Source organism: Varroa destructor, unplaced genomic scaffold (assembly GCF_002443255.2).
Source record: "Varroa destructor unplaced genomic scaffold, Vdes_3.0 BEIS01000002.1, whole genome shotgun sequence".
NCBI lineage: Eukaryota > Metazoa > Arthropoda > Arachnida > Mesostigmata > Varroidae > Varroa > Varroa destructor.
This window is the reverse complement of record NW_019211455.1, coordinates 10386503-10521267: the sequence shown is the minus strand read 5'-3', so window position 1 is coordinate 10521267 and position 134765 is coordinate 10386503. Positions and strand designations below refer to the sequence as shown.

General features: G+C 39.9%; 7 protein-coding genes and 1 long non-coding RNA gene across 34 annotated transcripts; 3 read left to right on the top strand and 5 right to left on the bottom strand.

Moving 5' to 3' along the window:
• Window positions 1–5826: 5826 nt before the first annotated feature.
• Window positions 5827–8164, bottom strand: LOC111245509 (uncharacterized). 6 transcript variants are annotated; one of them, XR_015322194.1, is made up of 4 exons: window positions 7929–8162; window positions 7393–7454; window positions 7023–7130; window positions 5827–6723 (listed from the first exon to the last, which is right to left on the bottom strand). XR_015322194.1 is itself a non-coding variant. In XM_086981540.1 (4 exons), exons 1-4 carry the CDS (start codon window positions 8093–8095, stop codon window positions 6797–6799), a joined length of 324 nt encoding a protein of 107 aa, XP_086837666.1. In that variant the 5' UTR covers window positions 8096–8164; the 3' UTR covers window positions 5827–6796. The 6 variants fall into 6 exon arrangements, 5 of the variants coding, with proteins under 5 accessions (XP_086837666.1, XP_086837665.1, XP_022649692.2 ...); XM_086981540.1 differs by having other exon boundaries at window positions 5827–6811; window positions 7957–8164; XM_086981539.1 differs by having other exon boundaries at window positions 5827–6814; window positions 7957–8163.
• A 1312-nt stretch (window positions 8165–9476) lies between these two features.
• Window positions 9477–20621, bottom strand: LOC111245319 (uncharacterized). 2 transcript variants are annotated; one of them, XM_086981538.1, is made up of 4 exons: window positions 20481–20621; window positions 11210–11328; window positions 10338–10587; window positions 9477–9780 (listed from the first exon to the last, which is right to left on the bottom strand). In XM_086981538.1, the coding sequence occupies exons 1-4, from the start codon at window positions 20533–20535 to the stop codon at window positions 9728–9730; spliced, it is 477 nt and encodes a 158-aa protein (XP_086837664.1). In that variant the 5' UTR covers window positions 20536–20621; the 3' UTR covers window positions 9477–9727. The 2 variants fall into 2 exon arrangements, with proteins under 2 accessions (XP_086837664.1, XP_022649261.1); XM_022793526.2 differs by lacking the exon at window positions 20481–20621 and having other exon boundaries at window positions 11210–15250.
• LOC111245318 (nose resistant to fluoxetine protein 6-like) lies at window positions 15324–34407 on the top strand. Of its 2 annotated transcripts, XM_022793525.2 has the most exons (14): window positions 15324–15755; window positions 17005–17219; window positions 21770–21887; window positions 22075–22165; window positions 22580–22653; window positions 23519–23683; window positions 27011–27107; window positions 27434–27695; window positions 29949–30028; window positions 30281–30400; window positions 30822–30942; window positions 31182–31368; window positions 33121–33263; window positions 33447–34407. In XM_022793525.2, the coding sequence occupies exons 1-14, from the start codon at window positions 15509–15511 to the stop codon at window positions 33648–33650; spliced, it is 2124 nt and encodes a 707-aa protein (XP_022649260.1). In that variant the 5' UTR covers window positions 15324–15508; the 3' UTR covers window positions 33651–34407. The 2 variants fall into 2 exon arrangements, with proteins under 2 accessions (XP_022649260.1, XP_086837661.1); XM_086981535.1 differs by lacking the exons at window positions 15324–15755; window positions 17005–17219 and adding an exon at window positions 20901–21081.
• Window positions 34408–54138: 19731 nt separating this feature from the next.
• Window positions 54139–90030, bottom strand: LOC111245433 (uncharacterized). Of its 13 annotated transcripts, none has more exons than XR_015322201.1 (9): window positions 70400–70539; window positions 69690–70226; window positions 67143–67294; window positions 66299–66544; window positions 65769–66076; window positions 65069–65320; window positions 64161–64252; window positions 56373–62552; window positions 54139–55470 (listed from the first exon to the last, which is right to left on the bottom strand). It is a non-coding gene; the product is annotated as an uncharacterized LOC111245433 (long non-coding RNA). The 13 variants fall into 13 exon arrangements; XR_015322199.1 differs by lacking the exon at window positions 54139–55470 and having other exon boundaries at window positions 57383–57510; window positions 57642–62552; XR_015322200.1 differs by lacking the exon at window positions 54139–55470 and having other exon boundaries at window positions 57388–57510; window positions 57638–62552.
• Window positions 59027–66871, top strand: LOC111245430 (uncharacterized). 2 transcript variants are annotated; one of them, XR_015322193.1, is made up of 4 exons: window positions 59027–59150; window positions 59974–62112; window positions 65119–66082; window positions 66318–66871. XR_015322193.1 is itself a non-coding variant. In XM_022793799.2 (3 exons), exons 1-3 carry the CDS (start codon window positions 65145–65147, stop codon window positions 66481–66483), a joined length of 549 nt encoding a protein of 182 aa, XP_022649534.2. In that variant the 3' UTR covers window positions 66484–66871. The 2 variants fall into 2 exon arrangements, 1 of the variants encoding a protein (XP_022649534.2); XM_022793799.2 differs by lacking the exons at window positions 59027–59150; window positions 59974–62112 and having other exon boundaries at window positions 65145–65304; window positions 65860–66082.
• Window positions 71657–109389, top strand: LOC111245429 (diacylglycerol lipase-alpha-like). Of its 5 annotated transcripts, none has more exons than XM_022793798.2 (13): window positions 71657–71797; window positions 90944–91027; window positions 94547–94706; window positions 95948–96116; window positions 96984–97114; window positions 97363–97525; window positions 98285–98527; window positions 98865–99149; window positions 99607–99878; window positions 99975–100554; window positions 100927–101191; window positions 101586–101833; window positions 102398–109389. In XM_022793798.2, the coding sequence occupies exons 2-13, from the start codon at window positions 90997–90999 to the stop codon at window positions 102509–102511; spliced, it is 2661 nt and encodes an 886-aa protein (XP_022649533.1). In that variant the 5' UTR covers window positions 71657–71797; window positions 90944–90996; the 3' UTR covers window positions 102512–109389. The 5 variants fall into 5 exon arrangements, with proteins under 5 accessions (XP_022649533.1, XP_022649530.1, XP_022649531.1 ...); XM_022793795.2 differs by having other exon boundaries at window positions 71750–71797; window positions 94510–94706; XM_022793796.2 differs by lacking the exon at window positions 71657–71797 and adding an exon at window positions 71973–72106.
• A 1069-nt stretch (window positions 109390–110458) lies between these two features.
• Arl6 (ADP ribosylation factor-like 6) lies at window positions 110459–115795 on the bottom strand. 3 transcript variants are annotated; one of them, XM_022793802.2, is made up of 3 exons: window positions 114339–115793; window positions 111863–112013; window positions 110459–111424 (listed from the first exon to the last, which is right to left on the bottom strand). In XM_022793802.2, the coding sequence occupies exon 1, from the start codon at window positions 115385–115387 to the stop codon at window positions 114827–114829; it is 561 nt and encodes a 186-aa protein (XP_022649537.1). In that variant the 5' UTR covers window positions 115388–115793; the 3' UTR covers window positions 110459–111424; window positions 111863–112013; window positions 114339–114826. The 3 variants fall into 3 exon arrangements, with proteins under 3 accessions (XP_022649537.1, XP_086837663.1, XP_022649536.1); XM_086981537.1 differs by lacking the exon at window positions 110459–111424 and having other exon boundaries at window positions 111736–112013; window positions 114339–114759; window positions 114962–115795; XM_022793801.2 differs by lacking the exon at window positions 110459–111424 and having other exon boundaries at window positions 111736–112013.
• A 604-nt stretch (window positions 115796–116399) lies between these two features.
• Window positions 116400–119015, bottom strand: LOC111245432 (uncharacterized). The gene is made up of 3 exons (XM_086981543.1): window positions 118621–119015; window positions 117904–118127; window positions 116400–117665 (listed from the first exon to the last, which is right to left on the bottom strand). The coding sequence occupies exons 2-3, from the start codon at window positions 118122–118124 to the stop codon at window positions 117599–117601; spliced, it is 288 nt and encodes a 95-aa protein (XP_086837669.1). The 5' UTR covers window positions 118125–118127; window positions 118621–119015; the 3' UTR covers window positions 116400–117598.
• Window positions 119016–134765: the final 15750 nt, after the last annotated feature.

Here is a 134765-nt window from a genome sequence, read left to right as displayed (position 1 = left end):
AAAACTCGTTTTAGACATAAAACAGGAGAGAAGCACACAGGAGGCTGTGTGTGTTGCCGGGTAACATCGCAGGCGTAAATCAGCTGATAGTTAGATGACAGGAGATATCATGCGAAAGATTAATTGACGAACCTGATTTACGTAGTATGAAGTAAGAGGGAATCTCAGACTACAGCAAACTCAGTTGGGGAATATATTAGTCAACTCCTAAGTCTGGCTGAGCAGATTATTAGCTATTAAAAATAAAACTTGTCAACAATTTAAGGAATCTTTAGAAGCTATTAACAGTATCATTAATTCATCACGAGTTGACCATTAAATCGCGATTTAATGCTGGACTTGTTTATGAGGGTAATTAAATAATCAATTAAGTGATTACATTACATTTATATAAAAAGCTTCTCTGCAGGCTCTTTTGGATCTTATGAAGCGTTTGTTCGTTCATATTTGGTACCTCACTCTTCTATCTTTACAAGTAATAATGAAATCGCATTCTTTGAAGGTTCCTCTAGAGCTGATTTACTGTAGAAGATTCTCTTCTTGGAAGAGTATTCGTAAGCTGACGTCAACAGCGCCGAAAATGATGATAAAAATGAAACAAAAAAAAAGAGGACGTTCTTTATCAAATTCATAGTGCAATAGTGCCTTAGCACGCCTCAAGCAATCCAGCACCTTAACAGCAGATGCAGTATTAATAATAATTACAATATTAATTGACCCTGAGTGCAGATACTTGCATATGTACGATTATCATAGCAGTAATAATATTCGAATATCTATGATGTGAAGCATTATTGTTACAATTTATTAGTGAAGCGGTACAACTACGAAATGGTGCTTGCTAAAGGCGTGCACCAAGAATACTCGAGTGCAAAAATCTCACAGGACTTCCGAGGTCAGGAACGGCAAGGACGAAAATACGTTAAACTTATCAAGACAGAGCGACCTTAAATGTAAAGTGAATTACACGATGCTAATTGTTGTTATGGAGTCAGCCTGTTTAAACCAGCGTCGTATTTTGAAGTTTTCTTAGAAACTGCAAACCACCTAATAACAGTAAAAATACATAACTATCGTTTTACTAAGTATTGCCGATAAACACTGCACACATATTAAACATACTATTGTTTATCTGTGAGCTTCCTTTTCTGTTTGTTGAAACTAGTAAGTCAATAATTGTGAATTATTACTCTAATTTAAATAGCATTACAGTCTGCTTTACTTCGTGTGTAAAACTATCTAAGCTTTGCTCGCTAGATCGTTCAGTTCCGACCCCGGATCCTATCCTTGTATGTAGGCAGTGTATGGTAATATCTATATATATACACAATCACAAAAAAATATGTAGAAATCCTACAGGTGATGTATGCCACGCTCTGCTCAGCTTGCAATTTTTGGCAAGATCTTCTCCTTAAGGATTTTAACATAGTTATAGATTATTATAATTACCATTATTTTTCATGTCCCGATATGATTAATAAATTGAGTGGACAGCAGTACGTATATAGCAAGATGCTAATAGATGCTATCGACGATTATGATGAAAATGATGATAATTATTGCCTATTATGATACTGTTATATTAGTAATTATATTGACGATCATTTATGGCACAAGAACCCTATAAGCAGTGGTGTATATCCTACAAAATCCATACATCCAGATATATGTACCCATGTATTATATTATTATATGCGACACCAAGGAGCGCGTTCGAGCTTGAGTCGGTGTGGGCTGTGATGTTCAGTAGCAGAGAAATTGGGATTAATGCTTTTCAATCGACGTCGCACTATCGTAACGTATCTATAATGTCTATGCCAGCTTGACAAAGCCAGGAAGACATACATGTCCGGTGGGTTTTGGAAAGTGTTTTATTGCATCGGTTGCTATATTTACCTGTTTCCTCTACGTGCAATTATCGCTTACATTGGGTGTAGAAGGATACGAAAAATGACTTGCACTTCCCTTCGCATAAAAACGGATTTCAAAAACTCCAAACAGAATTTATTGTATGGAATGTGCATATCTATTACTAAATTTATAACATTTTTCTAATCACTTCGTTATCAATTGTATGCACGTTGTAGATCATTTGTAACCGCATGCTTCGTCGCTTATAGTTAACTAGCTTCAGTTATCTTCATGCGACATCGCTTTATCGATGAGAGCAAATGCAGCCTCCCATTTTTCGCCTAGTTTTGTATAGAACACGCTGTCGACAAAATGTACTTTTTCAGCTCCTATTTTCCCTTACTTTTCTAGATCCCAACCACCCAATGGCAGGTACGGCAACGAAACTCAAGTGTTGCATTGGGCCAAATGTTAAAGAATTCTCATTACCCACTCTGGTCGACGACCAGTATTACAATTCAGTATTACTGCAGATATGCGTTCGCTTTTTAATACCGATACGACTATTAATATTATGATTATTATTAGAGTGACCATAAATAAGGAGCTGTAATACTCTAACAGTCGCCTGCGCTACCATCGCAGAAGAGGGACTGATGCGTTACTCTATACGATAAGTTTACTATTACGATTATCATAAAGATATTATTATTATTATGGATCATCTTTGTATATAACCGAAACTGAACCAATACATACTATACACACATGAGGAAGATAAGGACCAGGATGCACCAAACATATGGAGAATGAAATAAGACAAACGTGAATGCAAGCCTAAAATGCACGACAACTAATGACTGTTAACAATTGATGAGAGAAAAAACCGACCGTCAAAAAAGTTGATATGCTTTGAGTCGGTCAGATAGAAACATAGTACATAGACACAGCGAACAGAAAAACGACAGAGGAAATGCACGAGTTTAAAGGGTCTGAGAGCAACGAGGTAAATGATTTCCATTACGCAATGTTACGTTACTGGGTTCCATGCGTCTTGCTGGTTAAAAGTTTTTAATGCAATAATAACAATAGTAATGACGAGAGCAGCGATGAAAGCAAATGATGAGGTTGTAGACAATGGAAATAATGACGCAGAAAGTGGTGCAGAAGGCTAGAAGAGATGAGAATTAATTAACAACGAATAAAACATATTGGTTATAATATCGAAGCAACATTTGTCGTTATCTTTAATGCTTTCTTTCATATTTCGCCTTAAATAGTGTAGTAATATCCGCATATCCATGTAGCGTCTACCATTGTTTAAATGGAGCATATTCAAAGCTTTATTGCTACACCAGATTGGCTAAAATTGCTTCCAGTCCCGCCAACGGTAATACCAAACCTTGTGACGCTCTTGGGACGGAAAGTGGCTCAGTTTGACCGGAGGCTAAATGTCGTAAAAGCTAACGTGCTTAACAGACTCATTCGATACTCTCGCCGCTCGAAATAGGAGCTACCAGGAGTAAGTGCCGTCATAGATACATCAACAGGCGACAAAACTGCTCATTAGTACCATAAAATTAATCGGGTGAAAAATCAACTTCTTTAACTTATCACAAAACTACCTGGGCTCTTGTGTGCGGATCATTCTTTATGGCTCACCAAATTTGCGTGACCAACATAGCTCATTACTAGCTAATAGAGGTTTACAACATACATTTATGTAACAAGAAAGAGGCGCTGCTCGAAGTTGTTTTTTTTTAAACGATTGCATCAGCCAAGTATAAAGATGCGGCCCAGGTGCCCCGTAGTAGATTTTGAAATCTGGTTGTTTATGGTACATTATTTTCTAGCTGTCGCGGCAAGAGAGGTCAACACCCTTATGGCAAGTCACTTCAGCGGCTGTGAAACGTTACGTCTGAACGAACTCCAATGTTTTGTGTATGCTGAGCTCATTATCTTTGCTGGCGTAAGTTAACGAAGAAAATAATATTTTTCTTGAGTGAACTAATATAGAGGATGAAATGAAAATTTCCCGACCGTTTGAAAACGGTCAGTTTAGACCTCAAAAGGTTTAAATGTTTACTACGATTTACTTTCTTGCTATTTTAACATATATAGAACAACAACTCTGAAATTGCCAATTTTTTTTTCAAACTTTGAGGCAACGATTGTCCCAAATTGCGTATTCATTTACTCAAATAGGTTATTTTTTAGCCGGCGAATTATAACGCTGATCAACTGCTAACAAATGTTAATGGATCTAACATTTAAATCTTCCGGGACAAAATATGTTTGTTCAGTCGCAGCGTTCCGCAAATGTTGTGACCTTAAAATCTAATAGCATTGGGTTCTTCAGTAAAGGCTTTTATTGTGATGGATTCTTGACGTTCACAATATTTAACTGTCCTTAGTTTTTTTGGGTCTGGTTGTTTGGGTTGCGTATATTACAGTTAAATCATAAGCCTTATACATACCACAGATGAACCGCATGTATCTGAGAAAAAAGCATCTTGAAAAGAATCTAATACTCGAAGTTTCAGTCCTAAATCTGGGCATCACGGAATAAAATAATAGCACCAAGCACGGACCAAATATTCTAGTCTAACTAGTAGCCGTTTGTCATGTCCAGCTTATGGTACTACCATCATCATAGTACTATTAGAGATGTTCTAAACGATAACTTGGGTTAGTTAACTACATATTTCGTATTTCTGTGTTGATTACTTTTTCCAAGTGGGTGTTAAAGAAGAAGTTTGCCAAAAGTGGGTCCGAATCAACTCAGTTCCAGTCTTCTAATAGACTAATTCTTCTAGTGGCACGTATTTTTCAAAGAATATTGTCACTATCAGAAATGGTGTAAAAACCAAACTGGATTTAATTTTTTGAATGCTGAAGGCTAATCCTAAAATTGGAAGATGTACACGAGTCGGCTATTTGAATAAAACGCATTGACTGGCGGTCAGTTAAATCAAATGTTTTCGAATCAACAAACGAGTTCAACGAAATATTACAGTTAGAAAAATCTGTTATTTATCTTACTTTGTTTGACATTACTCGCACGCACTACCTTCTCTGCATCCATTATTTATGACCCAAACCTGATTGCACCTTTTAGCAACCTTATTCCAATTCGCAAAAAAATTCGCTGTGGAATAATTCTACGGAATTGTCCTATTATGAGCGTCCGCACGCTTGTTACAGTTTTTTTGTCTAAAGGCGGTGGAGGAGAAATCGCTATGGTTTGCAGGGAGAACTCGCTCTTTAATGAAATCAAATCAACGTAGGTTATTCTTTACAAAATGGACGATCAAGTAAAAAAACAGTGAATCACATTTTTTGACTTGTAATATATGTTTTAGGGTGGGAGCTTTAGTCAAATATTCGTAAATTGTGGCCATTTTAATCGTGGTAAAACTTTGCTTGAATGTATTTAAAATACCGTATGGAGCGTGTGAAAATTAAAATAGAATTGGACCAGCTCAGAATAACCAAAAGCTGAACCTCGATATGTGCAGAGATCTAGTTCTTGACCGCTTCAATGCAACAATTCAATATAATATACTTTAATGAAAATCAATTAATCTGCTCATTTAATACAGCAACCTCGTTAATTAAATACCGGTACTATACTGCCGAAAGGCAACGTTATCATTGAGTTCATCATTAAACATAAATAATAAGCGTAGTTTACAATGTCATTAAATAAATAGAAATATTCACTTCTCTTTGTTCATTGGAAATACTTGATATATCATTAACGAATACGAATGAGGTTTTTTTCTACTAATATATTTGGTAGAGGTTCATTGCTGATCTCCGCTTTCCTCACGGTGGCAAATATTACACTCAATATTACAATTCGGGCTTGAAACACCGTTTTTTTTTCAAAAATGATTAGTGTCAACCAATTTTAATACACCCTGCCGCGTACGTGCAATAAAAGAAAGTACACCTACAATGATATCACAAAACTTAAACTTGTGTTTTTTATTTACTCTTGCGAACGAAATTGCGAGCAAGCAAAAACAGATAAGTACATGTTGGGTTTCTTTATTTAATCACACGTTAATTATATTATACTATTACCTTAGTTATAATATTAATGTGACAATTGCATTGGTCGTGCTTAATAGCTACTACGGTATACTCTACGATGTCAGGACTGCAATAGCCGTATTAGGTAAACGCAGACAAAGAAAAATCTATTGAATATTTGTAAAACCTTGGAAATATGCTAACGCAGAGGGCTCCACTAATGAAGCCAAGGCTAATCGGTAATTGACGCCTATTATAGACATATAGAATGTGTTCTGCTCATCTCATATAGAAAATTCTTTAATTAAAAGATAAAAAAAAATACTTCAAATTAGCCCTTAAAGTGTACATTCTTAATGTGAACTAAATAGACTATGATAACAAATTAACGCAATGATTTTATTGTGAGCCTATAAGTGTAACTAATTAGGATTATGCAGTGTTAGCTATTTCTATAACAATCACAATTAAAGCACGTATTTTCATTTACTGGCATTGCGTAATACACGAAGAGTAAACGAAAAGACCGGGTTTATATTTGGGAAAACCTCGTCCTTAGAATGTGACAGATGAAACGTTTATGCAACGTAAACAACTATATATAAGTAGACAGATTGCAGGCCCTTCGACCAAATATAACGGGCTCATTTGTTCAATTACTTTACTTTGCGCTCTACAATAGATGGGAAGCCGCGTAATCACTGGCGTGATCGACAATGCAAACTACGCAATGTCTCTAGCGTACAGGTGTTCGTATTTCTCAACGCAGTTCCAACCAACGAATCGGGCGGTCGGTTGTAAATTTTTGTCGAGCTCTTCGATCCAGTTTTGTAACTGAAAGGTTGTTACAGAGTCCGCACTGCATTATTCGGTACTTCGAGTTCATTGTTGAGTTTACTGATGGATGTTAGTGATTGACCGCCTGCTACCAAATGATTCATTAATTAGTCAGACAAATGAAACTACACTGTCTCTAGGGCATTGTAAATATCGCAAAGCTAGGAGAGACACAGTGCAAGGTTCGCACACGGTACTAACCATAGTATGATTCTGATCAAGGTTCATACGGAACGATAAAAAAAAAACAACATTATTCCAGTTTATTGCAAAAGCTACACAAACTAATATCTTACAAGCATGAATCCGTCGTAATTGTTGTTTTGACAGATTATTCTGAGACACTCGCTAAGTGACAGTCCACCAAATAGTTCGGAGAGTGTAGTCCTGAACTCTTCGGTATACTGAAAATTTGTAGAATGCAGAAACTGTATGTAGATAAAGTTTTTGCTTTACTGAACATTCTCTTGAAGATGTACATGTCAGTCTTCACTGTGTCGCTTAGCTTTTTGAGTTCCATTTGATACGTAAAATAACGTCAACCTAAACTTAAGTCTGTGGCCATAATAAACAACTCGGATTCATTAATCCGTATTGTGAACTTCTGGAGTTGACCTTTGTTTACGTTTCTTAGATCCGAACTACGCGTACGCAATATTTACTTACATCCTTTGGTAGAAAGCTAAGAGTGCAATCCGTAACTAATCGAACGACATCCGTACTGTAAACTGAAAATCTGAGTTAGCTAATAAATAGCATCGACTTCAGTATCTAAATCGATAAAAGGTACTCCAGCATCAGAATAATTGTCCATTGTTTGTTTAGAGGATATAGTTGCAAAGGCTTCTTATTTACAAATAAAGTGTTGCCGCTAAAAGTACAAAGGTCTGATCTGGTTGAGCATTCGAAAGCCACTAACGCCAATTCATCCTCGTGTCTTCTCCTTTGAAATTGCATATGGCAGGCAATCTATGGTGGAAGTCATTTAGGTTTTGTAAGGTTTTTTTGCATTCAAAAACACAGAAATTAATCCTGATGACTTGATACGTACTCAGATGATAAACTAACACAAGTACAATCAAAGAAGTCATTTCTTGTCACAATGGTTCTGATGATTATAGGATGTGGCTGACAATATGCATACGGCTTTTTACAGGAATACGCGCAAGGCTAGTTTCTAACACTGGCAATCATTAACATACCGGATTAAGTTTCATGACAGACACCTACTGCAAAAATTAAAGTCAGGTACATTGGTCATCTTATACTCGTCCGAAAGAGTTTGTCCGTTCAGACAGTACACTCGTTCAGTGGACAGATACATGGCTATTATTACAGACAACATCCACATAACGACCTTAGGGAACATTATCGCAATGTCGACGACGAGAAACACAACAGTGTTAAAAATGTTTAGACAAATGGCTTGTTACACTTTTATAAATGCCAAAGTACTTTTTTATGCTAGGCCTTGTTTGCGTTTTTAGACAAGTTTTCCTTGGAAAGTTGGTTTTAATTTGTTTGATCAGCAGGAGTCAATAGAAAGATGAAATGGAAATTTACACAGCATCGTGTCTCTATGGGTGATTTTATTTTGAGACTACACTTGAGAGTGCTATATAAATCGGTGCTAGAAAAACTGGCCTTTCAAACGCTTTTGAAACTTAACAAAAGAAAAGTTTATAGCAAATTTTATATATTAGTATCACATAAGTGATACATGTTATTATGCAAGTAAATGTATGAAACAAGCATAGAAATTATAAAACCTACATTTTAACCGCGTGTCATATTGCTTTATCGTAAGCCATCTCGAGCGACCGAGGACCCCAAAGCCATCGAGATACCAGCTTTAACTTCCAGTTGAAGCTTAGTGATCTTGATATTCGCGGTAGTTCGACATACCGTTGTGCTTAAATAACGTAAATGTTATCCAAATCACTCGTGATTGAAATCAAGTCGATCTGTGCCACGCAAATAGTTTTTTTTTTTTAATTACATATCAACGGATCGTCTTAACATTGGCAAAAAATGTTTTCAAAAAAAAACATCCTGATCACTCGAATGTACGCGGAATATCGAGCTGTTTGTAATGCTAGATATGTGCACCCTGAGCGCATTTACTTCTAAATGAAGTGCCGATGTTCCTTATTCTTCATGAAGAGCACAGGAAAGAGCGGCAGTTAGAAGGAAAGAAAAAGGAAGCCTAAAATTAAGTAATTTCAAATAAAGTATGAGCAGCTAAAAGATCCGCAACGGGATTACTTCTCGTTGCAACACCACATTAGTTATTATACAAGCTTAGAAACGGAAAGAGAATATTGCCAATATATGAATAGGCATATATAAAAATAAATAATATTACTGACCATGAATATAGGCGTTGTTCGAGTCCAGTTAGTTTTGGGGTTTTAGAAAGAGTTTCTCTAAGGGAGTGGGATCCGTGTTATAGTTCATAGTATATCTCGAAAATTGCTGCTTCTCGTGTAATAAAAAGCTCCGAAATGAGTATTCAACTCATTTCTAGTTTTTGATGAACCTATACAAATTAGATTCTCAAAAACTGGTATTTTTACCATAATGTCAATGGCATGTCATACGGCAGTTTTCTTTTGTCTGCGAAATTCGCTTCATGTTTTCCTTGTTCTGATCCGTACCCCCCTCAACGCAATGGACTAAAACTTACTGTACTCGCTAACCTAGCCTCAGATTACAATTATATAACGACGAGTAAAAAAGAGCACGGCATATTTTGTTGCTAGGAGAAATATATTTATTGGGAGACGAGGTACACGAGTATCTTTTCGGAGTGACGGGTGAAATCCCCAGAAAGCATGTCAGAACGAGTTGAAGGTTGAATAAGTGTGAGATCTGATCTCGTTAAAAGTTGGTTTTGGCCAACGGCAGTTGACTCGGGAAGAGCAGCAAGCCGCTCGCGCTGTCGCGGCACCAGAAGAAATTCCGAAATATATAGCCGATTTTTCAAGCAAGTAGAAAAGGATCACTTCTGAAGATTGTGCGTCCCGAACGAACATACTTTGAAGAAGCATCCTTCTGAAATAGGCCACACGAAATATTATACAATAAAAGGTTTATAAGAATCTTTTTCACATGAACTCGCACGTCTATTTTTAGGGTAGTGTGTTTGTATCCATTTTAGAGAAACTTTGTGCTTGGGTTAGATGAGCAATGCTCGGTGTTACTAATATTGGCGTCGAATAAAGAAAATTTCAGGCGTTATATACTAAGTAATGATGTCAATAGCTATCAAAATTAATACAATGCTTGATGGTAGTATCGTACGTAAAAAAAAAAAGACTTAATTAAGCAGACTTAAAAACTTCACGGTATCTAGCATTAATTAGCACATTGTCGTTTCACCTTCCTGGCGAAAAGACGAATATTAGGGTAAAGAGACTCACTATTTATCAGTTTACTAAGCCTAAAACCTATACAGTGTTGCATTGATTTGGACTCATAGTAAGCATTCACAATGTACGATCAAAGCCTTCGGACCTGATTTGCAAGAACCGCATGACATGATTCTGATAAAGAAGCACATACGATTTTATGTTTATAACACGCTTAGAACAATATTGGTTTATTCGTACTTGATCCAATGGCGACTTTGGTATCTCCGCCGACGTCGATAATATCCCCGCTGGTAACGTCATCGCCGCTGGCTTTCACACCCCGCAGAAAACGACCCGATCGCCGCGCCATCATGCGAAGTCCGTCTTCAGACGTAGAGACAAGACGCGCCATCACAGCTGGCGAAGGTGGAAGCGAAAACCCCCAAGAAGTACTGCGCCACGGGGTAACATTTGATTCCGACGCTAAAAGCTGAAGAAGATTTTTGGCCTGTAGAACGAAAAATATGAGTTACATGTGGCTCGTAAAAAACGATCAAGGAATCAAAATCTTATTACAGTCTCAACTGAAGTATCAGAGTCTGGATAAGTTGTAAACACCATACTCTGAATAAAACCTGATTCTGATTTACCTATAGGTTAGCGATAGCGGGTAGGTGCTCGCCCACTTTTTTTAGACACACCTAATTTTTAGAGTCAGCAAGCAAACGGTATAACACGATAATGTCCAGCTTTTTATTATATCATGAGTTCGGAAAACTACCTAAGCGCCCTCGTTATGCCAGTTACAGCCGTCAAACCAACTAGCTGAGTATTAGCTGCACATTGCCTATATCACCTGTTGGATATGGTGCAAATAGTCACCTTCAACATAGAAGACATAAAGGTTGCTTGTCTATGAGGCACTGCGAGCACTTCTTGCCTTTGGTACTAGTGCTTCAGAGACTCCATAACCGGGAGATATCAGACATTTTAAGTCTAGGGTGGATAACGGCCAAAACCTAATACATAACGGATTTATTGATCGGTCAGCTTTACTTCTAAGTTCATTCAAACATAATTTGCGCTATGTGATTGTATAGTAGTTATCAAAGCATCGTAAATCAACTCACTCGGTTGATTGCGGTCGCGCTGATCGGAAGCACATCGGAGCTTATTTGAGCACTAGATTCCCTTTGGTCTTCGGACCTCCGCTGAGTTGCCAAATCATCAAATCTGACCGCTTGAGCGCCTAAAGATTGCAAGATCATCAAGGCGCACGCTGCAGCCAAGAGTACTGTTCGCCACAGAGTCCACATCACGAAAAGAGGCTTTTGTTTGGATATAGCGGACGTTTATATGCTTTGTCCGACTAATCGTGAGGACACAGCTTTTCAAGGAGCATGCGTCCTGCTTACCGATGGTCCGATATTGCAAACCCTTCTTTCTAATAAGGCCGCAAGAGCGGACTCTGTTGTGGATATCCGTTTTCTATGATGCAGAATCCGCCATCGCGGTTGTGGCATTGTTCGTCACAGGTACTCATAGCTAGGTCGCATTAAATGCAGCACTGACTTCTATATATCTACGTATGGAAAGACTAGGAAGCACATATGGAGAATAAAAAACGAATGTCTGTACAATCCAGAGGAGAGTCCTTGCTTTCCGCTTTCTGTCCAGAACTTGTTCACTGATGCTCCATATTTCTTCATCAAAGAGCTGAATCTATTCGTCGTCCATACACCCGCGGACCTGCCGCCCCGAATCATTCTGGCTTGCCTCCATCGTAGTTTTTATCTGATTTGTGCGTCCTACTGATTAATCTCTTACAGCAATCGGGCTCATATCGGGAGTAGGACAAGCGGCTTATATTCACAGAGCCTACTACCCATGTGGTATAATCAGCAGCCATATTTATTACCCTGCTACTATTATTATCAAGCAGGCATACACATACAGCTAGGTAATAGCCCAAGGTAGCTAAATTTAACTAAACCAAATGTATTATTCGTAAATCGTAAAATTTTCACCCTTCCATATTGACCATACGCTTTACTTAATCATTTTACAAAATCTATATTTATGTCCCTTATACGCATAGTTCAACCTATGTATCGATCAGTTTCCCTAACGTCTTTTTACCTATCTATAATGGAGTTTTCTCGTAAGAAACTGTTTCACATGTTGTCTTGGGGTTTTTAAGCTTCAGTCTGAAAATGTGCAATGCTTAAACCTGCGATAAATGTGGTAGCTCTATAAGTAATAGCTGAATCTGCACGGAAAGGGCCACGATTGACTAGTCGCCATTGGCAATATACAATACAATGCGATATGTATGATGATACAGACAAATGAAAATACGTTATTGCTAAACTGGAACGGTAGTTTTTACACTGTCGTATAAAACTGCGATAAAAAAAGAAGGCTCCTGATAGCAATGGCACTCAGATTCAAAAGAGATGTAGTAGAAACGTGGAAAAGCCAATCATCTCGATGTAAGAACTTGCCCTATTCCGCTCGAAGATTGTGTAAGATACGGCAAATTGTATAGCGGAAAAAAAATCGATTGTGCTAGTTTTCATTATGAGATGCGTGTTGAGTTAACACAGAGAACAGAGATGGAAACGAGTAAATGGTTTGCAATAAAAAAGACATACATAGATTACATCTAATTTATACCAATTATAGATATAAATAAAGTCTGAAAGTGAATTAATCATAAAAATTCATAGTGGTATATGTACCGACATCTTAACTTGAATTTAATCTTTATGCTGAAAAGTAACGCTACTGCTGTCGATTGTCGAGATGTGACGTTAACCGAAGATTCTCAAGTCTTCTGTCACATGGAGACAGCTACCTCCACCTCATGTTTGGTCTATTGTCGACACATTAGAGTATACCCAGCACATGGTAAAATGTCAATCGCGCTAGACACGTTCGAACAGAGTTCTTTAGGAGCACCACCTTATGCTACGATTTGCCATTGAATTGACAATATATTTGTAAAATTATCTAAATTGATAGATTGGAAGGACTCATTGTAATAGTGTCTGATTGGCCTCTCAATGCTGGACAGGCTACTACCCAAAGCTTGTTTTACCGTCTCAACGATACATAAATTTCTGCAAGGGTCACTTGCCTCAATTTAATGAAAGTTTTCTCAACGAGCCGGAAAGAATTTAAGGCTATTGTGCTATCTGGCTGAGGCCATATAGGGTGATTTATGATCGCTACACACAGACTGTGTGGACTGCCGAAAAGCTATTAACCGTTTTAAGCCAAAATCGATGACAAATATAAATTTCCTATACTGTTAAATAATATTACTAAATTAAATATCCACCCTTTCGATCTATAACCTTCTGCCGTTTTTAAATACTGTACTATTATTATGTGGCTTTTGGCCGAAAAATTATGATCAGTGACTTTCATACCCCATTCGGATTAAATTAAAGGACTTCTGCAGTGATCGAAACCGATGACGGTTTGACGGAGCAGGATCTGGGTTATAAGTCAGATGCATTATAATTACACATTGATATCCTCTTAATTTATGCCGGATCACTAAACATGTATCTGGTCATTGCGGAAGACGACGCGCTTTCTCAGTGACTCTGGTCGATTTATTTCAATAGCTTTCTGTAAATACGTCAATTGCTGACAATGGAAAGCTAAGTTAGTAGTTATTCGAAATGGTAGCCGCAACCCATATAGCCACTCAAGGTTCCTTTTCACTCCTACTAGGAATATAGCATCATCTTGTTTGGTGTCAGTTCGAACTTTGCCAAAGGTTATGGGACTTCTACTCGCTTTGGCGAAGATCCTTCTCACACTATCGTATGCGATCGATTTTTTATCTTCCGTGGTCAGCCGTTTTTGCAATGGCTCTATTTTGTTGCGTAGAGCTACGAGTCACTACGAGGAACATATTCACATCGAAATTTCTGAAACGAGGATTACAGAACCGTGCTCGTGCCATTTCTTTCCGTTGCACGTCTGCACTGTGAATGGCACAAATTTTTTTATGGCTCTGGGCAGGCTTTGCACCTCCATCATCATAAAAATTAAAAATAAGCTTACCTTCGGAGCATTTTATTTTGGAAGCGTTCTAGTAATGTAAGCATATCGACTACTATCAAACCCTAGCATTTACATGGCGCATCTTTAACCTGACACAATTGATATTACCTGAGATACGTAATTTTAAAGCAATCTAACTCGAAAAACGGTCAGTACCTTCCCGACGACCTAATAATATATAATTAACTTGGTGGTCATCTCAAGGGATGCTTCTAGATTCTCTCTTGGACATTCGCTGTCAGTTGCATGTAACAGTGACGAACGGAGCAATTTATGATACACTTAGACCTCTACCAAAGTTTCCGACCTTCCATATGGCGTATACCTTTCCAGATTGCGACTCTTGGGTGTCGCCAGTTTTGCAAAGCTCCCATGCTTCTGCTCATCGACAAACACATCATTAAAAAGAAAAAATATCAGTACGAGCTCAAAGGTCCGCGGCGGCTCGCGACCGTTGTTCCGCATATGCGACACGTCGACCACACGATAGACCTTTAGAAATTTCCAAATCAATGAAACATAGAGAAGGCTTTTTCAGGTCTACTTTTATGATTAAGTTTTAAACTGGAAAAAGTGCAAAAGTAATGACTGCACTAGTCACAGCCAGCTGATGATATTAGCAGATTTATCTTCGACCGGCTGCTATGGCTAGTTTGTACTGTCTATCTATAATATCATGCTACTTATACATGAGGCAACCTTCGTGTTTTAACTGTGAGCTAATTCTGCCAGCAGCTACAGGGATGTTTCATAGGCATCCCTGGTTCTCGCCTTACTTCAGTGTACTGTTGCCAAGTTCTAAATAATTTCTACATTGTCATATCACCGACTTGTACAACGTGTAGCGAATTAAAATGATAAGCATGTAGTTAACTATTTCCTTTCTAACCAACATGGGCGCCTAGCTATGCAAATGATCGACCATGTTATTTTGCGAGACGAGCGCGAATCCATCCGCTATAATTAAAGAACCATTCGAGCGGGATCCTGTCGACTCGCTTTCGCTTATCCGACCAGCATAAAATGATCGAGGGGCAGGAGGTAAGGGCAGCCCATGTTATTAGATGTTTACTATCGTACGCACTCTTTCCGTACGTCACAGGAAATTTTTCCCTACAAATTAACAAGTTTAGCAGGCAGAATATAAGCGAATTTGCCGGTGACTTATGTCAAGTGACTGATGAACCTGAAAAATTTTAATTCAGAATAGCTGATACTGATAAGGGATAACTTTGGCCTATCGAAGGCTTCGCTATTTTCTATTGCAAATTTAGATAGTATTTGCTTTTGTTGCTTGTTTCATTCTCATATAGGTTATTAGAAAAGGTGCAGACGAAACATCGACGAGCATGACGAAGGTTCGTCGCCATCATGTAGTGTGGTCCTTGCTTATTGGCTTAATGTGTGCAAACAATGCTTCCGGAGACTTCAGTGACTTAGAGAAAGAAATACTGGATGTACAAAAGTTCATGATACGAAAACTGTTGCCGCTAGCCCAAGATGCGATCGTTGACACAGAGACTAGCGCCAGCTGCGCAGGAGCTATGCTCAAGTTACTGAACGGCATACGCAACCGAGAAGCTTGGGCCCTCAAATGTAAGTCTAGTTCGACTGGCATATTAACTTACAACCACGCACATATTAATAAACCATTTCTAAGCGTCTAAAACATGATTCCATGGAAAATATCGGCGAACCTGCGTGATTCAAACGCTTGTCAGAGTAGTTCTTTGTTGTACTTCATCTGTACCCCTACATACGCTTTGCTGTCGTTTAAATCCAATATTCACCCGGTATAAAGTATAAAGGTGTTGCTGAATTTCTATCAGACGTGAAACGTAACATCGGTTACAGCTGTTACCGAAAGAGTTCACTGAAGACTAGTCTTTGTTCAGGTTTCCTTATCCACTAGGAAGAAGCTGAACCAATCATCACTCTAGCCTATTTAACCAATTGTATTCAAAATATAGCGGCGTTTCAATGGAAGGCTCACGAATCTATTGTCTTCATTCCATAGATTCCCAAATAATCGTACGGCGAAAGGCGTGAATGACATATTACAACCCATCCCTAAACCAAACAAAATGGCGACTGTCATTTCGTATATATATACACGTATCGTCATTGTGGACAAACCCTCTGAATTTGTCTGTAATTCGAAATATAACGTTATTCATTAGCCAACGAAAATTATTATCGAATCCAACAGACACATGATTCCTGTTTGGTTTAGTTATAGCAGAGCAAATGCCAAACTATCTTCGGACAGCCATAAGGTGAACTTTTGTTGTACTAATATAAGAATACTTTACTCACCCAATTATTACACAAATTCAGTAGACCTCTTCTCGGGCTTGGATGACCGAAATGGTCCACACGTCTTTATTAAGTATGCTATTATTGGAGCAAGCATTTGGAGGTAACCATCTATGTAGCAAGGGGACAAGCATCTCTTATGATTTAGATGCATTTTTATCATTTTTTTTTTGCAGCGGTATGTTATACTGTATTTGCGAAAAAACTGGCCATCCGTCTGCTCGATTTGCGTCATTTCAGGTTGAGCTCGAGTTAATCATCTCGATTTGGTTAATTTGCTCATGTCCTGATGAATGCCCATTTTCAGTAAAGTAAAAAAAAAACAACCCATGAAAGTTTTAAAAGAAACATTGGAGTCGATTTATGACGTTGTGATACGTTGAGGGAACGATAAAGGTAAAAAAGCTAAGTTTCGTATGACGCATTTACTTACTGTGGCATTCAATCTCTAGACGCGTTTGAATAGTATCCTGTCATGGCAACTGCATGGCAGAGGTACTTTGATCTGATACTGTATTCCCATTCACAGTTCTTACGAGTAACGCTGGGATCCCGTCGGCTGCGCTGTACTTTACCACGGGTGCGCTTGGACATTACGGTATGTGTGTCTCCTCCAAAGGCCCCGTGGATGAATCGACTACAAAACCTATCTTCACAGGCAAATTCTGTTCGCTCTATTTCACCAGTCCTTCAGGTCCATTAAATTGGGCATGGAACATAATCAAGGAAAATGGCGATGTGCATGTAAGTACGCTTTTACTTCTCCCATTTGACAATCATTATTATTATCTGTATCTGAAATTTGCTTTATTATTATTATTATTTGTGCTTCCAATGTAGACTTGGCCATTCAGCAGTGCCTTGGGGACCACATCTCCCTTTCCCCATTTAAATTATTCTTTATTGCCTGTAATGTTACAATTGATGGCGCGCAAATTACGTTCTTAATTAAAAACCTTTTAAATGCACTCAAGCCGGCGTGCAGATTTCAACAGAGTCTGTTACCTTTTACACATGAATCGACCTTATTTGAAAAAAATCAATTATTTCAAACAATGGACTCTTGAAAAAGCATCTTCGTAGGCACATATTTTCCTTGCATGCTTTTGTAGTTTATTAAGTACAAGATGCAACTACTTCAAGCACGCCTTAAAGTTATTTTAGTTTTAAGGATTTTAAATTAGTAGGCAGGACCAGTTCCGGAGTCAGAAGCCCACGTTATGAAGTGAGTTCTTATTAATTGCAAATGTAGGCGACAATCATAATAACATATTTGTATATTATATATCTGAATCGCAATTAGCTTAAACATGGAATACTGAAACAGACTTTGCTTTGACTTTACTAAACATACTTATAATTCTTTGCCGTGCATTTAATTTATTAAGGGGTTACGGATAACACATAACTAAGAATATTGCGTTCACTTCTTAACAGTCATTCAAGGATAAAACGTAGCCATGGCCGAGGCAGCGACACCTAGAATTATCTGTACTTAAAGAGATACGGGAATTGTGCTGCCCCGAAGTAATCTATACTCAGTAAACAAGTTTAAAAAGTAACAGGTTACAAGCTTGTGTGCTAGATAGAGCACAAATGGAACTACATAACTAGTCTAGGTTCGACCATCGTAACCATGCTGATTGATTTTCTCTATTCTACTGCCATTTACATGACGCTGTCTCGTTTTAGATCCGTTTTGGTGGGCACACATATTTTTGAAAATAAGTCGTTTCCTCATCAGATCTTTTGCCCTTCGATTGGTCGGGGCCGCTGTTAAAAAACAGCCAACATAGATTCTGCTATCCACAAAGAAGATGTCCTTTTTTGAGCATTACTATATTTGCTGCCGTCCAGTTTTCCTACGGAACACTTATAAGCGTTAATAATGAACGATTAAAGCACCTCTTTCGAGCCTATCGTACTTTTACTCTGGTCTGTTTCACTGATGATTTGGCTGGCTATCAAAAGCCGCTAAACCAATAACCTATTACGTGGTCTGAAAGGGACTGATGAAGAAGCTAAATGATGAGGAAACACGCAACTGTCGATGTCGTTAAAAAACAGACGACAACATTTTTCGAAGAAGTGCTAGCTAGCTAACTACCTAACAGCATCTGGTAGCGCGTGGTACGTCATAACAGGTTGTACAAACAAGTAATTAATTTCGAATTCACAGTCGAGTCTAGAATTTCCTTCAAGGCGGCACGTCTTGTGCGCCTACCTCGCCGGTCTTATTGATTTTCTGTTCTTTTTTCTGCTGTTGCTGTCCCTTTTCCACTGATTTTTGTATCGCCTTTACATGGACGCAGAGAGTTGTTCAAGAAGGAATTGTTCAAAAAACCAATGAAGATAATTAAGTAATAACGAATAAAGAGTCCTTCCTGTAGACGGCGATCTAGGGGCATAATATCGACGGAGTGCTGAGGCATGAGCACGGTGTCATCGCTATACATTGCACATTGACGTCGTAATAATATATTTTATAAGGAAATTTAAATAGTTGAATGTAGCAAACCACCACACGGCTTAATGGCTCGAGCTAAATTAAGGTATCGTCGTTTTTTACTTATGCTATATGTCATTGTTGTCAATGATATAGCACACAAGGTTACTTTTGAAGTGACGATATTTTCGGCATTACTGCACCGTTTGAACAGAGCAATATTGCAGAGAGATGCACGACATTTCGGATAAGGATTATTACCGATTATAGTTTGTTATGAATGATTACTCGGACCTACTACGTTTATTTATATTTATACATAAGAAACTTTATAACGATAGTGACACGGGCTTCTGCGCGCCCAAGTTGCTTTTGAAGAAGTGGTGCGCACGTTGTTGTTAAATCTTCCCGCTCTTTTCTCGAATGAAAGTCAATTCCTGAATGTTTCGTGCCCCGCCCATTCAGAAGCTGGCATCACATCGTGCGGCAGAACTTTTTGTAGGCCTATAATCAGAGCCTCTGACATGTCTAACTTGGTAGTAAATGATTATACGGCATCGGCTTCTTCGGTCACAACCACGATTTTTTGCTGGAAAGAAAAGCACTAGTGTGCCTCTAGTTTCGCTGCATGACTGACTTGTTGCTGCGAAATTATTAGTGGCCCATGGCTCCGCCCGTTGTGGAGCTGTATGATAGCAGTACTATGTTTATAATTTTTACGTAACTGGTGTTCCATAATCCTATATGGTTGCATAGCTGATATACATAGCGTCAAAAGGTAATACCGAAAAAAAAAAAAAAAAAACTATATTGAACGAGCAGACAATTTAACTAGCATTTGGCTTTTTTATAAATACATTTTTCACCCACGCGAGTGTACGTTATTGCCACGAAGGCTCGAATTCAAGAAAGAAAATTTTGCCAGCTCTACAGACAGACGAAGGACATAGACTGTGTATTACCTAATAGATACGATGTGAAAACTGTCATTGTAAAATGGTTTTTAGTTAACAATTTAATATCAGAGAACAGTATCAATAGGGAAGTGGACTAGGTATGATAGGTGCCACTGACATTCAGATCTAAAACTTGAAAATGTATTTGAAAATTATTCGTATTATTATGTGTTTAATACAAATGATACCGTTTCAAGATTCAGCTTCCACTACGTAACACGCATCGTTACGTATATACAATTCGAATCGACCGATAGAACAATACATTTTTTTCTAACTATTTTACATTGTGTGACAGTCGGTACCCAAACTACTAGGCGTAGGTAATAATTAGCATTCTTTTTATTGCTATGATATGATTTCGCTAACATGATCAATTAACGTATGACTGGTTCAATCTCGAAACATTACGGTGCGTATTTTCCAGTTAACGTCACACGTTATCGAAACGATGCCAAGTCCACTTTACCGTACGTTATCTGCCGAAGGTGTTCGCCTGTTTTCCTGTTAGATCTAGCATACGTTTTATAGGAGGAAGCAGCTTATTTTATGAACATTGCGAACGTAGCAGGAAAAATTACTATCGAATTGAAAATCAGCTACCACTTATGCTGCTTCCGTTTAACTGGATGAAAAGGCTCGGGACGAAATAGGACATTCACATCTGTAATCGTAGTTGAGACGCATCTGACAGCTGCGTATATAAATGCACATTTCACTGTTAAACTTTTCACGAAATTATTTGTTCAAAAAATGACAAGTTATTGCATCGCGGCTCTATATATAATGACAATATGTATTAAATTGTAACGAAAACTAGATAAACATAAAGCTGTGTTCTAATCTGCTACGCATTGGAGGTCCGCGTCTCTCCGCATGCTTCTTCGCATCTAACGACCATGACAGATTTCACGTGCTCCACTCCTACATCGAGCTCAATAAAGATAGGATAGAGGATAGTACTGGACGTAATACCAATGTACGATAAGATGTGAACGTAGACTATTTTCGAATCGCACTAGTCAATTATTCGAATCTGAACAGCACATGTATGTAGAGGGAGAGAGGGATGTAAACAATAACATCTTATCGCTTTCAGTGAGATTACGTTCGAAAAAAAGATCGTCTTATTTATAAATTGTGCGAATGGAAGATGTACAGGGACGAATAATTGAACACCCGTACAGCGCAGTTTGTGTAAATTGTAAAAAAAAAAAAAAAAAAAAGAATTATTTATAATAAATATCTTGTAATCTGTTTATATTTAACAGTTATGGTACTACAACACGGTCGCATAAGCGATGATCAATAGCTGATTGCGGACCCATTAGACTATGCCTGCCTTGCGTAGATGCCTTCGCTTTAATGGCAGCGATACTTTTTTTCGTAGAGTATTAGGTATTCTATTTTATTCAGTTGTATTTACTAATACAGAGATGAATCGACTGACATTTTTAAACAAAGAAGACGTAGATACCCATTGATAGAATGTTATTACTATTGCTTTTCACTGATGGAGCATGAGCTCTGCTAACTTGCCATCGGCGGTCGTCCAAATTGGTCACTGGCTGTGGCGAGGTAATCATCGCGTTCTGACGCGTTAGTTAGGCTGCGTTTATTCGTATATTCAAATATAATAACTTCTTCGTATCTGGCGTCTGCTTCACTGCAGCCTAATAGTTGTTTTGCTATTTTTGATTCAATAGATCTTCTTTAATGTATAAGATCTAGTGAGCTGAGTTTTCAACATGGTCTCATCATGTAGTGACCAATAGCTACCGACAGACCATTAGACAAACGAATTCATAGCAACCTTTGTTATAGCGGGAGCTCATATTGATTTATTTGTATGTCGAAAAATTTATTTTTACTTATATTCTTCGGGTTTACAGCCAAGTGCAATGCTGCCCTCAATTGTCGATTCAAGCTATTTGCGGGTGAGGATCCGCTTTGGAGTTTGTGTTCCGTCGACGTGTGAAACTGAAGAGTTAAATGCCTTAATCTCTCACGGTGAGTAAAAATTATGAAAAGAAAGAAAACTGCGACAATCGACCGTCACAAATGGCGTCTGTGTCCGCTAGAAGAAAAGCACTGTTATAAATCACAGTACTTGAATTCATTTTAATTCAACTCTGATAACTGGATATCAATTGCCTGTAACTAATGGTGATTCAACCTTGATCTTATTTTGTTTCAGTGGCAAACAAATATGAATATGAGAGTGAAGTGAGCGGATGCCGAACTCTGGCCGATGAAAGCGAACGCACGCCGACATTCTATGTGGCTATGTTTGTCTCGTTACTACCGACATATAAAAACAGCTAGCAACAGGGCTTGCGAACCAACCCAGATAGCACCCGGTCATTGAGAATAACGATGAAGACCGCACAGCGTTCTATCTATGCATGATCCAATTATATTGTGACGGTTCCGTTACACGGAACAGTTAAATGCGTAGTTAACAAATTGGCCATTTTTTAGCCTACATACTTAACGTCTGTATCAGTCCACTTAAAGGCAATCACTGGTATTGGTATCGATAGGGCCTCTTTGCGATTATTTTTATGAATAGTAGTAGTACGATTAGTCTATGTTAGAGTTAAAAGAAGTAGGAGCGATTTAACTGAAGGAATTGTCGAAAGGACAGGAAGCGGATTTAAATTTTTGTGTCTTTTTTTTTCTTTTCTTTTTTCTCATTTTAGATGCACATTTGGTTGCTTGGTCATTTTAGTTGCACTTTCAACTACCGCTGAGCATCTACAATGGGGTAAATCAGGTAAGGTTCTCTGTTAGGTACAAATCTTGTTCACTCCAGCCGCAGATTCATACTGAACATGCCAGGCTGTAACGGCAGTATTCTTTCTTTTTGGCCTTTTCAAGAGGCAAAAGTGCCTGTCAGTGTTCTTCATAAGCTTTTTATAGATCTTCAACGAAGTATTTGCGGTGAAGATGAAATTTTTCGTTGAGTTCAGGCTCCAACAATGGATGCGCCTAGCGAAAAAGGTGCAGCTTTGACATCTGCTCTAATTCGCCTAGATCTAAAAGCTGTCTAAATAGCCACAGATATTTGTGCTACACCCATGACTGAAAAGATTGTTTAAAATTTGAAGATTAGGTTCCAGAGTGACCCCTCACTACTTGAGGTACAATCGTCTATTTACTTTTCAAATGCGAGTGAATACTGCTCAGCTAACAGAATTGATTCAATCAACTCGGGGTAAAGTTTAACCGCTGTAGTTTGAAATTTAAAAAAAAAAACATTTGAAATACCCACGATAGGTAGATTTTATAAAGAAAAGAGAAATTTTCTCTAGATAATGATGTGTGACATGAACACTTCTCCTATAAGGATGAACAATATTAGAGACCGAAACACGCAAGTTACGCCTATATCCGAACTCAGCAGGAACTTACTGATCAGTTGAAACTAGCTCGAGAAACTGTTTTAAAATCGTCCGTCTTTTTTCTGTATATGTGAGAATGTTCTATTGTGAATGATTGGTTGTTACGCCTTTTGAACAGTCTAACTACAGAGTACTAATCTCTGTCTCTACTTTGTATGAAATAGAATTAAATTATATTTAAATCTCATATATTTGTCAACGCCAGGTGCCGTTCTTATGTCTGTTCACATTTTGCAGGTGACTTCAGCTGTGTGTTTTCGTTGATCTCGAATAACAAACATCTGTTTGCAGCAACGACTGAAAAAAATCAAGCGCTGGCATTTCTTAATGGAGTTAAGGCATTGCTGTCGTTTTGGATAGTCCTCGGTCATACGTATTTCATGGTAGACGCTTATACGATATGTACGTTGTCTCAAAATAATCACAAACAGGCAAAATATAATAGGCATAATCTACATTTAGGTAAGCGGTTGGCAGAGCTAGAGCAAACCTAGATAAGTGTTGCGTAGCGGCAGACAGCGGACTCTGTCATGTCAGGCCTCAGTACGCTGTCGGATAGCTGTCAGCATACGGGACCTGCTCGATACGAGCAATCTTGAACGGAGGAAAGTTGGGACGGTCGCTGCCCGAGGATTGAGGCTTACGATTAAGGCTTGTATACTTCAATAACATCTATTTGATTTTTGACGTACTCTGCCGTTTTATATATATATTGGGCTGTCAAAAATGTATTATCCTTTTCCTAGGCTAGATGGCTTTAAAGTCACTCATTTCAGGTAATATGGGTCCAAACGGGTCGGCGTCATTTGAAAGCTGAAATTTGGAGTAGTAGATCTGCTACCGTTGCTGCAATGGCTCTATTCGGAATTGAGATAGCGCGTCTTAGAGAAGACTAGTAAAATGTGATGTGTATTTCAGTTCACTGATTAGCCCAAAGAGGAACGCTAAAGTCTTTTTGTTCTGAAAGTTTCGTTGTGAAGGACACTTCTTGTAGGGGCTGACCAATTACAATAAAAGCTGACAGAATTATTGAGCCAAAGCGATAGGTGACAGGGCATGAAGTTATTAAGGGACTACCGAATGGTTCAAAGAAAGTTGACTACAAAGACAAGTTCCATGTTTAGGTGGCACACGAATTAACACAAAATAATTCACTCGATGGTATTTTCATCTACGAAGCTTTAACAATGAAATGGAACTATTTTAAAGCGATTTATCATAGCTGATTAAAAATTGAGAAATTAAAAATAGATCTCATACAATAATAACATGCTCCACATTTTCATTGCTCCACACAAATATGCTTCACAAAAACCCAGACTAATGCCAATGAAAGTGTGCCAAGAGACTGATGGGACTGGAAAAGAATCGTGCGTTATGAGTTGCTGCCATCTGGCAGAACAGTTGATTCGAACCTCTGCTGTCAACAACTAGAAAAACATCGAAAAAGATCGATCGAAATAAAGTGTTATCTTCCACTACGATAGTGCCGACTCAAGAACATTTGAAGTTACTCGACAAATTTCGATGAAATTTTAACGCACACACATTATTATCTTGCTCATACCTAAGTTCTATGACTGTATTCAAAAACAGATATCTCAACGAAATGTGATACATATATTATTACAAATGTTATTCCTGGCAATTTCCTTAAGTTCAAGTTAATTTAATTACAATTTGCCACGTTTACACCTTTAGGTTGACGTAGTTATTTTCAACGTAGTTTTTCTTTAATTTGCACATAGCTTTTTAATAGTAACCGCGCGTCAAGCGATGTTGGTAGGTGTAAACTCATGAAGGTGTCACTCAATTACGCTACCCGTAAAACATTTCAACGAGTTAATAGCAACCCAAATATCCCAACGGTGCAGGGCTTTAAAACGGCCAAGAAGTCCAAGCGGTACAAGAAAGTGTCAGATATCTAAAAAAAAATCAACTGTTTGACCTTACCTAAACAGCTTAATTGATAGTTAATATTCCCTCCCCCCCCCCCACCCGCCCCGAAACGACCGTTAGTCTTTGTGTCAAAGATTCAGGTGTATTAAAAATTATTTTTTCAATTATTTTGATTGATTTTTAAGCCCATGAAATTTCAATAATATTCTACCAAAAAGGAACTTTTAAAAATTACGAAAGCCACCCTTTACCTCACAAAAATCTTCCTCGGATTTCTCATAAGCTGCTTGAAAATTGGCAAAAACGTAAACCGTCGATTTCGGGCAAAAAAATCTAAATGAAGTTCACCTAGAAAGTACGTAACAGCTCACTTTTGCTCAAATTGCGCAAACGAAAATTTTTTACTATGGCAAATTAGCTGTCTTGTTCTGGAGGGAACAGACTTCTCTGTACCGTGACAGATGAAAAATTTTTAATTTAGTTTATATTGTCTAACTGCATATATTATTAAGTGTAAACGCGCTTCGTAACACAATGACCCTTACTATCTAGAGAATATCAGGCCATAACCGCGCTGGTTTCTGTACATCATCGAAATAACAGAAAGGTCACTAAAGGTCGAAGAGAGCAAGCCTAGATAATACGGACTCAGCAGTGATTACCTTGCTGTCGATGACTCAACGCTCTCAGAACGTTGTTTCTGCGAGAATTTCGCATTCCGCTAAAAGGATCCATAAATTCTATAATATTACAGTGAATTACCGGTCAGATCACCAAAGATATGTAAAACCCTGAACAAAAAACGGGAATGAGAAGTTACGAAACCTATCCTGCCTTTGGGTATCAAAATGGTTGGATACTATTTTCCAAGCATTCAGTACCACTTGATGTTTTTTTAACTTCAACTTCAAATCGGCGTTTGAGACGCTCAACCATCAACGAAACAATATATAAGATAAGACCTCGGCTAATGAGGTGAATGCAGCCTTTTCCCACCGTCGGAGTTTTCGCATCCGCGCGAGCTCTATCTGCACTAAGCAACCGATACTTGCTTTCCCCAGACAGAAAAGTAATATTAGGACCACTTGCTACTATTTATCATGTACGCAAATTCACTGATGTACATTGATCCTGATACCAAAACCATGGACGTATCATGACCGTCGAACTATGTAATGGTGAATGATAAGCGAAAAATTTTTGGCCGTGTGCACTGAGTAAAACAATCCTGAAAACAAAAAACAGATTGCATTGGCCGTTTTAAAGTAACACCTATTAGCCAAATGCATGACCCAGTCGACGAGCGTCAGATATAATGACCATGTGTCAGTGAACATTGTAGACCTCCTCTCCAGAAAATTCAATCATTTCTAGGCTCCTTTCTAGTTAGTAAAAGCCAACTCTTGCATGCAGTTACCTGAGCTGATTTTCACGTGTATGCCTTCAGTATGGAGCTAGGTAAAGACAAGGCTCACACAGCGTACAAAAGATGCACGAACGTTCCAAATAGATTAGCGGATAAATTACTGGCCTTTAATACAACCTCTACAGTTACCCGACGATATACAGCCATGAAAAATGCAACAAAGATCAACGCGAACGACGTCTCGGCTTGGCGGGCCCTTCGGCTACATCTTAATCCTGCTTCTTGTTGCCTTTTGTTGTGTGTTGAACTATATACGCGCGCACACACACTATACCCGGCCATTGACTTGATAGTAACTTATTAAAAAATATCCTCGAACACTTAACAAAGTAACATTTTGCAAGCAGCCTGAATAAGAAGTTGGCAATGCCATCATAACATATAGTCTTCTAAACTGTTGCCAGATACACTCAAGGAGGCGTACGATGCTATGAAGTCGGTATTTGCTCAATTCGTCATCACTGGGGCATTCTTGGGAGTAACGACCTTCTTTTGCATCAGGTGAAAAAACCTTTGGCCTATCCGATGATTAACGTCAAAACGTTTAACATTACGTTGTTGTTTGAATTATTTACATACAAGGACATAATGACCTTAGGGATCTTGCTATTTTAGTCAATTTAGAGTATCCCTACATTTTACTGTGCCCTTTCGGGGCACGCACATATTAATACTATAATCAGTAATAATAGCAGTTGCGTAATAATTGAAAATTTTATCTTGTTCGCATTAATCATACTTACCTTATCTGCGAGCGTTCTTTTTTGTAAACCGTAAAGTAAATGTCTGATTCAAGTGTTAGATATGGCTGCATTCTGACATTTCAGCGGTTTTCTATTTACACGTGGCCTAATATCATACAAGGGTCCTTCTATTCCGGCTGTGTTCATCTATGTGGTGTTTATGGTTCGCCGATACGTCCGCTTGACTGTTCCATCAGCGGCCGTGATACTCTTCGGTTACATAATGCGGGCCTGGGTAAATGGGCCTACAGCTGACGGCGCATTCCGAGTTTACACAGAAGCCTGCGACACCAACTGGTGGAGGATTTTCGCGCTCGCAAATAACTTTGCCACACTCGAAAATATGGTGAGTGAAGCAATCGAGCACTAGAAATTAGGAAAGCAATAAATGTCTATCGATTCCTTCATTGCTCGCTCTAATCCATATTCGAATATCCGTGATAGATGTGAGGGCCAGGCTAATCTAGTTAGATCAAGATTGTTATGCTAAACAGGTACACGCATCTAAATAGCATCAATTAATGTTCAAAGTCAAGTTTCCTCAACCGAAAATTAAGTGTTGTGTGATCTGGAAAACATCGCCTCTATGTTAAAAATGGGAAAAAAAGTTCGTTATAAACTTTAACTTCAACTAGGACAGCAAGGAACCTTTCTGGACATCGGTTGAGAATCAGTGAAACATTAAATGCTACGTAACATTTAGCTCGAACTGTCTAGGTTAAATGGCGTTTGAAGGTTTAGTTCGGTTTCAACCTGAAAAAGCCTTCAGAGAATAATGCATGCACGATTTCATAACGGTGGCTTGAAAGCGCAAGGTAGTTAATACAGGGGCATGGAGTAAAGTTACACAATGATAAGAACACGATAGTAGATAATTTGGATAAATTGGAGTACTTTGGGATTAATTAGTCTATTAAATCGTAAGCTAGCGGATGTGATCGAATGATATATTAGGCTATTACAAGGAAATCAGGCGCAATTTAAAATTTACTAGGTTTTAAACTGGCTGGGCTAGAACGACGATCGTCTATTATACTCTAGGGGTACTCTTCGTTATCTTTGCACACTCGCCCCAACGTCGTGGCAGCCTCTAGACAGCCATAAAACTACAAATGGGTTTTTCATATGAAGTTTTTCTATCTATGGCTTCTCGAACTAAATCAACAGTGGGATAGGTTGCCCTTTTAGAGCATGAAATCATACGGACCTGAAATAAATAGATCTTAGAAAGGAAAGCAGCGGGCTAAAGCCACCTTGGACATTTTTTGCTCAATATAGGAGGTAACTGGGTCATGACGATTACACCTGAATTTTCATGAAGTGACCAGGTCGCACGCTTTCGATCGCTGTGCCGACGGTCCATGAGGCTATTGGGAAGCTTAAGACAGCAGGTTGCATTTATTGATTTATTTTGGCGAGTAGCCTATAGACGCACATTCTTAGACGACGGCGAGTAGGACTATATAACTTCGACATTCATATAGAAAACATTTACAGAAAAAGTATTGTGCATGCGTAATGATGTTAACTATCATGAAAGTTAAGTGCGGCAGCTACTCAAACCCAGGATCAATAATAATTATAATAGTTGTCCTGTATTAGGGGGGGATGCAAGACTTCGAGTTAACCCAAAAGTTGCTATACCTTTTGGCATTCAGAGCAGTCCGTTAGCTTTATTTATACATTTTTTTCAAGGTTAATATAGAAATCTCGCTTAGGGGCACTGGGCTTCACATATGAATATTCGCCATAGTAGTGTGGGATCTTAACCGTTCGTTTGTGCTTTCTTTCTGATGCCCATCCTATTCTATGCAGATACACTTGGAAACATTTGTGGCCTGTAAAGACCTGTATCAGGTAGCAGCTCACTCCTTTAAGGGTTTCCAGTACCAACCTCCAATCCTCCTTTAATTTCTCGAGAATGTTCTCCTTTTCCGCGGGTGAGCGTCTAGTCCTTATACATTTATTCCCGTTTTTTTGATTCTGACTTTTGACCGTATGAGTGTATTCACGACAATGAGAACGGATGTCGAGGCGATTTGAAATGCTCTATTTATCCGAAGAGCGCGCGTTTATTGGTCCTTCTCTGGACAACCTATTTCATTACATACCGTTTGCTCAGACCGAAGCTGCGTAAAAAATTACAGCATTCGCCACTGAGACAAGTTGTTTCTGCCGTCTCAAGTAACTCGAGTCCTAACCCCAGGCAAGAGCCTGCTAGAACCCTATACGACCGATGCTGAACATTGCGAGGGTTCCAGTTGGGCCCTAGTTAAAGCCCCCCAAACACGTCATTCAAGCAGCACAAGAATTACTTGTGCTGGTTGGATTACGCGTTCAGGTCCAGGTTGATCTCGAAATTCCGACACGCTGCTTGCCGTCGGAACACACAGATTCGTTACTTCGATCAGCCTGATGGGTAGACTACTAGCTGACGTAATGACAGCTATCTTAAATAGAAGATGGTGCGAACACCTGTCAGACGATTGACCTGAGTGTCGTTGTGCAAACATGGCACCCTTTAATTAATAGCACCTTTATTTTATTTAACTAATAGAACCTTATACTTACTATGCTGTTATATATTGTTGTTTTTCAGTGTTGGTATCATTACTGGTTCATGTCAGTGGACATGCAAATCTTTAGCGTAGCACTCGTCTTCGCTTTGATGATGCCCAGGTAACTTATTGTCATAGTTTGACGAGCCGAAGTATTGTCCTACAAATCACACTAGGTTAAACCTGGTAGTTCGAGTTCTGCTTATAAACACTAGCGTTTATGTATTCGAGCAGTTATTAAACGAGATTTATCGAACATAGCTTCGATCTTACTTTACATTTACTACTGACGTTGCCGAATCAACTGGAACAAACAAACTTATTATATTGATTAACCAGTGTGTTGATTTTACGTACTCTCCTGCATTTACAGACGGCCAAAATTGGCGATTACCATTCTAGTTTTATGCGCCCTCTATAGCTGCATCTGGATAATCGATACATCGCACCGGAACAAACTTCAAGCAGCCCCCATCATTAACGAAAATTGGGCGTTAGTATTTGCAGAACCCATATTTATCTATATTGTTATCGCAAAGGGTGCGTTGGCTCGCCATATTAAGCTATTCTGTATTCATAACAATATTCGTACGAAAAGTATGTGATGTTATTAATAGCAGTCGTAAGGTTTATATAATGTTGCATCTATTATAAAAATTGGAGTGTGATCACTTTCCATTGTTGAATTAGGTTAGTTAGTGATTACTGTGCTTGGCCTTTGCCTTTGCAGGCAACCTGCGACGGCATTTACTGACCGTTGCAGGACTGATGTGTATCGTTTAGATATAGCCGTTAGGAATGCTGTACAATTAAATCCTACGTGTGCCTTTATTCGTTACCCTTATACGCTTCAGTGTGCTAATATCGACAAGAGGAATATTGCTGCAAGATAAATTTACTTTACGTTGTTACAGCCAATTGTCAAGATTCTTGTACCTGATGTATGTCAAGGCTTTTACCCACTTCAACGCGTGTGTTATAGGCCTACTAGCAGGATTCGTGTATGTGAAAGCCTACGATATGTACATTTCTAAGGTGAGAACGTTACAAATGGAACTCGTTCATTAGCAAAATATATAGTTCTAAAATGAATTTCTACACCGGAACGCTACGTATATGTCAGCGTGAAAGCGAAAGGGGAAGAGTATTGGCGGAGTACTCGGAAGATGTCTAAGTTAAGTAAAAAAAAAAACTACTAATAAGGGTAGCAATGAAGGCAGTAAGATAATTAGTAATATACCATTGCTGCAATTATTATGCGCGGCTTATTTCAGACTGTGCAGTGCGTTTCGGCAGTTCTCTGTTTTGTAGTCATGGTCACCATGATACTAGCTACTCTACCGTTTTACTACTATATTCCGGTACCGCGTTACATTGAACTGTTCTACGCCGGCTTCCATCGAATCGTTTGGTCGGTGGCTGTTAGTTGGCTTTTCTTCCTCATGGGAACTAACAGAATGCGTAAGTATCGTATTTTGCACTGAGAGATAGGAACTATTATCATTATATATATATAGAAACCCTTTCATTTTTCATATATTCGGGATACGTTGTCAACTGTCAAGTGTTCTTTGACGTTTGTTATACGATTAGAGTGAGTATTTAAGCCTAATACAGTTCTCATTAACTGTTATGGAAACTTTTGCCAGTTGTATTATTGCGTCCATGCCCACCCAATAGACGCCCATTTAAGTTATTGTGCCTGTTGAAATAGCTGATGTTTAGTACTCATGGTTTAGTACTCATCTATTTGAAAAAACCTGTCTGTTCGACAGAGTTTTTCAAATAAATACATCTCGATAATCGAGACAAATTATAACTGATTGTAAATAAAAAAACCTCTTTCGAAGAAGCAAATTCTTCGCCTTAGAATTATCATAGCATATCAGACAGGCCACGAAATCCAGGAATCTCGTTTTTAAAACGTGCCTAAAGCATTCATCCGGCACCTAAGCTTACTTAACATGACATAATGTATATATATACATATGCAGGGATGGCGGCAAGAACCAGCCGGCTATTAGATATACTTGTATTATTTCTCTACTGTGACAAACGAGACAAATGGACAGAGAGAAAAAAATAGAAAAGTCGATAAAAATTCGTTCAAGTTTCACTATCCTAAAGATACGTGGCGAAACTAACCGAGTGTGTTCACCAGCGGAACGAGCACATTCGACAAGGTGGTCAGTCACTCACGAACTCTGGGCAAACTGGGCACTTTGGGTTTGGCAGTTGAAAAACAAAAACGCGCTGTAAGGACGCTTCTCCCGCTATATGGCTAGTATTGATATGTCGACCATCCGCATATTTGTCATAGATTGGATAAACAAAAAATCTATGGTCATAGAAGTTGTCAGAATAGGAACAAAGTACTGTACAATTATTAGCAAGCAGTGAGACAAAGGTTTTTTCAAACTTATACGATACGTTCTATCTATTAGAGAATGGGAGAATCTCGAGGCTTGGCTTTCTCTAGCTTTGGAAGCTTCAGCTGCTCTTTTCTACTCCCTTTGTTTACTGAACATTTTACGCAAGTCAATGCATCATACTTTGGCAATCTGAGATCACTGAGCGATTAGCTATATCGTCCGAAATGCTCGACACTACAATTGGTCAAACGGTTTGCTTTCCTCGTCCAGCTGCAGAATGAGCGAGCCAAAGCTTTCATCAGCTTATTTCCCTATCATTTTTTTTTTATTTTTGCCGTTTGTCTGGCCAGTTGATTGATTTTCATGAGACGCCCATGTGTAGTAATTACTTATTCGAAAAGTACGCCCTCCGTCAAAACTTGTTACCTGCCTATGTATTGGTTGGAAGCTTTTGATAATTAATGTACATATTTGGCGAAACAAATCAGCATACAAGGATATCTATCCTTATAGAATATATTAAGATAAAAGGAGATTTTCCGCTCGGGGTGGCATTGAAGTTCGAAACGTTTCTAGCAGCTTAAGTTTACGTTTGAAACAGTTTGGTGTTTTATGACACGGCTTCGTTGCTTCTTGCTCATTTTTCAACTTAATGTCCCCTTTTAATTGGTTTGCTTCGCGGTAAGTTACTTTCTTTTTCATTTCTTTTACGTTGATTATCCGTATGGTGATTTCTGACATGCTCAATTTTTTTCTGGCTATACACAGCTGACAACACTATAGTGAAGTTATTAGGTATCAGCTATAAAAGTACTTGATTTTTTCTACTTTACCTTTGCAGAATGGCTGTCACGTACTTTGTCATTACGCCTATTCGTTGTCCTTGGCCGGCTTTCCTTCTCAACATACCTGATCCACGTCCCATTACTGACCTACTACATGGGAATAAATACTGTTTATGTTCAGATAGAACACTCTAAAATGGTACGTATGTGAACGATGATTTATTACCGTTTATAAATAGTCAACGTCCACGGTTCCTCTACGCGCTGTAAGGACGCTTCTCCCGCTGTACGGCTAGTATTGATATGTCGACCATCCGCATATTTGTCATAGATTGGATAAACAATATTTAAATGAAAATAACTTTCATTTTATTTGAAACAGTTACGCACAGCTATCGGAAACTATGTCATATCTGTCGCGCTTGCATACATCCTTCATATGATGGTCGAGGCTCCAACGATGCAGGTAGAAGCAAGATTATTCCGATTTATCAAGAAGGCAGAGATGAAGCAGGCGCAAAACGATAACAAAAATCCTGATTTGCACCTGTCCGATGTAAAGGTCCACTCTGCTACAAAGCTTTAGTAATACCCTTGTATATGCATTGTCAATACATCGAAAGTGGAAAATTGAATAAGATACCTTGAAGCCTAACTTTTATATCCTATACATGTGAAAAGATCGACACAAAATCTGTAAACGACATCAACTCTGTGTGTATTTTTGTCAGAGTGGAGATTCTCCTGTAAGGAAGTCTGTCCATTTACAACATCATCGCTCTCTTCTTCATCCGCTTCGATAAGTGCATCAAATTACCCTATTGCATTAAGTTTCTAGCTTTACCATGAATATACTTAATGCAATTACCAAACTACGATCTCTGAGTGAAAAACGATACAGATTTTGTGTCAGTCTGGATCATTAATGGAGATGTGTGCAGTCAGTAAATGTAACATGATGTGTAACACGTTACATTTTTATCCGTAACGAATAAATCCGCGTTTGTCATGCCTTTCCCTTCATTCCTTCTGTGCAACTAGCTAGGGTTAACCGTCTGCAAATACTAGAGTAAACAAAGTGCTTCTTTCACGAGTCGTCTGCTCGTCACATGATATTTGAAAGCAACGTATTGGCGATCTGTGCAACGGTGCAGAGTTGGTAATAGAGAATTTCAGTTATACGCGTTCCTTTACAAGGTCTCTAAAGAGCGTGTTTAGTGCCTTCATGCTTGTAGTGTTAAATTAGTTTTTGGGACATAAGTATAACGGCACAACAAGTGACCTAGCTTGGCCTTAAGCGTGTAGGCCTGATGCCAATAAATGAAATACCTAAAAAATACATACGCAAAGTTTTTTCTTTAACAACCCAAGCTTGTATACATCGAGGGAAGAATATCTTATATACATCTGGAAGCAATCATCTTCTCCGATTGGCATCAACGTGTCCCATTCGAACTTCTGACTGAAATCCGTGCAAGGAGCATCAGTGGAGATGTCAATGGACTTATTATTGTTATTAGAAAATGGCTGTCGCGTTTTTGTCGGTGTAAATATTAGGTCAATTGTTGTTCGGCATCTGTAGCGTTCGCTTTCCTTTAATAACATTCTTCATAAAAATCATAACAGCTAACATTCAAATGACGCATAGTAACTCACGTGAGAGATACATTGAAACTTACAAATAAATAATTTTTTTTTTTGGAATCGGCAACTGTTTATTGGAAGGATGGGCATTATGATTTGAATTTACGAACAACGGTGAATTAGCTTCTGAACCAGTAGAGAGGTACCCTTTCAAATAGCTTCATAAATAGGTCGACCTACCAATATGCCAGTAATGCCGGAGAGCCATATGCGGACGATGGGTGGGCACGGGGTTGAGCGTGTGTCCGTCGTGTAGCAGTGTCTTACAACTTTCAAGCAGCGAAGTGTGCCCGGCTGGGGGTCGGCCAAAGGAAATATTTTACGTAACTAACGTAAATCGTCGTGGCGACCTACAAAGCTAGCATTTTCGACAACATACCTAATCACTCATCCATTTAAGTTATTAACTCGTACTCATCGCGTAGTAAGTGTCATTGAAAGGACTTTTACTAGCGATTTAACCAAGGCAAATGCTTCATGAATTATCAAATTGTTAAAAACGAAACGCAAATTTTACGAGGATAGTTTCCACATATATATATATATCGTTTGGCCAAATTACGATTTACACATCTGCTCAATCCGTCTCAATCCGCAAATCTTACGGCGGCCATCTTCTGAAATCTGCATCGGCATAATCATTATGCTTCATTCCCCAGAGCTACTTTTTGCACGACTACAGCTTCTATGTTGAACTGATTTGCTTTATGACAATTAGCGTCGTATACTCTAGTCTCTTGCGTGGGTTGGCTAATGGTCAGGATTTCAAGGTTCTTACTTCGATTATATTAGCTCTTGGTTTTTTTCTCTTGTCAGTAATAGTTGCAAGAATATGTGTAGCCAAATGCCATGGACCACAATGCCGAAAGGATATGTCTTGAGGATGCGTGACAGTTACGAGGTCGAGCACGAGCACCTCTCACAGCTATATTTTACGAGTTCTGAGAACGAGATACAGCATGGCACTCCTGGCCAAGAGAAACAACATAACTATTTCAGAGTGGCGGTCGAATATTTTGTCAATGCAACCTTTCGTCTTTTTTGGGCGACTTTCCTTTTGTGCATATCTGGTACGCGTTCCGCTGATGAACCCCCTTAAGTCGGCATTGTTGCTATCCTATTCGTTCGCAAACCTACGATTGGTAAGTGGCTGCTAGCTATTCAACATATGTTATCTAAACAAAGTTTGTTTTTGAGATTGATTTTAATACAGATGGACGAGTACCGTTTTATAGTCGAGCGAAGGAGTCAGGCCTAGTGGGGTAACTTAAATATTGAACTGTAACTCCAAGCATCTTATCTGTAACATTATATTTATTTCAGATATACATGGTAAGTGGCAACTATTTAAAGAGATTGGTGCTTGCCCATCGGCTCCATATGGTGGCCGAGGCGCCACTGAGTCAGCTAAATGATCTTCGTTTCGGACCATCAGAGACTGCGGTCGTCAACCTAACAAATGAAGTAAAGTCCAAGGCAAGCTTAGGAAAACAAACAGTTCGTTGTTTATTTGGGTGTTTGCTGTCCGCTCATTACCATCCAGAGCTCAATTTTTTTAAGTAGAGCTTCAAACCTTGATGCTGGAAGCATTGGTGTATCAACTTATTGCCGCTTTTCTCTTACTATATTTCACCTCTTGTTTTCAACATATCGACTTTTATATTGTCCCCTTTAAATGTCTAGGCACCCAAGGAAAGACTATGGTAAAACGCTGTCAACTGTGGCAAAAGGAATAATAGTTCGACTACAACGGGAACAGTTGGGCACAATAGATGAAACTCTTTGTCTTTACTGACCGCTATTCTATAACTTTGGATAGGCCCAACAGATTAAGTCTTGTGTGTTATAGAAGTACGTACGCGTGAATATGATCATTAAATGTATGTGTTTCGCGCGTTTTTTTCGCGCGCTGTACGAGTGATCACCCAGCAATATGCATACATCCAACAAATAGCATGCTTTGCATATGTCGGCCACTCTGCTAAATCTTTAAATATAATATGTCACTATCAATAGCCATAATAAGAATGTATTTCTATCGGTGATTAGCTGGACAAATATAGCGAAGCGTTAACACTTTTTTTTTTAATTTTTATCAACTCTGTTCAGTAAACAGTAGACTATGTTACATGACATTCTGTGAAAAACGTTCGATGCTTGTTTGGCAGCTAAAATAAATGCCAATTATACTAAAATATTAATTTACAGGGCCGAAGTGCGCTAATAGATTAAAAGAAGAAACCGGGGGGCAGCAGAGTCATTTCCGACTATCGAGTACTTCCCAACGTGGTCAATTGCAATGCACCCCTGACCCGTGCTAACCGGACATATGACAGATAAAATAGTAAGGCATCATGTCTGAAGCATGATGCAACCGTTACTTCGCCTACTCCCTTTTCAAGCGGGATTAGTCATCGCATCAATTTGATAGAAATTTGGGTCGGAATATCTCATGTAGTCGTAGATGAAATGTTAAGAGGCCTCTGTTTCTTTTGAATCGAACTATTGCACCTTTAACAATAGTACTCAATGCAAAAAGACGAGTAGGTTTCTGCGATAAACGTAAAAGTTCAACGAGGAGCCTTCAAGGTGGGCTAGCCTCGCTCGGTAGAACACGCTGTACTAAATTTACCATGAGGTGTTCCCTCTGTTCCCCCAGCCTGTGCGATGCATGAAGGTCAACTTCCAAACTAAAAGCTTAACGCTGTTTTTAAAGAAAACCTACGCAGATCCTAAACAGGTTGGCGTATTTTGTCAAATGATTGTCCTTTTAGTGTTCTTAGGTTGTGCCTAGCTAGGTTGACTAGGCGAATTGAAGCATCCAATTTGCCTATCTCCGAGTCTAAAAGGTTTCGCAACGTAATTTCATTGTTTGAATCTTTTGACTCAGAATTCATCGACGTCTCTCGTGATAATATCATAATAATTCTTGTAGTAGTAATAGTAAGTAGGACAAGACCGTTAGCACTTAGAGAAAGGTCTAGGGATTTTGCTTCTTGATTTAGCTCTATCTTAGACTACTGGGAACAGTAACAGACTTTGATCGTCGTCTAGACGACCCGTGGTGTGCTTAACGGGAGGGCTCAAGTTCGGCAATTCCATTGTTTAGAATCACTCAACTTACCTGGAGTATGTCCTCAGCTCTCCAGCTCGGGCCACCTTGCAAAGCATGGCATTCCAATGGGCCAGGCCAAATTCGCCTCGAAAATAATCGTTAATAATTATAATAAATCGTTTCTGTCTGCAACTGGCGTTTCTTCACCCGAAGCTTCATGAATATTACCTTCACACAAATGCACTATTTAGAATTGAAACCTTTGTTGGTTGATTTTAGAGCCCAGCTAAAATAATTTTTTCTCATATAAAGGATTTCTGGCAGTCCACAATCTGGGTTATAGGGAAACTTTACACCCGTATATGTCACGTTGGGTTAGAGTACAATACCGGCAACATCGATGTGACAACATCTGGATAAGTAGCAATTTGCACTCAACATTATCATAGGATATATTGCAGAATGCCTTAGAGTTTTGCCTAAAATGTGTTTAAGCTTTCGAAAGGTGAAAGGGATAAACAAGAACAACATGTTTCTGTATGAGGTTTCTTAAAAAAATTTTGTCTCGTACATTTTAATCCAAACCCAAAAGCAGACGGTTGAACCAACCTCATTTTATCAGTGGCTAGCAAAAGATGCTGTTGAATATCCATCCCGGTAACGCTAAAATGCAAACACGCCCATGGCAATGGGCTCCACAGATCAAAATGTAGATAGACTTCAAAAATGTTTTCAGCAGCAGGCCAAATAAAACGCGTTTAGACGTCAGACAAAATCTAAGCATCTTATATGTGATAGAAAGCCAGCGGCTAGACGTTCTAGACGACAAAGATAAGCTACACTTTAGCTACTATGTCACAACGCAAGAAAGTTATATAACCAACGGTAGCTTGCTAGTCAATTAGATATGGCAACCAAAACTGATTTCTAACGTGTTCTTTACACCCGAGTAGGACAAAGGCAAAGGTAAACTTGTAAGTGTAGATTTGCTGTCAAGACGACCCGAAACGGTCAGAATTATCGCATAAAATATGAGATAATAAATCATGAAATTCCATTCCAGAGATTTTTCTTTGTGGAACAAAATTATATAAGACTGTTAGCCTTGCATTTTTATGCTATAAGGATGTCAAAATATTAGCAAAAGTTAGTTTAATCCTAGGTTCGAATGCCACGTTAGGGAGAACTACTATGATAACCGGGTCTCCCTTCAGGTGGAATGGTCACTTCGAAATCCTGGCCACTGTCGTAGTTTAAGCCGGCTGTTGGCCAATGTGAAATATACGTACAATAACTCATAACATATTGTATATATCCTGCCCTGAATGAGGTAAATCTGTCTACAGAAGCAGCAGACCTTTTATGCAGGAACTACTATTTATGGTTATGTCTGACTCATCAGATTAAAGGTTTCGTTAAAAATTGAACGGATAGAGAAGCTGAGCCGGTTGTTCTCGAGGACACATGAACCGTCCTGTGTTGATTAGGACCATCTGCGAAAGCAAGAGAGGTCCTGTGTCCGTAAGGCTGGCACAGACGACGGAATCAACTGCGACACTGAACAACGCTTGACGCTACCCATTGTATCACTAGATTATTGCCGGTATCCACAATTAGTTTTTACATAAGAATTTTAATAGACGGCTGAATGCAAAAATAGTGCAGACGTCTTTTCTCTATTCTATATGTTTAGCAATCCTTTTGGAACTAGTATGTATAAATAATGTGGCAGCTAAGGCCAAAAAATCTAAAGATGATACTCAGCAAATAATTAGCTTTGTAATGAACAAATTCACTCCGAAGCAGTCGACGTCGTTATGAACGTGAAGGTAACAGCACGATGCTCCTAAACTTTGATGAACGCGAAGGCCGAGGTGCATGGTGGGAAGATACGAACACTTAAATAAGTTCTATTTTATAATTGATTTATGATGAAATTCACGAGAAGTTCTGGCGTAAATGATGAGAAGAGACTGGTGCTGAACTAACGTTATTACTAATATTCGCTGCGATACCTGACGCGATACGTAAGCGTGAGGTATCGCAGTTAAATTGTATTGACTCAAATTATTAGGCTGCGCCTTAAAATTGATTCATGACAATGTGTTAGTAACGCTTGCAAACAAGACCAGTTTTACTAATCCAAGTTCCAAGTTTTTTTTTTGAAACACGTGTTTATTATAATTATTTTTAACAATCAATATTCTTTTGCCAATTTTACGTTGTTTGCTTTGAAATTAAAAAAAAAAAATGATAAAATTTACATACATATTTGACCCCGTTGTATTTGCAGCTGGTTGTGACGCTACGAAGTTTCGTTCATATTTCTGACGAGTAACGGAATAATATTGCCGGGTTTGTTGTACATTTCTATGAATGCTTCCAGCCATTATGGCCAATGTGTCCATTACAAAAAATCTGATTAGAGGGAAATGTCCGCTGTTTCTCAACCTACCCTCAAAACAAGTGCAAATAGAGATATGAAGGCATGTTTTTGCATGCTTATGATAAGCAGCCAACGTTTTCGTTCAATAGACAATAGGATGGAAGGCTGAACGGATTACTTGAGGCCAATCGCATGTTGTGCACCTCTTGCATTATCAGCTATTTTTCTGTTCGACGCTTCTATGCACAATTTACTTATAACTATTGTATATATGTATCGATCTAACTCCAGTCAGGAGTCTAACCCGACCTTTTGGATGCCCTTTTATTAAAGGGCGTATAATTTTTATAGTTATATTTGTGAGGCAAGCACGATTGAAAACGCATTAAGTGGCCTCACGTTCCCGTAACTACAACCGCAATTCACTGTCACACATAATAAATAGAGGGCTGACCTAACACCACAGAGAACTACCGGCTGGAAGTCATTTTTTGTCAGCTTCTATGTAATCAACCGATAATAAGTGCTTTTTTTTTTCATTGAAAACACGTTCATTTTTTTAACGTTTTATCTAAATAGATAAATGTTTTGACCTTTTGTGTCCGTACGGTCGTTGGGCATTGCTTCACATGTCTAGCTCCGAGCACGAAACAGTGTATCTATGCCCAGTTTCTAACCTAAGCCACGTTCCATATTTTTAGGTTTAACGAACAACCAGGTTACCACCACACCATCATGGAGACCTTGGCATCTTATCTAATACAGACAAGTTAAACTGCTGATAGTTTTAATCTTTTCTTAGCCCTTTGAGACCTTTGTTTATGAACAGCTGCCCGCGGACTATAGTAAGCAATAGCGGCGGGCACTTCGAACAAAAACGTCTGTGGTTATATTCTGGTTGGGCTTCTGTTGGGTTCTAATATATATATATATGTATGTAATAAAAAATTGTTAATTAACATTACAATTATTGTTCAAGAATACTATTGGTGATAATAAATACCTGTTGTAGCGCACCTGGCTAGTATCTTGTGTATTATGGTTATTTGGTCAAGGGCGGATTATTGAATCATATTGCTTTACTCCATTGTCGGTGTTCAATGGAACGGTTTTTTGTTTTTCCACTGTGCACGTCGTAGATAACCATACCAGGAATCCAAGAATATGACTATACGTTCTGCTGGAAGCTTCACTTCACGCTGCAAAATCTACAATTGAGTGGATTACGGACAACACTAACAATATATATACTCATAATTCTTAGCCTGCTATAGAAGGAACACCTGTTGATGAGGACGACATTTTTTAACGGTAGACATCTGTATTCCACCACCTGCAGGACGGAAGAATTATCAGGCGTACTGAAACGAGCTAAATAAAGTGAATTGTCGGACTAAACGATCGTACGTAACAATCCATCAGATATCAACGTGGCATGAAACTGGGCTTGGGTCAACTAAATCTCTATGAGATTCCCGCCAGTACTACAGCTTTCATTGAAGATCCTCTTTTCTTTCAATTTGTATTCTTCGTGCCCTAGTGCCAAATCGTCCTTTTTTCCGCCGAACAAAAATGGTTCAGTTGACAAGTTCTTAATGACCGAATCAGTGCCCAGCATTATTGTCTAGCGTCAGTGTAAACGGCTGGCCCCCAGCATAAAACGAAGTGTATTTACGCCCAGCGTCGAACTTAGGTGTCGCTAGCTTCAGTAACCCCCTAAATAATACCCGATAGTAACTCCTCGGTATTAAAAAAAACACTGTCAGTGACACGCGCTAATTTGTTAAAAGTAGGGGGTGTAATGATATATGCGCTCGTTAAATGTGTAGTAGTACTGACAACGCTCAGATAATTTATGTAAATCACCGTCCTTCAACTGGGAACCTTTCATTAGGTTGCGAGTTAGGTGCCCTACACACAGCGTCGTCGTCGAAGTACTACAATATTTAGAAACCGGCGTAGTTTTATATAACATATTATTTCTACGTAATTAAGATGTAATTAAGTCGGCGCTTTCCACTTGTACTCAATTAGACTGAAGCTAACGTGGGGAGGTGCAATACTCTAGAAGACGAAGACGAACAGGAAACAATACGCCTGGCTCTGGCTCGACTGACCGTGAGGATAGAATGAATAAGAGGGTGATGAAGGACGTTCTACTTTTTGGCTTCGCTGAATGATAATTTTCTCCATATAGAGCTTCTGGCAGATCTTCAAAGTCACGCTACTTTGAGGTATTGAAACGTGTCATAGAAGGGATAAAGCCGCAGACTCAGTGATGAAAACTATTTAGTTCATTTGTTGATAAATAGACTCAATTACCAACCTAATATTACGCTTATCGTTGAAATCGCAAGAGGTGTTTTCATATTCCACCTACATAATTGCTGGTGGCCATATACAGTATGTTGCTAAGATAATTAGAGCCATTGTTCATACTGTACAGTTATATGTTAAGGCTTATCGTTAGGTTTACGTTCGCAGGCATACCTTTGTTGCACTGGATACTCAGCCTCGTTGTCCGAAACGCAAAGATGGATGGAATCAAGTACGACATACGTTTCCGTTTCGACAGGCCAGTGAGAAGGTCGTTAAACCTATTCGGTTCCTATAACGTTCCTTTAAACTACACAATTTATCTGTCGGCTTATTATTGTTATGTTTCGTTTGACATGAAAGGATAAGAACGGATAATTTAGACGAATGCAAAGTTGAATGACGATGAAAAAGGTTTCTGTACTGATATAGACGCTAATATCAAGCGTAATACTGGATATGATACGAGACAATTTGATAAACAAAAAAACTTTTCTCTAGACGATAACAAAAGAAGGGATGGCTACTTCGGGTTAATTGCAGGTCAGGTAAAGTGCGTATTTTCATTGCTAACGAATCACAAAGATCTCGTAGTGCCTTTGGGAGAGAATATTATCTCGCTTGGATTTCTCAACGGAGCTAAAGTGAACGCTAAGCACGAGTTTGGGTCTTCGAAAACGACTAATTTGTTATCAAGTTTTTCTTATCGAGTAAAGCACTATGCATCCCTCTACCCTACGCTAACGATTACAAAATGAAGTAAAACGAACAGACTTTTGTTTTTTATTTACTTGTATCAGTCCGGATGTTCATGTAAAAGCCGTACACAGCTTAGCAGCACAAATTCGACTCGTGTCGCTCTCAAGCGAAGCTGCTTGGGCATTATCAGGTACTATTTGAATACGATTCGTTTATGCACAGGTGGATCAATTCCTTATCATATTAAGTATGGAACCGCCGTTTCCGCTAAGGATTAGCCGATCATTTTAACACTCGATTTGCTTCATCACCCGCACGGAACTGGAATGGATCGTAGTGATAACTTATATTTTCTAATTGTTTCCACTAGATTCCTCCTAATGCACAATCTTCTGTTAAATGCTCGTCAAGGTCCTTGTTCGCCTACATGCTCATTATAAGGTGTCGCTATATCCGGTTGCTAATACCGTGTGCTTCAGTAATTCTATTCGGGTCTCTTGTGTATGCTTGGACTCACCGAACCTATACGGGTCGGCTATTCCAAAGGATCATTGGCTTCTGTGAAAAAAAACCGGTCGAGGGTGTTTACATACATAACCAATCTCATCCTCCTGCCAGATTCGCTACTCTATCCAGGCAAGGTCAGGATTATGGCGGTAGCACTACGGTAGACAATAACAAAATATTGTCCTGATACCACAGATGCATAAATTAGGTAAATGAATAACGAGAAATGGGTGACCGTGAATGAATTTCCTGTTGCCGGACTCAACTCCCAGAGCTCGTATCACGAACTTTACTACATAGAGATACAAGCAAACATGTTTCGAACGAATAAACTTGTATTGCTATGGCATCTAAACCCGTCTGATCATGCAAAACTATTATTATAGGTAGTTTTTTTTTTTTTCTTTGAAAGCTTCATCTTTTTTTCAGTCGAGGTGCGTAATTAGACTAGGTACGCCCAAGTCATAATTGATACCTTCAGCATAGTGGTACTGTTCAATCGAGCGCTAGGAAACTAAACGCATTATTACGTACGCATGTTACCCTCATTTCAATACAATGATAATAGTAAGACGTCCAACGATACGATAAGTAAGCTTCTCAAAGATTACATGAGTGCACCAAGCAAGAATAAGGGTAAAATTACTTTGGTGTTAATCTATTTTAGTCTTTAGCTGTGGACAATGTGAGTCTGAGAGAACTCTGAACATCATAGAATCTGTTAGTAGTGATGTATTCAAAGAGTCGTACCACAATTTTACGCAAACCTATCATGGTGATACCTTCTAGTTTCCTTGGTACCTGGCAGGGAGCATAAATTCGTTCTGCTCGTACGATCGGTGCTCTGGCCAGCCGTATACTCTTCAACTGTTCAGGATTATGGCAAGAAATTTTCCACGATTTTTTGATAATAGATTCCATTTGTACATTTTATATTTCGTTAATTACCAATCCGATTCGGTAGTAGTAAAAATCGCCACATTGTTCCGCCCAGTGTAGACCTAGCGTCCGAACCACATTTAATCTAGTGTAACCCCTCGACATTTTTAAATCGACTAGCTATACCTCATAGCAATACGTGACGGCTGACAAAGACTCTAAAGATTGCATTAGTGCACCTACTAAAGACGTACGTAGATTTGGAAAATTCATTTGTGCATTTATCAAGAATGTTTCAGTGACGGAACAAATCTGTTTAGATCAATTGACAATGAGTAAGTTGAAGATTAGTTTCGTCAGTGAATCTCTCGGAAACGGTGACAACGTTTTTATATATATATTTTTTATTTCTTTTAACAAATGCGGCAATGGAGCCCAGATGAGCTGCATTACAAACATCGGGGATTTCGCTCTTGGAACGTTTGCCGGAATCTTCTACTGCGGCTTTCTATGGTGAACTAAATAGTATCTCGTAAATTAAAGACGGCTATGTTGCCTACAGAACTATATAACGTCATAAAGAGCTACTGTTAAATTATACATGTCAAAAAATCATTAAATAATCTCGTTTTGTTGTGTTGGTTTGTCTTGATAAGAAAACGCTATAATTCAATCGACATGTGAGGAAGAGTTCGGGATGTTAAAAAAACCTACCTATAGATCCTAACGAGCCTGAAGGATTGCCACAAGTTGACCGACAACGGTTACTTTGCCGCTGTATGGTGGCCACGTGATGACCATAGTCAAACGAACCTGATTCATAGAGATTTCCGCATTTGAGCTCTTTTTTTTGTAGAAGCCACATAGGTTGATCAATCATGCGCTGAACTACTTGCAGCAAACTTTCGTCCCGAGTTAATAATAACTCTCTTCGATTCATTGTACTGTGTATTCACAACTGCAGACTGCACGCTGGGTTGAACTGCTCTTTGTTGGACCATATTCAACAAGCTGGACCCAAGCGTCCGGGTGACTCATTCTGTTTATGGCAATTTGAATGAGGGTCATTTGTTTCGTTGATCATAAATACCCCCCTAGTGCTAGTTCATATTTAAGTTTAGTCAATAACAGTTTTACACTGAAGGATGTTGAATATATGGGTTCTAATAGGTTTTCGCAATAGCAGCTAGTGGCTCCTTTAATTTGTTTCTTGACCCTGCCACTCGTAGTGTACAAGCGGATTGATGTGCCTGTGGCAGAACTTGGTTAACGTTTAATCTCAGAGAATAGCAAAAAAACACATGAACATTTTTCTATTCACTTGTAATTCCCTCTGCCACTTTATGTTATCTTTGGTGAAACCAAATCTAATTTGTGTTCGAGTTCCTCCTTTTGGTACTGAGAAAATAGGATCTGACGCGTCGCCCCTATGTATCCGCCATATTTTACTCAAATAAGAAGAATCCTTCGTTCCAAAATGGCTATCCACTATTTGATCGACTCAACCATTCGTGATTCTTACATAGTACATCTTCCACTCGCTATTGTATGGGAAACACTATACTTTTTGCTTAGATGGAACACCCGCAAATGGTACGTACATTTTCAACATACGTACGTAACTAGTTCTATTTCTCATTTTGTTCATTCCATCATCTTGAGTCATCTGGCCCGTGCTGCGTTATGTAATAATCTTATCGAGCTAATCGAGATCTAGACACGTTACATTAATACGGTATCATCCGCCGTTAACGACTTTTCCGTGACGGCAAAAATGTTCCAGATAAGATAGCCAACTATGTAATGAGTATGGTTCTCGAAAATTGTCTGTGTTTATTTGTTGAGATACCGGTGACCTACATAGACACGCTTATCTCTGGACCATCGAAAATTTGCGTAATCAGCTGCATTGTACCAATGGTGGGTATGGACTTAGTGATTGTTTTTAATTATTTTATTGCTGCAAAGCAGGAGTTCGACTCTATCTTTTTGCCTGCCCTGCATGCATACCCAATTGCTCAGTGGGCTTTACCCTTATCTAGAAAAACTTGCATTCTTAAATATATATATATATATATATATATATATATATAGAAAAATAATTAAGAAAAATAGATTTTTTACGTAAAATATCTACTTAGTATGGCCGTTCGTATTTGCAGTTCAATTCAACACGGTTCTTTATTCTGTGCAGGCTTGTGAACGCTCTTTTGATCAGAACAGTCTGATCAAAAGAGCGTTCAGCTAGAACACCGAGCAGCCTGATATTCGTCATTATCATGGAATTTTGGGTAACTTATTGGCGCTACCTAAGAAGTTTTTAATAGTTAATTATGTTTTATTAAGACAGTGTCGAGAAGGTGCCCAGCCAGCTACTACGCACTTTTCATATCTTATAACACTTATCGATCTTCGTCTGTCTTCGAAGAACGATCCGGCGAAAAACGCCTGTGAAAAGCAATACCCTTGCTCGATAACTCCGAGAATAATCTATAACAGAGATAGATTATGGAGATTATATGGATTCGAACGATGCCTGATATTGACATGTATTTAGAATTATAGTCGTAGTGATATGGTATTCTTTTTAATATCCCATTGACCGACAATGGCTTAATTCAGTTTTTGCTAACAGAAAATTCCCTGCTATGGCGATGTAGATAGATCTCGATTTTCGCAGAGAGCGCTTCGCAGGAGATGGAAAGCCAGGCTTGTCTACTATCAATCGATTGGTTGCCTATCAAATCATACTTTCTATAGAAATTGTAGGACTACGAAGGTCGACGTGATTTGTCAGAGTAACGTTATTTATATTCTTCGTAGTTATGAAGCAAGTACTAGCAACAGACGCTTACATTGCAGTACAGACTCCGTTGCTTGCGTCTTCTTCAGGAACTTATCAAGTGAGCTTGTTATCAACTTGTCTGAGATAAGAGAAGCGGGTGACAATAATTCTCCACGTACGTTTATAAAACATTGATCAACAGCCACGACTGGGACGCCCTTATCAATAACCATAAAGGTATCTATCGTGTTTATTTCGATTCTCAAACAGGTAAACAACAAACAGCTCATTAATAAGACGATCATCCTTGAAACAAACTGCTTGCTTTTAAAGTAGATTTAGTTTAATCGCAAGCATCGCAGTTATTGGACAGAAATAGGAGACAAGTTCTTTCTTCCACAATTGTTCTGGGTGAGTCGAAAAAGCTTGGTACAAAGATTCTGTTCATCGCGTAGTTTGCTCTAGACCGATAGAGTAACAGCATCGTCTGATCATGAATGGTGTTAACGATTCAGCTAAAACAGGCCAAATGATAAATTGTATTTGTCGATAAAAAAGAAGGCGTACCGTAAAGTGAGCAAGACAATTACTTTAGTACCTTTGATTGCTACCGTTGGACTGCATTACATATCAATAACTTATAGATAAAGACACACTGCATTAGCCAAGCGAAGTCGTGATATGAATACGATTTTTCGGTATCTTCCAAACTCTGATCGAAAGTAGACGCTTTTCTGATCGGCTAACAACATCATGTGGTCCTTTTTAGGAACGTATTGAAAAGGCTGACGGCGGTGGAAATCTGACATAGTTGGGTTTGCTCTGGTGGGTTGATTCGCGCATAAAACATCAAGTTTGAAACGTATGCAACTATGAAACAGAAAGGTTTCCATGCTTATTGAAGAAACTTGCAGTGCCTTCATTACTCAGAAATAGTCTGAACGAAATGATGCTGAGAGGATATCTGACCCCAAGTCAGAATAGCGTACGTTAATATCAATTTAAAAATACAGAAACACGTGTTGGGGGGAGCCTATTTAGCTTGAAGACTAAATAGCATAGTAATACAAGCATAGCGTTTTGAGCGTAACTTAAGGAAATAATTAGCTCAGCCTATTTTGCGCCTGGGATAAGGTCAAGCGCCGTTTTGACTTCGTAATCTATAAGAAAACATCTGTAATTGCTTAACTTCAATACTATTGTATATTTCAGTCAAACTGAATTAGAAGATGGCGCACTTTGCAGCAATTACCACGACTTCACTATATTGAACATGTTCCAATACGTCAATTTTTTGTTTCTTTGGTTTTTCTTTTGCCAAAATATGTTGGTTCCTCTGATATTGGTCGTCTGAGAGGCAAAAACATTCACAGTCTTTAGAGGATTAAGAGTGATTTGCGATGAACTCATTTTTTAGCTTCCAGTGTCTCATATTCGTCATTATTATGGAAATTTCGAGAGCACTTAAGCGCTGATCCAGGGCATGAGAACAGCAAATGTTGCTGCTATCACCGCTTTGTTGCTTTTTCGCGTTTTACTACGTTTTATTGTTTTAAATTTGACATTGAATTTAAACATGGCCGTCTACTGGTAATGCATAGACCGTGGTATTCTATAGAACTGAGACATTTGTTAGTCCTTGTGGAGAAATTCGAATGTGGTTTTAATGTAGAGAACGTGGCTTGCGCCACGGTCTCTACATTGTACTGCAACATACTTAATAGAATAAGGCGTCTGGAGCGATGTTTAATAGATAAAACCTAACGTAACACTCGACACAAGGCAAAATGATAATGCATCGCTAAATACTTATTTCGATAAGAAAATTATAGCCCGTTGACGATTTCAGTGAATTTTAACAATAAAATATATACTAAGATCTATAATCGTTGACATACAGCTGCAACAGCCGATGACAGGGCTTAACGTTAAACACTAGCCGTATTTACGGAAATTCGCTCGTGTTCGGTATTAAGGAAAATTTCATGAAGTGCATGACCCAATCAAGCAAGACGGGATCAACATATGTCTTTACTTCAATGTACATTATAGACAATAGTAGGAATGTTAAATATCGAATATTCCTACTATTGTCTAACAAAGCAAAAATACAATACGATCATCTCATTATAGCTAGTGTATAGCAAAACGGGTGACAACATCATAATTCTTAAGTTAAGATTGTGTCCATCCGTTATATTTTACCTTACATGGTTGTCAGCGACCACGCGTCATATATATATATATATATATGCGCGAAGGTGTCGGCGCTAAATTAAGAAAATTTCGATCAATCGAAATCAAAAATCCAAATCATGATTTACCTAATATACAATGATCACGGCGACAGTTCAGGCCTGAATCGAAATTATACATCAGCTAATGTTAAATCATCACTATTTCTGACGTTAATCAGGAGGCTTAATTTGTAAGGGCTGATAATATTGTGCGCACAACTTTTCCCAGTTTTTTAGAACCAGTCTGTAGACTGCGTTTCCTTTCAAGCAAACAGCACGCCAGAACAGCTGTGTATGTTCAAAAGACGTGCAATTCTATTCGGTATGATTTACATTGACTAAACGGTGAAATGTACCATCAGAGGCATGACAACCACGTTGGTCTCTACCAATTCAGCAACTCCGTGAGTGGGTTTTTGACCAACTTGACCATATTTGATGTTGCTTTCTTAATGTTAGAAGAGACCACGACCTAGCAACCGAACTTCGTTTAATTTAACAGCTTTTGCCAGAACCAATTTTAGTCAATTATCAGAAAATAACAATATCGAATCCCATTAACACGGCCCACTAAGTACGGGCTGATCTGTAACGTTTGTTTCGCCTACATAACGTCGATGCGTTTCTTATTTAAGTCGGTTTCGGGCTCGAACTGACGCAGCGCATTTATGTGCTGAATAGTATTGATCGAACGGACAAGTCCGCTTGAATTCTGGAACTTGTTTAAAACGAGCAACTTTATACTGTCAAATAACCGAGACATTACCCTGACGTTAACTTCTCGTTGCTAACTAACTAAAGATGAATGGTCTTCAATGGCTTAACAAGAAAGTGTTAAGTATTCTTAGATGTCAAAACGGTGACACAGACTTTGTCGAACTGGGATGATATGGCAGATCAATGAAAACATGATGCTAGCAGCTATTTCAGGCGAAGGATCTGACCACACCAAATAGTGATTGCCCACCGATTCTAGCAGACCACAAGGTCAGTACATGAGAATAGGTAACTTTATCCCCTTTTTCCCATAATATCTTTTGCTTTCGTTATTCCCTCAATGGTTATCTACCTTCGATACGTATATTTCGATATTGACTTTCCCGAAGAGAGGGCAGACAAATGAGACGTGTACAGCAATAGTATTCACGTTTTAGATCAATAGCGGCCTAGGATGGCTTGGAGAAGTTTGTAAGGCATTCGGTAGTTTAGATTTCTAATTAGATGTGCTCTCCCCAGTGGCGATCGTCACATGTTCTTCCATATAGGTATTTCAAATCAAAATTATTAAGCGTGGAATCGAAATTCTTCCTTCTGTAGTAAATGGCTTGAATTCGATCACTTGTAACAACGACGCATGATGAAGAATAATCTTCCCCGGTTCTGTGAACACTACCCAACCAGCTCAATAAGAATATTATATTCCTATATACAACCTCTTCTCAGCTAGCGGTATCTTGTTTGTCAAATTCCACAATGTGCAGTCGTGAGCCTTCCTATGGTATTAAAGCTTCTACATAAAGCGTACATACTGTGAAGCTGTTTCGGCCGCCTGATTTGGCCTTCCTTGGCTGCTGACATGGGATATCGGCAAAGTCCGTCATGCCGACGTCATATCCAACTTTACGGTCTAGCAATAGACGTGTCGCTGCTGTTATTCCGCTCTTTCACCAATTGCACCGAAGGACTGACTGATCATGGCAATGAATTTTCAATATTTGGTAGAATGTATCGTTTTCGAATGGCTTCAGTGTCATAAACTTTTACGCTATGTCGGGCCTATATGGACTTTGAATTTTTTTTCAAAACAAATCTATCATTTGCTGCGCCAAAAAAAGAGCTGGTCTCCTGACCGAGTGATCCATACGTAGGAACAGGGTAACCAAATGCGCACGGCTTTTTTTGCTATTCGGCAATACGGGACATCATGATGAAGGAACAGGATTGCGTTCTGTTGTTTGTTTTGGCGTTGCGTAAGATTTTCGTACACGGTAAAATGAATAATTTATCTACTGAGATTAAAGATGTAGAAAGCTTTATGATGCGAAAAATTTTTCTTACCATTAATGCAGGATGCAATTGTTAACTTGAACGTTTCATCTGAATGTTTCGGAGCATCATTGACGCTATTAAGACCTGCTCGTAAAAAGAAAGCGTGGATCTTGAAATATGAGTGTGGCCATAAAAGAGGCGAAAATTATTTACAATTACATACAATAAAAATTAAAATTACATACAATAGGACTCGTCTACGTTTTAAAGGTCTGTGGTAGTTATACTGGCAGGGTTGAGCTTAGACAGAAAAATAGACCAATCGCCGAAAAAGTTCGTGCCTAGATACAAGCATTTATTTTCTATCGATGTGGCTGTGTCTGCAGCTGGTATAGGACGTCATTATATAGACTTTACTATCCACACCTATTACTAGGTGGATTTTATATAGTAAAAAATACCATTGGACACCTATGATCTCAGATGTACGAGTTCAAAATCTATTAAATTATAGTTACTTATAAGTGTGATAATTTATCGAGAGGAAACGTCGACAGGCAACGTCGACAGGCAACGTCTTGCATGGTGAAAGTGTAAGGTTTCTCGCGTTTAGCGGCACCGCCAACCGTATCCGGAGACGTGATGCCTGAATGATTCGCAGATAATGTGCTATAATCCATGGTCAATATTACCACTGTGCTCCCAAGCGAAGCTGGCGGTTGTCCGTTACCACATAGATTTCGGAGTAACGCGGAACACAGACATAGACTGCGAATTGCCGGGCAGTGTGCCTAATCTTATCTCTGATAATTTGTGCTATTGATGCTTAGTCTTTTCTTCGGAAGCGTTAGGTAAATCACTTCGTGATAGTTAGGGTGAAAACTTTTTAGAAATATGATAGATGACTCCTAAGCTTCACTTACACTATTGTTTTAATGCAGTCCTGGGTATGCCATACATCTCCTTAGTATAATGGAGTAGTCTCTCGTAGGTGGATTTACAATCGTTCTTAAAATACTATGCATCTTGTAAAATTCGAATCTTATCTTTATAACAAAACAGGATCTGTTTCGAGCTCTCTCGATTTCTTTGTACGAACCTTTCCTATCATTACCCTTTTTGAATAATTGTTTTTCAGTTGAACCATATTTCAATCAAAAGGCCACTCCGCTCGTAGATGTATAGGCTGTGCTAAAGAGTGATATAGAAATAGAATTTCAAGTTTAAGATTTCCTTTTTCTCTTGTTTACTTTGTTACGCCAGGTACAAGATAAAGTACGATCACTTGTTCTGAGACTGTTACGTATGGTGTGTACATTGCATTATTACTACGCTCTAATTAAAGTCACTAAATGAAACTATCTAAACAGCTTTGAAATTATTAAGTAGACCAAACTAACTGCCAAAGATCTCAGTTTATTCTCTAAGGAACTCGGAACCACAGTATTGGCGCGGTCCATAAAAATATCAATAAAGCACTTGAAAGCAACACTAAAGATACTAGTCAAGAAACCTGGTAATCGCTAAGTTAAGCCCGAATTTGGTTCATTACATTGCTAATAAAATTCGGAATAACTTACCTATGCGACCACGTAAAGCGGATTATGGTGCTGCATTAGGTTAGAGGGATCAAAGACAGATATTTAAGGTGTAAAACCTTGTGCTTAATTAAAACGTAATGCTACATATCAAAACTCGGGTCTGTTCACAGTTGAAACAAGTAACAGTGGCATGACAGCTGGCCTCTTGTACTACGGTATGACTCCTTGGGTTACCACAGTCAATGCGTCCATTCCAACAGCGCACTACAACGAATCAGCCTTCACCGGAAGATTCTGCTCAGTGTATTCTTCGGGACATCACAACCTCTATGAATATGCCCTCAACCTCACAATAGAAATGGAGCGAAACCATCAACAGACACGTAATGCTGAGAAGCAGTTAATGAATTCTATGTGCACTCAACGTAAGTCAAGCTAGATGCTTGAATTTGCGTTTTTTTTTTCTTCTAGAGAAAATCCAAAGCCTATAAGACCAATATCCAAATCTAGAGGTGATCAATATAGCAGAAAACTTTGCCGTAACACCTACAATAAACGTGTGATTCTACAAAGCTAACAACGAATTTCATTATCGGAAATACGAGCACGAACGACAGACGCTACTCAAAGCTAAGCTGTTTTAGACATGACTACTCCGGAATAGTTTCGAAACCTCTATGTACAAAAGTTCGTAGGTTCACCTTAGGTTTCTATTATAAAAATGATACAGCGTATCGTCATCCTATCCATTTTGTATCTAGCTTTATACAGTTAAATACAACCAATGTCAGAGCTTTAGCAAGAGGGCACATTTTCTAGGCGAAATTTCACCTAAAGAAATATGATCACCTAAAAAATGATGATTTATTATCAGACTCAGAAATTATTCTGTCTATGAACAAAACGATTAACTAAAAGGCCAACAACCTTTATAGTTCTTCAACAACCAAAAAGCATTCTTGTAGATCCACGACCCAAACACGGTAGGCCTGAGATCGGGTTTGCATAGCGGTTATCCTCATTTCTTCCAGCACAAGTATTTTGATAGCCTTAATTGCATAGCAATTGCATGAAGATACAAGAGAAACCAACATTGTCTTAGAGACAAATCCCGTTCTCTTCTTTTACCCCACATGTACGCGCATACCTATATAACTATATATTGCATGATACCGATTGGATGACCCCTAATAAAGAAATTTCCTCATATGATTATCGTTACGGACGCCTGTGCAGGAAAGATGGCTAAAACAAACATAGTTTGGAAGTGCTTGTACATCGATAATACAACTGGCACAGCCTCCAAGCAACCGTATGCAACAGTAGTAATGGCGGTAAAAAAACAAAGGCAAGAAAAGTTTTTAATGCTGAGAACTGTTTCTATTTATGTGAACATATCGTTAACTCATTCAGTGTTCTAAATAGCGGTGTACTAGAGAATGACAAGTTTGATACCGTCGATAAAGGTAGGATACTACCAATCGAATTTTATTATTATAGAAGTAGAAAATAATTAACAAATTGATTGATGAGCCGTTCAATAGCTTACTGCCTTTACGGAGGCAGTTAGCACTTGCATGTCTCTCTTAATGAAGTTTTTCATCACAAATATTGAAAAATGTCGTCGATGCCCAGTGTAAAATCCATTAATCTATGTCGTGATGAGTGCTTCAGTATTAGATAATATTTCTAACTCGTCTGTTACGCATTTCCACAACAAAAAAAAATCGAAGTCCGTGAGTTCGAAGAACTCTATGCTTAACAATTTAAACACTACGGTCTGTGTCGCGATAAAAACTGATAGCTCGACCTTAAATATGGTTGTAAAACGGACTAATCGACCTATAAATCTACAGAATGACCTTTTGAATTTTAGTTACTTTGTTTATTTGATATTAAATACTTATAACAACAAATTAGATTCTGAAATCGGACAGTGCCTCCATTTTGTAGTTTTTGTATCCGATGTCCTTACTCGGCGGGTGCTAGTCACTCAAGAAGGACGCCTCATTTTTTTTGGCATAGTACTTTTTTTTTAACAAGAACAACGCAAATAATGCACCAGATGAAGAGCTCGATAAGCGTGCGCATATTTTGCGAACAGATTGCAATCTGTTATAAACATATTATTATTATTATATTACATATTAATTGGTAGAAATGTTTTCTCTGTTAAAATTTTGAACCTGTCTCCATACAGTCAACGACGTTCTCCTCAGTGTATCCAATGTGCCACTTTCATCCTTCGAAAATCTGAATTTCTGTTTGCATTTTCAGCTCTGTACAAACGTACCTTCCTTCAAGGATGCAATTTTTTGTTTGACTTCCATCGACGTGTAGCAACGAAGAGGCAACGGCGTTTGACATACTGCATGTACGAGAATTTCAAAATAAATGATGCATTTTAAGAAGGAGAACCGAGCTGACAATTAGTTTACTGAACTCGGCGATTATTCTGTATACCGGAACATGATAAATATCAAATCGATAAGATAACGAATCAATAACTGGTTTCTATAAAAAAACATCCAACCAGCCAATGTTCCTACACGCGTTTCATTGACAAAAAGCGAATTCTCTGAACAAATTACACGGGAAGTCTGTGAAGATTATTAAAGACTATATGACATGACTCAGATGCCACCCGATGCACGTTTTCTGTCTATTCCCTTTTAGTGGTAAACAAATGACCTGTACATCGAAGCACATGGATACACAATCTCTAATAGACGGAAGCAAACGATCAGCGATCCACTATGTACTGATACATTCGTTCTAAATATCAGTGAATCTCTGTTGGATAGAAGGTGGCCAAGGACAAACAGCGCTTAGAATCGAGTTATATTTGCTGGGCAAAGATAAGCTATTTTTAGCCGATAAGACTCTAGACAGCCGTCATTTGTACGGCTTGACACATCTGCCTACTATCGTTGCCCTATGCTAAGGTTCGAGATTCAACTTTTTCCAGCTAGTCACGATGGTGTCAGCTTCCAAGATTAAAGTGTTGGTAAGGCTAGGTAAAACAGCATGTCCATGCAATACCATGCGTTAGATTCTTGTGGTCTCTGCAGCTTTCGATAAAATATACATAAAGTGCTTTTATAGCAAATCAGCAGCAATGATGCCAACAGCATACATAATCGCGAAAATAGCTATTTTCGAAAAGAAATTAACCTGGACCACGGGACGACAGAATGCATGAAAACCTTGAATATTGTTGTTTACAAGATAAAGGTCAACAAGAACATTGCACGTTGATTATGTGCTTACCGTGCATAAAATTATGCGAAACCATAATCCAGCGCGTGTGAAAATCGCGTAATGGTACATTTTCGCGTACAGGTGCCGTTGGCTGTATGTCCTCGTACAACAAGTACCTTCTAGTACCAGTAAGCGAAAAGTGTCCAATGCTTGCGTTCTTAAATGGACTTAAAGGGGTCGCCGTGGTCGTACGTGCTTTACGGTGGATCATAATTTAACGAAAGGATTCCACTTTCAGTTAACCGTTCAGGTAACCGCCATCACAAATTCGAATGTGAAGCTACGTCATGTGTCTATTTTCGAAGTCCACCTTCACAAAATTGCTTTAGCAATGGATGCAGGAGCATCCTCGAGATGTTCAATTTTAACTGTCCGTTCACAAATGAAAAATCTGTTGCAACAATAAAACGCTGCATTCCAATTTGTCTCTAGCCTGGCTATGAATTTGGGTCTAGTAGGCGTAAACCGGAAAGCACCACTCTGCTCAATAAACATACTTTGTCTATTGAGCAGAGTGGTGCTTTTTTTTTGCTAAATTTTTTAGATACTCTCAAGAAAGGATTGGATGCGATAAAATCTGTGTTCGGGCAAATAGCTTCCAGTGGAGAATCTCTCAGTGACGACGTTCTTCTGTATTAAGTGCGTACACCAGGACAAAAAGGACCTAATTGATGTTGCAAATGCATCCTCTAGGAGATCTGCTATTAATTTCCATGTCGCCGAAGACCAAAAACTGTGACGATCTAGATAATAACGGAACTCGAGCACTAGGTACTAGGTACATAAGTAGTGTACACTCTTATTTTCATCGTATTACTTGGTAAACGAGGAAGCGAACTAAGTGTTGCAGCATTTTAAATGAATTGATCCTATTCTAGTGATAGATTGCTAGCTGCCTTTTCTAAACCAACAGTTTACTACGCGTTGCTTTTCGGAGTACTGGTTCAGAATTTGCTTAAAAGTTGGCACTTTAGCTATTTTTTTTTAAATCTACAAGGTACCATCAGTAACAAAGCGCTGTTAAGCTCAATTTTACTTCGATGTTTACAACTTTTGAGGGATTTCCTGGATGAAAAAACATAACAATCGTTCATTATCTAGTTCACCTAAAATAAAGTTTGCCCGGTTTTAATGCTCCCCGTTTTTCCTGAAAATAAGTTATTGCTAATTAGATCACATCGAAGTCGTTGTATGTTCAACAAAATTAAATTTCTAAGTTATTAAAATATAAAAGATATACATATCAAGTAGAGCTTAGCGTGAGAGCTACATACATACGGATGAAAAATCCTGTCACGGTTGTCGTTTTCGGTTATGTTTGAAAATGCTTCCTGGCGATAGAGGTGAGGCAAATTAATATCGAAAAAATTCTGATAGCAGAATTTTCAAGTCACTATAATCGAATTGTTTGTTTCTGCAGAATACAATAGGAAGTTGTTTTACAAATATAGAATTTAAGGGATCGACTTCATTTTAATAATAATAATATATTAACGAAACGAATAGGCACAAATGTGCCTTCTAAACGACACGAATTGACACGCGCATTTTATCCGTCATTCCATCACTATTTTATAGTATTTATAAATATCATACCAGCTGCGCATATCTGCATTAGCCATTTACATATGAAATTATGTATTTCGTCAGATTAAGGTCGAAGTCTGCATCGTGAATTCATTGTGACGGTTCCCTGCTAACCTATGGCCCTCTATCAGCCTCAGTGGTCTCCTCACGACCCGTGAAATCGGTTTATATGACGATCCTTATACGGCGTTATCTGTGACCGAGGCTTCTTTTCGTTACGGTCACGCATTTCGCCTGCGTGGTATCAACCTGGGCCGTTGAGCAACAATTGACAATCAGAGCTTTTACATATACAAGCATTCATGCACCTAAATTTGTCGCAGATCAAACTGTCTATAACTGAACGTTTCCCTTATACGATGTGCCATATATAGTGTAAAATTTGTCTTATAATACGTGTAACCATTTTAAGCTTTTATATAATGTATCGTAATCAGCTGAATGAACTGCTGGAATTAAAAGCATTTGACTGTTTGTATTTGTGTACCTTTTTCAGCGTTGGTATCATTCTTGGTTTAGGTCGGCGGACATGCAGATGTTCGCTGCAATAACCATCTTTGCTTTGCTGATGCTAGTTGAATCACTTTTGCCCTTTTCCCACAAAACTGTATACGAATAGCGCATGGAAACACTCAGCCACTGACGCAGAATACGCTTTCAAACTAAAATTCTACGGTAAAGTATTTGATTCAATCAAATATCTGCTGATAAGAAGCATACGCGATAGTGATAGTCAATTATATTTTTTAATTCAAATATTTCCTCTTCTTTTTTTCTAATAATTTTTCAGAGCTTCGAAATGAACGTTTATATAGCTCGACGTGCTCGTCGCTTTTAGCTCTTAATGGATTGTGCACACATACATAACAGAGAGCAATGTCTTGATACTGTCTTCGAATCTCTTCGATCCGGTGTGGCAGTAAATACCCAAAAATTTTCTCTACTTAAGTCGGAGAAAATTTTATTCAAAAAAATACTTAATGCAAAAACCAAAAAATCTACTTTGTGCATTTTTTTGTAAAGTGAGCTATATGTATGTACACAGAAGAGAGAAATAAAGAGCTGTGTTACAATGTCGTACACTTGGAATGAATTCTACAGAGACATGAATATGGTGCAAATAAACACCGTAACACATGTCGGTGATTTTGTCTTTAGGATGTTCGCTGGCGCCTATAAAACGGTAAAAGTACTAAACATGTGAGTTCCAGTGCGTTTTTCTTATTTAATTATTATAACTGCCTTTCTGCGCTTGATGTATTCGTGATACGGAAAATTTACATAAGAACTGCTCATCAGTTTCTAATCAGCGAAGTTAGCACATGGGCCCCAGCCTTTTTTATGGGTTTACTGAGTGATTTATGGGAGAGGCAAACTTAAAATAAAAATATTTTATAGCTTAAACTATAATGCATGGGCAGGAGCCTTCTGAATAACAGAAATTCGAATGCATTCTGCTTGTCTTCAAAGCTCAGGCCGTTTCTCGTGTATTAGGTAGTTTTGTGTGTTTTTATCAAGAAGTTGAGCTGGCGTGTCAGCGTGAAACCGCTAGCCATCTTCGAGGTACAAATCCATCAGTTTTTTTTTTTCATTTCATTATATTCGTAGCTCGGTTGTACGCCATAGATGAGCTGTCATCAAAATTAGACTCGAATTTTCGGTCTCTGATCTCTTATAGCCAGACACATTGGAATTTGAAAGTTGTGCTCCCTACAATATGCCATCTCTTAGCAATACTCCGAAGAACGTCTATCTTAGAAAAAAAAAACAATGACTAAAGGTACAGCTTATTAATCAATGAATATGTTTAGAAAAACATACTTCTTTAGCACATACACGTACGAATCAGATTATAGTTGAAGCTAGGATAGCCAAAAATGACAAACGAGTCCTGCCAGTTTGATTAATACATAAGACAGATTCCGAAGCATCTGTTCTGTTCCTATTAACAAAACCTAACAATCTTATTCTGTTCAATGCTTGTCAAACAGCCTGTGTTTTTCTGTGTTATTTTACCTAACAGGGGGCAGCACTTCTCGTCAACCGACGCCACGCTGGGTCGAGCTGGCTTATGCCGGCTTCCACCGTGGGATATGGTGATTTCATGTAGTTCATTGTTTCTTCTCATTGTTACCCACAACTTAAGAAGTGCTTCAGTCGTCACGCGAAAGTACTATCATTTGTAGCCTACTCTTCATGCTAGATAACGACGAACAGTTCGGAATAGTTCTACGTTCACTATTGCACTTTATGCTTTAGAGTGGTTATATCACGCATCCTATCGTGTTCTCGTTGTTACGGGCAAACTCTCGTTTGGTATATATCTATTTACATGGGAACGAACACGACCTATGTACAGGTAGCCCACGCGTAAATGTTTCTAATAGCTTTTGACAACATTCGTTGAATAGGTTGGAAGACTCAGTTTTTTAAAATTGCACTTTGCACAAACACTTAATGAGCTAAATAGGACAATCTAGTTACATTTTACAGATTAGTTTGCACGAAAAATTATTCTTTGCATGGACCTATTCCCATGCTATTTGAGGCATAGTCTTATAAAAGAGTTGAAGTCTAAAAGAGATTGCGGCGTCGTTATAAATTAAAGGAACATTACTTGCCAGCTTCTTTTGTCAAGTGATGAATTATTATGATACTTATGGTACTTTTTCGTTCTAGATGTGCACCACTGTTGGTAAATTACGAAATCAGCCTATGCCTATCGTACATTCTGTACATGCGTATTAATTGCTCTTCGGGTCGTGAAGTACGCTGCACAATCACACAGCAGCTATCTCCGAAGTCATGCAACAAGCTAAAAAAAACCACAGACTCAAACGATTTGCTTTATATTATTAAAATCGACCGCAGGACAAAACTACAGATAAAGCAATTAAAACAAACAAAACTTTATTCATTTGAAACTGATTGTGTTGCATGAATGATATCTGTGAATGATCGGCGGTACCTGCAAAATTTTACATATTATTTTCAGGCGTACTTTATCGTATTAGAATCTACTCGAAGATGTGAACTGGGGAGTAAGTTAAAGCTACTGATTACAGCTTCGTGACAAAGTTATTTCGGAGCTAGAAACGGAGTGCGTCGAGCCGACAATTACGCAAAACGAATAGGGATTTTTTCGAGAATTTAGCACGATACCAAGAACGAATCGCCTATGCTTATGTTGACGTATGCCTGAATACGTAGGCAGGGCATGGAAGTAGTTGGCAGTAACTGACACACATTTACGCGTAATGTCGCACAGCTGCTTGAAAGGGTTTTGCGAGCGGCTGAAAGCGAGTTGACCAGGTTCGTCCACAAATAAGTCGTGCTTTATACTCCACAAAACGTTATTATTCGAACTGCTAAGAGTCCGGATTGTAGCAATGGATGTCACATGGCTTTAGAGGTCACGATGATCGAATAGCCAATAGCTAGCGGCGCGCAATTTTGAAACAACCCAGATACAGGATACAAATTACTACCTTGATTTCGCAGTATGTCGGAAATAGCTTGTACCTTTCTACTCAGCTCTCTTCTAACATTTTGCACCATGCATACGTTTGATAGCTGCCAAAATTTTTGATAGCGGATCTTTTTCAGCCTGAAGCGCAACCGATAGGCGTTCGCCTCTCATCTACAATCGTCTTCATCATGACTGTGCATGCCACTGAGATTTAGCCATTCTTAGCGTAACAAAACATAGCAACAAGGAACAGCAACAGGTAGACAGCAGTAGACATATTAGAAAGATCAACGTACCTAGCAAAGAAGAGCACAAACAAACGCCTTCGAAACCCATCCGGGTGATATCTCGTCTTAGTAAGTAATAATAACTTGATGTCGATCACCCGAGCGAATAATGTAATCTCTACTTAATCATTCGTCTTTGACGTGTGCCAGAGCTGCTGTTACCAGCAAGCTGCAGCGGCAGCTCGCAGTATTCATTCGCATGAGAAGATCGACAACGATGCAACTATTTAGGAACAGATAAGCTGGGCCACAGTGCTTCCGCGCCGTAAGCCCGGTGCGGCGTCCTGTCAAAGAAGACGTGTTTGTGCACTGATCAGGCGAGCGAGGATTGTCAATACCGCTGCAGGAACTTCATGTTCGCTTTGTTCTTGAGAAACAGACTGAGGACTCGTCTTCTCCGACGATGGTAACTTTTCGTGTGTTTTTTTCCTTTTGCTATCTATGTTCTAGACATAGACCCATAGTGAACTATTAAAAACAGGCATATTTCAGGGAAAACTATTCAGAATAGAAGTATTCTTGTTCGTGTCCTATTTCTACCTGTACACAAATTTATATTTGTGTTCCGGAGAATTACAGGGACATGTATTTTCGAAAATAAATTACCGATAACAACTATGAAAATTTTGCTTCACTTGAAGAATACTCACGAGTACGTGCTCTGGGAGAAGGTAAAACGTAAGTTCCTGGTCGGGGATTCAAAGTGTAGAGCCTTGTACGAGATACGTAAATTGGCCTTTCATCTAAATTACCTTTAATATAGTGTAGCAATTCATTCATGTAGTTTATTACAGGCCAATACGTTATGGACGTTATGTTGACAGACGTTAACGTTATGGATTACCTCTGAAAAAGTCATAAAGCAATTCGTTAACTCTTAAAAAACACATGTCCACATGTTAGGCCGTCTTTCTTTATGTATTATATCAAATGTATCGGGCAAAGCTAATATTGGCTCGTTCAAAACATAGCTACTGAAATTCTAGGGTGGCAATTATGGTATTCAACAACGTCAGACAAAACGGTTGCTTCTTGAAAGTTTCACGTTAATGTACGATGTAAAGGAACAATATAGATAAGTGATTGATACATCTCTGTTTGGGTATGCCTTTAATCAATGCGATAAGTAGCTTTTCTAGATTTAAACCTAAGACTTTCAATAGCTAGACAAAAAAAAAACCCTGTATTTCTAGTTTTACGTTCGACATCAGCGTTAGGCATTTCACCGTAAGATTGGTTCCCAGCGTTCGAACCTATACAATAACGTGTCTCTAAGACGTGTCGCTCAGATCCTCGCACAGGCAAAACTCTATAAAAAAAAAAAAACATTTTATGGTCGTATCCAGTATTCCAATTCCTTATTAAAATTTTAAAAGCAAGCATAGCTAAGTCTTTCCAGTCACGTTACGAATCATCTTTACTTTTTGAAAGCTGATTTATCAACAATCGCCTAATCAATCAATTAAGTACTTACTTGAGAAAAAAGCATACACTGAGACGCTGTATATTAAAGTACTACTAACAGTGTTACCTAATGTATACCACAATTATTATAGGCAAGAGTCAGGTGACAAAAATTGCAAACACAAAAAACTTATGATATTTGTGAACTTCGATTATTTTCTCTGATTTGAGATATTTTTTAGCGGACAACATTCTCATCATTTATTTATAGCTGTATTGTTGTGTTTTCATGACAAAATTGCTATCGGGCTAAGATGCGCTAATACGAAGCCATGGCGTCGCTCCCGGTAGGTAGATCTAAGAAAAAGGCTTACTTAATTGTCTGAAAACATAAGCATCCTTGTACGGTTAGGAAGTATTCATCAAATGCATGAAGGCCAAATTCTAAAACAATTCTCGACGTACACCTGATATTTGTGCCAAAAAGCAAACAAGATTAATTGTTAGAGATACATTTCCTTCAAAATATTTTCTTTAACAGCATGTTATCTCAAAAATGATCATCACGCAGTATCTTTAGTTCTAGAGATATAGTATCTCAACACTAGTTTGCAGCAAATTCCCATAGTGTTCGTCAGACACGTCGTCACGGGCTGTTGAACGTAACTTGCAATTATCTACGACAGTACTCTATTGACGGCTTCTTAACGAGAGCCAACTTTCCCCCTCGTGAAGACGAGGGGTTCTTGTTAACAAGGGCGTGTCGACGTTTACTTCGTTTCGCCTGCCGATGAAAACCCGCTGCAGCGCTAATGTCCGCTCATTCCTGGATGTGCAAACCTCTGACGGAGGATCAAAGAGCTGGCGAAGTTCTTCATTCCAGTTGAGCATCAGATAAATACGTGGCTGTACGGCTCGTTGGGAGTTTCCAAGTGTGTCTAGGTTCATATGGTTGTACCTACTGCTTGAACATTTGTTTCCCATCAGGCTGTGGCATTCGGTGAAGGCATAGTGTGTTGAATTGCCTTTGAAGTGGAGTAACGTATTTACCAGTTTGCAGATGGCTTCAAATAAGTTGCTCTTCGTCTATGGGGTCGTTGTATTAGTTTTCTTCAGAATTATCTTCACCGGCGTAGAAGGTGCTACGAGCGAAAAGACGAGTGAGTACTTTGCTGACGTGAGAATAAGGCCTGAGGATTTAAGAACGCGGCCTGATTTCTCAAATGAGACACGACAAAGCATAGAATTAAACCATAAAGCGGCGGCGGCGGCTTACGCATACATAGTCTTGCGGGTGATATAGAGTAAATCAGCCAAATATTTTCAGAGAACTAAGAACTGTGACTTTGTATATTGATGCGCTTTTTACTGAGTTTTTGTCGCATTTGCATTTCAGTAATACGTGAACGCAAATCTTTCAATACAGATTCTTCTGCATTGTATGTAGGACATAAGGCTAGCAGAGATCGCACTTACTGAGTTATGCTTAGGCCAAGTTTGCAAGACACGTATGGCTTCTCAAATTTTCGTACTCACTCGGAATTCAAATAAAGTAGATCGTCAGTCAATTATCTAGTTAGAAGCCATCTACATGAAGCTTCTATCTCTCTTTATTGACTCTCGACCTCCGTTTTAATTTTATCATTTCAATAGTGCGACAAGTATAATAATTACCGGTGTACTTATAAAAACATATTCCTTATTAAATGGAACTTAAGTATGAGCGGCAAAACAGACTTAAATAATTAACTTCCATCTATCTAAGAAAAAAATACATCATAATTTCATAAGCAGGTAGCTCCATTGAGAAAAGAGTGCGTGTGACCAGCCCATTGAATAAACAATTTAATGAAAAAAGATATATATACCAGATAAAAAGCCCGTCTCCTAAGCCACTTCATTCAGAAGGAAGCTATCATTACGTTACAGATATAACATAATCTAAGTGAGATACGTACGAACACATGTTGTTACGTCGAATTGTAAATGCTCTTCCTTCGCTTTACAGAAACGGCAAAGCAAGAAGGCCAAGTAATGTTCGACAATCGTCAAATCATTCCCGGGTGGGGCGGCCCCATCGGACCTTGGGGTGGTTGGGGAGGAGGCTGGCCGTGGTACGGAGGCATAAGTACGGTGATGTTCGCTGCGCTCATCTATTCTCTGTCCGTCCTTCCGGCCATGATGCAACTTTTTAGTAAGTTTACCTTAAACTTTCATTAGACATCCAACAAACACGCGCTATTCACGTCTCTAGTGCCACTGATAACAGAGTGGTAACATGATTGCCTACTAAACTTAGGGACTCGCGATGGCCTAGGTTCTATCCGGGCGCAGAAACAGTTTTTTCGTTCTGCAATGCCTAACGCCGAAGCAATGCCTAACGCTTTAAGTGCTGGAGGTAAAACTTAAAACATTAAATTTACTCACATCTTTGAATATACTCGCATTACCCATTTCTATAAACATGTCCCTCTCGGACAAATGAGGACAATGTGTTAAATTTCGGCATCTGTTCTTGAAATTAATGTTTTTAAAGATCTTCTCAGGTGGATACCTTGTTCGAGTATATTCGATTCAAAACGAATGACACCCTCATGGTATATATTATTTAACCTTTAGTCAACCTCCTCAGTTACTTACTCTATTAAGATTGACTACCTTGATTACAAACGTTCCAACAGCGCTGTTCAGTGCCAGTTCCAATATTCTTCTACCGCCAGGACCGTTTTAAGGACATATCGCGTTTCAGATCATTACCATTCGTACCACCATCACGGCCCACCACATCGAAGCCCGGTATCGAACTTTGTACACGGATTTCTGGGAATCAAGCGGCGTAGTGATAACGGAGGTGACGAATTTGACTTACCAGACACGCTCCTGCGGGTGGCCTCTTCGGATACATTGGGACGTGGCCTTAAAATAGCAAAGAACATCATAACCGAATGGCCTGCCGCGTCTAACGACTGCAAGTATGTAGTACAGAGCAAATAGACATAAGGTAAATTCTTGAAGTAGTCACGTGCAAGTCTCGAGATGTAATAGGAAAACGTTTTTGGCCGTTGTATGATGCCTGACCACGATCTTGGTGGTAATACACAGAGCTTATGAGATTTTAATGTTTTCGTATAGCAAGCAGCCTCTAGAATACTAAAAGTAACCGAGGTTAATAATACTCTCCACTTTACCTCTTGATCTAAATTTTAGAGCAATGTATGTCTGTCAGCTAACTCGTGAGATCATAAGCTTGTCAACGAACGAAGGGGATTCGGAGAACGAGGTACGGCAAAAACGGGATACTGAAGGGCGTGGTGAACGTGATGAATGCGTGACCAAATTCAAAAAATGCCGCCGAGACGTACTTTTCAGCTAACTAGTCTGACCTGGTCTTCTGAATTGGTTTGATAGCTGCCGCCACCTACGAAATATTGTGCCTGACAACAACGACAGGATACTTGACCGTTAGATGCTTGTAAAGGTCGGTTAAATCTGCTAGTGTGATCCGTAGTCGCATCTAGTGCTCACTGAGATGAAAATTTTCCAGGCTAGGTACATATATATATAAGGGATGAATAACCTATACCCAAAAATTAGGCAGGAAGGCAAAACACCTGATTATTCATGGCCAGCGCTGCTGGCGCTTATTGTATCAAACTAGCATTAATTAATCATAATGACCTTTACAAACATATATACCGTCAATTGAGCAATGACCTTTGACGAAATATACACTAAATAAAATGCCATGAGCTATAAACTTGTGTATTTGTCCTTCAATTTCTTATCATTCGGCTTCAATTCCTACTTGAAAATCAAGTGTCTTAAGTTAAAGCAATACAATACTGAAATAATACTTGGCGCTTGTGCAGGAAAAACAGAAGCAATTAAGCAGAGTAATTAATCACTGTTTTCAACATGTCTTTTAGAAATACGACGTAGTAGAAGACGGAAAAACGTAAATGCACATAAAAAAACGCACTAGAGAAGGAATAACTGGAAAAATTATTGACAATTGTAAGGTTAAAAAATTACCGAGATCCAGAAACTCCCAGAGACATCTTCTATATGCAAGGTAAGCATGTTCAGTTCGAGCCTCTTAAGACTCTCTTGGAACGGTACGGCCAACTGTTGAATATCAGGGATACCAACAGTTTTGCCAGCACTACCGTTATGAAAAGACATTTCTGCAAACATTAAAGTTAGTGACTAAAGGTAAGCTTATCAAAGTTCTGAGGTGCGACGCGCGTTACTTTGTCTTCTATAAACGTCATCATAAACGCATAAAACGAATTAAGGCTATTATATAATGTTTCTTATGAATGCATCAGTTGGAACTCTAGTTTCTAAATGCATTGGTTTCAGCCGATTTCACGACCTATGCTTTATAGGCGTACTGGTAAAAAGGTAGCAGGCAGATCGTCCTGGTACCAAGTTCGCGACGCAATCGTAAGAACAATTTAGGTTAAACGTCAACTTACAAGTGCCGTAGAGAACGAACGAAAATATGTCATAAATATACATATGTTTGTCGTAATCCGGAATGGCAAAGACCACCTGGAAGACTTGACACATAACCTAAATACAATACGTCAAATACTTGTTGCGCTAATATCGGTAGTTACGGTATTCGATACAATCATGGCTAACACCAATTCACGAACACAAATTCAATAAACGATTTTTAAAAACCGATGAATCACTGGTACCACGTTAATTCGGCTGTAACAAACACGTCGGATCAGACAAAGCGCTGAATGACAAGACAACTGAATTGTCAGGTAACCTAAGTCTACGTCTTATTAAATCATTACCTGCTAATTTAAAGAAGAAAAATTATTCTATAGTTTAAGGATCTTCATGTTATAACTGTTAAAATAGTAACTGAAGGAGTGAATGGTTGAAAAGCGATTTTTCTTCAACTGAACTTGACGTTTGTTTACTCAAAGGTTAGCAATTCCCTTAGGCTACCATAGTCTAACATGAAATGGGAGGTAGACGAATTTCGGACGCATAAAAATGGTCCTTTATTTCATGCTTCAATTAGTAAATCTTGATTTGATTTAATTAAAGCTAGGTATTTTTTATTTCAAATGTTACAGATTCTAGATGAAGCAACAAAATGCTTAGCCAGATCATCTGGAAAAGGGCTATCTATTATAATAATAATAGAAATTGCTGTTTATAACAGTAGAAAAATGTACACACTTAGAGAACATTTTTAATCGGCGACCGAGTCACCAGAAACTTAAAGTAAATAAAATTAGATAACATTAACGTCATCCTATGACCAAAAAATGTATCTTGAAATAGATGCCATTGTACTTTCGCGTCCGGCATACATGTGACGAGGTGCTTCCTGCCTATATTCTGCATTATTGAAAAATACAATATCGGATCCAACGATATGACTTTCGTGAAAACTATTATTATCATTCTCTGTTATATCGGGATGTTTGTTGGAATCCGAACGAAGGGTACGGATTGCCGTCAGCTTATATATTTAACAGATTCACTTCCAAACTCTCACAAAATCTAGGTGACAACAGCTGGTAGAGTTCTGTTTTATGGCTTTGTCACCCAGTAGCATCGGTAGCTAGCTTTCACACTACCGAAACCTTGTAACCGGGGGTCACCATGGCTCTTCGTTCGTTTTTACTGCTTGAAGGTGATCTATACAGAGATCTACTGTTGCCTCTGTATAGTTAATAAGACACTGGTTGTGCAAAGCGATTATAATAATAATACGAAAAACACCTTGAATAGCAGTATTAGCAGTAGTGATAAATGCTCGCGAACGATTTTCAGATGGATAGTAAATTGAAAGGGGTGCAAAAAATGCGGGGCTGCATGCGGCCTACACCGGTCGGTTAAGCGTGTTATCCGATGTCTTTGCAAGCGCCAAGGCTGCCACACCATCGCCGGTGCCTCTAAGCACTGTTCATCATCTTGTAATGATACTGCACTAAAAGGCAGGTTCCAGTAGCTAGCAGCCCCACAGCTGCCATTTCGCCGTCTTTCTCAGTATTAAGGTATCACAACGAACCTAAGGTTCGACGTAAGCGTATTCGTGCGCGGGACAGCGTCGTCTCCGATTTGGGCTGTGAGATTAGATTGTCGCCGTTCCTGTTGTCGCGTGATCCATTGTGTACATCCCATGTGTACCCTATATCTTTTTCCCTCATCCTCTTTACCTAAAAAGAGACTCCTGATGAACAGTGACTCAGTCTCTTACTCAGCAGTAATAATGGCTGTAGCTCAGCTTGCTTAGTTATGCAACACCATTCGCCAAATCAAAAATGGCCATGTCCGTGCCTATAGCTCATTGCATTAGGCACTCCTCCTATTCCGATTACCGCCATCATCTCCTATCCGCTTCTCTACTCACGATAGATGAGAAGTATAGATCCATTTCTTTATCTGTACATATGTGGAGCACGGGCAAAGTCGGCCGATTTCATTTCTTTAAGGGGAAGCAGCAGGCCAATCAAATCATTTCCCGCACCTCCCTGTCCTTCCACACTCCCCGAAAAAAAGCTACCCCCAACGAACCCATTTTTGGGATTACCAGCTTCCTCTTACCAAATCAAGCTGTTCGCTGCTGTCGCTGTGTGCGCCGCTGGTCAGGCACGATTCACTCCAGCTCACTCCTGCTAACCTATAGACGTCGCTCGTCGATGCACACTTACACTAACTTCAATGAACGAATGTAAGAATAAGGTCCGCTCGCTAATCTGCCTGCTGATGCCGCCCTGACTATGTCTTTTTTCTGCCTTACTTAACTTCTTACCGGCACCCTGCGGGAGCTCCAGCCCAGATTCACTGCTCCCTTCGAATACCCTTTGGCGCTACTGATGAATCAAGGTGAGCCACAGAGCCTGTAGCGCTACTGCTGCTTCGGCCGGTGAGGAGACTGCCCAATAGCCAAAGGAAGCCACCGAGTTCGGCGGCGATTTGGCACCACCGGTGGCAACAGCTCAGAACACGCTTACGAATCTCAACAAACATCCGAGCGTTCGAGCGACCTTTCGCTCCTCGACGCGTAGCGACGCGGCCTGTATCTCATAACTGTTGGCTATCAGCTGACTCATTTGTCGCTTTCACACGCGACTGTGCTCCCTGAAACAGAGTTGTTCAGTGCAGATTTGAATCGACCTAGATTCTAGGGGATTCTTCAAAATCAAGGATACAAGATCCCTCTGTGTATAACCACCAGTTAAAGGTTACGGCGATTTTCACTCGATTAGCGTCGCTTTTACTTGAGTCCATGTTCGAAATAAACAGTGATGTACCTTACGTCTCAGCTGTCTTCCCCGTTCCGACAAAAGTCTTGCGAACGTCAATCTGACGTTTCTTCTTCACGAACGCACACGTCGTCCTCCCTTTTTCTGCCGTTAGCTCGCGTCACTTTCCGCGCTCTCTTCACGTTGCGCGTCGCGTTAACTGGCTAGCACAGCGCTAACATTGCACTGGCCAGCCATTGGTCGTCGATAGAATACTGCGCCTCGTTTTGGCGGGGCTCATTTACCTTCTGTCAGGAAACATCTAACCTGGAGCAAGCGTTTCTAGTTGCCGGTCTTTGCTTGGCATCTAGTTTTCTCCAAGAGTGAACGTAAACACTGGACCGAGAAGAGCGACGTCTTGTGGGTTGGTGTGTACTTTGACTGTGTAGAAGTTGGCTTTTTGGCCATTGGTGCACTCGCTTATCCAACGCTAGGCAGGCAGTAGCGGGGCGGACCGTGAAAGTTTGAGCACCGATACAGGAGCGCGAACAGTATCAGACTCGCCTGTGAGTCGAGTACGAGCTGAGATGTTGCGGCTCCAATTCCCCCAGCAGCGGCAGGCCAATCAGAGACAGCTCGAGCTTACTAACGACGGTGTTAGCAGCTGCTGCGTCCGTAAATATGCCTCTGCGCACAGTTATTATGGCGTTCTAAAAATTGGACCAGTCAAGAAGTCGGTGTGGCTAATGGTGGTATAGCCGTCGGTATTGTAGAGCGTTTTTCTGTGGAAAACTTTAAGAGTACAGCGAGCAACCGTCTGATAGGAGGAAGTCGAAAGCGGAAGTGCTGGTGTAAACCGTCAGCTCATTTCAGATCGAAGCCGACTGGGTCCCTATGTATGTTACGCCGTTTCTCGTCTCTGTTTGGTACCAAAGGCGCGATCAAGCAGCGCGGTCGCGATGCGTCGTCGTGCATTATGAACTGATGTTGGTGGAATATCGGTAATGGATTCGATGGTACTCATTAGATGCAGAGTGCTATTATAAGGTGATGTGGTGAACCTAAGCAAGACAAGACCAACGGCGAACGATTATCGCTTTTAGTGTTGACGTCGCCGTCGACAGTTCAGTGACCGCCGCTGCCGCCACCGCTGCCGCCAAAGTGTAATCGCAATAGCGCGCGTGTACAGCATTTCACGGCTAAACGCTGGCGGCAAGGCTGAGGCTGAAACGGTGAACTGCGCCAAAGTCAAGGGAGCTATTGCAGTAAGTGGTCACACTAATGTCGATTGTAATACGACGTCGACGTCTGTGCTACACTATTGCTGCTATTACAACCACGACTGCCACTACAAGTCTACTACGGATCGTACTACGACCACCAATCGCTATCTTGCCATGGATACGACCTAAGCAAGCCTGAAGACGACGGCCCTTGAGCAACTAGCCAAGCTGGGGCCGCCAAGGGGTAAGTATACGATCTCGCAACTGGTCCTTTAGTTTAATTGGTTGGTCGTTCGGTTGATGATGGAATTATTCAATGGTGGAGAAGGAGAGTTTGGTGACCTAGCAGCCATCCGTACGCCCATCAGTGCCCACAATAGATGGTAAAGGAATAGTGTATAATATATGGTGCGCTGCAACACCGACTGTAGCTGACGGAGTTAAGCTATTTCGTTGACCTGGAATATGGATGATCACAGTTCAGAATCATCCACATGTACACCGTAAACCGATGTTTGATAGGATATGTACAGGACATTTTGAGGATGCAAGAGTAAGTAAGGAACGTTCATGGGCTGTTTTGTTATCGATGGGTTCACAAATCATCAAGCCGTTTCGATCCTCTAAGCCCTCGCTAACCATCTGATCTGTCACAGATTACTGCTGATGTCATTTGACTTATCTGAATTGCTCTAAAGAACTGTAGGATGACGATGAAGACGGGCCCGGCCCTCAAGCACCGCGCGGAACTTCGATTGAAAAAGCGATTAGTGTTTTATACGTTATTATTGGACTAGATTAACTAGATTTTAGAGCTATTGCTGGTAATTACGGCTATTGCAGTTCAGATTTTATCTGTTAATTTGGAAACGCATCGTTGCATAGGCTATTACGCGATGATACGTACAATTGTATGCATATACTGCGCAAAGAAACCACACCTTCTATATAACGATGAGAGTATTGAGGAAGTACACAGAACTATCATGACATACATACAGTAGTACTTAATGTGATGGGCTTTAAGACCCAGCCTAGAGATTTGACCACTTAAAGATATGATTGACTCCGATGAATTATGGGTAAGATGTCGTTATTGAAAATGCAGCATTAATACAACGTTTTTACTGATTTTTATACTGTATCCCACTTAGCCCTATCTTTCCTAACCGGTCAGGGTCCTACATAACGATCTAAGAGGGTCTATTATAGTGACAAAAATCTAAATGAACGATGTGTTTGATCCGCTCGAATCTGGAGTAGAGACAAATTACCCAGTTCTATCCTACTCTGTAGTAGCCATGTCCCAAATACGGAGCAACTGAGAAGCATTGAAGTTTTAGCGGATCTCAGATCGTCGTGGACGTCATCTGGACAACAGCCTCCTGGACATTTTCCCTTCCATAGAGATCTCTCTACGCGCTGATTAGGTCGTGCTTAAGATATCAAGTCGTACGCCACTCAACGTGCTACATTCCCGTAGTAAGAATTTTATATTTCGTCCTGCTGTAGGCGACAAGCAAGAACTATATTCGAAGCTTGGCCTAGTTTTGTTGCCGTCAAGTGACTGTTATGTATTACTGTGCACTGAAATGTTTTCGATTTCAGTCTAAAAGAAAGGCGAAGACGTGCTATGTATTTGCTTTATTGGGTCAATATATGGACAGGGGATTGATTGTTGTCATATGCGGCTATATGTGTCGTAGTTCTAATACAAAATGTCAAGCTTGAAATATTTAATAGCATTACGGTGTCGCTAATTGGCTTCCTGTCTGGTCGAATATATCTTGAAGTATGTCAATAGCCATGAATGAGTGCCTCGATGCTGAAAGACAACACTGATAATCAACAAACGAACGCGATTCTTCCATACCCAATTGAAGATAAGTTTAAATCTTGATCTTAGCCGACCTTGATGCATTGCGGGTAATCTTTGTCACTGGAAATAACTGGCCAGCCTTACCTTGCTCGTGCGAAACTAACCGTACATATTAATTAAGACCGATAACTATCGATCTTCTGTTTATAAAATAAGGACAACTGAGTAGCTATAGTTAAAGTAACTAAAGTTAACAAGCTCTTCGTGCTTATTAGGTAAGTGGCTAATTCTGCACTATTCGACATGTTATATGAAGCGTTTTTCTATATAGCAATACTTCTTGTTGTTTGATTTGGGGGATGGACGCCTCGCGACAAGATAAGAGAATCGATGTTAGTCTATACACAGCGGTATAATTTGTAGCGCTATTATTAAGCTCTATGAAAGCTAGTGTTAGATGCTGAGGGTATCTTCATACATGCGGACGTCATAGCCGAAAATAGATGGAACGTTTAGAAGAACGAATGTCGTTTGCTCGACGAGCGCCATTCGGGAGAACGAGTGAAGACTATATACACTGTCATTCTGCTCGCATTACCGTCATGTAATAAATAATACAATCGAACTATTGTTTTACGTAACGTCCTCATTTGGCAATATCTTTGTACTTAGGTTACAGAACAGGTTCTTGTATTGACGAGTCTGTCGGTATGCACTGTCGTATTGGCGTGCAGCGATTATGAAATAATTAGTAAAAGGCAGGGACACAGTAGCAGCGCTGAGATTTACTGTATCAACAAGGATCATTTATCGAATATCTAGTATTCAAATTTCTTAATATTTCTACTATTATCGGCATTATTGCACACGTATTGTCTTCTCTGTAGAATGCGATCTAAATACAAATGTAGAATCAAGCTTCTCAGTGAGTATCACTTCCTTTTATAGGATTATTACTCAAGGCTCCCCGTACCTGATCTGATGAACCGGCCTCTGCTTTGGTTACGCCGTCTGAATTCGGATTAATGATTTCAAATTGTCGGCCTCCTTCGCTTTCTCATCCGACCGCTTTGCTCCGTTCGGGCCAACAGCTTACGTTCTACACCATGTAAAAATTAAATATCTCTATTGTGCCCGCACCATCCGGAAACTCGCCAAGGTCACCTGTCTCTTCCGACACCAAGCTGTTGTCCCTAGCATGGGCTATTGTGCGGCAGTGTGAAGTATACGAAGGACCTCTTTCCTCAGAAATGACGATTAGTGTCTATCTAAATCATTGTATCCGCTGCCCTATTTTCTATTTTGACGTAATTTGAATTAAATGAGGTCACCCTTTTGTGTGAATAAATTATAACCATTCTGTGGTCTCCGGATAAAACTAACCTGGTGACAGATGCGAAATTATTCTTGAATGGCGGCGTTTCAGTTCCGTGATGTAGCTTTAAAGCATATACGTAGCGTGCCTTCGACCTTTGTCGCTTAACGTTGGCCGCTCTAAACAGAGAATAACTGACATAAAACGAGAGCAAGACACCCTTGACACAAGCGCTTTACTGCCGTAAGCAAACGTTTCGACCGGAAATGTCACATCGGACTGGGAAGATGATCCGTTTCGGTGTGATCGTTGTAGTGATGCTAATCGACCTTGATTTTGATGCCGCATCACAATGCGAAGAATCGACCTCGCCATCCGCCAGCGTCAGTCCAAAAACGAGACACTGAGTATATAATTTATTATATAATAAACATAGTTCAGTTTAGTCATTAATATCCCTCTGTTAGTTGTTACTGTTACGTTGAAGTTTGCTCGTACACCGTTGGTCTTTAACACGTTACTTTAAATGATTGAGGCTTAAACGTGAAAACTTTCCTACGTTTTCGTTACAAGCTGAACAGCCAAATATAAATCCGCTGCTAGAAATTACCCGTTACTTTCAGCTGATTCGGTAGCGGCCCGTAATTACACGCTGGAAACGACAGGAACACGTGGACTAATCAAGCGATCGGTAAGGCTCACGTCGACCAGCCCATACTACCTGTCTGGTTGAAAACATATAGCCTGAAATGTGTGTCCAATGCGTTTACGTGTCACACGCACAGTGTCAACGACGGTGACATATTCGAAAGATAATTACTGATTTGGAAATTACACACAGGCAATAGGACTGCTTTGGAGAGAAAATCGAAATCTATGTAGCAGACGTTGTTCGTATAGCTTATTTTTTAGCCTTCAGCTTGTTGATACATGGAATTTGAATCCGCTGGTCTGAAGCCTGACGTGGACGCGCTTCGCTCCACACTTGCAGCCAGTCACCTCAAGCAGTGCTTAACGCTAGTACCGGACGCATAACTCGAAACGTCTATTGATTGTCCATGACTATCTGAACAGTATCTGAGGTGATTAAATGGCGTAGCAACTTGCATAAACAAGAAAAAAACGTCCATGCTTTCGGATAAAGCAAATCTTTCTTCTGCTCGCCACGGACACTGTCATTCTTCAGGATGGACGCATGGTCGAAACGAGGACATACATATCCGCTGCGTCATTTACAGATGGAAATTTTGTCCGATTGCGTTCATTAAGGATGCTTTATTATCTAAATTATCGATTCACTGCACTTGTTGCTCGTAATAACGTATTTGCCACTAGATCGTAATTAGAACGGGACGCACGCACATCTAGACATGCGTTCGTTGTTTTTGCGATAGCAGCGATCTGCCCTCTGCTTTAGCCACCAGTATAGATTTTTTTCGCTAAGCGAAGTATATTCTTGATATGGGGTACTGATCATCCCTGATGCCGCTCGTCCATCGCGGGGCTCTGTCCGATAGATTGGCTGCCGCGCTCACAGTGTTATTATTTTATATTCAGATACCGTATATAATGGTCGCAGATATGATAACACTTTTTCTACCCCATGATTAGAAATGCTGAATTTCGAATAATTGATTAAGCCGTGCTGACAAGCCATTTGTAGAGGAGGTTTATTCAGTTTCGAAAAAAAATATGCATACCCATTATTGTTAGTTAGTTAGTTAGTTAATGAATTACACACAACGTGCATCGTTTTACAATATGTTACCTGCCGTTTTAGCTGCCATCATCTCCTTGTCTTGTTATCTACTATCTGCATAAATAAATCTATACAATGATGTACGATCCACAGAGATAATGGCGTAATTTATTTTTGCGGCTAGTGGTAAACTACTGGGAGCAGTCGAGGTAACCGGCCAACATTCGTTTGCGTCAGCTACAAGATGAAAATGTTTACCGTTAGCTTAAGCTAGTACCGCTTCATGGTACATGGCCTTGACCTAACCGTACCGAGACGCTGCCATAGAGCCACAATAACATCAGGGACCTTCCTACGTTGACCCCAGTGAATTGGTGGGCGACGACGCCAAAGTGGCCCTGTATCAAATTATATTTGGCTAAAAATTAATGGGCGCGTACAGATGGTTAGCGTACGTGAACATGGAACGTTTTCTCACCAGCTAATATTCTATGGGAACTAGCTTAACCGCCGCTGGGCTGGTTTTTTCGGCTCGGGTCGCTTTAGGCGCTATGTGCGCATGCCCCCTATTCGAAAATTTCTAATACAATCACTCTCTTGACGAAGCCAGTTGTCTCTATTCTGTTTAGTTGTTTAGCATCTATGTGTTGTTTTATCAGGGTCAGAGCGTAGCCCTCGTCTGTCCAGTGCACCGCTCAATCCAAAGGAAGGACCATTCGTCCGACGCACCCACGGCCCAGTTAATACGCTTTTCTCTTTCAGATTAGTTGTGGAAATAGATAGATATAGAAAGCTCATATCTGACAGCTTTGTTAAATCGTTAGAAGACTAAGTAACAATATATATGGAGATAAACAGATATATTGATATTATATAATTATTTGATAGTGACAGGATGGCAAGGCAGTCATACAAGTATGTTGTGCGATGATGTGTTTACTGGTTTTCTAGAGACAGTCCGATATAATGGATGCACAGTAGATCCACACATTATGTTGTAGAAACCTATTATAAAACGTGTCTAGAAAATAGTTTTAAAAACTGTGCGAAAAATTTAAATTGGTTCTCAAATTCAGATTTACCCAGGGTACCATCTAGTGTGTAGCTTGTGAGCTTCTAGACACGGCAAAAAATATAGATGACTGGAATATGATTATTCACGCATAGACAAAGCTTCGTGTTCAGGGTGTGTCATAATGCCTTACAACGAAGACCGTTAACATCGCTATGAGATTAATGAAGCGCTTGAAATTGAAATACGTCAACGTCCATCTACGTTTGGGACGAAAGTAGTTTGGACCTTTGCGAGTTCGAGTTGTGCGTGACGCCGTTAAAAACCTGTAATTGTAAAATTTGCTTCACTTTCTAAATACAGTCTTTCACGATTAAGTAAAATTTTCTCCAAGATCGTCGTGCTAAGGTAAACAAAAGTATTCAAAACGGCGCAGGATTATTAGGGCTATGTATGTAAGCTGGTTGAGCCTAAAAAGGGCTACCAAATAGAGCCTCTGTTCCCTTGATGGCGTTTACTAATTTTTCTACTGTTTCAGTTGTTAGCAACTTAAGAAACGTAAAAGGGCGCTCTATTAAGCTTACTTGTTATGATTAGCCAGCAAGCGTTAACTTTAGTTGCTGTATCATAGCCTCTCGCGGAACAAATCTCCCGCCGGTTGCGGCTTCATTTGGTCAGCGAAAGAATATGGCTTGGCTGCAGTATATTTCAGTTGCCAAAATCCTATAGCGTGGTCATCTGATGATAAGCTGAAAACGGGCAATTGCAACACAATGCATTTTGACCAGAGTTCACGGTCTACAGCTTTCACCGGCTGTGAAAATAACGTGGCTTTTCTAACTCATCCTTCATTCGCTTGCCCCAGGTCAACTCGGCTTGTTGCAATCTGTTCAGCAGAGCCTATAAAAATTATACGATAACATCAGTTTCCTACCGAAATGAAGCCGTGACATTATCGCTCATGTGTAGATGGAGAGAGCACCAAACAAACTGATAGGCAAACTCATGTCCTTGTACAAATGATAAGTTATGTCAAGCCTTTCATACTTGAAAAACAATTGGTCCTTGTTAGTGGTTAGGTCGTCGATGGGGAAACGGGTTCTGACATTGACTGCTAGGAAGACACAAGTAGAGGTAATTTGCTGCTTCAATGGGCTCACACTGGTGAATTGTGTACCAGCGGTTCGTGATCGATGGGACCCGCTCTTGTTTGAGGACGTACTGGCTATTCCCCCTTATGTCATAGTCGCACAGTCAGCGAATAGCGTTAAAAAGGATGCCCAATAAAAAAAACCCCCGTCATTTCCGATGACCATAACAAAGCCCTTCGACGGCCCCGCTGCTGTTGCCGCCGCACCAGACATATCACCAAACCAGCATGTGCGTGCATTGGTAACTAACAGTTTTTAGGAGAGGCGGCGGCGGCGGCAGGGACTCCACGCGTTTTTACTTACGCGTACCTACTGCCAAGACAAAAAATGAACGGATCATTTTAGTAGCATGAAGTATACACACTGGAACGTAGGCAATTCCATTTCTAGCGTGTGGACGGCGTTATAAGCCGTAGCCGTTGTTACCATTTTCCCATTGCTGTATTCGAGTGTTAGCTCTCCTGTGCTCACTCCTTAATCCTTCCACTTCCAAGGACATGGCCAGACTTCACATCTAGTTAGACGAAGAATGCCATATAGCCGCTATTTAAACGACGTCGAGCGTGTGGATACTCTGTGTGGAGGGACGATACGTTTCGGGGAGCGGGTCGGTGTCGATAGGCGCCATGTTTCGTGAAGTAGCCGATGATGTGTTTTGACTAGGAAGGAGACAACTATAAATAGTCAGACATTTGAAAGCGTAATGGTATTTGTAATGCACGATTACAGTACTTGGCGTACAAAGACACAAAGAAGATCTGAAAGGGATTCGAACCGGCACCGCAGATTTGTCCATCGGTGGCTAAGAAAACAACACTGGAAAACAACTAGAAAAGGAATAATGAAAAGCAACATAAAACGAATTGATCCACACGACATACGACCGATAATGTTGACCGCCGCCACTATCTTGTGCTACGTCACGGTTGTGTCAGTCATCAGCTGTGACCTTTCCTGTTTATCGATTCGGATCAAGATGTATGGAAATAATAAGTGCTCGCAAATAAACTAGAACACACATTGATTCCAATATGGTTCGTATTTTCGATCATGGCAAAAGAAACTCAGTGTTCAGGAAGTAATATTGGACCTTTTATGGTTCTCGTAATTCATTTTGTATTTTAAACGCGCTCAACTGTTAAGCAATTTATAAGCTATTCTACATATCTGTAGTACATCTAGATAGCAGTCCTATATATTATAGTTTCATTGAAACCAAAAGCCATCAATCAAACTTCTGGTGGACTTTCGCGTTAATGGCGGACCACGACGATCGGAGCAGCGTCAGCAACTGTGGTGGCCAGTATGACGCCCCTAATGACCGTGACGACTATTACATGGACATCAGTAGATACTACAGTATAAGAAACCACTGGTATCAGCACGTCAACGCCTCTACCCTTCGGGCACAGTCGCGACATTCATGCGAAGTGTACTAACTCGCCGAGCAGAGTTTTGTCAGTTGTTGTTATGACACAAGCTACTACATCTCCTATTGCTACTACTACAGCTACTGCAGTTGTATTCTGCAGATAGATTTATTTCCCCTCGTAGGGGACGTAACTTCTACTCGTAGTGTCAACACTTTCACCATCGTTGTCAGGATTTCCAGGAATGTCACGAAGATTCAGTACTGCGTTTCTGCGAATGTTGTTTCTGCTGACTGAGTGGGAGGTCGACAATACGCCGAGTAGCGCGAAAACAGTCGAGAGTTACCTGATCACTTGCGCTGATGTCCTTTCACGTTTCGGAGAGCAAATACGAAGGAAATAAAGGTAGAGAAAATATAGAAAAAAACACAAGTGAAAGCAGGACGTTTGCAGTAGAACACTTGCTCCCTTAAACAATGGTCAGCCTCTGATAGCATTCAGGGAAGAAAGAATGTTGAGTTTCCCTGGTGACAGTGGCCTGAGAAGATTCATCCGCGGAGTTAGGTCAGCAAGGGAGAGGTGATCGCGAGCGAGCCTTCATTATATTATCGTCGTTGGCATCGCCTTCTACTACGATCAGATGCGCGACTGCCAAGTAGTGTTTTGTAAGACAGGTGTCGAGTCGCTACTCGGTAATGGCTAGAAGAGAGGGTAAATAGTCGGCAAGAGGCGAACGCACGGCAAACCTTACGGCGTTCCTTCACAAGAGCAAATCCGTCCCCCCGATTTGACTGAGAATCATCTCAAGAATAAGAGACAGTATTGACTTCACAATATTTGAACAGCAACTCAGTGCAGCTCGATCGCTACAAGATCTCTGGCTGGTGATCGCGGTCGAAGGGCAGCATTTTAAGGAAAAAGGTTCGCTGTTTAGCCTATCTGCCTGTAGAGACCTGATAGAACAGGGTGAGAAAATAGAAAATAACTAGCGCTGTCAGCCGCACAGATTCCTCTAACAGATTAGATTATAGCGAAACAAAATGTTCATGCCCCCCTTCACGTTGCTAATTTTCGTCATCATTATACAGTGCTTATGTCAATATTGCAGGTGGTAAGTTGAGCTGAGTTTGCTATCAAGAGTTTTATCTATAGATGATGACCAATATAGGTGATGTTGTGTTCTAATACCTTTGGGCCAATAAGAGGAAAAAGCTCATCATGAGACGTAATATTCATGGACACTTCGAATAGAAAAAATTGCTTCCTCGCGCGAACCTTAGTGTGGAGTAATAGGGGTAATATTACTGCAGTAACCGTTAGAAATCAACTCGATCGGAAAGCCAGTTTAATATTTTTTTTCAGATGACAGTTTATTCTTCTCACGGATTCTGAAAACACATTATTACAGAGCATTAGAGCACGGATTAGAGGCCCTGTAAGTGAATTTGGCACTTTCCATTAAAAAATAGAAATTTTAACTTTTTTGGATGCGGAGAAACATAATAAATCTTGCAACAGAGACGGACTAGTATTTATTCGTCGTACAAATGCTCCTTCAGTTCTTAATTGAAGAGCAGGCTAATAGGAACGACCAAAAGCTTCCAGGTTTGCCTTAATACGAGCATTGAACAATCTCATTATCGTGAACTCACCCAATGCTGTCAGAACTATCCTCAATAAACACCGAGTGGACTAAAAACTTTTACTTATAGTTACGACAATGTCGCCACATCCCGAAGGCTGATCAAATAGTTTATTGCGCGGCGAATTTTTACTTCGTAGGAATTTGTTAGCAGTGTATCCGTAAGGTGACCTTAACAGGCTCGAGATGAAGGCGTGGTCCTACTTTGTTCGCTTGTTCTGTCGTTGGACCTCTTTTCTATTCAAACTGCTGAGAAATCAAAAAGGGTTTTGGGGGATTTGCCATGAATTTAACTAGTGGCCGGTAAATAAATCGGTATAATCTGCTAAACTTCCAGTAAAGGCGCGAAACTTGTTGACCCAACGTCGTCGATTGAACCTTCTGCGCCGCGAAGAAGTAACTGCACTTTGGAAAGTCGAAGCAAACGTTGGTACTAAAGACGTATCGCAGTTGGTTGATGTTAAGTTTAGTATTAACCACTGAAGATGTTATACGAGCAATCAAGCGTCTTGGCGATCTCAGCCTCTTGCGACACCTCAGCGTTTTTGATACCTATGTGTCTCCTAGTTGGGGAAACCAGATGATCTAGAGATGAGTCAGACTTCAAGAATTACATTCAGAAGTCGTAGTATATTCAACGTGTTATCCATGCCAGGAGAATTATTGCCCGTTGCGGAAACATTACCGTTGGAAGGTGTAAGTCGTTAGAGGGACCTACTTAAGTAGCCGTGACAGAACAAGTAGATCGAGCAGATTGAGAACGTGTTTAGCCGGCGCGCTTGGGAACAGCCGTCTTACAAATGGAAACTAAGTTCGAAGAAAGACGCTATTTGAGTTGTCTAAAGGTTTTACTTCGTTAAGTTTTAAGGACGTCGACAACTTTTGCAGTGGAAGACAACCTTCTAATAGGCCTGCTTATATAATTGTAGATGTGTCAGCAGGCGATTATTACATATGACCGGCGTTCGAGTTGAGATTACACAGACGTGAAGATGCTTATCAGGTCAACTACTATAATTACTGCGTGTCCTTCTAGCAAAAGGTTTGCGCATCCGAATACATGTCCACTCGAACAAAACGAAAAATCCTCAGTTCTTTTATCCCGTTGTTACTTAGGTCGGCGCCGATGAGTTCTATCCGTTCTGCCTTCATTTCGTCATCGAAGGGCGCGCGAATTCCATCCGTGTACACATATGGACGAGCAGACACTTTATCGAACCCTTATTGCTTTTTCTCTTTATACATGTATGCGCTCTATTCAGTTTACAATAGCGATGCGGTAGGGTGTGTATAGCGGGGCCAACAAACGTTTACGGACAAAATAAATACCGCATCCATTAGACCGGCGAGTCAAATGTTTTTTTGAAGGTCGAATAACTTGAGCTCAACGAGCATGGCTTATTACTTACCTCTACGCACATGTTTCTTCCTACATATAAATGTTGTATTGCGCCAAGTGCAAATCTTCATTTTTATGAGCTATTGGAATCGTAATATTTCGAATATCCGAATACTATTCTTTTACACGGCATCCTGCACGCACGTTTTCGTCACGCAGTAGCTTTAGCTAGAGCGAACGAACGGAGCTTTTCTAGGAGCTTGCAGGTTACAACTCGCATATGATAGCTGTGCTGATCCGTCTCGTTCAGGCCAAGAATTAACCTGATTCACAAACACGAACATTGTTTTTGACCTATATAAAATGTGTTATACACATTCTTCGATTGCAGTTCGGATGAATTGCGGACCCTGGCGGCTTGTTTTAGACATCAATTTCAGGTAAGCTCTGCACGTGAGGAGGTCCTTTAGTATACCGCCTGTTGGATCACGTTCGCTTCTAGATATACCATTGTTAATTTGGCTTTCTTAGCTCCGTAAAGTGCATTCATAGCAGAGAGACAGCTAAAAGGCAAAGCAGGCCCAAGGTGCCGCGGACTAATAGGCCGCTCAAGAACTGCAGTACGGAAAGTGGCTATCAATTATCATTCCTTGTCGTGCATTATTGAACTTGGTACGGAATAATTCGATTGCACGATATGCTTTATAGTGTAAAGTTGGAAAATTGTGCGCGTGAATTAGTCGGAAGACTAATAGCAGTCCATACTAGGATTGACAGCCATAGTTGGTAGCTAGTCTCACAGGCAATCATAGTCAACGCGGACAATTGTCTGGTGCTACACATAGTTGGTGCGCAGCGGAACGTTGATCGAAATCTTAAGGTTAAGAACAGCTTCTCTTCGTATTCGCAACCATAGCAATGGCGAAAGGTGGTATCTTTTTTTTGTTGACTAATCAAGTACGTCCGCTGGGTCAGTTCACGGTATGCTATCTTATGATTCTCTTGTACATGTTACGTATGAAAAGTTCCCTGGCATGTTTCTCGAAAGCAGATGCACACAACGCTAAACAATTTAATTGAGTAATTTTATTCTGTATTCTACACTGGGGAGCCGATTCCACAAAATGCCTTCTATGTCTTCAATAAATACTGTCTCTAATGCGCGGTTTGACAATGATTGAATTCGAATGCGAGGTAAGTAGCCAGAATACAATAAATTTACGTAAGGACATAGATGCACGCAAGTTTCAAGTGGGAAACTTATTCACCCTGTATGCATATGGCCAACGTAACGTTTCAAGGTTCAGGGTCAGCAATTTTTAGGGATACCAATATTCTATCGCCAATCGTTATTGATTCACTCCACAGCCGGCATGGGCTGATCAGTCAGTCGGACCGCTGGTTTCCATGTAGCACTGCTGTTCACGCATCGACTTACAGAAGAAGCACGCCCGTCAAACAAGACGACCAGCTGATCAACCATGCTTTGTCAAGCCGCATTTCTCGAAAAACGAAGAAGCATTGTAGGCAGTGAAGTACAATTCGTTACCTAAACTACTTCATATTCAATTGAATTGATAAGGCTGGCGCGATTTTCTGTTCCTACGTTAGTCAGAGACAAATTTTCCCTCTCGTTGAAGACTCATCCTCTGCGTCCACGGGATTTTCGCCTGATAACCCCGCCCGTTGGTGGCAGGTTCTTTGTTTTGTTAAAGGGACCCGTGAGTATTTTTCTCTAGTCATTGAACAGAAATACCACAGCGTCATTTTCCGCCGGGGCTACTTGTTTCGTTAGTTCGTGACCCTTTGAGCATCCGCGTTAGCCGTTATATTGTTTAGAAAGTTTCGTTTTTTCAAGAACTCGAATCGATCCACCAGCGACTATTTTGGCAACTAAATTGTGTGTTGTTTTTTTTTTTAATTTCAAAAAGTGAATCGAAGGACATGTGTAACAGAGTCTAATTGTTGTTACTCCATGCCAGAATTGCGACATATAAGTGCCAGCGAACAGGCCTATAAGTAAACAGTAAGTCACTCTAGTTGAAGAACATCCAACAACCGCACGGATTTTTTTGCTTTCGGACAACTGAAATAGCATTTCGTTTGCGGAAGATACACCCGGAAGGAGACTAGAGCAGAGCGAACAAAATTAACTTGGGAATGGTAGTATTTTATATTGAAATACAATAACTGTTTGTTATACGATTATTAGTACTATTGTATGAGGTAATTATCTGTACCAAGTGAAAAAGTTAGACCGCTTATCTGTAACATATTCAAAATTGATAGTGTTCCTAGTATTCGGGCGGGTACTTGCTGCCTCGCGTCGTACCATGTCAACATAATCTGCTGCCACAGCACCCGATGCGTTAACTATTTGCCATATTAAGCGCTTTACGTATAACGAACTGTTTAATACTACCCTTACCGTGAAATACGTAACAATGTGTAATTGGCTTAGTTTCTAATTAAACCAGTTAGAAGAAATTTTCACTAATTCAATATTTACGTTTGTACACATGAAGTTAGTTCCGTGAAGTAACGTCCAAGTCCTAATTAATAATTCTTACACGAGTAGTCGCATTCCCGCTGTCAAGCTTAAAACTTACTGCGGTTTCGCAGGCCGCTAAATTGAATAATCAATTGAAAAGGTCTAAACGAATTCGCTTAAGTATCGGAGTATGCATATATTTCCAATGTGCTACGGATTTCCAACATTTTCAACTTACGACATTTTCAGTCGCTTATACACTTTCCTTAGAACATAGAACCCATGACTATAACAGGCAAAAACATTTTCATTTGTTAATTTCGTATATGGGTGATCTACCCTGTATGAGGCCTTACATATACCTTCCACTATCATCACAGCTCAATCTCGTCCCTGTAACTTTTCCTTTATCCGCCTTTTGTGACAGTTGATCCTGAAATGCGGTTACGCCCAGAATCTGGCGAAAGGTCGCATGAGTAGATCAGCGACAAAAAATTTGCACAGATGCTTACGTAGTTACGGTTGCAACACTTGATTGTTTTAACAGCTGGTGTATATTTGCTACGCTCACACTCGCGAAGTGTATTTTACCTGATCGATGGATCATTCTCTGTCGTCTGTCTACCATAATTCTACTCAAAGATCAGCGTAATCTGTGGCGGGTTGTGTCACGCCTCGCTCACGATGTTTAAAGGTTCTTGGTAAATCTTGGCCGTTCGAAACATCTTCCTATACTTTCAGAAACCATTCAATATGGCACTGACTAGCAATTTCGTTGTCGTTGCAACGAGAAAGCTCACCCCTATGACTTTTGGCGATGGCTTATAACTATGGTCAGTTCAATGTTGATCTGACAGAATTCCCATTGCGGCTACTGCGTGTCGATAGCGCCACGTTATGCAAGTGCTTGCTGTGCTCGATTCTGGAGCAAATTTTCTTTTTCTGGATTTGTTTTGGTTCGCTTAGAACCGCCACATCTTCAGCAGGCCATTAATACCAAAAGATAAGTTGTTCTATTCGGCTGTGAAACTTCTGTGCTAAAGCATTACGAGGAAAAGATGCTCTACTTCCCACCAACTAACGCGGTGATAAGTTTATGTACTGATAGTTTTTCAAGCCACATCAGTAGCTCGAGTTGGTATCGACATTATGTTGTCGCGTAGAGTTTGTTATCGTAGTAGCTGTTTGACGCACATGGTCCACAAGGCACTGGTTCGCGACCGAAATGTGTATCAAATTGAATGGAATAACGGTAATAGAAGCTCTCGAATTCAAGTGGACTGCCAGCCTGCCACGGGTTTCTACCTCTCAAGCATAGACATTAATCGTAATAAGCGCTCTAGGCGACGCTGAGTCGTCCATACGCTTTTGCCTCCGTGGAAAGGACAGGCCTTCCTTTTTTCAAAGTACGTTCGTCCAGTGACAACTGTAAAGGAAGTTGTTATTGGCAAAAAAATGGTGTCACGTTTTGCTTTTCGGTGGATTGGCACGAAACATTCGAAGCTATAGGCGTCGATAGATAAAAATGTATTTAATCTCAACCGCCCTCTTCTCAGTGTACTTGGAGACGTAGGCCAGATTCGGCGATAAAGGGACAGCTTCATTTGAGAAGATAAAAAATGCTTTGTGTAGCGTGAAGCAAACGATCGGTTACTCTAAGTTGTTGACAAAGCTGAACAAGTTCCCATAAGTCGGAACAGGGTGCGCGGTGTGTCCATTAGGGCATGTGAGTGCGTCGAGTGCGGTTTTTAGAAACTATTGCATAATATTGTCTGCGCAGAAAACCAAACAATGGTGTCGGTATTTCTAGGTGTTCCCTGGGGTGAACCCATTCTCAAGAACCTAAGACCTATGGGATCAAGAGAAGTGTTTGAGGAACTCGAAAAAGCATGTGAGACTGACAACACTCTTATTTTCGAACTAGATAATTACTGGATATACTCTTTTTTTTCTTTTGAATTTTTAGATTGTTCGTGTATATAGGAAATCATAAAGATATGAGCTTTCATTAGAGGTATATAGGCCTGCGAACCAAATATTTTTCCGCAACTAACTCTATGCTATTGAAAACTATAATGTTCGTCTGGTGTAAACAGACTTTTTAGTAATATATATATATATAATACAAATAAGAGCAAAGATCTACCGCTTAAATTAATGGCTATATAGAGATACAAACAAGCGTGTGTTTTTATGCGTTGTGCGTGTACGTTTATGGACTGTTTAGAGCGCCTCACAACTTCAAGTTTCGCAGTCTCTTCGGACGGTACTTGAGCACAAGGCACCAACGAAATTTCGACACTGAATTTTATAAATACAAAATACCGTTAATGCAAATTTCAAGTATATCCGTAATGATATATTACTGAACTGAGAATCACTCGGACATTTTGTGCGTTATTAAATAACCCTATGTCGCCGGTAGATACATCAACTTCCTATAAGAAAATGAAATAGTTTTAACCCAACATTCCATAATGGTTTCTTGCCTAAGGAGCGTTGATGTTTTTAACGAATCAACCAAACTGACAGTACATTTAATAGCAGACCAAATGACCAGGTTAGGTCTCGAGCTAGAATATAAACATCAAACTTACACACTAGTATAGTTTGCTGTCCAAGAGCCATTACAATCGAAGCGTATAGAATTTGACATCATTGACAACTTCAATACAATTAATAAGTAATCGTAATTTGATATGCTATAGGTTCCCTCTGTTTTCGTAAAGTTAGCAGTGGCCATATTTGGCTGTCTGCATCGATAACGTCTGTTATGAGAACATGTATTGTTAATTGGTGGATTAATACAACATTGTAGTATACGTAACTATACATTTATGTCAACAATCGCTCCCTAAGCTAACTAGCAGACAGCATCGATAGACATACGTCTTTTCATCTGCTTTATTAGTGAATCAACACTTTGTTTTGTTTACATTCGAGTCTTACTTAATAATAGCGATCATTTAGAGAGGACATCTTGGATTCAATTATTAGATGATCAATTTACGGTATCGTTTCTCATTTAGAGTTAGGAAAGAAAGAACTTTTCGACGCTTCTACGATTACTTTCTATAGCATTCATTGTTTGTCTCTAATGGTTGCTTTACGTTAAAATGCTTTAGTTAAAGAATACGTTATTGTTAAAGCTGATATCCGTTTAAAATATTTGGTTAAAAAAAATCGTAGGTTCGTTTTCGTACATCGTCAAATTCAATCAATCAGCTTTTTTGCCTCAGACTCCTTGATTTTTTTTGCGAAAATCTTCCTTGTACATACAATACGCCACGTAACACGAAAGCTATGCTATGTATAGATTCTGTTTGCCCTTCTATTAAATTGCTGACCTTTCACACACTAGTTTTGAAAAATTGTATGAAAGATAGTAAAAGAAATAACGAAACGAAACAGCTATGTAGACAAGTGTAGTACTACGCATTCGGCAATGACTGCGATTCTGAGGGATTTCCTTCCTTAAGACCATTATGTGGACTCAATGTTCTGAGGTGCCAAATTTGGTGTATAAGATTCGAATACCATATAGAAGCCCCTGTTAGATCCACGGTTTTAAACTAACATGTCGATGTTCTTCAATGATAATAGTGTGCAGACGTTTGGAAATACCACTGCTATTGAGTTAGAATGAAAAAATTGTAGTTCAACAGCAAACTGTAGTGATCCACGATATTCCAGAGTCATCACATCATATTTTTTCCCTGTAATAATAAGCTACCATGTTATGTATTGCTCACAACTTACTCCGGCCGTTCCACTAAATAACGTATGCTATTTCGCCAAAAGGTAGAGGCTTTCCAACCACGTTTCGGGTTATTGATCCGTGTTGAACGTAAGGCCACGAACTCAATACACGGAAAGGTAAAAATCCGTCGGTGTAAAATCCGAAGGAACGCGACAAAAGCTCTTATTCAAAGTCCAGGAGGACAGCTTTGACGATGCTTGCTGTGTGTGGCCTTTGGAGAGGGATAAGATGACCTTTTCTTGTAGGGCCTTTTCTTGTAAGGGCCTTGTTGAGTTGATGTCACTGGTCCAAATAAACATGTCGATCAACTGTTTGGTTCGTACTAAACAATATTTAATGAATCAAGCCTTCACAGTCCCACCAAACGTAAAGCATAAACGCCGTTGGATGAAGATCTGTTAGACTTTGGGCCACCCATTCCGATTTTTAGTTCACGTTAACATATAGATATCAATTCTCATCACTGATGACGATTCTGCGCCATTATCAAACACTCAGTACAAATAGTGAGACGCTGAGATGTAACGATAAACTGTATATCCTTGTTGGGTTCAGAAAGTTAATGAAGGACTCAAGCTTCGAATTTTTGTGCAAGCTGACAAGATTTGAGGTCATTAACAATCATATTGTGGCTGCAGCCCATCTTTTCGGTCTATTTGTCCGTCGGCCGTCTTTCTTCAAAAATCTCTTCAAAGAGTAATCATTAGGTACAGCCTATTGGCCGTATGCCGACTAAGTACCGTATGTCATTTCAGACTTAAAACTTAGCAAAACGTCGTAAAGTGAATGTCCCGGTCGGTTTGGTCTTGCCAAAATATATAGCGTAAGATGTCGAAAATGCGCTTTGTACATCCGTGATTGAAAAGTTCTTTTGCAACGTAATACCGTTTTACTACGTTGATGGAGCGGGAATAGTGCTTTTAAACGGCGTATCAGAAGGGAACAATAGGTAGGGCGAAGTGAGAAAGGATTTTTAAGCCCAAGTTTTCCCTTTCCAATTTAATACGATCTTGCGAATATTACAAACCTGTCTGTGTCAGCTTGACATTAAGGGAGGTTAGTATAATAGAAAGTGTAATTTTTGACGACATAAAGATTAATGACATCACCGGTCCCAATTGTTATAGAATAGACTGTCTTTACGTGAAGAACATGCAGTGAGAGTGTCACTATAAAAACGTTTCTACCCAACGGCCTGGATGGCAAAAACAGTGTCCGATTTTCCTATGGATGGACGTTGCCAGTACACTGTAGCACAAGTTATAATAATGGGATACATTCACGTGGCAGAGAAGGGGTGGAGCTGATTAAGGTTTAATTAGGGGAAAAGTAAAATAGCGAGAGCACGTTCGAAGATTTGATGTGGAATATTTCGCGTTTTGTCTCAGGTTCACCTCTTTGTGAAGTAAGCAAGGCCCATTCAAGGCTTATTCAATCCCTTGCTCCCTGAAATCGATTTTTTTTCTTACATGAATGGGCCTCTGTTTCGAATTTTACATCCGGTATCACCATTAGGCATACCATTGGACGTCTGGTTCTCAGCACGAAACGAAATCTGTCTATGTTCAGGTACGAACCCAGACCACAACACATTTCTAAGATTAGGAGGCAAATGCGTTAGCGACTAAGCAATCACGGGGGGTCTAAAAGCAAGCCATGAGTCATCGTGTAAGGGGCTGAGGGTTACAGTTATCTGTAATTATTTACGCATAATGAGTGTTGCTTCAAATAGATTTGCTAGGTAAATACATAATCAGTTTCAGTTAATAAATCGACTTATTGAAATTTTCAGATGGACGTAGGACTTCCAGTGGTTCAGGCGGAGGGAGGAAATTGCAACGGAGGATGAGCCAGATTGAACAAGACACACGCTCAAGTGGGTATCCAATTAATATCTTTTAAACGCTTAGAATAGAAGTAACTTTCAAAATCAGTGATATTTATTGCTCATACTTAAATTGATTTTTTTTTAATTTGCCGCTTTTATAGATTAATACCAAAGTCTTCCTCTATAATTATATGGTAGTTTTAGAGGTGCCAATTTGAAAAAATCTGTTAGAGCATTTATTTTTTATTTTATAATAGAGCATTTATTTTATTGCCTAAGAAAAAATAGGGTAATCACGCCGTGTTTGTCTCTCGTGTACAAACTTTACCTACTATGGTCATGACAGAAAATCTTTTATTTGTTTAACCAAATAGCTCGATCCAAAGCTTGATTCGAATGTAGCTTGATGTCGGGATATACATCTGTACATATATACATATCGGGAGTAACAGGACATGTTCTTTGATGTAGTTATATTTTGAGAGATCGATAACGTTTGGAGCAGAGTGCAGATGCCTTACAACAGGCACTTCTTTACAGTATTTTCAAGCCCCAAGTGTAGGGCCGTTATCTCTATCTCGACCGACTTGAAATGAAAGTGTTAGAGCAACGCGAATAGCACGCTCAAGGTCCCTTCTGATTTGAGCAGAAATCGTATTTACCTGAACGTATAATGTAAGACCTTCCGTCGGCTCCTTATCAAAATTTGGGATTGATGGTGTGGTCGGCGAGGAGACCGGCCCGTTTCATATTCGGAGTGGGCTCAGTAAAATTTTATGGTTAATAACAACGAAAAGAGGTTGAATATGTTGATTGACCCAATTATTTAGTCGTCGTTTTCAAAGAATACATGCGTAGAGGACTATATGTTAAATATACATATGACGGTCCATGCAGTACCGAAGCCATTTAATAATAAGGAAAAAATCATGGTAACGACTCAGCGGTGGTAAAAGAAATAACGATATTAACTCTGTACGCCCACAACGGGTTATTGAAGGGGGACCGTAGCGAATGGTTCAAAATGGTAGTAACTACTGAGTATATATTATCATGCATGTTGGGGGAGAGAGAGAGAGAGAGAGAGGGGGGGAGGAGAGAGAGAGAGAGAGAGAGGGAGGGGGGGAGGGAGAGAGAGAGAGAGGCAAATAATACAGAAAAATGCTCTAGGAATATTGTTGGATAGCGTAAGAGAGTCATGTATAAAAAGTATATGTGCAATTGGAGCGTAAACACTGTAGTAGATTATGCTGTCATGTTTATGACTTCTGTTTTATATGATCATATTGGTTTTTCCGCCGGTATACAACATTTGCGGCGGTCTCACAGGATTTTTGAAGAGGGGTCATAGTTTTAGACATAGCATTGTTGCCCTAAAGCATCTAATCAAATGGCGCGTGCAAATGAAAGTAATGCTTGCTTCCGCTGTACTAGCTCCTCAGAAATCTACCTCACAACTTCGATTAATTTAATTGTAACAGTGAGGTTTCAGATCGAGTGGGCCGGCCGCAGATTGTGTTCGACGATCTCTTGAGCACCATTTTGACGAGGAGACTGATTTACGATGAATCAATTTGGGAAAACCAATTGCTATACACTCGGACGCGTATACTGGAAACATTGGACACTGTCTACCACCGAAACACATGCTGTATAAGGCGTGCCTCAGAACACCGTGTACCTTGTACAGTATAAACAGACAACTGCGAAAACATAAGATATTAATTTAAAACACTGTAGATGCAAATGTACTATATCTATCAAGCATAAACGTAAAAGCGTATTTCAGCGGCAATTTCTCGAAAACAATATCTATACGACGTACGATTCAACACAGCGCACAAAATAAAGGATCTATTCCTTCACTAAGGATCCAGTTCGTAACAAAAACAATGCCAATTGCTTGAATGCTATGTATACGTTGGAAGTCCTAGTGTTAAAACGCACCCGTTTCAAAATATTCATGCGTTAGTTTAAGCCTATCGATATAGGTTTGCCATGTTCACCGACTTTATATCACTATCCTTTGCGACCTGTTAAGTATATTGCCAACCTCTTTTTTCATTCACTTGGCTCGTATTCTAATTTATAATATATTTCCGTTCGTCTCTTCCGCGAGTGTGGGTCTGTGAGTACCATATTCCCGCCTTGCCATATATTCTGCTATTTCGACTAGGAACACCTCATGGGTGAAGCAGTTTTTAATAAGGTAACCACACGTGACCTCAAAGCCTTTTTTTTCCTAGCCAGAAACACATGATTACTGTTTTGTTAGAGAAACGCTTTTAGGCATCATGTACCTGTTCTCGTGTTCACGGTGGAGGGATAACGTGTTTGCTTATTAAACCGAAATGTTCGTCATCTGGAGTAACGCTTAGCTGAGGCAGTATCAGACAAAGAACTTGAAACACTCAGACGTCATGTATCTGCTGTTTGCTGTCCTACCTGCCTGCCTCGCCGACAATTTAGGTCGTTCATAGCTTTTTCCTCTTCCATCTTCGAATCACGAATACGATTCTGTCCCACTGTCGCCAAGTTTCAGCAGCAGTAAACCGAGTACGATGCGGTTCCCAAAGCGTTTTTAAGCGGCAGGAGGTATAATCTCTACAGCATCAATAGGCCCTGCCCTATAACGGTTTTTGTATTTTCCCGGAACAACAGGTGGGGTAATCCGTTGAAGCCGCGCTCCATCTTCACGCGGTAACGATGCTTTGTTCTGTCATAGTTATCGCGCTACTTGATATATTGAAAAAGACAGAGAGAGAGAGAAAGCGCTTCTTTCCTTAATTCCATAAAGCAGCGCTCATGGGTTCTGTGAACCTTGCGTTGTGGGCCGGAACATGCAAGGCCTATGACGGATGCACAAGAAACCGTGACAAATTTCTTACGCTATTTTCTTTTTCGTGGCAGTATAACTTTGACGCTATCTTCCGTTCTACTTATCACGTGGTCTAGCATTAAGTTCCTATATGTTTTCAACATGCCATAGTGAATTTACAAGTTGACGAAGGGACACGTTTTTCTTGTCCAAAAAGTCTAATAGCATAGGTTAATATTACGACTTTTGCACAGTTAGAGAACTGCCTCGCGGATGATACTTTCGGCAGCGCAGCCCCTGCGTTACTATTAATCTGACCAAGTGGGTCATATTTTCCACAATCGTTTCGTTCTTTTTCTATTCAGTTAGCATTATATATTTTCATCATTCATAATCGTCAATTCGCTCGGGTTTTCCCTTGGATCTCCATCCCAGATACACCTTTAGGTTCCTTAATTAGTTAATCCTTTTAGGTAATAGTTAGAAGGCGTTACTAACACTTGCTTCAACCCGAGCAATATTTTACATTAGTCCCATGTATTTTTTGGCTTAGCATTATTTAGTATACTTTTCATATTGTTCCCCCTCTTTAAGCTTTCAATTTACTAGCAGTATGACGTTTAACTGTATGAGTTCCCCTTTTCTGAGACAATTAGCGTCAATCGAATATTATATATATATATGTGTGTGTATATGATATTGAATGCCATAGATGCGCCTGGTGTCTACAATTGATCTATGTATCTTAGGACTGCTATGCTGTTTCTCGGAGGGGTTCTTTCGTGCGCTGCGGGAGTACCGCGATTCGGTGACGAAAGCCTGCGATCCATTCCGATGCTGTTCGAGGCGCCAAGAAAAATATGGAAATTCGTTTATGGAAATTGCCCGCCTGCTCGCAAATCTATTCAGGTATTTCATTAGACTATTTTTGCCTCTTCTAAAAGCTACTTTTTGTTTTTTAATTCAACTGTTGAATGGCATCAATAAGATGGTATTAGCTACCTTGTCCGGATACGTGCATTAAGCTATAGCATGCACACAGGCCACAAATTCTGCCTCTGCCGCTCGGTTCTCGCAACAAAAAAGTGATCTATTGATGTAGCTATAAGCAAGACCCGGAAGCCGAGTTCATGTTGATCGCTGAAAAGCTGGCTGCTGTCAAGTTACATTGTCTTCACCAAGCTGGCATAGTGTTACTATGAAGCGATTACAGTTATTTTCTCGTCCTATTGAGGCTCAGATCAGGTAACACGCCGCGTATCCAATATGTCCTTATTGCTTAAAGAAGCAGCCCTATTAGGCTGTGCGTGATGACAGTCATTCAAGATCTGTGGATCGCATCTATAGCACGATCCATGCCATAGACGCGATCGTACAAATGGTAGCAGCTTCGCCCGAACTAAGCAGCGCATATGTTACAGTCACATGAATATGTATTATGATCTAGATTGAAGAATATTTGGCACACTCAGAGGTATTTGAAGTTCGTAAAACGTACCATTTAAACAACTTACAGTTAGTAGTGCTGCATTTTCGGGCTTTTTGCCATTAAATATATCCTATTTTAGTAAAAAAACTAATCACATTTATAGTAGAAGTAAGGTCGAGCAGCGGTCCCCTTACTCCTTCCTAATAGCTATGACGTTCCACAATATAGCTTAAACACACTTACAGCAGGTTCTAATAGAAAGACACATCTGTACATATAATGATAGATCAGCGCAGTGCTTGTGGGCCCAGCGTGCCTAAACGAAGGTGTATACTTATACGTGGAAAACGAGAAATACATTGTTGGCCTACGTTTACGACTAGCCAAATTAACATTACGCTTTATAGGAGAAAAAGCAAACTTTACTCTTTAGGAATGAAAGCATTTGCGTGATCTGCTTCATAAACCTTCCCAGAGAGGAACTCTAATTAGGCTTACAAAAATCTGTCTAGGCCATCGTTTCTGAGAGATCGGTTTGGGTCGAACAATTTCAAGTTTCTAGTAGAATAAACTACTGAAAAGACAATTTTGTTGAGCAACCGTACCAGAGGACGACCTGCAAGGTGCCTAAATTAGGTTTTTGCTATTCACTAAGTAGGCATATGACTGAATATGCGTAGGCCTACGGAATTAATTAGGTCGACATTTTCGTCCTTTCCAGAGACTTGAACGTGTCAGCGTCTGATGTTGCCGCTGGTTTGGTTCTGCTGCGTAAGTTCCAGCGTTTGCAACGCGAAACGATACAACAGCAGGTGGATAATGACACGTACCAATTTCTTTCAGGGGTTGCGGTTACCCCGCAGACGCACTTCCTTGATATCAACTTACCCGTAAGTGGCACCGATGCAATAGAAGAAAGCCGAATTAAAAGATATTATGCTCGTATCGTTTTGCTACAGTCGAATGTCAATATCTTTTGGTGATAGCATGCAAGGTGTTGCTGTTAAGACATGCCAATGAAAAGCTAGCTTACAAAAAGCACAAGAAGTATTCTTGCGTGCTTTATTATGGACTAAATCGACTAGATCGAGCGAACGTATGTTAAAATACGAGACAATAAATTTTACTGTGAATTAGTAAGTTTCAATAAAATCGTTTTTCAATGCTTTACAATATCATTCATTTAATAGAAAATTTGGGCCGACTCGGATAAGTTAGTGAATAACGGTCTCGACAGAAGTAAGTTTCCGCCAACCGTTATAACTAAATTTCACTCACGACCCACATGGGATAGATATGACGCTCTAATAATGTAGACGGTCTCTTAAACAACTGATAAAAACCTAATGATTACCTGAGGCTGGTTTGTTTTCAAGTGAACTAACATCAAAGGCCCCCTTGTATCGCAGGTCAGACAAAACTGAATCAAGTATGGGCTCATTCATTTTCGGAGACAAGTCGTCGTTGTAGGGGAGATACTATTTGCAAAAGTAGGCCGACTGAACTTTTCGAACTCTGCATTAGGGGAACAATCGTTTCGAAGTTCGATGTTCATGGCAGTATCACATACTACACGGCAGGCATGCTGCATTTTACAGCAACTTTTACGCCATTTTGTGCAACCATTTGGACCGATTAGAACTACAGCTACTCCTGTAAAAATCCGCAATCTTAAATTCAACACATTCGTATTTGATACATTTTTCAATGCAACTTTTACTCATCTGTACGATGACTTGTATCTCCGTCATTTTCAGGAAGTATGCAACGAAATCGAAGTGATCACTCATTATATGGAGTTTGCTCTGGGCGTCTACGGATGGCCAATGTACCTAATGACGAACGGGGCGGGAAAAGGTTGCGCCTGCTCGTTTCTGCAGCAGCTCAGGTAGGCCAGTCCAGCGGTGTCCTCCACATCCGAGGCTTTTCCAAACACTCACTCGACGAACTTGCAGACAGCTTGAAACACGTTTGAACACGAATTTCGTTTGCAACACGCATGGGCTCAGCGTATACGGGAGAAGAGGTGGCACCTTCAAATGCACACTTATATATAATCAACTTTTCTCCCCTTTGCTAATGCGTCTCTAAGTCTCTGTTGTGTATCACTGCTGTCGGTTCAATTGCTCTTCTTAGATGTATATGCTGTCTGTGGAAGCGAGACGCAGGTGCAGGTGGAGCCAATCGGTCTATCGTGATCGAGGATAACTGCTGCCTCTGTAATTTCGCGGCGCTCAACCAAATGCTCATGAAAAACAACCCCAATGTACAGGTCATCTTCGTCAGCTACCATGTTAATGCAAGTATCTTTACCGTAGAAAAAATTGCGAATCGAGTAGTGTCTCTGGAATGGTACAGTGGTAACATATTTGCCTACAAAGATAAGGACACGTGATAGTCTGGACTCCAAGCCCGAAGTAGACGCAGTTTGCTTCGAGCTGGAAACAACCAGCTGTTTAAAGTAATGCTTATTTCGAGCCTTTACAAACGAAAAACTCAAAACATGTATTCATCTATTTTTGTAGTGGTAAGAAGCACGTTTCAGTGTTATTAACGCTGGTCAGCTAAGTACCAGAAGAGATGATGCCGCGCGAAGTCAGCTCACTGTCATCTCTGTACGTAAATGAGGTGCGGTCTAGGTGGCTAGTGTGTATCTATTTAAGTACGTTGCCGTGGTATCATAAGGATGTGCCATAGCTGACCCAAATTTCAGCATCGAAAACGATTATTATAGAATGTGGTACCGTACCGTTGGATAGGTCTTTTGGAGAAAGCGTTGGCTCAAGCTTCCAATGGGGCAAACCTTTGACGCTATGCCGAAGAGGTTATTCCGAGAACTTGTTTACACGAGAGGTATAACTAAAAGTTTTACAAAAAGATATAGAAATTAGAACATTGAATTCATATTAATTTTATTACCCTTGTTCGCAGTGAAATGGCAGAGAGTTGACTTGTTTACATATTACGTGTACGTAAAAAATGGCCTCGAAAGGCCAACAGGCATTAGAAACAGATTTTTCTGCTAATGATGAGCGTATAAATCACGTGCTTATCACAGGTAAATGAGACGCCATTCTTAATTGCTTTGGACCATGAGCGGCGAACCGTAGTGGTGAGCGTCCGTGGGACTTTGTCTCTACAAGATATCATCACCGATTTGAACGCCGATGGCGAACCGCTTCCGGTTGATCCACCTCGGGCTGGCTGGATGGGTCACAAGGGGATGGTAAAGGCGGCCGAGTACATCAAGAGCAAACTCGTTGACGACGGATTACTTAATTACGCGTTTAGCTATAGTTCGGTATGTACATTATACGTAAGTTCTCATCAGTGTCCACCATTTCTAGCGTTTTCTTAAATGACGATGACTTAGAGAATACTTACAGTGGTAACTGACTGCTTAAATATAAGCTTGCTACATAAGACAACTCAGTCACCCGAAATGATATTTGTAATACATTAGAATTAAGTTTTGCCCTGGCCTATGCAGGCTGTCGCTCTAATCATCTATAATATGTGTCGGTAGTGAACGCGGTAGTTGTTGTTGTAAATGAGAACGTGCTAATATGCAATAACAGACAGAGAATTTTAGGCGGGCAAATCTGACCCGATGTTAGTCTTCTATTGTCTGTCTCTAGGATCGAGGAACCTCTACGTACGACCTTGTATTGGTCGGCCACTCATTAGGAGCCGGGACGGCTGCAGTTTTATCGGTCTTGTTAAAAAAGGCCTACCCAAATGTGGTATGTTATTCGTATTCGCCGCCTGGAGGAACCTTAAGCATGGCCGCCGTCGAAGCGTCAAAAGGCTTTATAACTTCCGTGGTTTTGGGCAAAGATGTCGTGCCACGCATCGGTCTCCATCAAATTGATGCGTTGCGTAGCGATCTTATGAACGCGATCAGTCACAGCAATGACCCGAAGGTAAACGATCGACGCGTGTTCATATCTACTTATCGAGCTATATTGTCAGTTACAGATAAATATAAAGCTAAAGACTGTAGAGATCTGTTAGCTAGTATTCGGAGGACGTTAGCATTTTCTAACACAATAGAAACAATTTTTATCAACTAGAACACAGGTTTGCTTGTTCCATGCTTTTAGTAAGAGTCAGAGTTATGCAACCTTGTTCAGAACGCGGCATTCAGTTAAAGTATTCAGTATCTATAATTCGCTTAACAATCTGTAGTCAAAGTAATCTACCCCTTCCATAAGGCTCAAAGTTTTCTTTGAAAACAAACATTCTGAAACCTAAAAAGGTGCGGTTGTTTTAGCTACTGATAATATTTGAGATTCGGGCTATGTTTTTCTCCTCTGAAAAATGTCTTCTGTTGTACAATAACCATTAATTAGTACACATTTCGATTATGGCTCTCCACAGTGGAAAATCATAATGGGTGGTATGATGTGTTGTTCTTATGGAGGGGAGCCGGCAGAAGGTGACCAGCTAGCAGCGCAGATGCTACACGAACGATCTGGGTTGCATCATTCTGAGTCGAACATCACGCTCAATTGTTCAGAACCGCTTTTCCCACCAGGCAAGATCATCCATATTGTTCGTTCACACCCGAAGAATAACGCACAAGTTGGCGGTGATCAGAGTACGCCAGCATCAGGAGAGGGCACACCTCGAACTGAGAAGAGCATGTGGAGGTTAGTCATTGAGTGTTGAATTGATTGAATATTTTACTATTATTAGTATTATAATTAGGACCGAGTGCTAACGCTTCTGTAGCGTTGTTTTCACAGGAAGCTAGGATTCAGCTCTGAAGAAGAACCTGTCTATCAAGCGTTATGGAGTGACCCACGTGACTTTGACAAGGTATTGGTGTCACCGTCTATGATTCAGGATCATATGCCCGACAAAGTATTAGAGGCGTTGCGAAAGCTTCTTACGAAAATTGGTCCGGCCAAGCCAAAACGTGCGGTCCCGTCGAGAACGGACATTCTAATGTCCCTGCACGGAGATCCACTGCTTCTGGACCCACTCGAGCCGATGATGCCGTCGGATGCTGATGGGCTAGCGCCTCCCGAGACGCTCGATGGTGACGAACATTTCGCCGAACGCGTTCGGGCCCTACAGAGTGCTCGGGTCATTACCAAGCCACCCCAATTTGAGGGCGGTTCATTGAGTTCATTGGGTCTTTCCCTTGGGGGCCTTTCGTTCAAGGCTCCAAATCCAACGGGGGCCCCACTGGCGTCCCCTGAAACACTGAGTGAAGTTAGCTCGGTATCAGGTTTTTGCGCCGACACACGAGGCCGGCGCTCGTCTGTGATAGAGCGCGTACACTCCGACCTATTGGTTACTGAGCAGTGCGACGTTCCCTTGGTAAGTATCGCAGATTACTGATCACATATTACCCTATGGATGTTGTCATACGAAAAGAATCCCAATTCCGTTGGCACATGCTACTTTTTCGCACGGTTCGATAAGTTAAAACAATGGTGTTGTCATATGATCGTTGATGAATTAGTAAATACCTTCTGCCTGTACAGAATTTTTAGAGGGTGTGTGATAACGAGCATTACTCGTGCTTCACATAAAATTGCTTTGATTTAGGGTTTAGGCAGAGCTATATATCTAAGGCAGAGTGACACGATAGAGATTTGACAACTGTTGCATTTTATACGAGCTCTTCGACTCCTCCTTGACTAGATTCATGTTATGATTATTCGTTTCTATTTTATTGCATGCAAGCAGTACATGAAACGCGATTTGGTAGCCATCGGAGATGGGAGTCCCAATCCAGAGGAGGGTAGTGCAGCCCCATCGACGTGTGGAGAGGTGGGAACAATTGAAGTGACAGATGATTCACTTCCCTTAACTCCAGCAACGTCAATTCTTAAAGCCGGACTTGGTGGTTCCCCGTCCGTTTCCGTCTCGGCATCTTCGCCGACATCTCGGCGATCGCCCGTTAAAAAAGTTCGCATCACATTTGATGCACCGATCAACGATGATGATCGAGGTAAGTATGGCTTGAAATCATATAAAGCCGCTCTATTTAGCAGGTTGTCAAAAAGTACAAACTGCTTGTGTAGAATCTGCTGCAAACGCAGTGTAGATAATTAGAATCATTACGTTCATCTATATTTCAATACGAGGCAGCGTATCCCATTACCATGTTGTTGCAACTACTGTTATTTTCTTTTTTTGTAAAGTAACCTAAGCCTAGCCGAGAAAGGTCCATCCATGTAGGAAAAACATGGTCTTTTATTCAAGTTTGTGAGTAGTATAAATTGACAAAATATCAGAACATAGGTGTAATGTGCATAGTAGGTTATCAGCCGTGTTGTACCCAAGAATCGCTTAATTACACTGCTCTAATTAATTCTTATTGCACCGGCGACACGCCTTTATAGGTGTGTCCCCTCTGACATGTCAACCTGTTACTGAGGCGGAGGACAATAATACGGGCTGTGACGGAACAGAAGCCGAAGCCGAAATTGGCTGGTTAGCGTCATGCTCATCAGATTCTCCAACAACTGAAGATGAGACTCAGCTAACCCTCGAAGAGCAGATGGCGGTTGTCAGGACGTTGCCACTGCCCCGAGAACAGGATTACGATAGTGATGTCGATGAGACGGCCTCGGAACGAAGTAGTTCGCAGGTACTGTCCAACTACGTGGACGATCTCCAATTGTCAATTGAAGCTTCGTTACGATGAAGCTTATCTTCAAATCGTTTTCGTGGACATTGTGTATACACACAATACATTTACAAGTCGGACATCTGCTGAGCATCTATGTAGTTCCACTAACGTTTGTCATGCTTTTAAAAGAAATCTTTGGTTGAAAAATCCAAAAATGTTTTTCGTCAGCCAATGGAATTCTTGTTTCGAAAATCAGAGCGCAGACATATAAAAAAATCTTTTAAAACAACATTTGATTTTCTATTATGTCATTCGTTTGTTTCGCCGATGCTAAGCGTTATTCCTTCAAATTCGAAAACGGGAGCAGAATCTAGACAATTTTTAGAAATATCGTTACGTTAAACTCCAAGTTCTCGTGCTGTACCGCCGTTATGAAGTCTTCGTATATCGAACGTATATCATACGTGCTCAAGTTTAGCATAAATGACGCTATGCTTCTCAAGCCTCTATAGGGCACATCGAAACGAAATGTCTATAAAAAGACATGGAAACCTAACGCTCAAATGTCGTTCAACTTTGCAGATGGCTTCAAGTTCGGTTGTACACCCACCAGCAAGGCAGTATTACTATTACGACTATTATGACAATGGAAGCGATAACATGAACACTCCTGCACCGACAGAAAGCGCTCTGTGAAATCGCACACTAACTAAGGGCATTGCGACGATGCGTTAAGTTGTACTATAATACAGAGGGGCATAGATATTTGTGAAAATAAAGGATTAGAGGCAAATAACTGAAAACCTAAAGGACGTCGCCGATGTGAGTACGCGCAAAAGTGAAACAATATGTGACTGTATTGGAAACAATTCAATATACACGTTCAAATGAAAAGAAGAAGGAGTAAAAGCTGAGAGGGGCGAGATTAGGTAAGCAGGTAAATCGAAACGTCGCCAATAAATGTAGCGCACTTATTGGCTAATCAGTTCAAAAGCACGGTTCTCCGTAATCTTACGCTCATTACGTATAGCCGTACGTAATAAATTCTAAGAATCTTGATGGAAAAATATGAGAGAGAAAACACTCTGCGGCAGAGCGGATGAATTAGCGATCCGTTGAAATGATTGACTTTATATCAATTGTAGCTATAGACGAAATAAATAGGCCAAAATGGTGTCGAAGAAAAATGCAAAAATTGGACATAACGAGGAAATAGAGCAAAGGACGTAGCAGAAACGTAATTGGAAAATTATCATATAGCCTGATCACTGATGACTAAAACAGGCCAAAACATTCCTCTTTGTACATTTACATATACAACCGTATGCTGTTTCCTGTATTATGAGAACGTTCAGAACGTAATCGAACAAGCAAGCTGAACTTTTGTTATTGTCGAAAAAAAATGATACATAGAGACTTACATACAGTGTGTCTGTTATCAGGCCGCTAAAAGTTTGTTTTTGTGAAAATGACTCTTTCACTCAGTTTGATACTCCCTCCCTTAAAACGTATCGTTATTACTATGACAAATATAGATACATCTGCCACCGTAGTAAAAGTGACTTCGTGTGCACCAAGACACAATAAGATCTCCTCTGCGTTTAGGCGTTTCACGCACTCTGCACGTCTCTAGAAGGGACAGTTTTTTTTTTTTTTCCAAAATATCCCGTATTTACCGTCATATCACAATACTCTTATACAAAAAGTCTTAGTGTTGTACCATTCCAGTACTTGCATCTACTTACTAAGTCACAGAATGTATTCCATTATTGATAAGAGCCTTGCTAATATTCTCATACCCGTGCATCAATGTATAATACATTTTGGTATCGCGTAATATCTACTCGTTTACGTAAGAAAGAATCTCGCCAATTGCAGATTTATGGAAGAGGATGGAAAAAAAATGAATGTTTAATTCACAAAACCTTTTACTAATTGGCCTAATGGCCTTAATATAGGATGCGTATAGCAATTATTAGCAATGACGAAATTCTGTCAAGAACCCTGCTCAAGATTGGCTCAATGGGTATGAAACTGTGACGATCGCAAATTAGCTTTTCTGAGCGACACTCTACCAGATGACAATGTCGGAATATATATATATATATATACCTCGACATTTTCACGTTTTGGTCCAAACAGAGCTTTGATCTGGTGATACTTTTTCTAGGCGCTGCGTAGATGTTACGCTTAATTTTTTCTTGATACTTAAACGAGAATAAATTTAAATTTGAATTTGAATTTGTATAAGTTCATCATCAAGTGCCTGTACCGAGAAAAAGCCCGCACTTTTGTCCCCACTTTGTTTCTCCCTTTTGTACAATTGCTTGAGTTGTATGAACAAAACAGATTATGCTATTGCTATACACACGGCTATAGATTTATGAACTTATGGCGGATTTATAGAATTATTGGTCATTGTCGATCTCTCATACTGTCATTGTATTCAATTTTTGTATTAGCGTAACTTTGTTGCACTAATAAAGAAGTAATTGTGCAACTTTGCGCTAGAAGTTTATTGTGATAAGTTTGCATTGTATATCGAGAACCAAGCTGCTCCATCATCGAACTGTGACGCTTGCATACAAATCACATTGTTCTCAACGCATTTCATTGTCGTACAAATGACTGAAACCCACAGGATACATAGGTCTGTTACAGATTTTGGCTTTACTGTTTTGTGACAGTTTTTGGCACTACGGCGCCGTCGAGACCCATGACAACGGCTGATGTCAGGAAGAAGCTGCTATCACAAGGACACATTTTGCTTCTATAAAACCTTATAAAACAAAAACGGAGACGCATAATGCAAATATTAGTATTCGCCTATTTGCTTCCATCAAACTATTGCCATGTCACGCGATACTCATGCCTCCTAGGATAAATGCCGTTTAAAAGTAGTACGGCGAAAAGCAAAAATTTTCATTTTACTCTTGTCATAGGGGACGCGCTAATTGAAATTAGACGCTAGCAAACGCGTTAACAAAAATAGTTAAAAAAGATAACGGAATCAATATGCCGGGACCATCAAACCATCAAGTTTTGTCGCCGCCATTGTTGACGACGACGACGGCGCCGCCGCCGCCGCTCACATCAACTGTGCACTCTGTATACCTAAGGTTTGCGTTGTGTTTCTTATAGACTACGTGTTAACGTGCGTTGGTAGCTCGGCGACAATGCACTAACATGAAACGTTTATTGAATTACTCAAATAAGAAGTTTTGTAAAAAGACAGACAAGCAGATAGAGAAAGAAATTGTGTGCGTCTTAATCGTCTAGCAACTGCGAAGAGCTATAGAGGACCAGGGGGCGTAGTACACCTGCCCTAGTGCTGTTTCTGTTTTTCTCTTTGATCAGACTCTTGCGAGCTCCTGCTTAAGAGTTTAGGGAACACGGCGCTCAGTTCGTCGTCAAAGACGTATACGTGTACTTGAATGTGAGCGGAATTGTTCTTCCACCCGGACATCAAAAATTATATTGAATTATCTTCATACCGTCCGAGTCGATCAACGTGCAGTCTGTAGCGGCCTTCTGATGGTATACTGTAATAATGATAGGATTCCTGCATTTCGAAGTCTCGGAGCTAATGTTTAGGGTTGGACCGCACAGGAACCGAAAAGTCTGCTATCTTACCCGGTTTGATCCCCCATGAATGGCCACAAATTGACATCACTATCATCCTGTTCAATATGCTAACTAAATATAAATGTAGATAGCAGTATTACAGTAATTACGACAAACTTCTGCTTCTTAACACCGCCCACATAAAGGGTCTGTTCCACTCGATGAGTGAGACAGCAACAAATCCTCTTCAAGGCCGCTTGATAGACGCTTGTTAATTGTCACTGCGTTTCATCAAAGCTGATTCAAATGAACGACGCTATACATGCAGAAACCATATTGTTCGTTGCTATGGGGCACTGCACAAGGGAAGCATCGTTACCAAGATGTCGACTTCCATTAACACTAAGCCTATTCCACTATTAAGACGCTTCAGCATTTAAACACTCGTAATGCACATGCACAGGAGCGGAACGCTCAGAAAATTGTTGCGGCGGACAGTTTGACCGTACCGTCATTTAATATAGATAGATAGATAGATAGATAGATAGATAGATACTACCAATGATGACACACCGCCATGTATCATCACACAGCGGGTTACGACGCGAAGGAGAGAATACAGAGTGAAATATATCCCATTTTTCCACGCTGCTCTATACATCGAGGTCATTTTAGATGATGGAACTAGCGGTAACAAAGATGGTGACTGCAACGCTAAAAGTGGCGATCATCATTAATTGTAACACCTAAATATATAAGAAGTGCTTCTATACTTATGTAGAATAATATTCAGTGGCGCTTTTATGAACGGAGTCTCATTGGCCGACAGCCGAGAGAGACCAAATTGAAACTTGCAAGCAAGTGACGGTTGAGGTTGACTGTCAGCCTTAATCCAATTTATGGTTGTTTTCTACCCGTTCATTACACGGAGCACGATTTGCACGTGCTGCAAATGCCCACATAGGGCAGGACCTTCTCACACATTCGTACCGCTTTAGTCATAGTTGAATAAACTGCTTTTCAGTGCTTTCGAGTAGCTGCTTTGCCAGTCATCATTCATCAAGTGAATATAATGATTCTCCTGTATCCCAACGATTCATTCTGCCCTCGAGTGCTATCATGCAGATACACCATGATATATGGATCAATTTGTGCTGCTATTATTGCGCATATTACTCAGATGGGCGATGGGAAGACCCACACATACGCCAAGGCCATGGTATCCATTTGACGAAGCACAAAAAGGACGAATAGGGGCAACGGAAGACGAGCCCGGCGTCGTGGGGAGAAATGTCGTTTGTTCGCGTCCCATACAAATTAAGGCTAGTTACAAGAACGGTATGGTCATCATTGCCTTCCTAAAGTAAATACCAATAATGATGGGTACAATAAATAAACCAGGATATCTACTCAACAACAAGCATGTAGAACCCAGTGAGGAGGTTCAATCTCATGATAACATTATATGTATAACACAAGGTACATACTATTATGAATGATTTTGTATGGTGTGAGCCTCGTTATCGTTTTAATGTAGGACTACGATATGAACTGATAGCGAAGTCGGTGATTATGATGATGACCGTATTTGAACGGGGCTGATGAGAACGATTAACTTAAAAATAAAGGAAACAGAAAAGGCGTCACACATGTTTGCGTGCCACATACATACTTGTTTAGTAATCGACACTAAGGAAAGACTATTCAATTGTTCATCCTCATGTACACGATATCTGACGACAAACAAATGACATGGACTAAGAGCAGCGACAGCAGCCACGAAAGAGAAAGCAATATCGATGTGACGCGAACAGAGACAGGAGCGCTAACAATAGTAAGAGCAAAAAACACTGAAAAGAACACACATACACGCATAAACAAATACATCGAGAGAAGCCAAGGGTCACAGAAACTACTTGGGCTGATCGTAACGTTTTGAGATGTCAAGCTGCCCGCCTAAGATTCCTGGGGTCTCAGTGCGCTCAGATACAGCTTCTTTTGCCCATCGAACCCCCCGAATTGCAATAGTGGCCCCAACGACGGCGGCGGCGGCAGCAGCACCAGTAGCAAAAAATTGGTTGGAGAAAAGACTTGACCGAACAATCGTCCTTACTCGAATCCTGTTATGTTCTTCCGTACGAACTTCTCTCGTTTTTATTAATACATGCGCTAGCATTTATCCAACTATAACGCAAAATTTCAGACCGCGAATTCGGGCGCCCACTGAACGGACCAGGGCCTGACTACGTTCACACATACACACAAATACATCCAATATAACACCATATAATAAAAACATGCTGGTTTTTGCATTGGAATAATTCCGCGACAGGCACAGAACACACGGGAACCTCCGTAATTGTAACAGTACCAAGACATGTAATTGCTCGTATTTCTCATAACTTCTCCTATATGACATATAGATAATAGCGATGCTGATAACAGAACCGAAATGAATCATTATAAAGAAGGTAATGATGTTGTGCTCCGAGTGATGGTATCTGCTCGTTGTAATGTACTTGTAGAAATAACATGAAGCAAAAAAATGCGGTGACGGTAACGGGGCTTTTTGTATTGCAAGCGTATCTGTATCATGGATAGTTCAGGCAGGCCTATAGAGATTGCGAGGATGTCAAAATTGCCAAGGCGAAAAAAAGCTTCAAATTTGGCTATGTTTTCATTCTCTTATTACGCAAGACAAGGCGAGTAAGGATAAATCATTGAGGTTGCCTTGTCATTTACAATAATGAGAATTTCTTATGCCCCAGCTCGATAAACGAACATATGGTAACAACGTTCTGGTAGATGAACGGAGGCAATAGCTTAAATAACAGAACTAATTTGCTTAGAAAGGGATTAACATGGTCAATGACAATACTAAAAAAAATCTTACTAATAACAGAATCGGGAAAATGAGAAATGCACATTTAATGCAGAATATATGTATGTGTATATATATAAAATGTAGGACAAAATGGGCCAGAAGGCTCCTAGGTCCCGCTTGTCTCGAAGGGAGGAGGAATATGCAAAATTTTTTTGGGCAACAATAACAACAACAACAAAAAAAAGATTCCACAGAAGGTCAAGAGAACCTACATACATTTAATAGATATTCCTATGAATAGAATTGAGGCCGAATGCGGGTAGACGACAAACAGAAGCAGCTATTGCTAGCGACAGCACTAGCAAGATAAAGGACTTCGTGTATACGCATGAAAAAATCTGCTATGTGATGACGAATGAATAGGCCAACGCCAAGTTGAATAGGAGTTGTTCAATAACTGTCAAAAGAGAACAGAAATTTCCGCAATAAAAAATAATGATAAAATAATTAAAAAGCGATAGCTCTTTGCAAAATTTACTTCATCATTATAATAGTGATGTACAACTGTCACAACAACAATGGTGGTACACCAAAAAGATGGTACGAAACTAATAACATTAACAGCCAACAACCAAAGTCAAGAGCATTATGAGGCTAGTAGATAATTAGCCACCATGTTATTATGACCATTCTTTTTGTAAACATAAATACAAATATATATAATTAATTGTCATACAAAATATGGATCTTGGTGTTTTTGGTTGCCACAATATATAATGATCTGTAAGTTTAATTGGCTTCGCCCCCGGCTAACAAACGATATATATATATTGACTTCACTCAACTTGTTCGTGGCCTTCGGTACGGCTCTACAATGTGATTACCTTTAGCGGTTGTTAGGGTTGGCCAAGTGATCTATCGATTCTGGGTTGACGCACCCAATTGTTTAATTTTTTTTAGTGAGAAATAATTGCGCATGTTAAGGTTGGAACGCCAGCGTTATTTTTTCGTTTTTTTCTTAACGAATCATTACAGCTTCCTCTAAGTATATGTGTATATATTATATTGACGATTGATATGTTTGTTGCATTGGCTTCCAGGATATTATCTTTTCCTCTTTTATGCTAGATAGCTGTATATGCTAAATTAAATGAAGCTAAATAGTTCATGATGATTTTTTTGATGATTTTGTCATGTTTTTTTTTGTTAGTAAGAGATTACATAGACTTATTTAAATTTTTTCGCTAAACATAAACTAAGGAAACATTTCACAGAAATCAACTTCGATATTTATTATTACTTTAAAAAAATAGTCGAAACGTATTTTATCCATTGTTATATAGGCAAATTAATATAATCAGCAAGTTACGTAGCTTTCACTCAAAAATATCACCTTAATGAAGATATACGTATTGTGTGAAGCGAAGGTAAATTTATAGATTTGCGTAAAGGAAACTTTTTTACGTAGAACACTAGGTTTATTGTTTTTTTCATTTCAAGTGGCATTAATCAATCCAAAGACTAAGATTTAGTATATGAACATGTGTCGCGTGTCGATTGAGCGCATCGAATAGTACCATCTCTGCATAAACTTTCATGTAAAAAAAAACACTTAAACGAAAAAGCTACCATAGCGCCGAAACATACATTTTATCGTAAGGAAGTCGAATTGTGTCTTTACTGTACCCATCCAGATTAATCAGCTGGCGTAGGGAACTGCTGTCAACGAAATGTTACCCTGCATAGAAGAAATGTTTTTTATATTTTTTCTTGAAGAATCTTTTAGAAAAAATCATTAAACCACATTAAAATGTTTATCATATTAGGCACTTTTCAACTGACATTTAGCAGAAATTTGTTTAGAAAACACTCAAAGGTAGCCTGAAACGCATTTCCACCGCACTCTGAGCGGGACGTGAACGCTGTCATTTTTTGACCACCTTCATGACGAGTTTTCGCCCTTCGGGGAGCTTTTTCAATGTTAGAACTGAGACTCGTGTGTAGAGGCATGCATATTAGCTCGGCGAGAGCTTTCGATGAACGAACTATATTAATATTCAATCCCTATAATACCAGTAGTAGAAAAAAAAACAATTCGACAAGAAGTTGGTGCATTGGTGCATGAAGTACCTCAGGCCCCACAACCATCCCGCAGACATGAATGAGGAATTGCTGTACAGGCATAAAGAAAAAAATTACATATTTGTAAAAATTAAGATTATGCTTCAGATTAATGGAAAACATTTTTTTTTTTTTTGAAAAAAGTACTCATTGAATCGACTTCATTTCGATAGTTCTTTGTAGATCTTCTGTCATGAAACTAATGAGCCAGCCCAATCTGAGTACACTCCGTGATCGATTTGGATCGGCCAAACAAACAAATATAAACAAATAGATTAGTTTAAAAAGACCGATTGCTGATAAGGCCACTAAAAAAAAAAAGTATATTTTTTCACTAAAATGATACAATTTATTGAATGAAATTATTTTAGCTGTCAGGCGCAGCTAGTAGTTACAATCATTTAATTCCAGAACATTTGGTCCCTATAGTATCGATACTTCAACGCAACGCTGACGCGGCTTATTGATTGTCAAAGTTATTTATACTGGATGTTCTAGTTGTGCGAAACAATTTTAAATTTAGCCGAACCCCGTTGGAACTGTGAAAAAAACATCACTTTCGAATCAAAATTGTACTTATTGGTACATTGGTATTACGAAATGGTGAATTTTCACGTAAAAACTTACCTTGATTATGAGCAAAAAACATCAGTCTGTACAAGTATCACTGGGGTTATATAGAGCAACATTCGAAAACAAATAAAATCAATTGTCACTGACTAACAACAATTTATTGTTTAGTCAATCCCAAAGACTCACCTTTACCTCTTCGCTACGTACAACCCGATAATATTTCATAACCTAGGACCTATGGCAAAGCCAGTGATGTCTCTAGTTGGCGTCTAAAACTCCAAATAAAGCTTTTAATTAACATAATCTTACACCGCGTTTGGTAAATTCAATACTTAATTTCCTTTTCCAAGGGTAGTTGATGTCCTTAATTCGCGTTAGAATCTTTCTATCCTGTTCTTCTTTAAGCCTTACGTTAAATGACAGGCATTCCGGAAGCCGTTGATCGCCAATTTTGCCTGTTACAGAAACGTTGCACGGTCAACCGATGCGGCCTTCTGGTGCGGTCGGTTGCATGCCAGCGTGATGTTCTATAGTGAAATAAATTTAGAAAAACACGGGATTTGCACCATCCTCCATTACGGACTCGTCATACAAGCATTCACAGTTTTATCGAGGCCATTATTATATTGTACGAGGGAACAAATATAGCCGATTTAATACGAACGTGAAGATGGTGGCTCTTATACGCATTACAAAGCAAAGGTTGTTGATCAAGATGTAAGCCAGAGCGTACCACTGCCAGCCGAGTGAATTTCAAGCCTTGCGCTTGACTTTCTACGGCAAAATAACATATACGGTGTTCTCAACCTAACCACTGCCAAAATGAAGATACGGCCAATTAACAAACGTAGAACTAACACTTTATTCATTATTGTCATATGGTTGATCAGTTACTCTATTTACAATACTATAAACAAGGGAATCGATCGGGCTGTAAGTCAGATTTTATACAAGCACATGCTCACATGAACGAAACCGCATAGGGTCAGATCGAGAGAGAGCCGCCTGCACTATAATGCGGGCTGGCGGCTTCCAAACCGTTTTGTAGCTCAATCGCAGTTGTGATTGATGGCATCGATACATCCAACGGATCCATCCGGATTGCCAGTTGCATTGCTAGAATAGCCAGACAAAAAGCAAATCTATACTGCAAATGCCTCACTTGAAATAGTCAATCGGTAATTTTACTACCTAAATACAGTACGGGATTTGTATAAAGAACTCAGCACGATCGTTTCGATTCTTCAAATAGATTCCTTACTACTACTACTGCTACATATATCATCAAAAACAGCTCCGTTAACACTCGTGTGCATAATAATATATAGTATCATTCTTAAAATGGCTAGTTTTTTTTTTTGCTAGACACTGTCAAGATTTTAAAATACACCTAATTATATTCGAAATATGTTATACTAATGTATAAATAGAAACGGTTTCTCTTTTATCGCGAGACTGGAGCGCGACGAAACGCCATAAATCTTTGTATTATATTGAAGTAAATCAAAGAATGATCCAGCGTACGTGCGTACCATTGCATCGTAGAAGTAATACTTTATTAATGGAAGGAAAAACTTTTTCGCGTCCGAGCAGCATCGTCTGATGTAAGCATGAGCCCACAGCGGCGAAGGCAATTAAAAATACAGAAATTAATTTTCTAGGCTATGGCGTCTAGGGTTATGGTTAAATAACAACCTAACATCAAACAAAGACCTCTGTTGAACTTTACCACGCCCAAAGTCCAAAGATTACTAATGAATCAGACGCCACCATATCTTATAGTTGTGGCTCGTATTATGAAATCGACAGCCGAACACCGGAATTTATTAATGCTTCCTACCTTTTGAACGGCGCAAAAGAACATCATCACAGAAAGATATATCTAAAGTAGATCTCAGGTATTTATCCACTGTTTGACTTCGCTCTTTAATCAGCGGAGCTAGACGCTGAAATCTTTTTAATATCATTAGGTTTACGAAATGGTTTTGTATATAAAATGAACCTAATACGGTATGATAATTCATATTATGATAGAAATTATAATAAACCATAGAAATTTAACAAATAAGCAATCTAATATATATACATATATATATATATATAAAATCTTTGCTTTGACTTTGTCCAGGATAGAATGCACGTGTTTTTAAATACAAATATAAACATCTACTTGTATAGGAAATAAGTTGTAAGGCAATTTGCATGAGGCAACAAGTGAGAGTTAAATCTATGCAGAAGCTGAGAAAATTATTAAATCCATATTGCCGTCGAGTTTCGGTGCGGATTCATACAGATTACAAATAAGGATCTTTTAAAAACTAAGTTGTTTTCATAGATCGAGCTTTGTATCCGAATAACTTACCCTTAAAGACGACGTATCTTAATCGTACATAATAATTGAATTAGGATAATTTTGATAACTTGAGGGGTCTTTCTCGTTATCAAGAACTGGCAGGACGGTTATTGCAGTGGGCATATGTTCCAAACAGGTTTTTTAAAATTTTCTCAGAGCATAGTATAGATACACCGTAAAACAACGATTCCGACTATGCTTTCACAAATCATTCTCCATTCGAGTATTGAAAATGCTGTTGGCTAACTAATCTCTCTAGGCATTCATAAAGGAAAACGCATTTCACAGTTCAGCCATTAGAAAACGGATAAAAACATTACCTCTCAGCGTAGCGGTGACCATATTGAAATCTCGAGAGTAATAATAGATATCAGTGAGTTATTATGATACTACTTTGTATCAATAATAGGCTGGTTCGGGAAATCGGTCAGATCTCATTCGATATTATAGCTTGTAATGAATCATGAGATCTGTTGTTTCCTTATGTGGAATCGTGCTATCGCTGTGGTCTACAGTTGCGCTAAATCCATGTATCAGTTTCGTGCCTGAAGGCTAAACGATCGAACATGGCCTTGGACTATGCGTAGTCATAACATGAACACTCGATGAACGGATTACCTATCCACTTTTCTACGCTTGCTTTTCCTTCCATATTTTAGAATAGTTTTTAGTTTTTTCACGATAACCCTCTAGTAAATAGTCATTAATGGGTGCTTTGAATGAAACTGGATCATGCTATCGCAAGATAGCTCAAGCCGTATTTCGAAAAAATCAATTTATGCACAATAGATATGCTCGTCTCATTGCGAAATTCTGCCTCGTTATAATCTGACAGCTAAGTTAGGCCAGCCCCGCTATAATCTATGACTCGATCACGGGTAACGAGTGGTCAACGTTGTCCTCTTCTATGAAGTGCACCGAAACCGTAGTAAACCATTGCTCAAATAATGAAAAGACAATACCTACAGTTCTGTGAGATCTGTGCCAGATGCTTTACGCTAAAATTTGTTTGATTTCACTAAGCAGACGACTCCAATACCCGTTAATTGAGAAGAGTAATAGAGAAACGTATTTGTTGTGGGAAATACCTGATCTGTTCAAGCGGCTCCAGGGATGATTGTAATGTTTGGTTTCTGGAAGCAGTCGAGTCTCGCATGCAGAACTTCGTCTATTTCGACCGGTGGCGCTACACCTCCATAGCCCCTCCAATACCACTTGTTTATTTGGCTATATTTATTCTGCTTACGCCTAAGTCGGTACTTCTTTTCCGGTTTTTTTTTGTTTCGCTATGTGTGTTGTGTATCTTTATAAATCAATTACAAATGTTAAACGTAATTAAGGTTAATGACGCTTCACAAAAGGTGTCTAGTAATTATCTAATGAGGCTTCTTGGCGGTTCTCAAAAAGATCGCTGATTTTTGCAGGAATAAGGGTTTTCTTTTCGAACCACACATACACACGTTAAGCTTATATGAACTATCGTCTCCAATAATGTTGAAAAACGCCGATCTGTAATTTAACACATAATCGCACGGCTCCCAATTAGAATGAAGATTTTTTAATTGCTCATCATGATTTATGTGAGGTTCGCTTGTATCTGTTCGCTAAGCCATTCCAGACCTTCACGGACGCCCTCGCCTGTAAGCGCATTGGACGAACAGATATGCCAGCTTTTTGTGCATAAAGTGTCGAGACCAAGTGCGTGCGATACCTTGACGCTGGACAGCGCGTCTTTGAGATCCATTTTATTAGCAAAAAAAAGAACAGGCACCTGACGACCCTTAATATCTTTGTGTTGAAGAAGAAGTTCAAGTTCATCTTTGACAACTACCATCCTCAGTGCATCGGTAGAGTCGATAACAAACACTACTCCCTGCGCATCGTGGTAATAATGTTCCCATAGGTTACGGTATCGACCCTGGCCGGACATGTCAAATGCCGTCAAGCTAAGATTTTTAACCTTGAACGTCTCTACACTGAAGCCGATTGTAGGGACAATTTCAATCGATTTCTGCTCTTCCGGTTTAAAATGATTTAAAATAGTGGACTTTCCGCTATTATCGAGACCAACTACGAGCACCGACGCTTGACGCTTCCTAATTTTCAAGAACACAACTAAACGGTCAAATAAACCCATTGTGAGGACGAAAGCAGGCAAGTACTTGGTGACTGGCGTATTTCCTTGTCCAGTTATCACAGCTGGGTCACAGATCGAATTCGAGGTTTATAGCTGGTCTTGCTTTTCGAAAAAGGTCAATCGAAAAAAATACTTTGTACTTTACAACCTCGACAACGATAGCAGTTCACATGATCATGAAGGACACAAATGCTCCGCAAATGCAGATAACCTCTTGAGCAGTATCTTTCGCAGACGGCTTGTTCGATTTAGACGTTAGTTCCAAGGACAGCAAAGTAGGCCCACATCACAAAAACTCGGCTGATGAATCTGAGTCAGGAGTCGGGACGTCGGGCTTATGCCAGACGCTTCGATGGCTGAACCTCAGTGTGAGCAAATTATATTCGACATTGACCTGATAGCAGTAAGAACCATCTCAGTTCGAGTTGTGATGTTACCATAGTTACGTCCAATTCAAAATCTCAAAGAGAGAAAGAGCAACATGGGCCTATGTTAGTATGAAGCGTAGAGGCGACCACTTAATTGGGGGCTTGGTTTAAACCGGCAGAAAGCGCTGCCTCGACGACGCAACATCCAGCTAATCTAACGTGAAAGTTAATTAGTCTATATCAGGAAATTGAACGCTAGCTTCGTGTAGTACGCCGCGGTTATGGAGATGTAGCCCATCTGGAACTAGATTTGGCGGTTCTGTTACGTATCTTATGGCGTAGTGTCTGTTATCCGCATGGTGTTTCGAAATGATCACGATACTTTCATCAACGGAATTGATCTGATCAACGTATCTAGTGAACGAAAAAGGAGTGTTTCTATTTTAATACTATTTAGAATAGAACTTTATAACTCCTCGCTGTTTCCCAATAACATTTTGTATTCATTTCGAAGCTCTCAGACGATTGCTGGTTTGTTCTAGTGATAATCGAAGTGAGTATTACGACCATATAACTTAGACGCAGAAGTATGAACGTAAGAATTTTGAGTGGCTTTGAGTAACAGTCGCCTTAAAGAACTTAACATCTGATATTTCTCGTGCTTAGAATAATTATGAACAGTTAGCTGTGGGTAATGTATTGGATACTTTATAAAATACACATATTTTGAGGGGTGTCTCCCGTCGTTTTTTTTAATATTGTTCACAACGCTACATTATGTTCACATATATATATATATATATATATATATATACACATTTTTCGAAAAACTATAGTATTATTTAGTAGTGTGTTAACTTTGTGTGGTCCGATGACATCGAGCCGGTGCTTCGTATCGTCATGTTTTGAAATCTACTGATTTCCCATTTTCATTAATGCCAGATTATTTTATGCCAAAAGGATAACAAACAAAGAATAAACAAGGCGTTAAAAAGTCAATAGGCTACACGTTTGAAGAACAAATAGGACTTTGCAGTTGTTCTAACACGATGACTACGGTTTTGTCAACTTTAAGAGATATTTGCGAACGGCAACTGGTGGCTTACTAGTCTATCAGAATTTCTGTATCCTCCGCGTAAAAATAAACGTTCTTTTATGAACTTTCAAAACGTAGTTGATGCAATCCAGTAGAAAGAAGGTGGATAATTATTTCATTAGTCCACCAGATATATACGTAGATACAGTCGATATTCAATGATCGATTAACAATAAAAGTATGTGTGCGCTACAATAGATTCACGTAATTTACGTCAACTTATAAATAAAGCAAGCTTATAATAAAGAGTACACAACATTAACTCAGCTTATTATTCATACGTTTGGCTGTTTCCAAACCGCGGTGCAGTTCCCGCATAAACTAATAGGCTGCGTTACGTTAATTGTGAGAGGAGAAAAAGCCTTTAAATGAGAGCAGTTTCCGTTGCCTGTTGTTACGTTGTTTTGGCAGTGGAAGGCCTTTTTGAGCCGAAGGTTCAGCTTCGTTAGTTTTTAAAGGCCACCAGCTTCATTCGATTAATTTCAGATATCCATTCAAGAAACCAAAGAAGTCCTAGATCCTTACAAATAAGTGTGATTGCAGTCACACACCACCGTCAGCTAAATTGATATCCCGCGCCTGTCAGTAACAATTGAGCATCGTGACGAAAACCGCTATCATGTGTCTAGCAAGGTATCTGTCTAGACAAACAACATAATCCTGAACACTTCGAACGGCGTTTATCGGGTGACGACCGCAGAGGCAAATAAGGCCTAGTAGAATGTCGCATCTGTTATGTCCTGATCATCACCAGCCTCCATGCCAGCCATAATCCCAGCCTCCGTGCCATCCATGTTCTTTCACAACCCACGCTCTAAAAAGAATTGAAAGAACAACAGCTTAGATCGGAGAACAGACGCAATGTAAGCTATAGCAACGCAAACGTGAATCTTAGTTCTGTTCTCACGCGTACCTCACTAGCAGTAACACTATTATGTGCAAATTAGCGAATTACAAACAAATTAGATAAGCAATCACAATTGCCGAACTAATGGCCTTCGCTATTTTGAATTGCAAAAAACCTAGCACCTGAGAATATGGTATAAACTTACGGTTCGTGAAACTTCTCTACCCAAACCGTGTGATGGGGTTTGTGATGTTTCGCAATAGCGTAACCTGCTACTCCGCCAACGGCTCCACCTATGAGAGCTCCATGGAAGAGGAGTCTCAGCTTCTTTTTAATTAGCTGCTCAGATGGTGTCACCAAGCAGGCGACTAGAATAAGAATGGATAGAGTTACGCCGACTACTCTGGAACCTCTGGCTGTCCACATATTCTGAAATCGGAAATTTAACACAGATACATATGTTTGAAAATCATGCCAAAAATCGCGCTGCTTATCTTAGGATTGGGTCTGTTGACAAATCGGGGAAGTTAAATTATCACAGAGCTCGACGCATTTCAGACCCAATCTCTGTTTTTAATAGACGTTGAGCCGCTGATAAACTTATTGTTGCAAAAGATCTGTCAAGATCTCATATCTAAAAGTAAGCAATTGACCTAATGCATGAGAAGCGACTGATATTGTAACCGAGAGAAAATCGGTTACAATACCAGTCGGTTTTAGGGTTCCGAGTAGTAATGGATCTTTTTTTCGTTACGATAAAAAACACAGATATAAGAATATTCTACAGTGGCCAAAATTAGTTGTGTTTTTAGGAAAAAAAAAAACTTTTCCCTTTATGCTTAAAAATGGACCATAACTACGATAAATATTTAAATGCGAACGCTATCGAACACGTAATTTGTAAGGCACAAAACCGACTTACTAATGTCGCCTCTTTGGAACAGATCGTTGTAACGCGGATCGTTTGCGCAAAACGTTTAGCATATCACTGTTCACGTTTCGTTGGGGATCATGAACCATCGGTCGCCCTTTATATGAACTGTAGCTTCATCAAATGCCCTCTTACTGTTTGCCCACTCGCCTGCGTATTGTGTATTCTTCTTCTGATCTTCTGTGGCATCTTCGGAAGGTTTGCGCCTTCTGTTAAATAGTTGTCGGCCCCGTACTTTTGGTGAAAATATTTCTAACAGCTTTCACATCTTTCTGCCGCTGTATTCCTTCAATGATACTATAGTATTTATGCAACCATATAGTTCCTAACGGATTTGTCCCGATATTACAATGCATATATATTAAGAATTACATATTGGATGACATGTTGAATGGAAATGATTCTACCGTGAAACAATCTGCCAGTGCCTGGTTACTGCTTTTTAAATTTTTTTCTATTCAGCTTCATGTCTGCATAGTAAAAAGCTTATTTCAACACAATGTAATCTCCAGAGGATTCAGCATTACTTTCGCAATAACAGTCAATAGACGGCATGAGCAAAACATATGCATATAAAATGACGTAATTCGACAATTTATGTTTAAAAAAAAGTAACTATTATAACTTAATAATTTAGTTCAATAGTTGTCATAGTGCTAATGATTGATGCCGCAATCTTTCTAGCGCATTATTGATCGAGGTCCGGTGTACTTCTATCTTCGAGATAAGCTTGAAAACGTCTCTTACCCATGGTGTAGTAACTACTTCGTTTGCAACGCCCCATTTCTTGTTGAGGTTCCCATTGATTGCTTTTTTTTTTTTTTTTTTTTTTTTTTAATGAAATAGACTGTCTGTAAATGACTCATAGCACAACACGAATCCCTAACAGGTTATTTGTTCTTGTAAGCAAAGGTCCTCAGCTCGTAACTAAGAATTGGGCTAAATCTGCTCTGGGGCAATTAGATTTCTTTTGTTAGTACGCGTATATATAGTGATAGAATAAAGAAAAAGCTACACCAAAATACTTTGTAAACCCGATTTTGACAAACCTGATATTTTTACCCTCAGTCACAATCAGATACATGATTTTTAAGACTAGTAATTAAATGGAGTTTAAAACAAACACAGCAAAATGTCACTAGTTTAAGTAAAAATCACAAAAACCGCTATCAGAACTCGTTGGACAGCACCATGTTTCAACCTTCCCAAACGCTAGTCTTGCTAGAAATGTATCCTAGTCTAAATCACACCTACTTACAGATTTTGATGGTTTACGTTTTTTGAAATACTTCACTGAAGCTGGTCCGCGTCGAAACCCCTCGATATCAATTGAACACAACTCAACGGCAGCTACAAATGTTACTCCCTACAACTGGTAATCGGCCCATTAATAGTTCGTATCCATTAATGATCACTGCTTTCTCACCCATGACCATATTAGTTTCTCCATTCATCCGTAGGTTCTCGAAGTAAATAGATAGCGGTCAGTTTTTGTGCATACAAAGCCTCGTAATCACGAGAACTTAGATTAAGGGTATAAGCGGGTTAAAGCCAGCATTGGATACTCCTTTGCTCAATCCGTGAAGTAGCCGAGGTATGGCAATGACGTCTGGCATCGTCTCTAAGTAACAAGACTGCGTGCTTTCGATCAGCACGCAAACGGCCCATGAGTCTGTTGGAGAACTCGATATAGCGGGTGGCTTTCATGTTCGGCTAATATCTCATACCAGCAGAAGCTCCCTATCTACATTAAAGGTGCCATCATCGTCTTACGTTTGAAAAAACACCGACACCGAACTCGATTTGTCGGCTGGTTTCTCTCTGGTTGGCGCTAAAGATTGGCATGTGCGAGATCAAGACTAAAAAAGGCTTCTTCTACAACACTTATTGCTTCTAGAATAAACAGATCGGTTTGCGCTTAGAACTTTCTAGGAGGCTGGAGTATGTATCAGGCAATTTCGTCTGCTAGTCACGTGAATTCAAAAGTTATTAAATTTCAAAATCCGCCGGACTCGCTTTCATAACTACGCTTCGTAACAACTAAATAACAGAAACGAACTAACACATTGTGCTTTATGAAGGCACATTAACAGATTGGCTCGTAAAGATTCAAGGAAAAGAGACTACTCACAATCAAAAATTAGTGAACATTTCCTGCTTTTAATGTCGACAGATTATTCTATGCACATGGTTCATTGAAATCGATGAAAATGATCTTCAGGAGTGGATATCTTAGTCACTGACACAAAATGTGCGCATGTACATGGCCAGCTCCATCCAGCGGTTTCCTAATCCATATAACTACACGGCGTTTTTTTTATTCCCACGCTAGGATGGAGAGAGGTTAGTATATTGAGAATAGGATGACCCGACCACTGCCGTCCGGAAAGTAAGTGTCCATACACAGCACGAAGTCGCCAAATTTGGGCCCTAAGTCCCATGGAAGCAGGGTTCCAGGACTTCTTGGAGAATCTCCATGGAGGCGCACAGGCTTTGGAACGGTAGCTGGCCGGGAGGACGCGAGGCTATTTACTAACAACAAGTTCCGAAATGCGGAGCTGCTCAGGGGCACATGAATGAGTCGAGTGGCTAGAGCAAATAAATAGCTACTGTTTAGGACGCGGTTAGGGAACAAAAGTCTTAGCCGATAGCCGATAGATTATCAGTTTCCAATCAACGGTTTAGTCCTACATAAAGCATACACTCTTTGGCTATGCGCAGCCTATTTTAAAATGTTTAAAAGATCTGCAGTGACGTTTGATAATACCAGGACGATTATTTCGTGCTGTATTGGCTAGAATGTTGTGGGTTTAGCGAAGACGTTTTCATGCTTGTACTGCGCAATACCGAAACCGGGGGTTTCACGACAGCTTTTAAGCTTGTTCTATTCCTGATTACTTATAACCGCTAGCACTCAATACGTGTTTCAAGCTTTACTCCTGCTATTCCTGTTAAGCAGTAATTCAGACGGCTGACTCCGGCATAAAAAAAAAGGGTATTTCTATATTCGATTTCGAACTTTCTTTCGAAAAAAACGGATTTTTTCACCGTTTTCCTGATTGTCACTTGCCGGATCCAAGTGTGAGATTTCCATTAAGCACGAAAGACAGCTCTTTGTTGAGGGTATCGCAGAGGCAGAGGACGACTACCCATTAGCCGCAGTCTCGCGGAACGGCCTCTACGAGACGTGCAACAAATCAACTCATACGATGAGCAACACCTATACTGTTACTTGAAAACTTGGAGCGGGGAAGTTCACTTGGCTCCTTGGATCCTGTTTTGACAAACTGTGCCAATAACTTTTCTAATATCATCATGCCTTCAAAATTTTTTTGGTTACCCACTACCTAAGGAACACGTAGTGCACTCTGTAATCACGTGTGCTTTACCGATATATAATAGCTGAAACTGGAAGGAGCGGTGAAGGCCTAGGGCATATGATCCGTTATAAAGCTCGTCATACCATACAATGTTAACAATCAGAGTGCGTGTTCATGTCCTGTGTCTATCATGGAGTTCGTTCCGAGCCCATTGCTCGCTGTATTTTCGGCGTGCAGTTTCGATCTAATTCCTTCTTAAAATCCACACTTAGTCCACTTGAGGTGTCCCTATGCTCAGTAAGCGAAAGCATTTCTATATTCTTACAGGAGCTAACCGCTCGAGTATCTCTCCCGCTGCGGATGTTAATAAATTAATTAAACCTCTATTCGCGTATCAAATCGGCTGAGCAGGAACTTATGACTTCGTTTACGTAATGTATTGACAATGACGCAACAGACACATGTTTAACTGACGACAATTACTAACTTCTACCGTAGACTAGTAGTAGTTCGTAGTACAAACAGTTCTCATTATATATTTCCTTTATTAGTACAATGTTTTATAGCTGCAAAGGATTCATTGATGATAACTATCATTTGAACCTGTAAAGCTGCACCACAGTATGCCTTTGATCATTGTTTGCGCCCCTCTGATAGTTCCTCGAAGTTCTATATTACAGTATTTTATCTTTTTCTATTTTCAAAGGAATCAGTCTGAAGATATCTATCCGAGGAATTTCCTTCTGTTTGAACTAATATTTTGAGCTTTCTCTATGATACCGCCGAGCGGATTTCCCCTATCTAAATAATCGTTAATTTTCTACGATCTGAAAACTACTACTTTCTACATATTCGAAGATGTTAGAGCTATACCTGCTCTAACCCTCCAAATTCCTGTTTTACGACAACTGAATTTTCACGGTGATAGCACAGTCGGTATTTTACAAACATAATATACTAAAAATAGAGTTATTTTCACTCAATGATTTAGTACAAACAAATAACTTTTTTTTTTTTTTTTTTATATTGTGTGCACAGTGCTCTAATTCGTAAATGAATATGTTATCATTCCGAATGATGTTAGATAACGAAGCTTGAATCGCATGCCCTGAGTAAATGTACTTCGTTTTGTTAACGACGATCAGCTGTGACAGTCAGCGGCTTGTAGATGAAAAAAAAAACGTGTGAATTGGGCCTTTTATGACTGTACTCAATTCTAAGATGTTTCAAGCTAACCCCGTAAATCGCCGGCAGAAATTAGCGGAAAGTCAAAATGGCATGTTTCTAGCTATAGCCGTGAAGAAACACAATGAGCGTCATAAAAGGTTATCGAGCGCGTCCAGTCCGCTGGTAGACAGAATCGCTTTTATATATCAACGTGGTCAGATCTCCGGAGTGCCTACTGCTAGCTAATAGAATGACTATAAAGCTCCGACTAGCAGAAGGCGACAAACCGTTAGTTGTCATAGCGGCATTATGATCGAGATAAGACTGTATCATAAAAAGTATGCACTAGAGCCTTTCTGAAAAAACGTCTGTGTTCGCAGTTATCTCGGCGACTATTACGTTCACGGTAAGAACTAAGCAACAATGCGTTTCAAAGGGTTTCCTATACATTCCGACCCCAGTCCTGTTGAAGTTGGACCAAGTGACACCAGTCTCCTAAGAACGGGTCAAGGCAGTAACCATACAGCCTTAACGTACTTGGCATGTTCTACACTCCAACAAGCGGTACGCAACTTTTACGCTCTGAAGGGAAAAAACGTTGCCACCTACGATACCGATTGCAGCTAACTTATGCTTACACAACCCATTGAAATTGACGACAACTTCCCGCGTTCACTACAGTTGCATTACGCGTGTAACCTGAGGTAACTTTCCACTTCATGTCAAGCCGTACGAATATTATAAAACGAAAATGACTCGTCCTTCATGGAAAGCTGATTTTCTAGTTCTGGAAGAACGTAGACAGAATATTGTACTGTTATGCAACCGCAAACGGGGGCCGCGAAACGTCAACAGAAGGCTAAAGAATAGAGAAGAAGATTAGCCAAATCTGATCCAGAATTTGCTTAGCTTTATTTTATTGAACTGATATTGCCATATCGAAGATCTATCACGGCAGGCTAACGCATATTGCTAGAAGAGCACCATTTTAGGTGTCGCTCTGAAGCTGCAGATGGTGATTTAAAGTAAGCTCCGGTAGAAGAGACAGGTTGAACCTTGGACTCTTTACTGGTGGATCAAGTGACGAGAGTCATCTATTTATGTACAGATACATTACACCTCGACCGCGTGAATGCGGCAGCTATCGTATAGAAACTACGTCTGATACCCCCACCGATAACGGATACGTCACCAGAGAAAGGCCGAGAACGAATGACCTTTTTAGCATTGCTATATTGGAGGTATAGTAGTAAACAGGTGCCATATATAGGCGCCTGGCAATGTGTATCCTCACCTCAGTATTTTCACAATGGGTTCCCGCGTGTAAAAGGTGATCGTTTACCGTCCGTGTTAAAATGAATACTAATCAAAAGCTGTAAATTAAAGGGAACTCTTTTGTTGAGACCACATGATCCTTCTTCCTGTCATTTAACTCATTTTCATAATGACTACGGACACAAACAAATAATATTCGACAAATACTGGCCACTTTCTAAGAGACTTGTTATATGCCTCTTATTTGTGCTCACCTGTACATCGCTAACAAAAGCTTTATGTGAACGCCATGAGTCTGCGTGAAGTAATGGTACGCAGACGACTGACGCACAACGTGACATAGTAATTTTGTTTGTTAATCCGCTCTGCTGGTTGTTTGTATCCATGTGGTAGAAACGTACCAATCTTAAGGCACAAAGTTTGTATTCAACAATATCGAAGAAACTCAGCGTCTATCATTTGTCGTTGGCGAGCACCTATCAATCAAGTACTGATCAATCCGTTCATTCGTAGAAGATCAAGCACTTGGTACACTCCCGTCTGTGACACCCGAAGTCATGTCTGAGGTATTATATTATGAATGAATAAAGAAACGATGGTAATTCATCATAATCAACACAAGGATTTAGCAACCATAGCTGTATACCCAATCAGCTAACGATGGAAACCCTGGTCGAAACATTGTACGCCAGTTGTCCATGTATTATTGTACGGGATATAGCGCTATTTAACCTATCGTATGACTACCCTATAAGCTTACTGTTACGTTATGTGCTAGTGCACGTATGAATATACAGAGCACTTCGTTACCGAAGTTAGACCCGCAATCTTAGCCGAACGGTCAAGGTTACCTTATTCGTTCAGCGCGAAATTGCTATTCCAGAAAACTGGCCGAAAATACAGCAGTAGGACAAAAAAGGCAATACCACCATGAAGGCGTACGAAATTGGCATAGAGGCTAGATATGCATCATCGTACGTTGAAATAATTATAGTCAAACATTACATATAATACCAATAATAATTGTTGTCTTAATAGCGCAGACGGACTATCGTAATCCGCATCATCTTTGTCAGCATCTGCTCAAAAGCCGTAGACGTCGTTGCGGGCAGCTGGGACCCGAACACCCGTCGACGCTGGATGCACCGTATCAAAATGACCGTAAACAAGTTACACTTATTGGACTTTCCAAGTTGAATAGCTAGAAATCCATGAAAGAAAACGATGCCATATTACGGTCTGGAGAGACATTGCAGTATTCACAGCACAAGGTACATGTTGCAGCAACTGTTGTAGGTCAAGTAATAAATTCTGTTTCTCAACTATTGCAACGTAATCGGCTGTATCAAATTATCATAAAATAAAATAGAAAAAAAGATAAATAAAATTATCTACAAAGTATTAGAAACTTTAGCTACAACGATAGCAAGAACTAAGTAATTTTCAGTTACAAACAATTCGTTACGAAACGTTTGTATACACCTGTTTTTCATTGATTACGCTTTTAGGATGTATGGACTATATAATGCGTCTGGGTACGTGACCATGACAGACGAATTTTCAGTTTTTATATTTGTTTAGCTAGTGGAGGAAAATCGAGATGAAGGCAATTATCAAATATTATCAAGATAATTAATAATATTAATTAATTATTCAATCGTACAGCCGTAAGCGTGTTTGTCTGCTTCGGCCTACCACCGACAGCTTGGACTGGTAAGCTTCAAGATAGTGTGTTTCTATGTCCCGTTAAAATTCCTGTGTGAACCCACATGGGGAATATCCGTGATGATTAGTGACTCAATTTTGCCCAAAAGATTCGTCTGCTATGGTAACGACATTTCAGCTTCATTAGCAGACTGCATTGAAGGTATGATTTGTTTCTTGTCATCTTTTATTCAGAAAGCTAGAACGAATTTGATAGAAAGCTACAATATTGGTTCAATTAACCTCTTTTTCTTTGCACCTTATTAACTGCCTACGTAGATATGACCAGTCAGTATGAGGTCATTCTTGCATAGCATCATTAGCAGATCTTCATGGATTGTTCCGCGCTTCGTGAATTCAAATACAATACATTACAGATCTCAGCTTCAAACGATGCATAGGCTAACAATAAATAATATTGCCCAGTGTTGGCGCTTCCCTTCTCACTGTGAGCTAATGCTGACCCTTTGCCCGATAGTAGTCGCGTAGCATATATGGCTTCCTCGAAATGCCTTCATCGCTCAGTCTTGCATCATCACATTGCTCACCCCTATTTCAGGTAGGGTTCAATTGACTCTTGTCCGCCAGCAGGATATATACGATTGGACACTTTGTCTGACAACGATGTCTAACACTATCATTTTCTAGTATTCAGCTATTTTCTGGAACATGGAACTTTGCTTTGGATTGACGTAATACGTTTACGGTAATGCTTTTGTACATAATACTACTTCTAGTGCAAGAAATAGATTTGCCCGTCGCTACCCGTATGCGACGTGTTTTGAAGGGCACTGTATAGCTATAGATAGAATAGTTTAGCTTGATAAAAGCTGAGTGGCGATTATTTGTCACTCTGTCGTAACCAAAAAGTCAAACCGTACATTTCTGAGCAGCGAGGGAAGTTTAGGAGTATTCTCGAACTTCTAGCTAAAAGATCCTTCAAGCAAACAGCTGTGCGCGGACTTTTTTGCCAACCGTAATCATGTAACTATGTGATAATAGTATTCATCATTTCGAAAAAACACAAACTGTTTTTATTAGTATCGAATTAGAATTCTATTGCTTAACTACTGAACTTCTATACTATAACAATGCATGCCTTTATTGTCCAATTGCCTAATGCAGAAAGGACCCCAGAAAGAAACCCAGCAGGATTACCTTTTCGGCAAAACTACGTAGAGCTTACCGGTATGTGAGCGATACTGGCCTAATTAGAATTCGATGCCTAGCACAGACATTTGTTACGTTGGACTGTCAATTGGTTTACGTATCCGTTCGGATCATCTTTTTCTTTTTTATGGCGAATTTCATTATATAAGACAACGTGACGGGTAGGAATTGTCTCTGATAATTCCTTGCCGCTTTCGATGCCAATGACTAACAATAAAGAACTTTCCGTAATTAATCTCAGCTTTCCTACGACCTCAAAATTGCTACAAGCAACATTTCGTAGACCTTTTTTAGTTGTTGATTTATGTATTTTGAATTGCTCCGTAAATGCACGTTACAGCGGAATATGCCTATCAAATAGCAGAATATACTTGCCTGTTCCATAGGCCGATACGCGGACGGAGCCCATTTTATCAGCAATAACGTTTAACATTATGATCGGCCCCTCAGTAGATTCTTTTCCATTAAGAAGCAGCCGTGATTGAAATATGGCATAGCCATGCGGCGCGTGCAGCTTCGTAGTAGCCATCCAACGAGCGAATGAAGCCGTTACTAATTACGAAAGTCATTGCTCGCACGCGAGGCTTCCGCAACCCTTTTCTCTGTTCGTGGTTTCCCACCTTCGCCTCTAACCCCGTGCTCCACTAACTGAAACTAATTAAACACCTCAGCGAAGTCCCGTTCCTTTTCCCACTTCACCCATTTCTCGCAAAATAGTAGCAGACTACATTGCACTTCACTCGACATTAGGTAAAGCCTGCGACGAGCCTGACACAGACTCGGCTTCACAGCATCTTCGCGAGGTGTATGCCAACTGCCGCGAAAGCTACTGGCGTCAGTGGATCGGTAGACTAATAGTAAACTAATGTAATATGTAGAGTCTGGAGTGGCAGTGCCTGTGGCAGCTCGTTCGCTGCCGTATCTCGCACTGCGACCACCGATACGCGCTACAAACTTCGTTTTTTTACTGCTACCTTCACATTCACAGATAAAGAGCGAAGAGTGACAAAGACGTGGATGAGATGGGCCTACAGAACGATTAGCCAGCGGCAGTAAAAGGCCGTTGCTGGTGCTCCTGGCGGAGCGACAAACCAGGCCACAACGCAGCCTTCTCTAGGCAGCGCGGCTCTCTTTGTTGTTTCGATCCGCGCACCCCACCCACCATTTTACTATTACCGCTTTTGCCGTCCCCAGTTTCCTCCCCTGGTCAACGACGTGTCAAACTCAGATTTGCGTTACGCGCGCGCGATTCTAAAGGGGGGAGTAGCCCGTGTATTCTTAATAGGAGCGTCAAAACCGGAGATGACAGCACGGGTCCAGAGGGTAGTGAGGCTTAAAGCTGCAGTTACGGAGAGCGGGTTCGCTCCATAATCACGCAAAGCAGCAGAGCGCGGGTGAAATATCGGGGGGTTCCTGACCTCTACCGTAGGAGCAAAGAATGGAAACTGTGTGCAGAGGCGAGTTGTTAGGCGAGGGCTGGAAAGGAGAAAAGCAACGGGGACCGGGTACAAAAAACTCGAATTCTCACAAATCTTAAATTGGCTCAAAGCGGTGGTGGCGCGGCCGACTCATTTAGCGGTGACCGTAGCGAGAGCCAGCAGTAGCAGGAACAACTACATGATCAAGCGGTATACATCAAGGGTAAAATAAGATGGCGGAATGACTCTGCGTTCCCAATTGGTTTCCTTTTCCCCTTATCGTTTATTCTTTCTCGTTCACTTAGCATTGAGCACCGCTTCTAGCTCCGACGGGAAGTGAGCGATCGGTCATATGCTATTGCAAATTGTACTCGCTGAGGCGGTTGATGAGAGCTCAGTTTATCTGTGCCGCTTGAGAAATATTCGATTGCGAAATCGTACGAACTTGTTAATTGATTCTATGGAAAATTGACATTTGTGCCGTGAACAAGTTGCCAACTTGATGGAGCAAAACAATCACTTAAGCCTGCTAGAATTTTCGCTCTACAGTTATTATTAGACCTAATCATTTGCCTACTTAATAAGCTGTTTGTTCGTATGCTTAGGCGATTACATGAAGGCGCAGCCTAGGTGTACCCGGAGTAATAGAGATACGTCTCTCTTGTTAGATAAATGAATCCTGTGATAAAAAGAATCATCCAGCCGTAAAGAACTACTAGCTAAAAGGACGAATTCGGCTGTTGGTTTTTTAAAACAGTTCATTCAAACCGATATACACCTAGTTCACGGGTTTATCATTGCATTCATATATGACTGAATTTGGTCCGTTGTAATCACGGTGTAGTCTCTAGGTTTGTAAAACGAAGCTTTTTTTTTTTTTTTTTTTTTAACTACAAATTCAATATGAATTGTTTTAGCCATTTTGACTCTGAAGTCTAAGCATTCTAGTAGTAAGTAGGCTAAATTCAAGCTCGCCTGAGCTCCGTCGTCCGGTGCATCGCGCTTTGCAGAACTCGCTGTTGTTGGCGAAGTTGTAACTATAATAAAAACGCCTTCACACGCGGTTGAACATGGGGATAGCATATACACGGCTCGGGTCGTGTATTTGATAGGGCTGTCTGTTCTGTGTAAGTGTCCGTCCCAGCGTTGTGAGATTCGTAGCTCTTCAAGTAACTCATAAGGCACAGAGGAGTAGATCGTGTCGTTAAATTAAACACACCGCAGTGAAGAAGTCGCTAGATCCGGGAATTGATATTCATACTATTGTCGAGCGAGTTGATCAAGCCGCCATCTTGCCTTGAAACTACATGATCTACCTCTGTTCTATTACGGGCATATATTCATATCATTTATAAGCCTATTGCCACGATCAGCATTAGATTTATATTAATTATTACAGATTTCGATTGCACAGCAACGCAAAAAAGAAGCCTTCAATCAATGCGTATGTAAAACAATTCATTATTATTATTATCTTCATTAATTAACAGTGAAGGAAATAACATTCATCATACTTTTTTTCCATCATTTATTACCGTTGTGACTTTTTACCTTTGTTATCTGTACCATTGGGATGTTGTGACTCTGACGCAACAACCGCGATGTCTCCCAGAACACAAACGCATTGCTTTGATACGTGTTTATAGAGTTTAACTTGTAATAGATAATGCTTTTATCTATTACACAAATACATACCTAGTTTGATTGTACCACGTTCTTCAGTATGTCTTACGTAAACATGTAATTTTAAACAGATTCAAATATTCAGGTGTTTTTTTTTACATCACAGACGAAGCTAGTTACATTATGACATTAAGAGTTAGGTCCGCGTTTCAGTTTCTTATCTACATAAAAACAACAATAATAATGTTACAGTATTCGTCTAAACAAAGCATGAGCGCTATAAGAGAATTTGTCAGCAGAAAAAAAAAAAACTATTTTGGTTACTTTGGTCTTGTCCTAGATTTGGTAGGATAGGACATGAATTACAGTCCTATTACAGTTTTGCTTATAAGCGTTCATTTCAAATAGGCATAGACCGACCTGACTAAGTCACAACGATAGCCCCCATTCTCCATATGTTGGTCGCACGATTAAGGCCGCTATGCATTAACTATGACTTGGTAATTATAATCATAAGAAAACTGCAGCGATATAACGTGCGTGTCGTTGGGCACGCAATTATTTAGTCAGGTATAATACACAATTACTTATAGTAAAAGCACTGGTATGTGTGATAAAGGTTGACCGTACGATGCCATCTCGTCGTTGATCGTACGTAATACGTACGACGCCATATTACGTAAATAACAATTTTTTGAACAATATAATTGACTTGAAGAAATATCAGTAAGGTTCTTAGCTTTCTACCAGGCCCTAAAAGATATAGATGTTTTTATGTAAAACAAATATTTCGCTTTGACGGCTAACCTCCAACGGTAAACGAAGTGTGTCTGCGGCCGACTTTGAACTATTTCACCTGTCCTTAACTTAGAGAAATATGTCACAAGAACCTTCAATTCTTCGAATATCTTACCAGTCGTTTAATTTGAAAACCTGCAAAGAAATGACTACATAAGCGGTTCGCTATTGAACAGAGCCTATCCAACTTCTTGTTGACAAATAAAGACATATTTTGTTTAACAGCAAAAAATTTCGAATCAAATTAGAAGTTAATAAGATTATCGAAGCCTTCACAAACGGGTGTGTTAGGTGATTATTTTGACGAACGAACGATAGCTTACTAGCCAATACCAGACGTTCTTAGCTAGAAAAAACGCCTCCGTAGTACGTGAATTCAACATATTCCAACAGATAATGAAAGTCACGCGCTGACTGAGGATGACCCACGAGAAAACTCATATATGTAGCCCCGTTTACACTTGTAAAGCTGGGTTAGTTCGGTAGTGGCCGCAGCAGTAGCAACTGTTGTTTTTTTTCTGTTTCTAGCTTCGTGGTTCTTCCCGTTCGGCGTCTGTTCCCTATTTATTATATATATATATATATTTTTTTGTTTTTCTATTGTCTATTTTTTTCTATTTTGAATAGTGTTGTGTTCACGTTGTCTAGTCCTAGTCGTCGGTAGCTTGTTATCGGCGCCACTGTCGGCCACCTGTGTACAACTCCCAGACCACGTCGACTTTCGATGTTGTACCGTCTCCTGTAAAACATTAGAGAATAGATATGCTGAACTATCGTGATCGTCTTCGCCAGTGAACACAGAGACGCGTAACGTAACTAGACGCTGTCTAATGTTGTAAATAGCGTTTCTGGTATCGTTTCTATCGCTGTATATATGTATCTAACCGTGGAGTACATCCTGTACTGTGCGGTGCCAGTTTGTTAAGCCTCCTGTTACGATCCGGCTGGCACGCGCCGAGCTCGTAAGCCAACTTACATATATCCGGTCCCACGGATTAACCGGTTTCCCGCCAAAATTTAATGTCGCGTTAAGCCAACAGCCCTGGCCAGTAACACTTCGGCCGTCTTGACGAATCGAATAGAAAAATTTGGCTAGATATATGTATTCTAGATTCTAGCTCTATTCGTGTATGCACATGGAACGTTCCGGCTGAAGGCTATAGAACAATGCAACGATGCCGTCACACGACCGCTATTGTGGCACCGCTAATAGAATATTGTTTGTTACTATACATATGTACTGCCAAATCAATGTCCTTCGGCATTTCACTACCGCTGCATGAAATCCTACCAACGGTTACAATCGAGTGGGAGAACGAACTTTGTTCCTGGTAGTAACGTGTCCTCTTGCGTATACGTGATCCACATAATCGGACACCTGTTATTTGCCCTATTTCAATAAATACCGCGGTGAAAACTCTAATGCATGAAACCAATCAGCAACATAATAGTAGTAAACATGGATTACTGTTTCACATACGATGTACGACACACACCCCCCCCCCCCCGCCCCCGGTAGACCTGATATTATACAGTTTGTGTGGATTCAGAACAAGGGTGTACCGCAAACATACTCTAGCGACTGGTTTATTTGGTAATTACTATAATTACTATTTATATCTCTATCATTTCCTATATGGGAAATGATAGCGATATAAAGGTTAAGATATTATTAGCACCAAAACCAACGTATGGAAACAAGTGCTACCACGGAGTAGAAATTATTCAGACCAGTGGATACCGATGTTTTGTGTTATAAATAGAGACTTTTTTTCATTTATAGTCATTGATTGAATTATCAGAAAATTTCGATTAGAGGCATGCTTTTGGCCTATAGTGTCCTGCAAAATTCTGTCGAGCGGGTCCGAGGTAGCGCAATGTAAGTTGCTATAAATATTATGGGAAAAAGTCGCTTATACAACAAAAATAGGAGCATGGTGCTTATTATGGACGACTTAGTACATCAAAAATCTTCTTTAGAAAAATACGCCAGCTCGAGCTGCAGGACGTTTCTAACCTGTCTGATAAAAATAACTTTCGGAACCGACATTTCGTCTCTGTTACTAAGGCAGGGAGCTCTATTTTCGCTAATCTATAGCCGATGCATCATTTAGCCTTTCTAACCTTAACCTAATTAGAGATTCCATTTTTCTCTCTCATTTCAGTTGCAGTTCAGCTTTTGCACCGGCCAAACTGTAATTATCGACTGCCGCGCGCGCGCGCACATAATTCAACGACAAATTTATTCCTGAGCCTATTTGCTTAATTCCCTTAAGTTTTATATCCTTAACGGCAGTGTTAAATTGCACACACTGGAAAAAAGCTTCTATGAATACAAAACAGAAGACCCTCATTGACAGGAAACTGCAAAGGCCTCTACCCACGTGCTATAATGCTACCCACAAACGCCGAGGATAAAGTAGACCCCATATAGGAGAAAGTGAAGCCGACATATAATTGGTCCGTCATTGCCATATGACGGCACTTATTGAGCGAGCGACGCGCCTAACCAATCGACCCGGTTTAAGTGAACGCGTCGCATTCTGTGTGTAGCCCTATATGGTAGCTGATTGAAAAGAATCTGCCCCCCCCCCCCCGCCCCCTTCCGCTCTCAATGTGACAAAACAGATGCAATAGCCGTAACACCTACGAGGCAATTAGGCCGGCCGCAACACGATTAGCTTGGTCGGTTGCCTCAAGCTAAACAAGTCGTCCACTTTTCCCCAATGCCTCGGGGCATGTATCGCCTATTCAGCCTTTCGCTCATTTGAGCACTTTATAGTGCTCTAATTTTGCCACATATGGCTCCCCTCAGGGATCAATTGTCCGTGGAATTGCCAACTGTCTTATCGGAAACTGGACAGCTGTAATGTCTGTACGGAAAATAACTCTATGCTAAATAAAGATTTCCGATTGAAACGTATGCATTTCTGGGGCATACTTTTGTAGGATTCAAAATGGCAGTTTATAAAATTTTCTGATACAACCTATTTGAATCAGGTCAACCAGACGTACTAGATAACCTGTGTGGGTAAATCAAGCTACTCTTGTTACTCGTATAAAATGTTTTAAAAGAAGACTGTGGTGGTCCGTATGAGGAGAAAAGATCTTTCCAATATGTCCGTCTTTTTGGAAGGCTAAATTTGTCTAATAGTTGTTCCGCAAGTCAATCAGTAAATCCAACCTATTCGAATTACCGAGTAATCTCCAAATCCACCATTAATGGCAATTGCCTGGCTTGGTGTGCTTAAATTTCTTTAACTTTTACCGATACACGGTTAGCGCTTTTATAGATAAGATAACGACATGCTTGATATGCATGCTCGACTTTCAAGTAGCTTCTGATAACTTATTTTGGGATGTTGTTTACACTATAGATTTAGACGTATCGTCACGTCATAGCTGAGACGTAAACTTCATATCTGTTAGGAGGTACTCAGGGATGCTATGCATGACTTTTTTTTTGTTTTTTTTTTTGGAGGTTAAGGGCAAATGCACTATGCAGACCGAACGTAGGCAGGACATGACTGCTCTTTGTCCGGTACTGTGGGACTCTCACCCACTAAACCCTGGACCCCTTTTTCAGCTCGGGCCATGGTTCGGTACATGTTTGATATTACTTCGAAATGCTATGCATGACTAGTCGAATGATCATCGTCCC

Coding starts and splice junctions, on each gene's coding strand:
- LOC111245509 (XM_022793957.2), bottom strand. CDS start 8,095: ATGTTCCCTAAGGTCGTTATGTGGATGTTGTCTGTAATAATAGCCATG. Junction 7,455..7,956: donor ACCTGACTTTAATTTTTGCA/GTAGGTGTCTGT, acceptor TCAGATTTTCAG/TTTACAGTACGGATGTCGTT. Junction 6,724..7,022: donor ATTACGACGGATTCATGCTT/GTAAGATATTAG, acceptor ACAACCTTTCAG/TTACAAAACTGGATCGAAGA.
- LOC111245319 (XM_022793526.2), bottom strand. CDS start 11,395: ATGTGGACTCTGTGGCGAACAGTACTCTTGGCTGCAGCGTGCGCCTTG. Junction 10,588..11,209: donor GCGCGACCGCAATCAACCGA/GTGAGTTGATTT, acceptor TTCGTTCTACAG/GCCAAAAATCTTCTTCAGCT. Junction 9,781..10,337: donor CAAAGTCGCCATTGGATCAA/GTACGAATAAAC, acceptor GGCCTATTTCAG/AAGGATGCTTCTTCAAAGTA.
- LOC111245318 (XM_022793525.2), top strand. CDS start 15,509: ATGACGAAGGTTCGTCGCCATCATGTAGTGTGGTCCTTGCTTATTGGC. Junction 15,756..17,004: donor AGAAGCTTGGGCCCTCAAAT/GTAAGTCTAGTT, acceptor TCCCATTCACAG/TTCTTACGAGTAACGCTGGG. Junction 22,654..23,518: donor TCTACAATGGGGTAAATCAG/GTAAGGTTCTCT, acceptor CACATTTTGCAG/GTGACTTCAGCTGTGTGTTT.
- LOC111245430 (XM_022793799.2), top strand. CDS start 65,145: ATGTTCGACAATCGTCAAATCATTCCCGGGTGGGGCGGCCCCATCGGA. Junction 65,305..65,859: donor GGCCATGATGCAACTTTTTA/GTAAGTTTACCT, acceptor ATCGCGTTTCAG/ATCATTACCATTCGTACCAC. Junction 66,083..66,317: donor GCCGCGTCTAACGACTGCAA/GTATGTAGTACA, acceptor TCTAAATTTTAG/AGCAATGTATGTCTGTCAGC.
- LOC111245429 (XM_022793793.2), top strand. CDS start 87,183: ATGGTGTCGGTATTTCTAGGTGTTCCCTGGGGTGAACCCATTCTCAAG. Junction 87,283..90,943: donor TGAGGAACTCGAAAAAGCAT/GTGAGACTGACA, acceptor TGAAATTTTCAG/ATGGACGTAGGACTTCCAGT. Junction 98,528..98,864: donor ACGCGTTTAGCTATAGTTCG/GTATGTACATTA, acceptor GTCTGTCTCTAG/GATCGAGGAACCTCTACGTA.
- Arl6 (XM_022793802.2), bottom strand. CDS start 115,387: ATGGGTTTATTTGACCGTTTAGTTGTGTTCTTGAAAATTAGGAAGCGT.
- LOC111245432 (XM_086981543.1), bottom strand. CDS start 118,124: ATGTGGACAGCCAGAGGTTCCAGAGTAGTCGGCGTAACTCTATCCATT. Junction 117,666..117,903: donor GTAGAGAAGTTTCACGAACC/GTAAGTTTATAC, acceptor AATTCTTTTTAG/AGCGTGGGTTGTGAAAGAAC.